Source organism: Eretmochelys imbricata, chromosome 18, assembly GCF_965152235.1.
Source record: "Eretmochelys imbricata isolate rEreImb1 chromosome 18, rEreImb1.hap1, whole genome shotgun sequence".
Lineage (NCBI taxonomy): Eukaryota > Metazoa > Chordata > Testudines > Cheloniidae > Eretmochelys > Eretmochelys imbricata.
The window spans coordinates 6,981,101-7,082,352 of NC_135589.1; the positions used below are offsets into that span (position 1 = coordinate 6,981,101).

At 48.7% G+C, this 101,252-nt stretch overlaps 1 protein-coding gene across 1 annotated transcript; it reads right to left on the reverse strand.

The window, feature by feature from the left end:
- Nucleotides 1-2,535: 2,535 nt before the first annotated feature.
- LOC144276815 (protein-arginine deiminase type-2-like) lies at nucleotides 2,536-74,374 on the reverse strand. The gene is made up of 16 exons (XM_077837171.1): nucleotides 74,273-74,374; nucleotides 53,552-53,735; nucleotides 52,459-52,531; nucleotides 41,629-41,690; nucleotides 38,577-38,694; nucleotides 36,114-36,239; nucleotides 30,758-30,936; nucleotides 27,719-27,822; nucleotides 26,351-26,462; nucleotides 24,475-24,582; nucleotides 12,777-12,928; nucleotides 11,758-11,902; nucleotides 9,262-9,355; nucleotides 6,515-6,600; nucleotides 4,467-4,595; nucleotides 2,536-3,141 (listed from the first exon to the last, which is right to left on the reverse strand). Exons 1-16 carry the CDS (start codon nucleotides 74,362-74,364, stop codon nucleotides 2,908-2,910), a joined length of 1,998 nt encoding a protein of 665 aa, XP_077693297.1. The 5' UTR covers nucleotides 74,365-74,374; the 3' UTR covers nucleotides 2,536-2,907.
- Nucleotides 74,375-101,252: the final 26,878 nt, after the last annotated feature.

The window sequence follows — 101,252 nt, forward strand, 5'->3', positions numbered from 1 at the left end:
GTTACTGAAACATGTTGTGAGATTGAAAACAGGCACAAGCAGCCTTTCAGGTGCAACAGTAAAAAGGCCAAACAATGTGAATGGTTTATTCAGGAAATGCACACAAGCACAGGGATTACCCCAGGAACTGTGTACAATAGAAACTTCTCAGAGATAGCACTGCACAATGGGAACTGTTTGACCCGGGTCATAGCAAAAGAGCTTTCCAGCAAGTGGGTAGAAAATATAAAAGGGGAAAAATGACATCATGGGCGGTCCTCACTCTCCCTACAACACCACATCTGGAAACATCTGAGGAATAAAGACTGAATGGGGGGGAAGTGATGATCCCAGGCTAAGGGATTGCTAACCCATTTATGAAAACCTGGGAAACCCAAGCTGCAAAGCCAAGGCAGCCTGTGCCTTAATAATCTGCCAGTCTGTTTATCACTCCGGGGTGGGAATTTGCTAATTCATATCCTATCTAGTATGTTAAACTCAGTTTGCAGTTTTGTTTATTTACTAGGTAATCTGCTTTGAGCTGTTTGTTATCACTTATAATCACTTAAAATCTATCTTTTTGTAGTTAATAAACTTATTTTATCTTTTAATCCACACCAGTGTGCATTTGACTAACGTGTCTGGGGAAAAACTCAGCTTGGTTACCACAAGTGTGCATGGTCCTCGTCACATTGAGGGAGAGGCGGTCCGGGTATTAAACTCATATACTGGCCAGATTTGACTAGGGCAGGATGGTACTGCTCTGGGGTCCTAGGCTGGTGGTTAGAGAGCCTGCATGTGACTGCAGCTGGGTGTGACCCTACCTGTGTGAATGCTGGTGGAAGTGCAAGCTTGGAGGGCTTTGCAACTTGTCACAGCAGCACAGTGTGAGAGGGAGCCCAGGCTGGTGGGTCAGAGGGCTCAGTGATACCCCAGTTCCAGATGGCACCCTGGGGGGAACCCATCACAGCGAGATCTATGGAATAATCTCCCAAGGAAAATTATGGAAACCACGTCTCATGGGATTTAAAAGTAGACTCGACAAAAATACTACCAAACATAATGCTGAAAACAATACTACAGTAGCAGGGGAATACACTAAATGGATGATCTATTAGGCTTTTCTAACTCTAATTTCTATGAATTCATGGAACAAAAGGTGTGAGACTCAAGAGCTTTTGGGCTGATGTCCAGTCCAAGTCTGGCAGCTTGATAGCCTTATACATGGACAAGACATTCCTCTTAATTGAGGGGTCACTTCACATGGGTTGAACTCTGATTCCAGAGAGTAAACAAAGCTCGTCTTCCATATCTACTTGAAATGCAGGAATGTCCTGTTTGTTTGGATGATGGAAGCAATCCCTAAATTGTCCACTTACACATAAAGCCATAGAATTTAAGTCCAGAAAGGACCATCAGATCATCTACTCATCTCCTGTAGATCACAGGCCACCAACACCCCGCAGCATCCACACACTGAACCCAACAATCAAAATCAGACCAAAGTATCACAGCCCACAGGAGACTAAACTATTATGTGCCACAGACAAGGGGGACCGAGGTGGCCTTGAGGGAGGTGGTTCCATAGAGGAAAGCTTATAAACAAAATTTTGCTTTTGAACAAAACCAGACCATATTCTCCCCTGCTGTGATTCCAATGACTTCCGTGAATAAGTTTGGCCACTGATGCTTAATGTTCAGCAGCAGATTTGAGACTTTCAAACCCAGTAAAACAATGTCTTGGATTACATGGAACAAGAAAGGGAAAAAATTAGACTTTTGAAATAAATGGTGATTGGTTAACTGCTGTGCAGGGACTTCTTATAGCCTAAATTGGAAACAGTTCAGCTCATTTGCCCTACACATCCTTCATAGCATAAGAATACTGCTGAATGCCAGAAGCAACCATGTTTTCAGCGGATTAGTGTGTTCCCTGGCAGTTTAAAGTTTAAAAAAAAAGTTACATTCCATTGCCAGATTATAAAAGAATTTACGTTTCTTTCATCCTTTAATTACTCTTCCCTTTACACCTTGCTTTCCAAATTTCCAGAAGTGATGATTAGTGTGGTGTATTGTGGACTGTGTTGGAATTGCAAGGTATCACTTTAAGAGTGGAGGGAGGGGTTCCTGGTCCTCCTTGCTAGGGCGTTTTGTAGGGAAGTATGTGAGCTGGGTCTAGCAGCAGACATTCTGCAGCTAGCCAGCCTACAGTAAGGTGGGATGAGTTGTGTCTCACTGCCGTAGGCAGCAGCCTGCTTTGTCTTTCTCTGTTTTTTGCATTCTTGTGTGTTATCATGCTGAATTCTCAGAAATAAAGTCGTGTTACATTGCAACCTCGCAGCAAAAGCATTTTATGTTTTTATCTCACTTCTCTGTTTGTGTGCTATGAAATATACCTGGTAGATCAGCACTCACACCTTTTGGTAGCTGAAATCTTGGTTTCTGCCTCTAATGAAGAGACTACACCTTGAACTATGCAGTGCAGAGAACTAGTGCAGCCAGGATGTGCGTATTTAAAGACAAGACCAAGAGATTTCCACACTTTTTCCATTTAATTATCATGATTACAAATTATTGCCATCAGAACTCAGCAGAAGATGGCTTTTGCTACCATAGTTTCTATCAATCTTTTTTTGGTAGAATGCCCCTGATCAGTTCAACCTCCAGCTGCCATAATCTCCAAGGGCTTGAAAAAACCCAGAATGGAATGGGCTGGGACCTGCAGCATGCAAACCAGAATGGCGTGTGGCTGGAGGACCTTCCCATCTAATGGGTGAAACACACAGAGGCGCCAAAGCACAGCACCGAGACTCCATACCAAAGTTCTAGCGATTAATTCGACCAAGCTCAAGCAACCAACCAACCAACCAACAAAAAAAGTAGTGCCCACATGAGCTTCGACTGCAGGAATCTCCACCTGCTCGGCAGCTAGGGAATCACATGCCACCACTTGAAGGAGAAGGGCTTGCGATGGACATTGGTACCGCAGTGGACCTCTCCCAGCATCTTATGGTAGGAGGAAATGTCATCGATGAAGCTGCACATCAGCCCGAGTGGCTCCAGCAGAGAGCGGACATGTGCTTCCAAGCAGCAATCTCCCTCGATGATTGGCCCGAATGGCTTTGGGATTCCCAGGTCTTGAGATAGGACAATCATGTTCACCTGTGTAATAAGGGAGGAGATCAAGGGTTGCATTTCAGGGGAGCCAATGCCAAGGCATGTATGGGGTTTTGAATATGTTTTGATTGAAATGTCACCTTAACATATAGAATAAAAAAGGCTAGTAACCAAGGTAGGAAGCAAAGGTAAAACTGACGTCTTGCTGTCCCTCCATGACTTCCCTGAGGAACTTACAGGTCAAAACAAACATCCATGGAGCACAGTGCTCATGTGCTTTGGAGACTGCATTGCTTTCCATTGGCCTCTGGGTGCAATGCAAGGTGCTGATGATAGATGGGTGGGAAACGGTTTTCCTGTCCTGCGAAAATTTTTATGATTTAATTTTTTTTCCTGTTCAGGGTCAGGATGTAACTGGGACCTTTTGAAGTGGTTTGCAAAAAAACAGAAGAGACCAGAATAGCCTGGTGGCTACAGCACTCACCTGGATGTGGGAAAAGTTCCTGTTCTAACCAGTTGGTAATTCGGCTGTCTCTCTGGTTTTGACCAGAAATTCCATTCTGGACATGAGAAACATTTCCCAATGAAAGTTGAGTAGAAACTGTTACATTCCTACAAACAGTTTCGGTTTCAACAAATTGATGGACCATTTTTTAATTCTGATTTTAAAAAAATTCCATCGGAAAATTCCCAACCAGCCGCAGTATTGATCTAGCACTATAAATCTAGCACTTTATAGTTCAGGTCACAGATATGGTATCTTTTGCTCTGTCCCTTCCTTTGCGCTTTACCCTGACAGTGGATCAGCTGGGCTACTCAAGTTGGGTTTGAACATCTGAGAGTTCAAGGCTAAAGTGTTCTGAACAGGGGGCTCTTAACTATGAGATTTGCTTCCCTTTCCTTGGTCTGCAAGACCCTATGTTTGCTGAGCTTGTGGGCAAGGGGCCAGGTCAGTCTATTTATTTAAGCCTAAATTAAAAAAAAGAAAAATCACTAAATGATGGGTGCCCAACAGGAGACACCTCGGGGCCCCATTTTCAGAACGGCTGAGCACCGGTGACGTCTAATGAAGTCAGTGGGAGCTACAGGTACTTAGCAGCTCTGAAAATCAGACCCACAGAGTCCCAAATTGGCCCCCCAGAAACCAGGGAGTCTCTTAGGAAACATTGGCCCTAGGCTTTGTTCTCAGGAGAAGGGTCATTTGGGCTTGGTAGTTCATTTCAGCGTCGGCTGTGGACACTTGGCACATATCGTGGAATTTATATTGCCTGTGTACCTGCAGCGATCATGACAGGCACCCTATTGAAACACTGAAACAGAATAGGTGGGGCCCTGAGCCAACCGGTCCCAGGGGAGGGGGCCTCTCTCACCATGTTGGGGAAGTATGCCATGGCTTTGCCCATCTTGTCTATCTTGAAGAGCGCCGGGAGGTCTATGATGTCTTTTTCAGTCAGCCCAAGCTCTTTCTTGAGGATGTCTCTGTTCCAATCGATACAGCGCTGGGGGTGGGTGGGGGGTGAAGAGAAGGAGGATAATCAGAGGGTTAATATGGGCAAGCACAAGTTGGTCCAACAAGTGGAACAGCAGTATGGGATAGTCTAGGTGTTCTTGGTCCTGCCTCAGTGCGGAGGGATGGACTAGATGTCCTCTTGAGGTCCCTGCCAGCTCTACAATTTTATGATTATCTGATGACAGGGTAATCTCAGCTCCCATTGAAATTGGCTTGGTTCTCTAGCATGATTAAGGTGCAGTTGCATTAGCAGTGCAAGATCCCCACAGGAAATTCAAGGAATGAGGCTAACGTGAAAACTTCCAGGCAGCTGGCACACAGGATCACCACATTTATTTTCATCCTCGACTCTCGAAGCAGGTCAGGAGACCCCAAAAGAGCCTGGAGATTCATTGCCCAGGTCCCTCTTAGAGACCTGAAGATTTGCTTATTTCACTCCCTTGTCCCAGTGTTGATTCATGGTGTTGAAGGCCAGAAGAAATCAATACATCAGAGAAGACCCATGAGAATGCTTAAAGGATTAGAAAACATGTCTTACAATGATAGACTAAAGGAACTCAATTAATTTAGCTTATCAAAGAGAAGGTTAAGGGGTGACTTGATCTGCCAGGGTACTTAAATGGGGAACAAATATTTAATAACGGGCTCTTCAATCTAGTAGAAAAAGATATAACCTGATCGAATGGCTGGAAGTTGAAGCTAGACAAATTCAGACTGGAAATAAGGTGTACATTTTTAATGGTGTGAGTAATTAATCATTAGAACAAGTTTTCAAGAGTCATGGTGGATCCTCCATCACTTGCAATTATAAAATCAGGATTGAATGTTCTTCTAAAAGATCTGCTCTAGGAATTATGTTGGGGCAGTTCTCTGGCCTGTGTTATACACAGGTCAGACTAGATGATCATAATGGACCCTTCCAGCTTTAGAATCTATGAGTCAACAGTGTGCCCTTGTTGCCAAGAAGGCTAATGGCATATTGGGCTGCATTAGTAGGAGCATTGCCAGCAGATCGAGGGAAGTGATTATTCCCCTCTGTTCGGCACTGGTAAGGCCACATCTGGAGTATTGCATCCAGTTTTGGCCCCCCACTACAGAAAGGATGTGGACAAATTGGAGAGAGTCCAGCGGAGGGCAATGAAAATGATTAGGGGGTTGGGGCACATGACTTATGAGGAGAGGCTGAGTGAACTGGGCTTATTTAGTCTGCAGAAGAGACAAGTGAGGGGGGATTTGATAGCAGTCTTCAACTATCTGAAGGGGGGTTCTAAAGAGGATGGATCTAGGCTGTTCTCAGTGGTGGCAGATGACAGAACAAGGAGCAATGGTCTCAAGCTGCAGTGAGGGAGGTGTAGGTTGAATATTAGGAAAAACTATTTCACTAGGAGGGTGGTGAAGCACGGGAATGGGTTCCCTAGGGAGGTGGTAGAATCTCCATCCTTAAAAACCTCTAACAAAGGTTCGACAAAGCCCTGGCTAGGATGATTTAGTTGGGGTTGGTCCTGCTTTGAGCAGGGGGTTGGACTAGATGACCTCCTGAGGTCTCTTCCAACCCTAATGTATGATTCTATGAATCATCCATTCTGATCTCCTGTCTTTTGCAGGACATTCAGTTTCACCCCATTGCAGTGACTGCCTGCCAGCCATGAGAGTAGGAAGGTTTCCTTTCATCAGGCCTCCCACTAGGGAATGAAAATGCTGCCTTTGCAAACTCTTAGCTCCTGCAATGACCCCCCCGTGCTTCCAGTAGCTTAACCTTGCCAGCTATGTTTCTTGTGCCACATATTTACTCAATGGGACAATACCATCTTCCTTTTTCCCCCTTGCCCTCCCCAGCAGCAGCGAAGCACCTTTTGGGATGTCCTCCGCATGCCACAGCCCCACAGTCAGCCCTCGGTAGCTATTTACCTGTACGTATTGGTTCTCCTGCACCATGACCTCATTGGACAGGACCTTGTTAATGGTGACCCGTTTTGTGTCTGCCCCAGAATAACCTATACAGAGAAAACAAAATCAGCCATCTGATTAATGAAATGACAGTCAAAGCAAGCACCCTATACTAGAACATTCCAGTTCATGCTGGAGTTTCAGGGGCCTTGATCAAGGTACTTAAAATTATGAATAAAGTCGAGTCAAACCAACGCCCTGGATCAGAACACCCTGAACTTTGAATTTACATCAGGTCCATCAATAATTATAAAGGACACAGGGCCTGATCTTGAAGTCAACAGAACAACTCCCCCCTTCCCAACTTCTGTGGGTTTGGAGCAGGTCCATAGTGATGCGTGAGCCAGACCTTCTGTTTTACAATAGTTGATATAAGCAGAGGTTTCTGGAATCCGGATGGAAAGTCCCGTGGTCTAGGCACTGCACAGCAGCTCAGGAGATTGGGAGTCAGTTCTAGCTTTCAGAATAGCAGCCGTGTTAGTCTGTATCCTCAAAAAGAACAGGAGGACTTGTAGCACTTTAAAGACCAACAAATTTATTTGAGCATAAGCTTTCGTGAGCTACAGCTCACTTCATCGGATGCATGCAGTGGAAAATGCAGTGGGGAGATTTATATACACAGAGAACATGAAACAACGGGTGTTACCATACACACTGTAACGAGAGTTCTAGCTTTGTCACTGTCGCACTATGTTACGTTGGGCAAGTCATCAAGGGCTTGTCTACACAGGGAAGTTAGTGTGGAGTCAGATAGGGTGTGACTTTAAAGTGCATTAACTACTCTAAATTAACTCCCTGTGTGGACACTCTTGCTCCGCACTAAGAGTGTCTTTGTGCACTTTAACTTAATATACTTCCAAAGTGTTCACGTGGGAGTTAGCACATGCCGGCGGCTCTGGGCTTTCCCCCGCATGTAGATAACCAACTAGGACAAAGTTCCCAACCACGGCCAGTGATTTTGGGTGCCCGACTGGAGATGCTCATTTGCAGGGGTGCTGAGCACCCAGGGTTCTTGCGGACTTCATCTGGGGCTGTAGGGGTCAACGATTGTGGAAAATCAGGCGAGCAGGGTCTAAAGCTGTGTCCTCAAAACCAGAGGCACCTATAAGCTGTGCTCATCCTGAGAATGTTGCCCTTAATTCCTCTGGGCCTCACATGGCTAATGATACTTCTCTACCTCGTATGGGGGTTGTGAGGACGAAGCTCTCAGTAATTCTGGTGATGGGAGCTGTGTCAGTACATAGGCCTGCACCAGAGATGGGCTGAAGAGTTTAAGTGGTGCACTTGTCCCTGGCACTAGGGGGAATTTCATCCTAAGGGAAGAACTCATAATTAGAAGGTGTCCAAGCCAACTGCTCAGTCCAAAGAATCTGAAATGTCAGTGCTGCTTTGTGTGCTATGAGCCATCTAACGCCTTTACTGCTCATGAACGCTATTCAACGGCTGCACTATCTCGGTAATCTTCCTCTTTCTAAATGAGAGATTAAGTCCCTGGCAGAGCCGGCACAAAATAAATCATGGCATGTCAGGCCCTATATGGGAGAAAAGCTGCTGGAAAAAAAAAATCTCTAGTTTGCAAACTATGGACCAAGTTTCAAGAGCTGTCAGCAGAAGCATTAAAATATCTACAGTTGGTGGGTCCATATATCATTGTCTCACGGCCTCCATGTTACACAGTAATCCAGAGATTTAATGGCATTTCACCCCAGGGAAAATTCACCCCTATGCAGAGGGCCAACTCAAACCATATGCATCGCTGAAATCCCACGCAACTTCTCAAAATAGAGCTTGAGTGGGACATTTATGAATTGCACCCTCAGCAGGTGGTTATCTTGTGGGATCGGCTGCTGCAGGGGTTAGAGACAGTCAAATACCGGGGGCTGGATTACTTATGATAATTAACAACCAGCATGCTTGCTGACAACGAAAATACATCAGCTTCATTCTTCCGAGTGTAAGACAATCACTTCCGGGATTAGGGAAGAATTCCTTTCTTAATCCCCCTTGGAAATCATTGATGAATTGGCCAGGTGCATTGTGGGCTTTTCCCACTGATGCATCTTGAGGCAGGACGTCTGACTTGATGGACCAAATGACCTCATCCAGTTTGGCAAATCTTCTTTTCTCTTTGGGAAAAAACCCCCAGCATTTTAGATGCCCCTTTCGGAGACCAAATCAATTTCTCCCGTCTGATGAAAATGACAGTACTTTGGATACATTTCAAACAAAAACACAAGTACATTCTATGTGCCAGCTCAACATTTTGTAGATCCCCTTCTTTGTAAAGGGGCGCTAATTCCTTTGGCTTGTCCTAAAGCACAAAGAAAATAAAGACATGAAATCAGATGCATCTGTAGGGAAAAAAAATACTTTGGAACACTTCAGATAGAATGTCCAGTTCAAAGTAATTATTCCACAGACAGGACACGATGTTTCAGTTTTGGGTTACAGTCAGAGTTGCCTGAGTCTGGGGGTGTGCAGTAATATATGGCTCTGCACCATTCACTGAGGGTCAATACCTGAAGCCACATTTTATAGCTGGGGAAACTGAGGCAGGGAGCTGCTAAGTGACTTGGGATGAGTCAGTAGCAGGGTGGGGAATGGAACTCAGGTCTTCTATCACCCTTAGTTGCTCTCACCACTAAGCCATACTGTCTCCCCTTACTGACTGCCTCTTTTTGCCGGGAAGCAGGTATGTAGTAACTTACCTTTGAACATGGTGGCTTCTCCATGGCCCTCCTTCTGCTTCTCTCGGAAGAGCTTGTAGCAGGCCGACGTGCTGGCCATGAGCATCCGGAATTGCTGGGAGAAAGAGGGGGAGGAAGGGAGTAAGGGACTCGCGAAGAGGAAAGCACCAAATAACTATAATCAAGAGCAGCCATAATAATTTACAACTCAGTAACAAACGCACAGTTGGTCCATCACACTGAACACAAACTCCTTCTGGTCAGGGACCGCCCCTAAGAGCCAAGGGAGCTAATGGGAAAGAGCCAGGTTACTATAACTCCCTCTTACTCCACTGGGCACGGCCTCCCTATTGTACCTCATCAAGATTTGGAAACCCACAGCTCGCTGGTGCAGTTTCTCGGATCCTCCCAACCTAAGAAGCACCTGGCGCCTTTCACCCTGCGTTGAACCCTATATATTTACTCCCATGTCCTGGAATCACTAACACTGGTTACAAAGCTCTCAAGAGTCATCGGTAAAGACCAGCTGTGCTAGATCTTCTTAAGGCCAACAAGCCGCTTCTGTCAAAACAAGGACTAAGAAGGTGTTTGCTTAGCAGCTGTGGCAAAGGGGACTGAACTGTCCATTATAATGGCTGTGCAATGAGCAAGGGAAATTCAGTGAACCCGCTCCACTAGGGCACACACTTCACAGGCAGAAGAATTTAATACATGTCTAGATGCAAACATTTCTGGCCATTTGTTTTTGGCCGGACTTGTTTTTGTTTCGGTCGGTCAACGATCTAGTTCTTGGGATGGCGCGGCAGTCAAACTATTCTCTTCCGGGGCTGCATCCTGAGGGGTAAGGAGCAGCTGCAGCACCCACTGAACCCGTCTTGCCCGCAGGAAATGCTAAATTAACCCTATGCCACTTTAGTTATTCGCTGCTTTTAGTCACCCACATTTTAGACCTTTCTCGTTCATTCAGAAATGAGCAGGCTGAGTTTTCTTTTGCACCTGTCTCACATCACTGAGGCCTCGAAGCGCCTCACAGGCAGAACAAGGCCTGGGATGATCAAAGGAATCTAGCGGACAAAGACCTGGTCTCTACTACAAAGTTTTGCAAGGATAGCTGTGTCAGCTAGGAATATGGAACGGGTGGGGGGGGGAATCACACCTCCTAGCCGACACAGCTATGCTGGCAAACCCCCCCAGTGTAGATGTGCCGATGATTAGAGAGCAGTGCTTCTGTTGGCAACACTAATGTCATCAGGGGCGGCAGGGTTGTATCATTTTTGGTGGTGCCCAGAACGGGTCCAAGTCCTGGAAACCCCCCCCCGCCTGCCTTGTAAGCCGATATATATTTTTTTAAATAACGTAAAAATGTGAGGGCTCTGGGGTGGGGCTGGTGATGAGGGGTTTGGGGTGTAGGAGGGGGCGTAGGGCTGGGGCAGAGGGTTGGGGTGGGGGGGGTGAGGGCTCTGGCTGCAGGTGCAGGCTCTGGGATGGGGTGGGGCTGGGGATGACGAGTTTGGGGTGCAGACAGGCTGCTCCGGGGCTGGGGCCAGAGAGGACGACTCCCACCAGCCTCTCCCTGCTGGCAGCAGTGAGCTCCAGAGGAGGAGCCCCTCTACCCCCTCGGCAGCACACTCACCCCGCACCACTGTCCCCTCTCAGGTGCAGGAAGCTCCCTCGCCTCCCCTATGGTGGGTGCTGGGTGCGGGAGGGCTGCTATCACATGTGCACCTCCTCCCCTGCTGCTGCCCCTCACTGTAGCCTCACTGGGGGTGGGGGATGGGGCTGCCCCATGCCCAGCATGTGGCAGGAGCGGTGACTGCGGGCAGGGGGGCCCTCTCTGCTGCTGGAGGGTCCTGCCAGAAAAGGGAAGGGTCCGTCTGTCCATCCGAGGCAGAAGGGCAGGGTCAGGGTCAGGTTGCCCTGGCACTTGCAGTTGGGGGGTGCTAGGACCCAACGGTGGCAGTTGATGCCGGGGCACAGAGCAGAGCATGGAGCTGCAGGGGGCAGCCCCCCAGGGCGCAGGGAGGGACGCCCGGGGGCGGCAGGCTGGGCCGGAGCAGAGACCCGGCCCCGAACATTATTGGAGCCAGGCCCCCTGGGCCCTGAATATTGCTGGAGCATGGGCACCACGGGCCCATATAACTCGCCACCCCTGAACGTCATACAGGAGGTGGTGTAGTTACGCGGGCAGAACGCCTACTGGTGGTGTCTGCCAGCCTAGCAGTACCAACGTGGGCCCTGTAGAGTAGGCCTGGCCTTAGACACTCAACTCTGACTGAACTCCCATTGGTGCTTTTGAAAATATCAGCCCATGCCACTAACACCAAATAGATCAACGAACGGCCTCCTTCCCTGCCCTGAGACAACAGGGGCAGGTTTCCATTTCAGTTTCATTTTTTCAAAGATGGGGCAAACATTATGCCCAAAGAGCTTGATAAATTTCCAACAAAAACCTAGCAGGGGCTTGAAGCTTGTTCCTTTCCCTTGTAACCTTTGGAAAATTGCCACCTGGTAGGTCACCTTTTTGTCAGGAAGGGGCACAAAAGTCACAAACTCATCCACATGACCCACGGTCAGCCAATCAGAGTAGAGCTCCACAGGCGACTGGACTTGCTGAGCATAGAGGAACTCTCTCACCACCTTGGTCATCCTCCTCCCAGCAGATCTAGTGGTTGATTGTCCAAAGGGCAAAAAAAAAAAAAAGAAAATAACGTTTTAGAAGGGAGACAAAGTGACAATGACGATGGTTTGAAGAACAAAGCGATGCAACCAAAACCGTGACTGCCCCGTCAATCCCCATCCAGCCCGGCAGAGACAGAGATTGTGGTGATGCTAACAATTCCTTTTCTACTGGCGTTTCCTAAAGATACCAACAAATACGTTCATGAAGGTCACTCCACTCCTGTGCGGACAGACAGCTCAAGTGCATGACCCACTTAACATCCATCCCAAGGTGATGCTGATAAAATTTCATAGCAAATTGTTGGTGACGAACGATTGCCATGGCCAAAACAGCTAAGAAAAGTCAGCCCGTGACCTTGCTAAACCACAGTCACTCACGACTGGAGAGGAGTCCAGACGCTGCTGATCTTTGGAGGGGATTGTGAGGGACGATTGGAACCCAAATTGCAAATTGGATTTTACACACACCCCTCCGTAGATTTATAGATTACAAGGCCAGAATGGACCATTGTAATAATCTACTATGGCCTGTGTAAAACAGGCTGTAGAACTTCCCTGACTTAATTTGTGTTTGAACCTAGAGCAGATTTTTTAGAAAAAACATTCATTCTTGATTTAAAAAATGCCAGTGATGGAAAATTATAACGGGCCAAACAAATCCCCCGAATCTGTTGACGAGGTGTCAACAACCACAGTTCACCCTACAGGAGGGATCAAGAACTGCTCGGGCTAGAAATACACACACACACCCCATATACCCAGCTGTGTGGAGACAGATGGGCAGTTAACAGAGAACAGTGGTATCCTTACGACCCCCGACTGCTGTGAAACACGCCATCTTCCTAACTCTCTCTTACGTGGGGAAGCTGCTTCCAATGAGGATCCTCCCCAGGGGATATGCCTTCCCGTTGACGGTCACCGGAGGGCTGACTTCCAGGTTGCCGAAGGAGTCGAGACTGGTGACAGCCTCGAATAGAGGCTCCCTGGTCACGTAGCCGAAGTCTGGGCCCTGGGAACACAGCAATCAGCACAAGTGTTTATAGTGAATTCTCCTTCCTTGTCCCAACCCCATGTGGTTTTTACCAGACACACCCATTATGCCTAAAGTTCCTGAACTCAGCATAGATTAATAAAATTAGTTTACCAAGATTGCTATGTAACTAGAGCAGTAGGCATAGATTGGGCTAGTGCGGCACTTGGGATTAATGGTGGAGCAGCACCCTTGGACCTGCTCTGTCTTTGGCATTTGACACACACAGTGCTCATAGATACAATGGCTTAACTGCATCCCTTACAGCCTGAAGGTTTGATTGTGTCCGACAGTCCATGGATACATGAAAAGAAAAGGAGTACTTGTGGCACCTAGTCTCTAAGGTGCCACAAGTACGCCTTTTCTTTTTGCGAATACAGACTAACACGGCTGTTACTCTGAAACCTGTCATGGATACATGATGAGGGTTCAGGAGGAGGGGGTTACATGGCAAGGGACCCCCTTCTCTCCATGTGATGCCCTCACTCTTCTCCGCACAATTGAGCAGATCTGTTTAGGCATGGAAGGAAGTGCAAGTGGCCCACCGTCCTAGGGTGATGGAGTTGCCTCTAGAGCATATCTTCCCTGGGAGCTGCGCTGCCAGGTGGAAATCTGGCTGAGTCTTCAGAGACTCACGCTGCAGCATGTCCTCTTAGTGTCCCTTCCAGGGCAGGCCGTGACCCTGAGTTTCTGTAAGTGTTGGTGATACTCTCAGATGAACAAGAAAGCTCAGGAACTCATCTGCATTTATCTCTTTTTTGGTCAAACTTTCATGCGGTGGTGTGCAACCAGACTGGCTCTCCATATTGTACATGTGGCTGTGATTTCCTTTACTGACTACCCAAATCAGCTGTTGCTCACAGAAAAATGAAGGGACCATTTGGGATTCACTACGTCCGATTAGAACCCCTTCCTCCCCATCCCACCCGGTTCCACCCTGGTTGTTTGACAGGTGTTTTGATGTTTGCAGGCTCACATATCCCCACCCACAATGCAATTATCAGAAGATCACTGTCTGACTTACACAAACCCTTTGCTGGCCAAATGAGTAGGTAGGAGGGTAAAGTGGCAGCTGGAATGGTTTACAGTAAACAGTCAGACATGCAGAGGGGAAAATGTCCTCCTCCTCAACTCAACACTGCTCCAACTTCCAGAGGGTCAAAATATCAAGAACATTAGCAGAGGGAAACCTGTGAATGAGCAGTTCTTCATGAAAGCTGGCAAATGTTCATGGTACAATGGGGTTGCGAAGGATGAAATTCACCCCTGTGCAGAGTCATGCCAAGGACTATGCCCCACTTAAGTCTTATTTTCAGGGGCCTAGTGGAAGTGGCACTTACGCGGTCTTGGGGTGATGCTCTGCAGGGGTTGAATTTCACACGATCTGCATTGCCCGCAATAATTTGCTGACATTTTGGGTCAGCTGCACCAGGGAAACATGGCAATATTGAAAAGGGAAATAAATGCTAACAGTGCAGCAAAACCATTCACTGCCGTTCCAGAGGTATGGTAAGACTGTCTGGCAAGTGGTTTACAAAAGACAACACAAGAAGCCATTGATGTGCATACATATTGCTTTCACACTGTGATGTGTGAGTAACAATCTGATTTGCAATGTTATGGTTTAAATTCTAGGGGAAAGGGGAAAGCTGACAATGGAAGAGGCTGCTCGCGCTTGGGTATAAAGAAGTTGCATTAGCAAGGGAAAATGTATTGCAATGTTGCAGAACTGGCAGGCAGAACTGGCAGGCTGCTGTGCAACTTCATTGACATCAGCCTAGTTGTGCCAGGGATAAATTTGGGCCACTTAGTTTAGTGCAGCTAGGGGTGGGGACGGGGCAGGGACTGATTCTCCACTACCTTGCATCTTGTGTTCTCATTTACACCCGTGCAAAATGCTGCCAATCCAGAATTCTACACTCACATTAAACCAGGAGGCGATCCCAAAAGGGATCCCTTCACGCGCACAGTAGGCCCCATTTCTGCGGGGGCCATTAGAATGATTTATACGAGAATGCGGACGTGTCGGTTTAACAGGTTGTTTTCTGCTTACTCCTCCAAATGTTCTGGGCTCATTTAGCTCTAGAGGCACGAGAAGGGAGCCTGCTTTTATTCGACGGGGAAGAAGATCTCACTTTCTCTTTCCATCCTCTCGCCAGCTTCCGGAGATTAGTTGTTTGGACTTTTTTTTCTGAAAGGGCCTGAAATCCTTCCCTTGCCAGGATTTCCCTGGGGGAGCTCAGGCTTTATTTTTGCTTAAGCAGTTCAGGTTCGAAAGCACTGTCTGAACCAGTGATACTCAGATGGCTCGTGAGCCGCAAGTGGCTCTTTAATGCCTCTCCTGTGGCTCTGCAGCATATGGTATTAAAACACGGTGTAATATCACTGTTAACCAATCTAAGTTATGAACCAATCAGGATGCTTTCCCTGTGTTATTAACCAGTGAAGTTACCAACTTGCACTCAGTTATTAACTTATTTGCTGTGAGAATAATATATAAACTAAATATTTCCCAGTCACACTGTTTAAATATGAATGATAAGCGATCACTTGTTACCGAGTATGATTGTCTTCCATGGGAGTTATGGGTCCTCAGGTGGCTAATAAGGCCAATCCTTGAACCACAAGTTCTATTACAATGAGGGCAGATGTTTTCAGGCTCAGCAGGAGGCTGTTCACCATGACTGGAAGCCAGTCTCTCCTTTCTCCTGCACCTCTTGTCCTCTTCAGCTTGTCGGCGAGCAAGTTCAATATGCAAGGGACCATCACGTAGGACTTCACCCCATTTTAAGCAATCCTGGGCAAGTGTCTCCCAAGTGTCAATATTACACTTTTTTAGGTTGTCCTTCAGCAAGTCCTTATAATGCTTGTGTTGTCCACCCACATTATGGTGCCCTTCTTTCAGCTGAGAGAACAGGACCTGTTCTGGGAGGCGATGGTCTGGCATCTGGACAATGTGACCAGTCCAGCGGAATTGCTGACGAACGATCATTGCCTCGATACTGGTGGTCTTTGCCTCTTCCAGAACATTAATACTGGTGCGCCTGTCTTCCCATTTGATCTTCAGAATCTTACAAAGGCAGCGTTGATGGTGCCTCTCAAGGACTTTCAAGTGGTGTCTATAGGTTGTCCAAGTTTCAGACCCATATAACAGTGTTGGGAGAATAACGGCTTGATAAACAAGAAGCTTGGTGTCTGTTCGAATGTCATGATCTTCAAAAACCCTGTGCCGCAAATGAGAAAAAGCTACACTGGCACAGCTCAGGCGGTGTTGGATTCCTGCATCAACATCTGCCTTGGATGAGAGATGACTTCCAAGGCAGAGGAAATGATCGACATTCTCCAGTGCCACTCCATTGATTTTGATAGATGGGGCATGAAATACCGCATTTGGAGAGGGCTGATAGAGCACTTTAGTCTTCTTGATATTAAGAGTGAGACCAAAGACATGCATAAGCGTCGGCAAACACGTTCAAGACAGTTTGAAGATCTTTCTCAGGGTGGGCAAAGATTGCGTTGTCATCAGCATACTGGAGTTCCACAAGAGATGGTGTGGAGATCTTACTCTTGGCTTTCAGCCTGCTAACCCTGAACAGCTTTCCGTCCATTCTGTAAATGATTTCAATGCCAGCTGTAAACTTCCCAGCAATCAGGTAAAGAATGACAGCAATAAAAACTGCAAACATGGTTGGAGTTATGATACAGCCCTGTTTGACTTCTGTTTGTACTTTGAAACGTTCACTCTGGGAGCCAGTGCCGCTCAGAACAGTAGCTTTCATGTTATCATGAAGGAATTTTAGGACATTGATGTATTTATCAGGACATCCAATCTTAGAAAGTACAGTCCAGAGGGCATGGCGATTCACTGAATCAAAGGCTTTAGTTAGATCAATAAAAGCTATGTACAGCGGTCAGTTTTGCTCCTGACACTTTTCTTGCAGCTGCCGTGCTGTGAAGATCCTATCTGCAGTTCTATGACATGGTCGGAAACCACTCTGTGACTCCGGTAAAATTTCTTCTGAGAGGGGCAGAAAGCGGGTTGCAAGGATCCACGCCAGAACTTTGCCTGCAATGGCTAGGAGGGAGATACTACAATAATTTCCACAATCCACTTTATCTCCTTTCTTGAAGAGGGTAACAATCAGGGCATCCCGCATTTCACTGGGTATCTCCTCCTTTATCCAGATTTTAAGGATAAGCAGGTAAAGCTGCCAAATTAGCTCTGGTCCACCATCTTTAAAGATTTCAGTGGGGATCCCATCTAGACCTGCTGCCTTGTTGTTCTTCATCTGCTTGGTGGCATTGTGTACCTCATACAAATCGGGAGGGTCTCCGAGCTCATCCCTAAATTGTTGGTGTGGGTTTTGCTCAAGGACTTCATCTGCAACCATAGAATTACAGTTAAGGAGCTCTTCAAAATGTTCTTTCCAGCAAGAATTGATGGCTTCATTGTCCTTCAAAAGTGTGGTTCCATCCTTAGAGTGAAGAGGATTCGTACCATGGCAAATTGGCCCATAAATAGCCTTGGTGGCACTAAAGAAACCACATGTATTGTGGATATCTGTGAGATGTTGGAGTTATTGCACTTTCTCAGTCCACCATTTGTTCTTGAGTTCTCTGGTTTTAGGTTGGACTTCCGCCCTTGCTTTGGCATGGGCTTCTCTCTTTATATTACAGTTTATGTTGTTCTGCCAAGCAGAAAATGCCATTCTCTTCTCATTGATGAGTTGCTCAATTTCAGCATCGTTCTCGTCAAACCAGTCCTGATGTTTTCTGGTTTGGTAGCCTATGGTTTCCTCACAGACATTGATGATTACTGCTTTCAACTGGCTCCAATGTTCCTCAATTTCTTCCAGAAACTCTGATGGGAGCTTTTCTTCTAAGACTGCTTGGAAGTGGTCATGCTTAATAGGGTCCTTCAAATCTTGAACCTTCAACTTGCGCCTGATCTACTTCTTTTGCAGCCTCCATTTGGGAGCGATCTTAATTTTCACTGTGGATCGAATAAGGTGATGATCAGTCCAACAGTCGTCAGCACTTGTTATTGCTCTTGTGAGAAGTACGTCACTATGAATGCGGGCACGAACTATGACATAGTCGAGGAGATGTCAGTGCTTTGACCGTGGGTGTCTCCAAGGTGTTCTGAACTTTTCCTCTTGTCGGAAGAGAGTATTCGTAATAATAAGTTCATGTTCAGCACAGTTGGTCAGGAGCAGAATTCCATTTGAATTGCTTTTGCCAACTCCTTCTTTCCCAATTGTTCCTTTCCACAGGTCTGGGTCTCGCCCAACATGTGCATTGAAATCCCCCAGAAGGCTGATCTTGTCTTCTGTAAGGGTCTCTGATAAAATGGTTTCCAACTGAGAATAAAAATCTTCCTTTACATTCTCACCAGCATCCAGTGTTGGTGCATAGGTGCTCACAATAGTTGCCTGTTGATTTTTGGTGAGCCTCCATCGGAGTGTTATAAACCGCTCATTGATGCCAACTGGTACCTCAGAGAGGCACCGTACGAGCTTGCTCTTTATAGCAAAGCCCACTCCATGCAATTGGGCTTCATCCATAGATTTTCCCTTCCAGAATTAGGTGTATTCTCTTTTCTCCTCCCCCACCTGCCCTTCATCAGCTCTTCTAGTTTTGGACAAAGCAGCAATATCGATGTTAAATCAACTCTATTCACAAGCAATAATGGCTGTATGTCGCTTTGGTTGGTCGCTGTTTGAGTTGTCATTCAGGGTACGTACATTCCAAGTTCCAAAGTTGAAAAGTTTATTACATTTTCGACTGCTGAGGTGGTGATCTTGCTAGATGAGCCTATCCAGCCAGGAAAAACAGAGGCAAGACTATTTTTAGGGTACCTTTTCTAACCCCCTCCCCATGTGGGGTGAGCAGAGTGGATCCTAAATAGGACTGCTCAGTTGTGGGTGCAGCTGCTGAGATGCTCGACCCACTTCGATCCTCGAGCAAGATGACTGTATCAACACCCACTGCCTGTGTGTCGTTCTGTAACTAGGAACTTCCGGATTTTGCTGTCCTGTTCCTGTTGCCACTCGCCGATTGCCATCAGACTTTTGATTTGTGCAAATGTTATTTTCTCCAAAACTGGAAGACTCCTGTGCGGGACTTCTTTTAAAGTGGGGAGATGGTGCACAATAGTCACTACGCTATCCTTGACAGATAGAGGACTTGAAACCAATGGCCTGGGCACTGTGACGATTGGAGATCCTCTATCTGCTGCAGCCTACGTCCACCTTCACAGCCGTTGTAACAGAACACAACAGTTATCCTCCGTCTGTTCTGCCATTAGGGACTTCTTGGATCACACTTTGTCTGGAACCTTTCTGCCATGGGTAGCCCTAAGGGAGTACATCACTCCAGGCAGCATCGCTCTCAGGGTCATTGAGACAAGCAAGCCTCTCCACCACTACATGGAGAGCAAATATGAACAGTACTATAGTAAATGAAACAATTAATTCACATGACTGGAACTCTTTTGGGTCATGTCGGTTGCTAATTTGGCTCCTGAACCACTGAGATCACTGGTCTGAACCATGGTCTCATAACCTGCTCAGCTACTAGCCTTTCCACTGCTTTGTATAACACTTGGCACCAACCATTCCTTTCATTTGAGAATCTCAAGGATATTTACCAAGGTTGGGAAATAATGTATTTTATGCGTGGGGAAACAGACAGAGAAGTTAAGACCAAAATTTGCCAAAGGGGCTATTGGTTTGGGATGCCACAAGGTTTTGGTTCCACAACCCGAGACGCCTTGAGCCAGATTTCCAAAAGAGCTCAGTTCCCATTAAGGTGCTTTACGTAAGCAGCCCGATTTTCATAAGTGCCTGGCACCTGGTACCCCCTGTTGTTCTCCAATGGAGCTGCAGGGAGCTGAGTGTTTCTGAAAATCTCACCTCTTTATTTAGGCCCCTAAATGGGAGCTAAGTTCTTTGGACTATCTGGTCCCCAGTGCTTGATTTTCAAAGCTTATGAGCGCACCTAGCTCCAAATGGAATCAATGGGAACTGCTGGGGATCAGTGTCTCTGAAAATCAGACCCTGGATGTCTCAAGTTGGGCAGACAAATAACAAGGCAGCCAAAATCAGCAGCCATTTGAATGTTTTATCCCAAATGAGTAAGTGGCAGAACTAGGAACAGAACCTCAAAGTCCCTGCTCCCAGTCCTGTGCTCTAAGCACTGGTCATTGCCAGATCCTTATTTACAACCTCACTTAGATTTGCATTTTTGAGGGGGAGCAGAAGGCCCATTGATGGCTCCAAGTAATGGATATTGCTTGACTGAGGCTAGTGGATCAAGAGAGGATAAATTGGAGAGAGTCCAGCGAAGGGCAACAAAAATGATTAGGGGTCTAGAACACATGACTTATGAGGAGAGGCTGAGGGAGCTGGGATTGTTTAGCCTGCAGAAGAGAAGAATGAGGGGGGATTTGATAGCTGCTTTCAACTACCTGAAAGGGGGTTCCAAAGAGGATGGCTCTAGACTGTTCTCAATGGTAGCAGATGACAGAACGAGGAGTAATGGTCTCAAGTTGCAGTGGGGGAGGTTTAGATTGGATATTAGGAAAAACTTTTTCACTAAGAGGGTGGTGAAACACTGGAATGCGTTACCTAGGGAGGTGGTAGAATCTCCTTCCTTAGAGGTTTTTAAGGTCAGGCTTGACAAAGCCCTGGCTGGGATGATTTAACTGGGAATTGGTCCTGCTTCGAGCAGGGGGTTGGACTAGATGACCTTCAGGGGTCCCTTCCAACCCTGATATTCTATGATTCTATGATAAGAGGTCTCTCATGGTGTCTATAAAAGGGAGCTGAAATGAGGAGAGAAGCTTTGCTGAAATCTCAGCTATGCTATTGAAACTTCCCGAGACTGAACGGTCTTGAAATCCCATCAGTGGTTTATCCCAGCAGCTGGAACACTGCAGAGATGCCACATGGTGTTGCTGTCTCTGGTCAAAGCTGATCCTATGGGCGCAGCTTGCAAAGAGCCCACAGGCATATGGCTCTAGCCTGTTGGCAATGACTGTACATGGCAGGTTATAAGATTGCCGAGTGAAAATCTAATTCTAAAATATAAACAGTGGAGAAAAAAACATGCCCTGGATGAGTCTCCTTGGAAAAAACCCCTTGTGTGGGGCACAGTCACTGTGCTCAATCACCTGCACATCTGTTTTGTTTCACAACGGATCCAATCAAAGGAGTCAGCAGCTGATTTTGGCAGGGGAAGGAAGTGGGTTTTCAGCGAACGAAAGGCAAGACTAATAAGGCCATTTGTTGTTCAGCTGTGCTCTGGGTATTTCCCCCCCACCCAGTGCTGCAAGATCTGCAGCTCCTGACTCTTGTGTGAGTCTCAGCTGTGGGTTAAAATGGCACAAGAGAATCAGGAGCTAATACAGTGGGTTCAGAGGGCCCCACCTGCAGCAGAACCAGCACAGATCTGCTTTGTGGGGGTGGTGGGATGGGACAGGGTTTGCGGCTGCCTGTACACTGTTTGTTTGGAGATGGCCAGTGCAGATGATCCACCACCAGGTAGCTCATTCAGTTCTTCCCTCCCTGCCAAAGGGAGGCACACTAGTGCTGGGGGTGGGGGGATCTTCCCCCAGGTCCTAGATTGGAGTAGTGACCATGGGGTGGCTCAACTCCTGCTCTGTGGCTTTGGGCAGAGGGGAAGGGAACGCCATCCTCTCTCACCCTGATGAAATTGCTCAAGGCCTTGCCTAGTTATTGCGGGAAGGGACTGGGTCTGTAAGACATGCTAACCATCTTTGTTTTAATGCACAATGGGGAGGGAGGCTGCCCGCAAGGCTCCAATCTCCGATACACCCTCGTTCTCCTCCCCACGGCCATTTCATCCCCGCTGCCCTGGGAGCATTCAAGCCCTATCAGCTCCAGCAAAGCTCAGTTTCACTCCAAGAGGCTAATTCCCTCGCATCTCTTTTTCATGCTGCGGGGGGGAAAAAGTGTGTGGGGCTAAATTGTGCCAGCTGGAAAATGAGATTGGTGAGATAGAAGGGGGATTAGGTGAGGCTTCAAAGCACAAGATTGGAATATAATATGTTAGCACTCCCAAGGCTGAAATTGCTTCTCTAAATACTAAGGAAAGAATTTATCAAGGGGGGCAGAGATAAGTAGTTGCCTGGCTTATTTGTAAAGAAGATGGTCAATGTGCTATTCCCATCCTGCATGACGACTCCAGGACTGCTTGTACTCATTTGAGGCATGGTAAATGATATATTTCAACGCATTTGAAAGCGATTAACCTTCTCAGAGTGGACACATAGCAAAGGGAGCCGCTTGTGTTAGTTCTGTGGCACCTTGCTCTCTTCTCCAGTTACCAGCTGCGCCGAGAGATGGGCCTGCCGCCATTGGCTTGGGATCCAAACCGCCCCCCATGAACTCAGATCTGGGCACCTTCTGTAGAACAAATAGGAATCCAACCACCGAGCAAGAAGTAATGGCTGTGGAAAGCTCCCTGCTTGACCCCTCCCTATGCCATAGCATTGCTAGATGCCGACAAGGATTTTGCCTGCCCTCAGCTGGAGCTGTCTGTGGCAATCTCTGGATGGATCTGGCTGTGGAAGGTGGGTCACAGGGGTCAGAGCTCCACAGAAGGACACTGAGAGGCAGGGGGATACCATTTTTATAACAGAACCAGAATACCTATATGAATAATAAAAAAAAAAAGACACCGGCCTCCAGCATGTAAAGCCTGGGGATGGCTCTCAACCAGATGCCTTGCATTCAAGCCCTTCTCTGCACACACAGCTGCCTGTTCTCTACTCTAGCTCCCCAGGTTAGAGTCCCTGCTTTGATGGGAACCTTTCCCAGCCTAACTTCTGGAGAGCTGGCCCTTTACATTCAGCAGCGATAAGCTCTGAAAACAACCTCGTGGCAGCTGGCTGCATCCTCCGTCCTGCTCCAGGTCCAGTGGGTAAGTGACTCCTAGTAGGTTGTCCTTTCCTCTCCTTATGAAGGGGATGCCGCACATTTGCAGGGGCACAAAAAAGCCCTTGGCCTCAAATAAGCAGGATCAAGGAATCCCTGGAATGGTGGCAAGAAAACATGACTGTGGCCTCTCAATTTAAATAGATATTAGGGCTATCCCATGACCCCCTCGATCTGGGATGCCTCGGCAGGAGAGCTGGGGATGTTCCCTCCCCTTCTAGCTTAAAGGTCAGCTGGAGAAATCAGAATGTTTCTGTGAAGCAGAAGAGGAGCTGGTCCCTGGACCAGGAAGGATTTAGCAGAAAGGATGATTCATGGGACATCTCCCTTGATGGCTTGATCCTGCCATAAGTGCAGGAGATTGGATTAGAGGACCTCTCGAGGTCCTTTCCAGTCCTACAATTCTGATTCTTTACTAAACTATGACCTATAACTTAAAAGCCTCAGCAAGCTGGAAGTGGACACAGGGGCATAGTTACCTCTCTCTGCACAGCAAATAAATGGTATTAAAAACTCATCTTGTAGCAATTTGTTCCAGAGTCTCCCTGCCAGCCTCCGCGGTTTCTCTTCTACGCATTTCCTCTACTTCTTTGAAATAGAAAATACTGGGGCCACATTCTCTGTTGTGCTTTTGGGAGTCCAGTGAAATCCATATAGCTTCACGGTCACAGTGCAGAGGAGAATTTGGCTCTTGGTTCTTAGCAAAACTGTTTGAAAAATTTTAGACGGAAACAGTTTTCCATCAGGAAAAGCGGTTTCAGCAAAATCAAAATGTTTCATGGAAACGTGTCGATTTCAATGAATTTTCCAAATTGAAACAATTCAAAATTGAAATCGAGTGTTTCATTCGGCCTTTCTTGTTTCAGTTCACTTTGACTTTTATATTATAAAACATTGATTATGATATGTTATATTTAAAAGATTATATTTAATATCACATATATTTAAGATTGTATACATTTAATATTATAATAGGTTTTGTCATTGTCAAAACAAAATAAATTAAAATCCGAGAATCTAACTACCAATACAGATTTAGCATAAAGAGCTATTTGAGATTGAGGCTTGGAAACAATCAGACAGGTTTTCTGGTCACAGGGAAAGCAGGAAATGTTGACACCATGTGAACTACCCTTACAGAATTATGTTCTTTCACACTGGGAATTTGAGCTGGGAGCAGCCTTTGGAGAAAGGTCTAAACAGATCTTAAACCCAGAATTGGGTTAAGCATCAGATTCCTCTTTGTAGAGATAAAGCACAATACAACACCAGACTATGGGGGAAATAACCAAGTGCTTTCACAGGGCCCAGTCCTGTTTCAGGATCCATGACACAGACCCCTGAAGTCCATGGGACTCTAGGCTAGGCAGATCCCAGCCCTCACTCAAGCAAATTCCTGTAGTCTTCAAAGGGAGTTTGCATGTACAGGGGGCCTCAAGATTTGGCTCCTATTCTTTTGTCACCTGGCCTAGAAGATGCTCATTGATAACCACAAGCCTCTCCCTCTGCCAGGAGACAATACAAGAGAGACCAAACATGTCTGCAAAACAGATAGGCTGCTCTTACCAGAATCTCTTTGATGGGAAAGTCTTTCAGGCCCCCATCTCTGGGAGAGTCCAGAACCACAGGGAAGCATTTGTGAGGAGCATGTACGTAGCCAAACTCAATTTCATCCTGTCCAAGTGAGAAAAGCCATCTATTACATACAGGCAGATGGAGAAGAATTATCCCTCTCTAGTAACACGCTCATACTCAGCTAGGATGGCCACCTTTTCAAAAGGCAAAAGCAGGACGCAAGCAGGAGCCCCGCCCCCATCCATGGCCCCACCCTCACTCCTCCTCTTCCCCTGAGACCCCACCCCCTGGCCAGGCAGGTGGAACTGGGTCGGGAAAGAGTTTCCCAGGGAGCACGGGCTGCTGTGGGGAGCCCTGAAGTCCCAGACTCTCCACCTGTCCTGGGCAGGGGGCCGGGGTGCTTGACAGCAGCCCCCAGCCTGTGTCCCCACCCCGCCTGGGCATGCCACCCAAGGCAGGTGGAGGGTCTGGGACTCCAGGGCCGCCCACAGTGGCCTGGCTTCCGTGGGCAGCTCTTACTACTGCCTGGCACCGGCTTCTGGCCTGGCCAGGGGCAGGGCCTTGGGGGAGGAGCGGGGGGGGCCTCATCGTGAGGGGGGGCTAAGGCCCACCTCAGTTCCCCACCCCACCAGGAAGAGGCTGGCACTACCCCTGAGCCTTGGGCAGGCATGGAGCGGTGCCGCAGGGAATCCGGGACAAATGCCGTCCTGGAGTCATTCAACCCAGGACCTGGACTAGAACTCAGCATTTTGGGACTGTCCCACCCAATTCGGGATGGGTGGGCACCCTATACTCAGCACTGACTGAGGCCCAGATCCTCAGAGGTATTTAGGCACCGAACTTCCACGGATGTCAATAGGAATTAGGCAGCTAGTTACTGTGGAGGATGTGGGCCTGAGGGCCTTTCACCCAAGCTCCTGTTGGCAACTATCGGCCCCATTTTACAGATGGGGAGAGGGGTGCAGAGAAGGGAAGAGTTACGTTTTCACAAGCATCCGCTCATTTGGGGGTCCTCAACGTGTGGAGACAACTAGTGTCTGATTTGTAGAAGCGGCGCACCCCCAGTTCCAGCCAGCTGGTTTGTGCAAGCCTTCCTCCCCACTTGGATAGTGCCCCTCAATCCAGCCCTGCAGCACCCTGAACAGATCTGCCAGTAAGCCTCTGTTAGGATTCAGAGCCCCCTCCCCCATCCCCAGAGTGCCCCACCCAAAGCAGAGATGATCCCAGTAAGCTCCCTGGGGCAGGGACCATCTTTGTGTTCAGTGTTTGTACACCACTAGCATAACGGGGCCCTGTCCACCAGTGGGGCGCCAAGAAGCTACAGTAATGCCAAAAGGAACTGACCATCATCAAGTGAAGCTTTGTACTTTATACGATTCAGTCTCTGGTCAGCTGGCCCTTTAAGGGATTGGGGATCAGCTGCATCCGTGCCAGGCTTTGCCCAGCTTCCCAGGTGATGGGCACGAGTTTAGGGGATCACATGACAAGGATGTCATGTGATTGAACTAGGTCTGCTGGGAGGTATTAGGAAGGGGAGCGAGGCCAAGGAGACGGTGAGGCTGCTGGGAAGAGAGCAGATGAGAACACGCTGGAGCTCCCATGGGAGAGAGAGACCTGCAAGGAGCTGAAGGTGAGAAGCCCCGGCTAGGAGGGCTGCAAAGGAATGAGTCTGGAGGGAGAGCGCTAAGGAAGGGGAAACGGAGGCAGTGTCTGAAGCCAGACTGGGCAAGTCTTGCCATGGAGACTAACACAAACCAACTTCATTTAACAACGGCTTTTGGCTGGCAGGTTCTAACACTGGAATTGTTTAATGTACTAAAGGAAGGAAGAGTCTTTGTATCATCCGCCATCTCCCACGCCACCTCACCTGCATCCAGCGGTCTCCACGATTCACATACCCAAAGCAGACCTTCAGGTCGCAACTGGCTTTGCTCACTAAGCTCTTCACCGCCTTCAGGAAAAGATAATTATCCTTCACACTGTGAAAACAAAGGGAAAGGGGAAGACATTGGAAGAGGAGGCGGGGCGGGGGGGGGGGGAGCTCACAGAAAGGAGAGGGGGCCGAAAATTACATTCCTCGTCCCAGGCCTCAGAAGTGAATTGTCCCTGGCAAATATACCCTTCCAAACTCTTACTGGGATGGGCACGGAAGCTGGGAGTTAAATACTGTCAGTGGTGACATGTATGGATCTGGCCACAGCTATGAGGCTAGGCTGCTGTTGGCAGCATATTGCTGAGCTGGGTTCCAACGGATGGGTTTAGATTTTGGGCTGGGAACTCTGCCATACTGGGACGATCTATGGGATGAGAAAACCTGCCTTGCAGTGATGGATTCAAAGAGCTCTATCTGTTTAGCATAAAAAAGAGAAGATTAAGGGGATGACTTTTTGATCTATGAGTATTACTAGCTGATCACAAGTCAGATTTCAGCCACTGGATCGTGTTATACCTTTTCTTGTCTAGATTTCACTCCTACATAGACCTGTTCTTGAGAGAGGACACATCAAGATTTTCAATATTTCAAGTTGCTTTCAGGTGAAAACTCATTTCCTACTGAAAACATGTGACGTTTGAAATCTCACACATTTTTGAATGGGACTACGGTTATTGTCACCAAAAATGCCACACACAAAGAGTTCTGGGCTGGGAATGGCCCTGGAACATTTCAGAACATTTCTGATATTTGCACAGCTCCAGTCATAACCACACCCAGATTCCTTACCAGGTGGACACGACAGTAGGTTTATGGACCAACCATGCCAGTATTTCTAACCTCCTTTTGACTTTATATAGTCAATTGAGTGGATCATCCCTGGTGTAACTCAACTTCAGTGGAATTGCAGCAGGAAATGTTGGAAAAAGCAGGAAAGCATGAGGTCCAGTAGCTTTGCCTTAGTGGATAGATCCTCAGAATAAGAAATTGCTGTGCAATACTTTGTACTCGAGCTCCCATCATGAGTGTTCCTTAACTGTGGACTGGAGCTCCCATCATCCTTCACTTTTAATCAGCTGGTTGAGCCTGGCCATCCTGACTCTCAATACTTAATCGATTAACAATCAATGGGACTGCTCTCAGCTCAAGTCTTTAGAAGGTTGGGTTTCTAATAGGTATATAGACAGGCACAGGGCAACAAAATCTGTTGGCCTGCACCATGCCCTGCAATCATTCGTGTCCCAAGAGATGCCAGCAACAAGCTGGCACGTGTACAGGGAGGCCTCTTCACTGGCTCTTTACCTGCATACAAAAACGTTCACTGGTGCCAAGGTGTTTGGAGTCATTATCCAGGGAGCAACTCGGAAAACTACCGTGTCTGTGAAAATCGGAGCCCGTGGAATCCCCTGGAGGGGAAGCAGAACATTGCACACAATCAGCACATTCATAGGGCTGCAAAGCTCAATAGTAACAACGCATGGGTGGGTGAACAGAAAGGGTAGACAATGGATGTATAGGCCGGCGTCCCTTCAGCCGCAGGTAAAACCGGCAGCTGAACAGGTCAACCAAGATTTGCTGAGCGCTGAACTCTTACTCCCAGAGTTGAGAGACATCTGCTAGGGATAGGTTCAGAGTAATTCACTCAACCCCACCTCGGCACAGTGAGATGAGACACCCTTCCAACCCTGAGGAGTCAATGGGCCAGATCCGCAGCTGGTGTAAATTGGCACAGCTCTATTGGCTTCCACAGGGCTACACTGATTTACACGAGGTGCAGATCTGGCCTTTGGACTATCTCAGACCGTTCTCCATTGCTCCTTTGGACCCTATCTCCAGGAACCATGGAGTAACTGTGGAAATTGTCCTAACATAACCTGGAAGTTGGAAGGGTCAGTGTAGCCATAAAGCAAAAGCAGTGGAGAGCTGAATGACTGAGATGAGGACACGAGATGTGCTGTGAGGCGAAGAGATGCAGGGATGTCATGGGTACCCTTTTAATTTGGGATCTTATGTTGCATTGTAGGAATTCCTTACTCCATAGGTGGCTGCTTAATTGTGTTATGGAGCTACAGTACGCTCTGCACGGATATTGTCTGGGTACTGAGATTCCAGGGAAGCGCACATTTCTCGGGATATATTTCCCAGGTCCAGCTGGCTTGCAGCACCTCAGATTTGCCCAAATTGGAATGTAGGCAGTGGAATTTAGGATGTAGATATGGTTTAAAACAATGGAATTTAGGGATGTAAATATCGTTTAAAAAGTTAACCGTTTAAATGACTACAAATATTTTGTTTAAATGATTAACCGATTAAAGAGCCGGCTGGCGCAGCTCGGGCCAGGGCCGATCCGGCCGGCTGGTGCTGCTCCAGCTGGTGCAGCTGGGGCTGGCAGCTGGGGCTGCTCCAGCTGACGCAGGGCTGCTGGGGTTGGCGGGCTGGCCAGCCCAGGGGTTAACAGTTAAGGCAGGTTAACCGGTAAAACTAATGCTTACCTGTTAACAGGTTAACCAGTTAACATTTTACATCCCTAGTGGAATTAACCTCACGCTTCTCTACTAACTTCCTGACAGAAAGACACCCATGATTGCTGTGTTCTGTAAACCCAATTCTGTGAGCAGTGAGGTCATAGAATCGTAGAAGATTAGGGTTGGAAGGGACCTCAGGAGACCATCTAGTCCACTCCCCTGCTCAAAGCACAACCAACCCCAACTAAATCATCCCAGACAGGTCCTAGCAGGGAGATCACAGAGCCAACCCCCTATGCATGTCATATTACATGCATCGGCACACTCTGGTCTCAGAGAAAGGCTGAGCCTCTCAGCGGTAGGTCGGTGGTCTGTGTCTCCATAATATTCAGCTCACTCTAAACCACCAGAAACCAGGTGCAGCATGCTCCAAAAAGACACTGACAACTTAAAACACGAAAAGGACTTTGAAATAAATATCTCAGGCCCGGGCCAATTTAACGCTGGCACATTAGATGTGCTAAGTGACGTGTTGAGCTTTAACATCACCAGCTCCTTCTTCTGTTACATAACAGCTCTAATGGGGAAGACGATGGCTCGCACCAGCTTCTAGCTGGACCCCGTTGGGGAAGACCCCAGATTAACCTGAATGCCTGTAATTCTCAAAGGGAGAGGTGGGAGGAGTTTACTACTGGGGTGCAGCCCCAGGAGAGAGAGGTTATATATCTCCCTCCACGCCTGTCGCAACCCCACTGAGACATGGAACATTAAATCCCTTGTGGGCTTGGCATGGATCATCATTCCCTCTAAAACAGAAACACTCACACAGCAGAGCATTAAGAACCGGTGCAGGCTCCACTTCCCACCACAGATTTCGTTATGTTACATTTACACATTTAGCCCTTTGCTTTGCGGAGACATTATTTGCTTTGCCCAGGTGAGAATTTAGTGCTGAAGGACACAGCAGCCATGGAGACTGAAAACCTGATTCGTGCCCACCTTGTGTCGTCACTTACCCTCGTGCAAAGTGTCTGCAGAACTCTGCCACTGGTGTGAGGATGCAGAGAATTCTTGGGGGCTGATTCTGAACTCACTCACGCCAGTTTTGCACTGGCAAGACTCCAGTGGAAGTGCTCCTGATTTACCCGGGGGGGCAGTGGTCAGAATCAAACCCTGATTTGGTAGCATTTTGCATCTGCTTTATCTGGGGGATAAATGATGATACATGGTGCAAGGCCGTGGTCTAAAGTGATAAACACAAGCTGTCCACCCCATGTGCTTTAACGCTCAGTTGGAATGATCACTTCAAGGCTGGGATACCAGCGACTTCATGTCTATGGCTCATTCGCGCCTTGGCCTCTCTGGTGAGTCTGCCAGTGAGGGAGCCAACCGGTGCCAACTATGGTGACATATGTGATATGGAGTCTATTCATGAAAAACTGAACTGAGACCCACCAAACTCACTTCATATGAGACTGAAAAGTCTGCGTAACACCTTTCAGGCCTTACCGACCTGGACTAGATTTGAAGGAGCAACCTACATGCTAAAGACTCCATATCGCCTTACTGATTCCTTGAGACATCCAGTCCCCATGCAATGATTATTGTAAGACAAGAGTGGCACAAAAGCACATCTGGAAGGAAATGTAATTCACAAACATCCCTGGGTTTAGCACATTTGACCTATTCTTGGGCTTCCAATAGTTACTGAAATAAATTAATCTCCCAGATGTCAGCTGAGTTACCTAAGGATGCATCATGCCAGTCGACTGATATTTCACAGCTTGCTATGTCCGTAGTGTTGCTAAACCCATGCAATTAAACATCCTGTTCCCAGGTGACATCATGCCCTCCCCTCCCTACCATGCCCAACAACCTCAGTTAATGACTCTAGAAGGCTGATGTTGATGGAGACCAGCCCAGAGAAGGTGTCATCTGGGAAGTGGAGACCCTCCACGAAGAACTCCAGCTCTGCAGATCCACCTGTGTATTTCACCATATGATACAGCTTTCTCCTACCCAAAACATGGATGTAACGCTGACCAAAGAAGGGATCTAGAAGAAAAAAGGGTGTTGGGGAGAAGGAATGTTTAGAAAAATGGGACTTTCCTGTAGCACATTCTCTCTAGCTATGTAATTTTGTGGGGCTCCCTTCCCCTCTCACCCTTAAGGGGTCCATGCTTGCATCTTTAGTTCTATGGCCCACATGACAAAACTCTGGGGATCACTGGTGGCTCCAGGCCATAATTTGAGACCAGTTGTTACTCCTGAAGGAATTCTGCACCACTGCAGACACAAAGAATTCATGTCCCCACAGATTTTTTTTTCTCTGCAGAATATAGATTCTACTGGAGAGATGCTGCAGTTACACTTTTCGTCCAGCAGAGGCCGCTGTGGTGCCAGAGGCGAGGGCAGCCAGCCAGCAGAGAGGCTGCAGTCCTCACAGTGGGGCCAGGTGAGGAGGCACGGGACAGATAGAGTGGGGCACACAGGGCTGCTGGGGGATCATGCAATGGGGTTCAGAAGGGCTAGTGGGGAGACACACTGGGGCGTGGGGTCGAGCTATTGAGGTGACAGCATTGAGCCAGGGACTGAATGGAAGGGGGGCTGCAGAGCCACATGGGGACAGGGAGGTGGGGATGCAGGACCACGTGAGGACAGGGGTAGATGTGCCATACTGAATGGGAAAGGCTAGGGGTCTGCCAGGGTCTGCATGGGGGAGGCTCCTCACCTCCCTAACAATTCCCCCCCCCGCCAAAAAAAAACACCCTGTTCCATACTTCTCCCACCCACACCCAACAACCCTCCAGGTTCACTCTCAGGCTTCTTTCCAGCAATTACTTCCTTCTCCCTCAGCTCCTCCATTACCCCGACTCCCCCAAGCCTTTGCACTGCTTCTGAGGGGTGCAGGAAATACGTTTCTGTATTGTAGTTTAAATGAATTCAAAGTTCTGTATTAATATGCCTAGTAAGAAATCTATTTGTCAAAAAAACATTTCCTGAATCTTTCTTTTTGTCTGTATTGTTACAGACATACTGGCTGACAGGTATTTTGAAATAATTGAAACTGGCGTGATTATACTGTGTTATTTTGACAAATAAAATATGCAGAATTTTAAAATACTGTGCGCAGAATTTTTAATTTTATGGAGCAGAATTCCCGCAGGAGTAAATCACTGTGCTCCACAGATACAAGCGGAGACTGTCGCTAGTCTTTTAAATAGCCAGTTAATAAGTCAATTAAGTGGAGGGGTTATGAGCCCAAGTATCCAGCACTCCAGACCAGTGCACTGTCATTTGAGCTAAGGGAATGGCTCCACTCAATCTTGCCAAGCCAGGTTCTTAGATTTCAGTCCCAGAAAGGCAGGACTCTCCGCACACTGGAGAGCTGTGGCGTGATCATGTGCTGACAAGCTGCAGCCCATACAGAGGTTTTCCTATAAGCTTCAGAGAACGATTTTTGTTTAAACCCGTGTCTCTGTTTTAGCTGTTCTTTCAGCATTGCGGCTGCCAGGTTTTTAGAGGCACTTTGTGTTCTAGGGTTTTGATTGTGCTCTGTGGCCTCTTGAAGGCAGGATCAAAGCCGCATCCCAGCGAGGTTTCAGGCTTGGTCCCAGATGACACCACAAAATTCAGCTTTAGAGCCTCCTCTTGCCCAAGAGAAGCCGCTGTGGCTACTCCTTAATTCACTGCCACCAGGGCGTGCATTTTGTCCTTTCAGGTATTTAGGATAATACTCTTATAGCATCACTGAGTTTGAGGCCAGAAGGGACTGCCAGATCAGCTGGTCTGTTCTGTCTATCACAGGCCATCAGCCCCACCCAGCATCCGGACACTGAACCAAACCATGGTGAGCCAGTTAAGGAATCTTGGACTGAGCTCTAGAGAGTGGAAAAATGGCCCTGTGGTTAAGGCACTGCCCCTAGAGTTGGGTGAATTTTTTTCGGGGAATACATTATTCACCAAAAAATGCACCTTCAGGCCACCTTGAAACATTTTGTTTTCAAAACGATACATTTCAACACAACATTGCATTTAGAAATGCAGCTAGATTTAATGAACAAACACAGAAAAGGAGTACAAACGCCCTCGGCTGAAACAAAATGTTTCGTTCAACCCAAAACAATTTTGGGGGAGAGGGGTTGGGTTCGGCCACCAAATCAGAAAAAAATCAGTGATTTGCCCAGCTCCACTCAGGTGCTCTGGGATCAAATCCCAGTTCTGCCACAGCTTCACTGTGTGTCCTGGGAAGAATCACTTCACCTCTCGGTTTGCCATCATTAAAACAGGAATAATAATCCTCTCTTTTGGGCCAGCGGCTAACTCATTACATGTGTACCCCAGCACAGTGGCCTTACCTTAAAGCAAATAAAAATGATAATAAAGATTGGGTAAATCCCATGTCCCAGAAAGGGTGCTTAAAAAACGCGAGTTTAAGAGCAACGAGCCAGCCTTGAAAACACTGTAGCTTTCCTTTCATGTATTATATTATTACATTGTTTTGAAAGGATTCCAATGCACATGGAAGAAACTCAACACCCTGCGAAACACCTGTACCAGCTTCACTCCCTGTCTGAATGACTCAGAAGCATCAGAGAATTTGAGGTCAGGCAGGATGAGCATTTCAAACACAATGCATGTGTCCTGGCTTAACGGACGGGCACTGGCTTCCTAGCAAGGTCCCAATGAACGAAAGCTGTGAGAAGGAAGCAGCCTGGCCTTGTGGCTAGAGCCCTAGCCTAGCACTCGGGAGACCTGAGCTCTCATCCTGGCTTTTTCACAGACTTGTATGTTGTGTCCCCTCTCTGTGCCTCAGTTTTTCCATCTGTAAAAGAGCGATATTCATCCTGACCTTCTTTGTAAAGCACTTTAAAATCTGCGCATGAAAACGTGCTACCTAAAAGCTAGGGATTATCCTGGCAAGACTTTTTCCCGGCAATGATTTTCTAAAAGCCTCTTTGCTTTGATTATTTCTCCCAATCTAATAAAATTTCATCTGGGTGATACAGCTTGTGGCAGGTAAAGATCTGGTAGCTAAGTCTCTCTTTGGCTGTTAACTGGAACCCAACCATAGGCAGGCACTGATTTTTTTTTTTTTTAAATCAGCCCAAAGCCCAAGTCAAATATGCTCTGGCATCTGCAACTGACTGCACTGCCCTGGTATGAACGGCCAGCTCTGGGAGAAACATTAGGCCAAAGGCACTTGCCAGAGATGCTAACGGCCCTGCTCTCTGTAACATGAGGTATTTAATTAATGTCCAGAGAGAGAACACAGTGCTCACATCAATGGGAGCTCGCAGGGGAATCAGAGTGGAATTTTGGCAAGGGAGTGGGATCAACTCATCACTCATTCATTCGTTCCCTGGCAGCTCTCAATGGGGGGCAGGTAGTTGGCCTGGTGGATGCTGGCTTTGCATTGCACTGAGCTAAGGCAGAACACATCCCTGGGGGGAAAGGCCTCACCATTTCACAGCTCCAATAGGAAGTGAAGGTCGTTGGCAGCTTTAAGCATAGCACGCCCGGTGGGCATTGCCCCGTCTGTGTGACTATGGGAGATACATTCATGTCGCCACAGGATTGCTCATCGAATGATAAGGTACTAGCACAGGTAAAGCTGTGTGGGTGGTGCCTTATGCTAAGATCCACTCAATTCTCCTAAGCTAAGCGGCACAGGGCCTGGTTGTTCAAGTAGGTGGGAGACTGCCCAGCAACACCCAAAGGCTATAGCAGGGGTGGCCAAACTTTCTGAGCTGCATATGATAATCTTCAGAAGTTCAAGTGCTGGGAGTGCCTACTGGGGCTTCAGACCTGTGGGGTGTGCCTGCCTGGGTTCTCACCCTGCAGCAGGATGGTGGGGCAAGGGATTCTGCCCCGAGCCCCAGCAGGTAGCTCCCGTGGGGCAGAAGTGCCAAGACCGCTCTCTCCATTGGGCAGAAGATCCTAGCCCCACCACCGTACGGCAGAAGCCCCGAGCTCCCCACCGACACTGGTAGTTGGAGGAGTGGGGGGCTCCGCGAGCTGCACTTTACCTGTAAAAGAGCCGCATGTGGCTTGTGAGCTGCAGTTTGGCCACCCTGGGCTATAGCAAAGCATGCTGGGTATTCAGCGGGAATCAACAGCGCACACACGCTTCCCTTAGAAGACAAACAAAACCATCCAAGAATAAACCTAATACAAACCTGGTCACCTCAAGGACCCCATAACCTGATTCTGAGTCCATTCCTCCGTCCGTCTATCCCCATTGCCTGTTACTACCCCTAATGGTTTGTCTTGTGATCACCTTAGGCTGGGACACGGTCAGTGCGTCTCCTTGCTGTGTAAAGCACCATGCAGACGTGTAAAGCACCATTCACAAGTGTGAAATAACAAGATCAACTTGGCGTGGTGAGGATTCCGGCACAGCCGTGCTATGGCTTGAGATTACAGGGTACGAGCAGTGGGGTGGGGGGGAATCCTACACAGACCTTCACCATGTCTGTTCTCAGCAGTGTTATCCCTAGGCCCTCACTTTCATTGAGGGTGAACTCCACCCTCAGGGAAAGCAGACATGAGATCCCAGGAAACAAAACATCTTGTGCTAGTTTTGCTCCCAATATGTCAGATGGAGACCGAGAGAGGAAGGGTCTGTTCCCAAACTCCACCCACAAACGGAGAGAAGTCAGATAGCTTTGCTACATTAACGAGCGGGGAAACTCGTAAACGTCAGCACTGCTTGGCTCATCATAACGCTTCAGAGTCAACACCCCATTGGGAGGGAGGAGGCAGTTCGCACTTCCCAGAACGGTTGTTTCTGTCACATCTCTTTGAGACAGGCACATCTCTAGTATCGGACAGACAGCATCGCTTCAGGGTCCATATTGGGAAAGCTATCTTTGCAACTATAAAGCTAGAAGCCTAGGGCCGCAGCCTAGTCTGTCCAAGGACTCCAAGGACTCCTAATTGATACCAGCCCGAGCAAGATCAGGTATTCTTTTACATGACAGTAAACTTTAAATTCTGGGGGAAATGCTGGAGCCAACAGAGAAGTGCTGGAACAGTGAACTACTGCCCGCTGGGTGAGTGATTCCCAAAGGGTCAATTGTTTTAGTGGGAGGGATGTGCATGGAAACCTTCAACAAAGCACATACAAGAAACAAGAGAAAAGGAAAAGAAGAGTTTGCAGCACCAGAGAGGGATAAAAAGCATCATGAAACAGGGGGGAGGGGAAGAGAAAGAAAAGAGGAACCACTTACTCTCCACATAAAAGACTCCTACTTTGTCAGAGTCAGACATAGGAATGTAGAGAACCATTTCATACCCAGCAGGCAGCCTTTGGGGGCCTTCGGTTCTCAAGATCATCCGAGACATGTCCCGCAAATCTAAAAAACAACAACAAAGGCAAATGAAGGCAGGACATCGGATACAGCATTCTCACCGCTTCCGTGGTTATTAAAGTTATCAGCTAACAACTGTGTGTGGCAAATTAATGAACAAGAAACATATGGAGGTGGGTGCCTGGGTCAGACTGGGAAAACCAGAGCACCTTCCCTAGGTGATCCATGAAAAGACCAATGGCAAAGGGCAGTTGCAGACACCCAAAGTTTCAGAGAATTCACAAACCGATTGCTTCTGCGCAGAGGACTCTGGAGAGAAAGGCGGTGATCACGCTGCTGTGTGCATCCCATCCCTGGTTTAGAGACGCATGGTCACACAGGCGACCATCCTGCTGCCAAGCCCCAGAATGAAGGATGAGAACCACACGGGGCAGACCAATCTCTTTAGCCTGGGCAACAGCTCCATTGCCTTAGTGTCATAATTCAGCATTTCTGATGCAAACAGCTGCCAGTAATAAGAGAGAGATTGCCAGTAGCTCGCTCACAGAGAAGCCTGCTGTACAGTTAAATAAAAACAGTAACATCTGTCCAGTGTAACGAGGCACAAGTGAGTGGTAGGTCAACGTGTGCGCTACAGCGGCCGATAGGCAACCTGGGGACTTCCCCTTGATTACACCATCCAGTTATTACTGGAGGAAGTGGAACCAGCATGTTGCATCTGCTCTTCACAAGTTCTCTGGTTGCTGTGCAGGGAGATGCTGCCCCTCCCCGTTGTTACTGGCCTGTGAATCTTCACATATGTTGGAGAAACAATTTCCACTCCGGCAGAGGTTTAGAACTGGGGAGCGAGCACTTTGTACCCAGACTCCCCCTGGGCTCTGAAAGTCTGGCCAGGTTCTTCCCTTTTCTCACATTGGCACCTGTCATAAAGACTCTGCAGGCCAAATTCTGCCCACAGTGGTATCAGCGTAACTTCCACTGTCTTCAGGATCTGTCCTTTTACCCCTATGTAACCTCACCGAGGCAACTGGCTCACACGGATGTAACAAACCGAGAAGGCAATTTGGTCCCGCCATTGGAACTTAGTTAAGGGTTCTGTTTGTGATGCAGGAGCCAGAAGAGAAGCCAGCTCACTCACGGATGGGTTGCTAAGTGTAGCACGGCAGGCACTCACCACCACGGCGCCTCCTGCTGGTCATCTGGGAATTAGCTCAGTTCCAGCCTCGGAGCGCCTCCTGCTAGCCGGTGTCTTCCTACCGGTGGTGCCTGCTTCCTCCTGATCTCCACCACTTCAGGCCCTGCATCCCTCCCACACCCCAGTGCCTCCTACCTTGGGGTGCTGCCCCACAGCAGTGCTCCCACAGTCCGGATCTCCCCTCCCCGGGGAACCCCAATCCCCTAAGCCCACCTCGCCTCAATGACCCCCTGCCAGTCCTCATCTAGCCCCTTCCCTCAGGGGCAAACTGTAGTCTGAAGTGGCCACTCATCATTGGCACGGAGGTTTGGACCTGCTGCCTTTCCAGCCCCAGCTGCCTCCCTGCAGCCCTACTACTTCCCCTGGCCTTTAGCAAGGCCTCAGCCTGGGGACGCACCAGGCCAGAGCTCCCCAGCTCAGCCTGCCTTTCCCCAGCCCTGTTCTGCCTCAGGTACCCTGCTTGCTCTTCCAAGCAGCCTGGTCCCCTCTGCTCCTCAGCTGGAGCAAGTCTTCTCTCACTCCCTCCGCCTGCCCTTTCATCAGGGTCAGCTGGACCCTAATTGGGTGTGGCCACATCGGTGGCTGTTTACCCAGCCAGCCTCCCCTGGCTGCTTTTAACCCCTTCCGAATCGGAGCGTGGTGACCAACCCGCTACACTAAGCAAAGTAAAACTTAACTCATCCCTAAACTGATCTGCCTCTGACCTGCCTCAAACACATGGGATGCAGATCTGCTGAGTCCAGAGTCAATGCTTATGTAGTTGCTTTCCAGGAGAGAACCTCACTTTAAAAGGACACTGAAGGGTCAAATGTGGCCCCAAATGCAAGTTTAGTGGAAAGAAACTTTTTAAAAAAGATAAATTATTCCATATCAGAAACAGTGGGGGGCTTAATGAGTAACCCATTCCTTTGCAGGTTTTGCAGCTTAAACACCGAAGCGCGGTGGTAGCACATGAGAACCTTAACAGTGAAAGCGACGAGAATGTGAAATGGACTTTTTTCATCATCTGTGCAAATGCGACAGCAAACCGGAAAAGTGAAAGGTAAATTCACTTTTAAAAATTCTCCCTGCTTTGATAACCTGTGTTGTTATTAGCAACATAGAAAAGGAAATTTAAAAACAAACCAACACTCCCCAAAGAGTTTTAACCCAACTGTGAGTTATAAAGGACAGGGGTCTGCTTATACCTTCTTTGCTGAATACTTTTTCATCGTCGCAATCCAGTCCAGAAATAAAAGGGTTGTCCTTGTCGCAGTTCACCAGCAGGATGGCTCCTTGCCCGTCTGGGCCCCACGTCCATGTTCCCTGAAAATATAACACTCTGGCTTAGTGTGTGGGCTCTCACGTCTCCCGCTAGTGGCCAACCCCAGTGACTATAGGCCTGTTACTCAAAGAAAAGAATAATTCTTTTAGATCCCAGGGTTGGAAGCCTGTGGTTTCAGTGCATTCACTCCTCACTGATAAGAATGGTGTCTGCACACATGCGACCCCAGTTTGTGCCAAACAAATTGAAGGCCACTTTTAGGAAGAGCATCTCCAAAAACCCATAGCAGCCTAGGTGAGCAGAGAAACTCTCTCCTCCACCCCTTCCCAGCACTTGCTACAATCGTCAGACACCACACTAATCTATCTTTACCATCCCTTCCGGTCCTAAACTGCTCTGCAGTGTTGGGAAATGGCATGTGCGGGGGAAAGGGAATCTCTAGCTAATGAAAGGATGCGCCCTCTGAACAAGTTGGAGAACTACACATGCGTTGCGTGGAGACCGCAAGGAGGAAGTTGCCTCGGAAGGATAGGATGCTTTTTAAATCCAAGAACGAGTGGCTTGATAGCGCCATGTGGAGGCCTTCTCGCAATGGAGAGAAGGCAGCTCTGATGAGGGCGATAAGGAAATGCATTTGCCTTGCTGACTTGGTTGCATTCTACTTGTTCTGTCGTGACATGTACATTGTGATGGTGACTTGTGTGTGAGCAAAGCTTCATGTGAGATGGAGGGGGGCACAAGGACAGAGACACCCCCCTACCTGTTTGCATTATTCCTCTGCTCTAGCATTTGTTTTAATAGATAGCTCTAGAAACATTTCCAGGGGGACTGTGACATCTACTCAAGTGTCTGTCACTCACGATACAATGACTTCGAGACAAGGGCTGGAAACAACCTGCCGTGAAGGGATCTGTGCTTACATAATATGGTGATGGATCCTCCCCCCTGGTCCCCTATTGCTTCATTCTTGGGACCACCGCCTCGTCTTCTGCAGGCCACAGATTTTTTTTTTTAAAAGCAAGCACCCATCAGTGCCAGGAGAAGTTGGCACCTGTGACTCAGATACCTAAGCCAGGGATTTAGGTGCTGAGCTCCTTTCAGGCATTCAGGACCTCAGCCAGATCCTCAATGTATGCAAATCAGCATACCTCTATGGAAATCAGTGGCACTGTGCTGATTTATGTGGGTGAGGATCCAGGCCTCGGACTGCACCTCTCTCCGCTCAGGCTATGCCATTGACATGTATCTCGCGCAGCATCAACTGGTCATAGATGAAAAATTGTAATGAGCAAGCAGGCTTCCGAGTGAAAAGATTGTGTGCAGATCACATCTTTACCTTGAGATAACTGATTGAGAAAGGGCCAGCCTGCCAGAGAACCTCTTGAACATCATAGATTTCACCAGAGCTTTCGACTGCATTCATAGAAAGTTGCTATGGAAGATCTTATGACAATATGGGCTTCCAAGAAAGATACTGTCACTGGGTCAAGATGAGTACGAAGGTTCAAAATGGAGAGAAAGTGGCGAGACCAATCATTTTGATATCATTACTGGAGTATGGCAGGGCTGAATCCTATCATCCTTTCTTTTCTGCATTATGATCGATTACCTGATGTGAAGAGCAACATCAAAGGAAGATACAGGAGTTATATGGAATAGAGGAACACTTCAAGTTCTTGACTTTGCAGGTGACATTGCTCTGTTGGACACAGATGATGATGCCATGAAAAAGACTCCTGTCAATTGCAAGTGTGAGACTGCCAAAGTAGGATTAACCATCAGCCCAAAGAAAATTAAAATCAGGACTGTTGAAAGAGGAATTAGCAGTGATGGTATATATGTGATTGACAGTGTAGAATACGGCATGGTTAATGAGATTGTATACCTTGGGATCACAATCTGCGCTGATGGCCAACTCCATAAAGAGATGGGAGCAAGAATTGCAAAGACAAATGGAGCTTTTTTTGAGACAGGCTAATATTTGAAAAAATGAGGAGATTCACACAAGAAGCAAGATAAAGTTATACAACGTCATGGTGATACCTACACTGTGATATGTGACTGAAACTTGGCAAATACTAGAAGCCCACAACAGGAAACTCAATGCATTCCATCAGAGATACTTGCAGAGAATACATGGTGTCCACTGGTGGCATAAAAGTAACTAACGCTGATGTGCTTCGAAGGACTGGCCACCAGCCTGTAGAGACAATGATTCGAGAAAGAAGGCGGAAGTGGTTTGGGCATAGTGCAGATTCCTAGACAAGTCCCTGACTGGATACCACCTGGTGGAAGATGGAAAAGCGGAGCACAACAGATGACATATAAAAAAAACCATTGAGAAAGATATCACTGTCATGGAAACAGAGTATAATGGAGCAAGAAATGTGCCACCAGACAGATGGAGGTGGAAACTCGGGATTGCCTCATGTGTCACAATGCGTGAGAGCATCTAATCTACCCTGATCTATCCCTCGCGGAGGCATCCAAGTGTATTACCACACAGGATGGATCTCCCCCTCAGCCACATGATTTGCAGCTCCTGGAAGCAAGACCTGTGTAGGGGTGCAGCCACCAGTGGCTATGTCAGATGCGTTGTGTTCTATGTCAGATGTTGTTACTCTGTGGGAAACAACATAGCTTCTCTCTAACTCTGCCGCCCCCAGCTTCCTGTGGGGAAGAACAATCAGCCTAAAGTGCAATTTAAACCCTGCATCGGATGACTGTGATTGACTAAGGCTGTACGTAGGCACCAGGGGTCAAACACATATCCTAAGGGAAGGAAAGTCACAAGTTTATTGAACAGCGATTTCATTCCAGGCTCCACACCCGGGCCAAGGAGTCACATTTCACAAAGTGTCCTAAGAGGCCAGGAACAAGTGGATCCTATAAAAAACACAATGTGGAAAGGCCTGTCGGAGTCTGCAGTGCCCTGTAGGCACATGCTAGCATGGTGGAATCAAAGGCAAAGTTACCTTCCTTGGGTTGTTCTTTTCGACCACTCCATCGCGATCTGCGTCAACGTCCAGAGAGATCCCTAGGAATACAACACTGCTATTACAGATCACTGCTAACCTTAGGGCAAGTGGTGGAGGGTCATCTCAGTGGTTTGAGCATTGGCCCCCTAAACCCAGGGTTGTGAGTTCAATCCTTGAGGGGGCCATTTAGGGATCTGGGGCAAAAATTGGGGATTGGTCCTGCTTTGAACAGGGGATTGGACTAGATGACTTCCAACCCTGAGATTTTATGAAGCCCTGAGCCATGCAGTGCAAACAAGAATTGAGGCAGAAGAGGCAATTAAAAAAATCTGCATGGAACATAATATTCAGTGAATGTAACAAATCCATTTTATAGATTCACAGATGGTAAGGCCAGAAGGGACCACGGTGATCATCTAGTCTGATCTCCTGTATGGCACAGGCCAGAGAACGTCCCTAAAATAATTCCCAGCACAGATCTTTTCAAAACCTATCCAATCTCCACCTACAAATCGTGAGGGATGGCGAATCCACCATGACCCTTGGCAAATTGTTCAGCTGAGCTCCTTGGGCTCAGCCTATGGTGTGCTTTCCAATCCTTCCGTTGTTCTCGTGACTCTCCTCTGATCCCTCCCCAAAGTATCAACAGCCTTCATGAACTGTGGGCGTCCCTTCTGAATCACCTGGGAAGCAAGTGAGTTAACCCCTGCGAATTGGATGGGTGCAAACATCTGCAGGGAGACCAAGTCTGCATCGGCAGCAGGCAGGGGGGAGACCCCCCTGTGCATTCGTTCAGGTGAACAATCTCACCCGGGTTTCGGAGCACTCCAGGGATGGGCGCTAGGGCCTGTTCATTAAGAGCAGCCACGCTAGGCGCAGCTGGGCCCAGTATTGGCATCACATCATCAGGCAAGAGACACTGATGAGTTCCCTGGCCGCTCCTTGTCTCAGTAGCACAGAGGGGAGAGGGAGAAATTGTGGAGGTGGATGCCCAGTGCTGATGTATCAGCATTCCCTCTTGACAGGACAGTTTGCAGAGCCCTATGCAAAGTGATGCAGACAGGGCCCCATCCAGCCCCCTCCCAGAGTCCCGCTGCTTCCTCATGCACGCAGCCCCCTCTGTCCTCTCCCGTTGAAGACGTCCCAGTGACCGCGGCATTCGGTGAGCTGGGAAGCCAGAGGGGGAGCTGCAGTGCACCTGCCTGAGTAGGGAGAGGGCAGGATGGGCATTCAGGGGCCGATGTGTCACTGATGTTGCTCCTCACGGAAGCATTTACGCCCGTGCCCATGGAGTGCACTTTGCACGGGTCAAGTGCCACCCTGACATGCAAGGGCAACGGAGACTCAGGACGTCAGAGCCAGTAGTGGCCCAGTAGCACCAGAGCTGCGGACAGAGATGGAGACAGTGATTTGCTGGCACTGGGCGGGGTGAAGGGCGGGTGGGTGTGTATGGTGTAGGGGTCCTAGAATCACACAGACATTAATGATGCTTTATACTTCTCCAATTTATCCATTCAGGGGGCTCAAAGTGCTTCATAACGAAATTAGCCTCACAGACCCCTTGTGAGATGGGTATCACTATACCAGGGGTTCTCAAACTGGGGGTCGAGACCCCTCAGGGGGTCACGAGGTTATTACATGGTGGGAGGAGGGGTCGTGAGCTGTTAACCTCCACCCCAACCTCACTTTGCCTCTGGCATTTATAATGGTGTTACAGAAGTTTGAGAACCACTGCATTATACTAATTGGCCAAATGGAGAAACTGAGGCATAGGAAGATTAAAGTGACATGTGTAAGGTCATGCTGGAATACTATGCAGGGCTTCTGACTCCCATGTCTGTGCCTTAACAACAAACCTAGCTGTCTGCCACTTATCTTAGCAGCTAGCTCTTACCTAGCACTAGATCTCAAAGCACTTGAGAAAGTAGGTCAGTCTCATTATCCCCATTTTACAGATGGGGAAACTGAGGCACAGAGAGGGGACGTGACTTGCCAAGGTCACCCAGCAGGCTAAGAGCAGAGCTGGAACTAGAACCCAGATGTCCTGAGTCCCAGTCCAGTGCTCTATCTTTTAGGCTACCCTGCTCCCTGCAAACTGCCCCTTGGAACCATCGCTCACTGGAGCCTAGTGTAGGCATCTTCCTTTGTGGCTGCCCTGCTGAACAGCACATTTGCAAAAGGAACTTGCTTACAGCTCAGCGCACAAGCATAAAACCAGCGCTGTCATGTGCTCTGCCAGGGTGCTAGGCAGATTAAGGGGAAATATCACAAGGATTGTGTTCACCGGGCATAGGGAACTTCCGAGAAGCAGAAGGGAAAGAAACTAAGGAGCAGCTGGCTCTTCTCTTCCCCTTGTCTCTTTTCAGTACCGGCTCTCCCGGAGCTCTCCCTCTGGTGCTGTCTGGTGGCCAGATTCCATCTAGGCTGTCATGGTTTCTGGTAGGGCATGGCCCAAAGGCTAGAGCACAGGACAAGGAGCCAGTATAACCCACACACCTCCTGGGTGTGGTGGTCTGGCCCAGCTAGTGGCCCGGAGACCAGTTAGAGATTAATGAGTCTGCTACAGCCTTAGCTAGTAGCCATGTGCCTTTTAGCTCATGCAGTAGTGGTTCATGCACTAAGCTTCAGAGGTCCAGGTTCAATCCGAACGACTGGAGTCTGTCGGTGTTACACCAGAACTCGTGGGTTCCACTCTGAGATCAAGGAGTATGGGTGGTTCAGTGGCTACAGCAAGTGAGTGGGTGTCAGGATGTCTGAGTTCTGCTGTGTGACATGGGGTAAGCTCCGCCCTGCTGTGCCTCAGTTTCCCCATCTGTAAAAATGAAAATAATACTCACCTTTGTAAAGAGCCCTGCCCTGGCACAAGGTCTGTAAGTGCAGCTAGTAAGCGTGAGAGCTCGCTGAGGTAGGAAGGACTTCAGCCGTCATATTAGAAAGGCCTAATCTCCTCCTTTTGTGCCCCCTCCCCCCCAGATATTATTTCACTCCTCCAGACTGCATGCGTGCCTTGGTTTACTACAACGGACCCCTGGAAAGCGGCTGCCTCTAGTCAGCCTGCAGGTCCGAGTGAATAATTGATTTCTCAGTTTGGTGGCTGAACCGAAAAAAAAAAGTTAAGCTTGTTTCAAACCCAAAATGATTTTCTCCCTGTTCTTTCTCACGAAAGGGGGAAATTGAACCCCTGAATGAAATGTTTCAAATGTCATTTTGAATGGCTATTTTCTAAACAAAATAGCCAAACGGTTCATTTTGAAAATGTCAAAATGAAACATTGCTTGCAGTGTCGGTCCCAGGGTATTAGAGAGACAAGGTGGGGGAGTAGGGTTGCCAGGCATCCAGTTTTTGACCGGAACACCCGCTCGAAAAGGGACCCTGGCGGCTCCGGTCAGTCCAGTCGGTGACACAGCAGGGGTTTGGGGCTAAAGCAGGCTCCCTACTTGCTCTAGCGCCGTGTGGCTCCCAGAAGCGGCCTCCAGGTCCTTGCAGCCCCATGGCGCATGGGCAGCCAGGGAGGCTCTGTGCGCCGCCCTCCTGCCAGAGTGTCGGCTCCGCAGCTCCCATTGGCTGGAACCGTGACCAATGGGAGCTGCAGGGACGACACCTGCAGGCATGAGGGTGGCGTGTGGAGCCTCTCTGGCCAAACATGTGTCTAGCGGCTGCACGGACCTGGTGGCCACTTCCTGGGAGCCGCGGTAAGTGCTGCCAGGACCCGGCCCACCCCAACCCCCTGTCCCGATCCTGGGTCCCCCCCCAACACCCCAACACTCTGCCCCAGCCCGGAGCCCCCTCCTGCACCCCAAACCCCTCATCCCCAGCCCCACACCAGCCGGAGCCCTCACCCCAACCCCCTGCCTGGAGTTTCCTCATTCACCCCAAACCCCTCATCCCTGGCCCCACCCCAGAGCCCGCACCCCCAGCCAGAGCCCTCAGCCCCCCGCCCCCCCCCACATTCCAACCCCCTGCCCCAGCCCAGTGAAAGTGAGTGAGGGGCAGAGCAAACAACGGAGAGAGGGGGGATGGAGCATGCGGGGGCGGGGCCTTGAAGAAGAAGCGTGGCAGGGGTGGGGCCTTCGGATGGGGCGGGGCAGGGGTGTTCGATTTTGTGCAATTAGAAAGTTGGCAACACTATAGGGGAGGTCATATCTTTTATGGACCAACTTCTGTTGGTGAGAGAGACAAGCTCCTGCTTACAAAGAGCTCTCTTCTTCAGCTCTGGAAAACGCTGACCTGTCTGACAAGAAAATTGAGGGTTTTGTTTGGCCAAAACTATTTGCCAAATTCGACCTAACTTCATGAACAGTTTTGGTGCCCCGAAAGATGCATTTTTCGGACCAATTTCCTACTTGCCAAAAAGATTTCGCTCAGCTCTAGGCCCAGCTCAAGCTCTCAGCTACAAGGCAAGTGATACAGACCCCAGACAGATAGAACGACGAGAGGTGAAATTCTGGCCCAGGAGTGCGGCTTCCCCTTTCCATAGTGCCGTCTTCTGTGCCAGCTTGTGCTGGAGAACCCAGATCTCTGGCTTTGTACTGTGCAGTGCTGGCCCTAAACCAAACCAGCTGGGGCGAGAGGGTGGCTTTGCTCTTCCAACGTGCCACAAGAAACCGAAGCCGGGAGAAAATATTGAAAGGCATGTACTGTTGACCCCAACAGAGGCGTGAAACTTCTCCAAGCTGCATGCCGGGTGTTTAGCATTCTAACAGACACATCGTCAGTTAAAGCCAGAGCCTAATCTCATGTCCAGTTATCTCCCATGAGGACATGCTTGTTTTCAGATATGGGCAGGTGGGTACATAGTGGTGTGCATGTTTAAAAATGAACATCCGATCCTCAATAAAGAAATGTCTGAGGCAGCATTTCGGCTCACGCTCAAAGGCTTTAGCAAGCTGTCAGGGTTTGAAATCACCGCTCCCAACGTGATTATTAGTTTTCACTCATATAGCACTATAGGATTGCTAGGCGTCTGGTGGAGCGCCGGAGCAGGGCCGAGGCGCATAGTGAGGCCCCCCGACCCGGCGCTCTTGCCCGGGCACCGGATCGGGGCTCATACCATGCGGCTCGGCACTGTTCTGGGGCACAGGGTCGGGGGTCCTCCACACTGGTATAAAGCAGGAGTAACTCCATAGAAATCAGGGGAGTTCCTCTGGATTTCTACTGGTATAAACGAGAGCAGAATCTGGTTCTTATGGCATGATCCAAAATGTATTGAAATGGGCAGAAAGACTCTCACTGACTTCAATGGGCTTTGGATCAGGTCCCAAGTCCCCGATTCAAGCCACTTGCTCCCAGAACCTGCAGCTATCCATTATTATTACTGTAACACCTAGGAGCTCTAGCTGTGGACTGGGACCCCCGTGTGCTAGGCGCTGTACAGACACCAAACAGAACGACAGTCTTTGCTCCTCCGGTGACAGCAAAACAGTGTCTTTTACAGAGGTGTGGGTCCGAATGGCACCCACTGAGTCCGGTGGTGCTTCCCAAGCAGTTTCACGGTAGCAAGCCAAGTGGTTTGTTGGTGCGCAGTGTTGGATTTCAGCACCTAGTTTTGCCACTAGCTATCTATTTCAACACTTGGTGTGTCATCAGTATTTGCACCGAGGGCGTTTCTTTTTAAAGGCGGCTTGTGGTGTTATAAACAGCACCTTTTGAGTCAGGGCAAAACCAACCCCCACATTAGGAGAGGAATTTTCGAGTGTGAGTCACTCAACCTTTAAGTCATCTCCCTGCTTGGGAAGATAAAAATCTCACCCTCACACTCCTCTCTGGTGCTTCCTTACTATTGGCATCACCTGCAAGACTCCCATTACTCAGGGCTGATTCTGCAAACTTTACGTGTAGGCCTTGCACTAACAGTCCCACTGAGACCCCTCGCCCCACTAAGGGTTAGAGAATGGGGCGGTGGAAGCTTCCTGGGGGTGGGGGGAAACCTGAACCATCCCCACACCCCCCCTTCCCCGAGCCTCCACCCTCATGCTGCCCCTTCCCTCGAGACCCCACCACGCACCACCCCTTCCTCTACAGCCCCTCCCCCTGCTGCTCATCCTTACTGCCAGTAAAAAGTGGGAGGGCTCTTTTAAAAGTGAGGGGCCAAAGGCCCCTTTGCCCCCCCCCCCCACCATTGGAGAATCAGGCCCTTAGGTGCCACTCCTGCAATTGGGTGTGTGTGGGTGGACGCTTGCAGCTGTGCGGAGCCCTGCTGAAGTCAAGAAAGACCCTTCTATGGGATCAGGGCCCTATGCGGTCGCTACGGGCCTGGCACAAAATCTCAGCTCTAAACGTGCCATCATTTTGCAGTGTCCTTTGGGGAAGAGACTGCCGTTCATCATGTGTTTTTGGACAACACAGACAGCAATAGGGCCTCAATCCTGACGGCATTACATTACAAATAAGAGAGCCCATGTCTATTAGTCGATCAAACTGCAGATCATGAGTGTAGATCATGCTCACTGTACATGGCATTAGTTGATTTAGTCACATTGATCACACTCTAGATTTTATTCAGTATTAGCAGCAGTATTCAATACGTTTTTTCTTTATTCAGGCAAATGGATTTGGGCCGATTACCATATTCTTCTCCTAAGAAGTCACAGCTCCAAAGCGTTTAATGAAGGCCCCAGTGCCTCCCACAACCTTTCCGTTTGCTCTCCGCCTTGCCGTTCAAACTCACAGCTTCTTCGCCACCAGTCCCCTTTTGCATGCATGCTTCGATGGAGTCATTTTTCCACGGCTGCATAGTACCAGGGAGAAGGCTCCAGTATATCGGGTTTCCAGACACACTTCGAGACATGTGAAACAATTCTGTCCCTGCTGGTTTGCTGCTAAGCTGGTTTGCTGCTAAGGCGACAACAGAAACAGCTCGGGCAACTCCGGTTACTTTCGAGTGAATTTTACAAGAGAAAAAGAGATTCAAGGCCCAGCGCCAAAAGCAGCAGAAGCTCAGCGAAAGACGGTGAAGACAAACTACCAACATGTCCTCTGCACAAGCCCTGCGCAAACCAGATGCTACGGGCTAGGTTCTAATTTCCATTTTACAGATGTGACTCGGAAGAAAATCAATCGACAATGCTGCTAAATGGATGTATTGGTGTAACAACGCAGAATTCGCCTCGCTCTTGTGTGTCTGCGGGGACAGCATCCAGGACACACAGAAAAAGTCAGGCATTTGTATTTCAGACGTGTCTAAAAGTTTCAGCTGAGATCAGCGCCCCATCGTGGTAGGTGTTGTATAGACACATCTCAGAGATGCTCTCTGCCCGGAGGAGCTTGGACCCAGATCCTTGATTTCAATGGAAGTTAGACATCCCAATACCTTTGGGGATCTGGGCCCTGCAGTATAAAGAGCCAAAACAGACAAAGGACCAGTAGAGAAAAGGATCCCTATTTTACAGGGGGGGAACTGAGGCACAGAAAGTTTTATGCCTGTATTTTTGGAAGTTTTTGGCACACACAGGCAGGGCCAGATTTTGAAGCATTCAACTTCCATTTAGACACCAAAGTGAGAGGCTGGATCTTCCAAAGAGCACCATGCATTAGGCGCATGCGGTTTATGGAGCCCTTTTTAAAAACCTCCATCCAATTGCATCCCCAAGGAAGCTGCTGGCTCCTTTGAAACGACGATGCCTGTAGTGGGTGCTGAGCCCTGGAAATTCTCAGCGTGGGCTCTTCTGAAAACCTGGCTGGAAGCAACTTGCTCAGGCCACCCAGAGCGTCTATGGCCAAGCCAGGAATTGAACCTAGCTCTCTTGAGTCGCAGACAAGCGGCTCATTCACAGATGTATCCGTGTTTGCCAAACTGGACAGGCTCGCTCAGAATACTTGCTCTTAAAAAAAGAAAGAGCCCCAGCCCTGTTTATTTTTTCCATCATCTCGGGAAATCCGAGGGAGTAGATCGTGCATCTGGGCTTGCGTGTTTTCATAACAATGTTGCAGCATTGGACTCTGACCCCCCAATTCTGTTAGGATTACAGATGAGTCCAGAGAGTAACCCCAGATCAGAACACAGAATCAGGGAAATGTAGGACTGGAAAGTAAATCAATAGATCGTCTAGTCCACTCCCCTGCACCGAAGCAGGATGAAGTATTATCTGTAGACCATCCCGAACAGGTGTTTGTCTAACCTGTTCTTACAAACCTCCAGGGACAGAGATTCCATAGCCTTCTTAGGTAATTTGTTCTGGTAATTTGTGCTTAACTACCCAAACATCCTTCAGCTGTGTGTGCATGAGAGTGAGAGGAAGAGGGAGAGAAAATGACACAAATACATAATGGGGAATAACTGGCTTGGCAGCAGCACTGCTGAGAAAGAGCTGGGCATTGTGGTGGATCACAACCTCAACGATGCGATTCTGTTGCAAAGGAAGTAAATTAAATTTAGGTTGCACTGGCAGAGGCAGAGCATGCAAGTCACGGGAGGTGACAGTACCACTCTGCTCGGTGCTGGTTAGGCCTCAGCTGGAGTATTGTGTCCAATTTTGGTCACTGCTGTATAGAACGGCTGTAGAGAAACTGGAAAGGATCCAGAAGTGAGCAACAAAGATGATAAAAGGGCTGGAATTCAGGCCGTACAAGGAAAGGCTGAAGGAACTGGGTATGGTTAGTTTGGAAAAGAGGTGATTAAGGGGGGCATGACAGTGGTTTTCAAATACGTGAAAGGCTGCCATAAAAAGGATGGAGAAAAATTGTTCTCTCTTGCCACAGAGGGCAGGACAAGCGGCCATGGGTTCAAACTACAGCCCAGCAGATTTAAATTAAATCTCGGGAAACACTTCCTAACTGTAAGAGCAGGAGACCAATGGCACAGACGGCCTAGGGAAGTCATGGAAGCTCCTTCACTGGAGGTTTTCAAAAAGAGGCTGGAGAGCCACCTGCCTTGGATGGTTTAGACACAACAAATCCTGCCTCTTGGCAGGGGGTTAGACTCGATGACCCTTGAAGTCCCTTCTAATCCTGTGGTTCCATGATTCTATGATCCAATCCTGGACCCATATCCATATCTCTTACCTATGTAACCCACACAGCTCCTGGGTGCGGTGCTCTGTCCCCTCTAGTGGCACTGAGACCACTTGGAGATGAATGAGTCTGCTACAGCCTTAGCTAAGGGCCCTGTGGCTTTTAGCTCATGCAACAGAGGCTCATGCATTTCGCTCCAGAAGTCCCAGGTTCGATTCCGCCCACTGATGACTGGGGTCTGTCGGCATTACACCTATATACCAAGGTGAGCAAAGTCCCCAGCAATCCCACTGCACTTCGGGATTTTGGAACTGTGACTGAAATTCGGCAGGTTTAACCTGTCTCCAGTTAGTATCAGGCAGGTAGCAAAGCATTAGCTCAGTACTTCAGGGCTTCCCAATGTCCAGACCGCTCCTAGCATGGAGAATGACTATGTATCAATGTAGAGACAAACCCTGATGTAAGATCCAGCTTCTGACAAAGATAAAAATGGGTTTAAATGGGCTAGCGTTTGAAATCTCTTCCTGCCCTTGCTAAGCCCAACACCAGCGGTAATGGTCTCCACAGCTGTTTCCGTGGGTTGAGTGAGCCTTGGTGTATTTCTCAGACACAATAGAGGGGTGGGGGACAATTGCACCCACATAAGTGCCTCTGTTGCTAAGAATTCTCCATCTCAGATGCTTCTTTGACTGGGAAGGCAGGTACCAAGCAAAGACACAGCAGTGGGTCAGAACAAAATTCCCAGTGGGCCCTGGCCACATTACTGCATGCAGCCAACTAGCAAGACAGCTGACTTCCCAATTTCATCTCAAAGACGCATCAAAACCGCCGACTAAAATCAAGAGGCCCAATTTCTGAAAGAGTTGTGCCTTTCAGACAGTACCTCAGCCACAAACTTTCTAAGGCTTTGTGTACCCTGGCAATTGAAGGACAAAACTTATGTCTTTCAGAGGTGTTCCCCTCCCCCAATGAAAGACAAACGTTTTGCCACGACAAGTGCCTGTGTGAACAGCGCACTGTCGGCAGGAGCACCCACCAGAAACCAGCATCCCCTCCTCCCCCCACAACACCTCCCGCCCACTGGTGGCCCTGATGATCACCTCTTCCCACGCCCTCCACGATCAGCTGGTCCGTGGCATGCAGAAGGTGCTGGGAGGAGGGGGCGGAGTGGGGCTAGGGCGCACTTGGGGGTGGAGTGGAGGCAGGAAGAGGTGGGGCGGGTTGGGGCGGAGTTGGGGCAGGGCCTGGGGCTGAGCAGAGCTTGAGCACTTGTGGGGAAAGGAGAAAGCTTGTGGGGCTCAAGAACAAACCGCGGGCCCTCTGGTTACGGATTGCGCTCGTAATCTACACGGCGGCTGGATGGGCTTGACGTCTCCGGATGCTGCTGCTGCGGGAGGGTGGCTACATCACTTCCCCAGCCGCTAATTCGGTGCTTGTGCTGTCACAAGCCACGTGCCGGAAGACGACCCAACGGCAGAGGTGGGAATAGAACTACGGTCTCCTGGCTCCCAGGCCACCCTCTTTCTCCGCAGCACAGCCACTGGACCCAAAGGGAAACTGGAACTGTTTCTGCTAAGCCCAGCAGCCTAAAGAGGCCAGAACCCCCGTCACTCTTACATGGGTCCAGAGCAGCATGGTAACTCCTTGCAGGCGAAGCATGGGCCATCGCTTTGACTACAAGCTCAGCATTGCTGGATTTGCTTGGTCTTTGGAATGAAATGAACTGCTGGTCCTGCTTCTGGCAAGCACGGGGGCAGAGTTCCCAGGTCTAAGCTGATTTCTTTAAGTAGCTCACAAAAGCTCTATTCATTTGCAACATAAAACCCAAGTGACACGAGATCATAGGCTTTGGTCTGCCCCGAAAGCACTTGCACTTACCAATGCCCGTCAGGAAGACGCCAGCTTGGTCTATGGGAGGCCCTCCATTCTCGCCGTAATAGTTCACCGTTACCTGGAAACACACAACGCAGGCTAGTGAGTGAGAGGGGTGGGCAGGACAGGGCCTGGCAATTTACACCCGGTAGCCGGAGAGCGACACAGTGCCAGATCCTTTGTGCCACTCTCCCAGTGCCGCTTTCTGCCCCAGCTCTAGCGCTCCAACCCCTGCCTGGGGCTTGGTTCTGTCCCTGCCGTGACTCCTGCCCCTGCTCCTCTCTGGCCAACTTTGCTCCCTTCTCATCCATCCAAATTGCTGCTGTGACAATTAGCTGCCACCAGGTCGCTGCCTTCCCGGAAGCTCTCCCCTCAGATAGGGAGCCATGAGAACAGCAGGTGTTTAAGCACAAGGATTTTACAGTTAAAAACCTTTTAGTTTCATGATCCCAACAGCCAGATTGTGCATCTATTTCACAGCCCAGCCCAAACTCTCCAAGTTTGCTAGCTAGCTTGCAGAGTTGGACGGAGGATCCCATGCAATGAATTGATCTGATCGACTGGGCCCGTTCACTCCCTCATTTGCAAGTTGTTCATGAACAGACCAACAAAACAAATTTCAGCCGAGGAGTTGTCAGCAAACAACCGGTCCTGGTGTGCAACCATCTCCGTAGGTCACAAGATATTTTAACTGCTTCCTCATTGGGTGAGTGAAACACTTAAAACATGAGAACAGCACCAACTCCTAACAAGATTGTGGCCATCCAATGCTTGCCAGCTCTCTTGGATGCCAACGAACGTGGCAGTGTCTCGGGAATGCTCAGCTCTGGTAGTTTTTCATGCTGGTCTCTGCCCCTGGCCATGGAGTGACCTGAGTGAAAAGTACAGAGAGTGGAGCATTACGGTCGGATGTCCTCAGACTGACCCTTCATCAAGGGACAGAGTGGTATTACCCTGTTGGCTTTGGGCCCATCCTAGTACAGCAAGATCCTGTGTCAGGTGCCCCTCACGTGGTTACCTACTGTTACCTCATCCCTGCTCCTGTCTCAACCCAAGTGAGTGCCCAGGATACAAGAACTCTCACTGGGCTTTCCTTTACCTTGTTGTCATTGGCTTCGGTGCTGGCTTTGTTCATGCTGAGTTTCAGGATTGTCCCGTGGTCGAGAGGCCACTGCTTCCCTCCATTTGCGGGGGCCACCTGCGATTGGTCATCGGTAACTATTTCAACTTGAACCCCGGCTGTGTGCTTCACGCTGAATGACACAGCACCTGCGGGAGCCGCTCTGCAACAGAGAAAGGGAAGGGGATCAGTCAGAGGGCTGTGGAGAGAAGAATCGGAGATGCCTCACTGTCCCCTACCCGACAGCCCTGACCCCCGACCTTAGGCAAGAGGAAAAAGTGGCTCAGTGATCACTGCAGACGTGCATCCCGGCAGCATTTTCATACCTAGTGACCTGATTTTCAGAGAGGCAGAGCGCCCGCAGGTGCTACAGCTAAGCACTTAAATCCCTATGAAGGCACCTACAGAAGTGGCACCGGAAGAGATGCTGGGCACTCCTGAGTTTACATTGAAGTCAATAGAGAAGCACCTGCTCAGCACCACCAAAGATCAGACCACTCAAGCGCCAAAACATGGATTTAGCTGCCCAGTTTCAGGCACCCGAGTTTGAAAATACTGACCAGCCCACGTAACACAATTGACGCCAGCATGGTGCAGCCCTTCACTTCCCTGGCTGCCCACAGATCTGGCTAAGCAGGGTGCCTTCTCTGCAGTTAAAATGAACTCTCGACTCTTGCTGCCCCCGATAAGAAAAGATCAGACCTTCCATTGTGTGCATGATGGGAGCAGCCTACCCCAACGGTTGGAGCAAGGGACTAGGAGCCAGGAGCCCTGGGTCCTATTCCCCCACTCTGCCACTGGCTAGGTTAGTTTGAAGAAGTCACTTAACCTCTTGGGGCCAGATTTGTAAAGGTACCTGTGTACCAAAATCCCACTGATTTCAAAGAGTACTAAGCAACTAAATTCCTTTACAATCTGGTCCTCTGTGCCTCAGTTTCCCCATCTGCACAATGAAGAGAGTCATATTTTCCCACCTTTGCAAGAGCTCTCAGATCCCTGGCTAAAACTAGGGATTTCCTAGATGGGAACTAGCTGTGAGAGCTCTTCGAAAACATTAACCAACCTGATCCTTAATATCCAGGCCTTTTAATGCTATGCACGTGAACTGGATCATGACCTCTCTTCCAGCCAGCCCCAGTTATAACAAGCCATGCGGCTCAAATGCTGAAATCTTAGACAAATGCCAGGCGTCTTTTTGGAATGACTCGTGGACATTTTGTACATACTACAGATGGCAAAGATTGCATGAATAGCTGGAGACCCCCAAAGACCCTTAGGATGCGGGAAATCTAAAGAGACATTGAGCCAGTTTCTCACAATTAAAGACTTCTGTCTAGAAAAGGATTAACACTGGAATGTCAGCTAGTTGTAACTGATGGCTAGTTTTAATATTATAGGACAGCTTACAGACCCCAGTCTTTGTGCCAGGCGCTGTACAAACACTTATGAGACAGTCCCTGTCCTCAAGGACGTACAATCTAAACAGACAAAAGAGGGGGTGGGGAAAAGGCAGACAACATTCTAGTAGAGTGATCAGAGTGATGGTTGACAAAAACATGTTTATTTCATATTTTTTCACCCCTTCAAGCAATTGACAAAAATCAACCAATCAACACCGCCCCCCCCCCCAAAAAAAAAACCCCACCCCTCCCAAACCACAACAAAACTGAGCGCTGGAGAACATTCCCTCCAGTTTTAGGACCCAGTCAATCCCTTTTTAACTTCTCTGATCACAATGAATGGATCACAGATCTATTCCATAACCCGACATGGGCATGTCAAGTGCCAGTTAAAATTGCTACGTGACAGTAATGTCCTGGCCTACCCACCACTTATAAACGCAAGCGGTTTAAACCCAGTGGAATGAATCCCTGAGGAAACACACAGCTTTCCCACTGCACCCAAAGAAACACACACATTGGGTGAGATTTTCAACTCAGAGGATTTAGCCATATGACTCCCACTCACTTCAATGATCTTGCAAGGGGCTGAAAGCCCTCAACTTCCACTGGAGTCCGAGTCTCTTCTAAAAAAAGTTTAGATATGTTTAAGAACATAACGGCCAGACTGGGTCAGACCAAAGGTCCATCTAGCCCAGTGTCCTGTCTTCCGACAGTGGCCAGTGCCAGGATCCCCTGAGGGAATGAACAGAACAGGTCATCATCAAGGGATCCATCCCTTGTCGCCCACTCCCAGCTTCTGGCAAACAGAGCCTAGGGACCCCATCCCTGCCCATCCTGGCTAATAACTTCATGGAGGATAGGTCCATCAGTGGCTGTCTAGTTCTTTTTGAACCCTGTTTCTGTTCTGATTGGCTGAACACGGTAGATCTCCACTGCAGAAAAAGGGGTGGTCTTAACTCGGGTGAAAATAGCAGCCAAGACTCAGCCGTGTACTCCAGTGAGCAGTTCGAGTTCGAGCCACCAGGGCAGCCTGGGATTGAACTTGACTTGCCAGTCCACGTTAAAACCCAGGTTGCCATGTCTTCACTGCTATTTTAACCTGGCTTAGGAACATACCTTCATTTCCTTTATATTTTTTTTTTTGCAGTGTAGACTCACCTTTAGGATCAGCGTGAATACTCATGATTATACCTCGGAAATGGCCTCTCTGCAAACACTCCTCACCGTCTGTCTAACGATGTGCTGCTCCTGCGCTCGCTAGGATAGGAGTGGCAAGGGAATGCTAACAGGATGCGGCTGAAACTGGAGCGAGTTCACTGAAAAACCTCCCAGAGGAGGTTCAGTGCATTCACCCATTTCTATGTACAAGGCATTCTCTGGCTCCCCCATGCCCAGCCTCGCAGCCCCATGCTAATGTGAATACAACAATACAGCTGGCACAAGCCCCAGGCCTGTGAAAGTCACATTTTTTAAAATGGGGATGGGGGGAGGAGATCAGAGCAGGAAATCTTTCCAGGAACCCATTTGCCGTAGTGTGGCCAGAGCCTGCTGGCACCTGTCTGCTGTGTGAGCAAACAGGATCCAGGCTGTCCTCACTCCTTTTCCTTCCTCCCCCTGGGATCTTTGGCTTTGCAGCTACCTGTGGAGGAAATTAAAGGGAAAACATATATACCAAGGAGGGAACCAGCTGCAGGAAGAGCCGAGGTTGCAGCCCGGGAGCTGGTCTGACTCTGGAGCGAAGTGAAGTTCTCTTTACAGTAGTTACCTGGGCCCAATCGTGTTATCCTTGAAGTCAAAGGCAATACGCCACTTACATGGGAGTTGGCCCCACTGACCCACACAGGCTTCACTGTGTGTTTTCAGGGCCCATCCTGCGCCCTTTGATAGCAATGAGACCGGGGCCGTTCATTGTGGTGGAAGTCGTTTTGGGCTCTGAGCAAGTCTGGGGTGGTCCGGGGGGACAGGCGTCCCGTAAGCATGCTGACAAATCTGGGGAGGCCACCTCTCAATGCTAAGACGACGAGACCTCTCGGCTGTTTTCAACACAGCGTGCGGCTGGCCTGCCTCTGTGACGTAGCAGGAGTAGAAGGCGCTCTGCCTGGCGCCAGCCATCCCTCCCCACAGGACTCTGGAAGTAGTGACGGGCCAGCTGACTTAGCGATTGGCCACATTCTGTTGATGTCCCCCTGCTGTATCGCTCGTTCTCCACCAATGCAATCCCTGCCTCTTCTAAGATGACTCTGTCCTTACAGAAGATCAGCTCCTGGATGTAGAGCAGCTGGCGCGAACTCAGCTTTGGCAAGGCTGAAGTGATGCGGATCAGGAAATGCTTGGAGAACTAGCCAGGTGGTTGTCCTGCCCTTCCATCGAGGGCATCTGCTCCCTGTTTAAGAGGCAATGTGGCCTAATGGCAAGAGGAACAGATTGGGACTCAGGCAACCTGGATTCCATTTCCAGCTCTGCTACTGACCTGCTGAGTGACCTTGGGCAAGTCCCTTCTCACCCTGTGCCTCAGTCTCCCCACCTGTAAAATGGGGATAATGAGACTGACCTCCTTTGTAAAGCGCTTTGAGATCAGCTGATGGAAAGCACAAGATAAGGACGTGTGCATTATTTTAAGCCTTGGGAACCTACTCAATTCCGCATTTAGTCTGGATAGCAACGTAATGCCCCCTTCCACCTCTGCCTTTGCTAGGAAACTTCAACTCTTCCTGCCTGACAAGGATCAGCCCAGCACGACCCATATGTTCCTTGCTTCTAGTGTGGTTAACTGCAACTCGCTGCATCTGGGTGTGAAGGGGCCAGCAACGTGGCGGCCCCAGCACATGCAGAAAGCAGCAGCCTGCTCGTCAGTGAGATGCAAGCTCATCGCCCCTCTATCCCTCCACTGGCTGCCTGGCTGCTTCCATTGCCAGGTCAGGGCCCACGTTCTGATCTTGGAGACCATCAGAGGGTCAGCGCTTAGCTCCCAGCAGCGGTCGCGTCTCAGTCTGCGTTCCACCAAGACCTCTGCAGTCCTCTGGACAAAGCAGGCTCACAAAGCCCAGGACAAAACGAAAGCCCCAGATGCGAACTGTTCTCTGTTGCGGGGCACAGCTGGCTGCGGAACGAGCTCCAGAAGACGTCGGACCATCCCAAGCTGAGCCCCCTCCGCTGGGGAACAGAGAAAACTCGTGATGGCCACCAGGGTCCTCACCAAGCAGATCTAGTTTACTGGGATGCCACGCTGACAGACACTATAGCAAACCCTGGAGAAACTTTGCGTGCCAGGGGCCTGATCCTGCAGGAGGTCCTGGGGTGGAGGACTTGCACTATCAGATCCAGGACACCAACATTGGGTCTGACCTTATCACTTGGAAGCAGGAACCCCCAGAACCTGTTGAGCTGTCTGTTATTTCAGATAGGGCCCGATCTTGTCACTGACTCCCGTGGGAGTGCAGATCTCAGCCCCCTGCACCTTCAGGCATGTAATGAGTGGGCTCGTGTGCCAAGCAGCTGGCTCATAACTGCACAGAGCCTCCCTGCTCCCCAACACCTCACGCAACCAGTCCTGAGTAGGCGGCGGTGAACCTGTGAGACACCCAGCTTGAGCCGCAAAACGCTCTGTGTGTCAATATCGTGGGCGGGTTTATCGCAGCAGACACATGTCAACCCAGCTTATGCCGGTGAATCCTGACACGTAGGAACTCTTCACATGCCCAGCATAGCTGCCTCATTCTCGCTATTGCTAAAATAACCCAAGGGCAACAATCTAAGAGCTGAGCGATACCAGTGGAGACAGATTCAATTTCCTTTCAGTCTAATAAATACAGGATCAAACGTAGCATGTTTGCATTGGGCTATTTGCTAAGGGGAGTCATCTTCTCTTGGCAGGAGACGTTTCCGAACAGCAGAGGGTTTGCTGGACGGGGTGCCACAATAAATGGAAAAATAGCTTACCCTTCTTTGCAAATAGCTTCATGGTTATTTTTCCTGCGAGTTTGACTTAAGACCCGGTGGCTAGCTAGCCTGAGAACTTGCGGGTACGTGAGAATGACAGTGTAAACCTGGGTCTTTGGGACCTGGGCTTGCGGACTCACTTCCAAGCCTGCACTTGCGCATCGGCACTACATTGTAGACTTGGGCTAACAAGTGCTGGACCTGGGTCTCCCAGCTGTGCTAAGCGTCCACACTGCACTACGCAGCTCTTCTGACTCCACACGGCGAAATGACAGGGCTTGCACCCGAGTCACAGTGGGACTTTGGCTCTGACCCTCTCTCCTTGCTGGGTCTGCACACCCGGGTCCTCAACCTTTTACAGCAAAACCCCTTCCTTTGTCTCTCAGTCACTGGAAAACCCAGTTTTAACCAGTCTACGCAAAGCATGGCCTGGGGTGGAATTTCTCTGGAGCTGTTTACAGTCCCAGGGCAATCCTCCCTCTCCCCCCATTTTAGCTCCTGGAGGAGCTGCAGGACCCCTCCCCCCCCAGAGTAGAACATGGTCACACATAAACCGTTCATTAAATTCACACGATGGTCCCCAAAGATGGGGTCGCAGCACCTGTCACACCAGCTTCCAGGTGGAAACTCTGGCAGGTTTTAAAGTATTTCACATCCTCTCCCGGGGCCCGTCTCTGGTCACAGAGTCATGTCAGTTCTCGGAGTGAGCGTGTGAAGGTTCGTCTACACCACAAAGAAATACCCGGAGCACCGAGTCTCAGGGCCCAGGTCAACTGACTCGGGCTTGTGGGGCTTGGACTGTGGAGCTGAAAATAGCAGTGTAGACATTCCCACTCAGGCTGAAGCCCGGGCTCTGAAACCCGGCAACGGGGGAAGAGTCATTTCGGGTGTGTCTAGACTACACTGCAGTTAAAAACCAGCGGCTGGCCAGTGCCAGCTTCCTCAGGCTAACAGGGCTGTTCAGTTGCAGTGTAGACGTCTGGGCTCTGGTTGCAGCTGAGCTCTGTGACCCTCCCACATTGCAGGGTCCTGAGCCCCGCGAGCCTGAGTCAGCAGGCATGGGCCAGCCGCGGGTTTTTAACTGCAGTGTAGACATACCCTGGAGACCGGCCCTAGGTCAGGGCTGTTGCTTTAGACAGTTTTAGTTCCTTTGTCTGTTGGCCATCTTGAACCAGCTTAAACCAGTCTACACTATTTCCCCAGGGGCCAACACTTCAAAAATACCGTTCCCTGCATTAGAAAGACAAGGCGGGTGAGGTAATATCTGTTATTGGCCCAAAAGAAATAAGCTTTGAGTTTACACAGGGCTCTTCTTCAGGTCTGGGAAACTGAGGCCATGTCTACACTACCAGTTATAAGAAAAGGAGGACTTGTGGCATCTTAGAGACTAACAAATTTATTTGAGCATAAGCTTTCGTGAGCTACAGCTCACTTCACGAAAGCTAATGTTCAAATAAATTGGTTAGTCTCTAAGGTGCCACAAGTCCTCCTTTTCTTTTTGCGGATACAGACTAACACGGCTGCTACTCTGAAAACTACCAGTTATGTCAGCAAAACTTATGTTGGTCGGGGTCAGAATATTCCACCCGCCTCAGCGACATCAATTACGCCATCATAAGTGGTAGTCAATATACACAGGTGTGGCTGAGGTGTTTCTGCAAGATGCTACCTGCCGCCCTGCTCAGTGGGACCTGGAATCTGTTATAACGAGATGTGTCAGGGCTACAAAATTCACAAAAGAACATGTAAACTCTGAACACCTGTTCCTAAATGCATGGGGGTTGGGGGAGGTGTAGGTCAGCCTCTTGGAGAAATAAGGGCCAGCTGCAAAATTTGGATCAGACTTGGGTCAGACTATAAACCCCTCCCAGGTGTTAGGTGTGCAGGTGCTTGGTTTTGGTCAAGCCCATTACAAAGACACAGGGCAGCTAGGATACCTGGATATGGGTTATGAATTCCTATGTCTGGGGGGGTGCATGTTTGAATCAGGGCTTTTGGTTTCACCTCTACTAGAATAAGTCTTGTTTGCTGACCGCACTGTGGCTTGCCATCCCCTTAGCAAGTGAATGGGCCAGATTTCATAATACCAAAGAGCTGATTGCTTTGGCAACATAAGCTTCCAGGTGCAGTTATTATGGGCCCTGTCCAAAAACTAGCTCCGAACATTAATACAGAGACCGTTATGTTCAGAAAGCCAACCTGGGGGGACATCCTGATTAGATTTTGCACCACGCATCCTGTTGCTGCAGGAGAGCATGAAGCTTGACCACAGCTGTACCGGGTCTTGTTGTAATCCCTCGCCTGCTGCGGGTCACTGCGAAATAATCCTATGATCAGCCCACGGTGGTACAACAAGTAACCAGAAACTCACAGTTACCAAAGCAACTAATCCTGTGGCTCATGTCTAGTAACTGGAGCCTCTCTGCTTTCAGATACATTCAGCCCTGTGCATTGCAAGCGGCAATGGTAGCTTGTCTCCCCAATGACACGGACCCTCCCTTCCTCCACCCCCTTGTGAGGCCTTACAACAGAGCAGACATTGCCAAGAAAGAGGCAGCACCATAAAACCCAAGCAGATGCCCTGCACATCTCTAGGAGGCCTGGGTGATCGACAAGAACTGGGGCTAAGCATCTTGACACCATTTCTTTTGAGTCACGATACCCTATAAGGAACATTTTCTGGTTCGTCCAGGAGAGGAGCAGGGGATTGGTTCATGAAGTTGTCCGTCAATCCTCAGCACGTCCTTCTGACCTTCTCAGCAAGCTCTGCTGTTGGAAAGGTCTCAGCTTGGGACCATCCCTTTGAGGACATCTCTTTTCCATTTACAATTTACTGGGGAAATTCAGTCAGTCTCGGTAAGAGAGACCAACCAGGTCAGGTGCAGATTTCTAGAACCTTGGGCAGAGTCGGAGGCCAGCTGAGTTCAGCACAACAGGAAGGGCAGGTGCTCACAAAGGTGGAACTGCAGAGGGAAGGGGTCTTTAGCAGCTTAGGCCTCGTTAACCATGGGATTTTGCCCCAGTTCCAGCCATCAGTATAGGAACACGAGTGCTAACTCTTGTGCAGCGCAGGCCAAGTTAACAGTAACCCCAGTTTCTAGCAGAGTTTGGTGCCACCAGTGCAAAGGGAAGCTTTCCATTTCTGCGCTCAGAGTTGATCCGAGTGTCCCGTCACCAAAGACTAGAATCAAGGCAAGCGAGGACATGAAAATTCCTGGAAAACACTCCAAGGAAAAATAGCATTTTAAGGGTTCCTCCCAACGTCAGTACCGTCTTCCCAACCCCCCCCCCGTATTACTTCCAGCATCTGAATCTTCACTCCTGAGAACCTGGTCCTTGTAGCAAGGACCTGGAGTCGCCATAAAAATCAATGTCATTTGCCCAAACTCCTATACACTGAAAAGCCCCCTTCCCCCCCCCCCCCCCCCCGCACTAACTCTTCACCTACCCTCACTCTTCTTCCCCACCCCGTCTTCCCTCTGCAATGGCCTTCTTGCTATTTTGCTTGATTTTTTAAAAAAATATTAAAAAAACCAAACAACCCATCAAACAACCTAATATTATAACTACAGGGCTGTGACAATTGACAAAACATCACCTGGTGCCCGAGCTGTATCATAAACAGGTAGCATAGGTGAGTGATCCTTTATGCCCTTGAAAGTCACATGCAAATGCAGGCCCGCGCACTGAAAGCTGGCTCACTGTGATTTGGCAATTACAGAAGCCCTGGGGCGATGCTTTCTTGAGCAGCGTGAGAGTTTGGAGAGGAAGCTCCAGCTGCTAGCTACTGGCGGTGCCAACTCCTCAACAAATGAGTTTTCATTATCTTGAGAGTCGCCGGAGGCCAGAATCCCTCTGTAATGCTCACCAAGAAAGCCCTCTCGCTGGCTCGCCAAGGGACAGGCAGAGACTCGGGACACCCAGGTTGTGGCCTCCAGGAAGGCTGTGTATGGAAATTCCAAGTAAATAGGCTACAGGGCCTTCAGCAAGCTTAGAAGTGCATGATGCCTTTCAGAAACATTCAGAGCAGAGACTGTTCTGCCCATACACTGGCCCCTCTACAGGTTTTAAGAACCTGCCAGATCCTTAACCTCCATCCTGGGCCAAATCCAGCTCACTGGACTAGTCCCCTCGAACTCTGTGGAGAAACCCTGTCTGCCTAGCCTCCTATCCACCTGTTGTCTCCTGTTTGACACAGAGATTGTCCGTTTTTCAGGCAAAGACCATCTTTCTGTTCTGTGTGTGCTAGGTGCTGGGCAAAATGGGGTCCTGGTCTGTGGTGATGTAAATATTTACATTCAGGGATTTTAGGGGAAAATCCCCACCCCAGGCTCTCACTAGAGGGAGCAGTATTGTCAACAAAGCTTTTGTTTTTTCTCTTTTTAAACCACAACGTCAGTTATGTGTCTGGGTTGTGAAATAGACACATACTACACAACCCACGGCAGTTTCACCTGACGGCCGATACCATGTGGAGGGGCAGACAGAGATGCAAAAGAGAAGCGAGAAAAGGCAAGGAGAAGCGTATCCTTTTTAGAGAGGTGCTTGCATTGATTGTTTCTTTGGGCTGCCAACCCCAGTCAAATCCTAAAATTCACCATGCGCATTTGACCATGGGTTTGTAAAAATCCCAATAGACAAAAGTGCTATAGAAACTCCCTCCTCTGACAAACAGATTATTTTCTCCCCACTGACTCAGGATGTCCAATGGAGCAGAAATAGAGCGGCAGCGAGTCCATTGTGCCCCGTGGTGCAAAAAAAAAAAAAAAATCTCTTTGCAGCATTGCCAAGAGAAGTGGTGCAAGTGAGCCCTGCGAGCGGCTGGGAGCCTGCTGCACAGACTGCAGGGGGAGTGAAAACCATCAGCCTGGATTCTGCTACACGCTGGGGTGACGTCCTCGATTTCCAAGGTGTGGACATGGCCTAGGAGCGGGCTAGGGCGGTTGTAAATGAGAGCAAAGTTCCGCTCATCAGCTTTCATAGGAGCTACTGTGTGAAAAGCCTTTAGAAACCAAAGGGCCCAGCCTTCTGGAGCGGATGAGAAGATGTCTGCTGACTTCATTCAGACCAGAATCTGGACCATATGTGCCAACATTCTACTTTCCCTATGGGTGCTCGACCCCCCGCTCCGCCCCAGGCCCCATCCCTGCCCCACCTCTTCCCATCCCCGTTCTGCCCCGTCCCCTGAGCATGCCCCACCCTCACTCCTCCCCCCCCAGCACCTCCTGCATGCCGCTAAACAAACACTTGATCTGAGGCAGGCAGGAGGTGCTGGGAGGAAGGGGGAAGTGGTGATCTGGGGGGAGGCGCCAGCGGGTGGGAGGGCTGGGGGGGAGCTGATCAGCAGGGCTGGTGGTAGGTGCTGAGCACCCACTATTTTTTCCCCCGTGGGTGCTGCAGCCCCGGAGCACCCACAGAGTCAGCGCCTGTGATCTGGACAGTAAAGTGCTGGTATTTCTTTTTTTAATTCTCAACAGCGTAGTGATGGACTGAATTCAAACCAACCCCTTAGTATCCTCTCAGTATCTAGGATCCCAAGCCCATTCTTTAGCATCTTTTAAAGAGCCTCAGACCCCAGTGAACACACACACACACAGCTCCTGCCGACTTCACTCGATGGGGTAGTGTGGTCTAGCAGACAGGGATGTAGGAGACTTGGGCTCATATCCCAGCTCAGCCTTAGATTTCCTGTGTGATGCTGGGCAAGTCACTCAGTCTCACCTGATAGTTTTCCCCTACCTCATGGAGTGTTGCAAAGGGGAAAACAAATCCATTAATCGTTAGGATGCACTCGTATACCTAGACCAGCCCTGGCAGGGCCGGATTATGACATTCTGAAGCCCTAAACTATGTCAAGTGTAAAAATAATGTATTATTTTCACAGAAAGGACATTGAATATATAAACACGAAAGCTTTATATTTGCATATATACAAAGGCGAACTTGTAAAAATAGAATAATCATCTAACTAAAACACATCTTGCAAGATGCCTGTTTGCATTATAAAATAGTTTCAAAGTAACATATTTTCATCTATGATTTTTTAGTTAGTAGATATGAAAACTTTATATCTACAAAAAGAAAAGGAGTTCTTGTGGCACCTTAGAGACTAACCAATTTATTTGAGCATGAGCTTTCGTGAGCTACAGCTCACTTCATCAGATACATACCGTGGAAACTGCAGCAGACTTTATATATACACAGAGAATATGAAACAATACCTCCTCCCACCCCACTGTCCTGCTGGTAATAGCTTATCTAAAGTAATCGTCAGGTTAGGCCATTTCCAGCACAAATCCAGGTTTTCTCACCCTCCACCCCCCCACACAGATTCACTCTCCTGCTGGTGATAGCCCATCCAAGGTGACAACTCTTTACACAATGTGCATGATAATGAAGTTAGGCCATTTCCTGCACAAATCCAGGTTCTCTCACTCCCTCACCCCCCTCCAGAAACCCACCCCCATACACACACAGACTCACTCTCCTGCTGGTAATAGCTCGTCCAAACTGACCACTCTCCAAGTTTAAATCCAAGTTAAACCAGAACATCTGGGGGGGGGGGGGGGGAGGAAAAAACAAGAGGAAATAGGCTACCTTGCATAATGACTTAGCCACTCCCAGTCTCTATTTAAGCCTAAATTAATAGTATCCAATTTGCAAATGAATTCCAATTCAGCAGTTTCTCGCTGGAGTCTGGATTTGAAGTTTTTTTGTTTTAAGATAGCGACCTTCATGTCTGTGATTGCGTGACCAGAGAGATTGAAGTGTTCTCCGACTGGTTTATGAATGTTATAATTCTTGACATCTGATTTGTGTCCATTTATTCTTTTACGTAGAGACTGTCCAGTTTGACCAATGTACATGGCAGAGGGGCATTGCTGGCACATGATGGCATAAATCACATTGGTGGATGTGCAGGTGAACGAGCCTCTGATAGTGTGGCTGATGTTATTAGGCCCTGTGATGGTGTCCCCTGAATAGATATGTGGGCACAATTGGCAACGGGCTTTGTTGCAAGGATAAGTTCCTGGGTTAGTGGTTCTGTTGTGTGGTATGTGGTTGTTGGTGAGTATTTGCTTCAGGTTGCGGGGCTGTCTGTAGGCAAGGACTGGCCTGTCTCCCAAGATTTGTGAGAGTGTTGGGTCATCCTTTAGGATAGGTTGTAGATCCTTAATAATGCGTTGGAGGGGTTTTAGTTGGGGGCTGAAGGTGACGGCTAGTGGCGTTCTGTTATTTTCTTTGTTAGGCCTGTCCTGTAGTAGGTAACTTCTGGGAACTCTTCTGGCTCTATCAATCTGTTTCTTTACTTCCGCAGGTGGGTATTGTAGTTGTAAGAAAGCTTGACAGAGATCTTGTAGGTGTTTGTCTCTGTCTGAGGGGTTGGAGCAAATGCGGTTGTATCGCAGAGCTTGGCTGTAGACGATGGATCGTGTGGTGTGGTCAGGGTGAAAGCTGGAGGCATGCAGGTAGGAATAGCGGTCAGTAGGTTTCCGGTATAGGGTGGTGTTTATGTGACCATTGTTTATTAGCACTGTAGTGTCCAGGAAGTGGATCTCTTGTGTGGACTGGACCAGGCTGAGGTTGATGGTGGGATGGAAATTGTTGAAATCATGGTGGAATTCCTCAAGGGCTTCTTTTCCATGGGTCCAGATGATGAAGATGTCATCAATATAGCGCAAGTAGAGTAGGGGCTTTAGGGGACGAGAGCTGAGGAAGCGTTGTTCTAAATCAGCCATAAAAATGTTGGCATACTGTGGGGCCATGCGGGTACCCATAGCAGTGCCGCTGATCTGAAGGTATACATTGTCCCCAAATGTGAAATAGTTATGGGTAAGGACAAAGTCACAAAGTTCAGCCACCAGGTTAGCCGTGACATTATCGGGGATAGTGTTCCTGACGGCTTGTAGTCCATCTTTGTGTGGAATGTTGGTGTAGAGGGCTTCTACATCCATAGTGGCCAGGATGGTGTTATCAGGAAGATCACCGATGGATTGAAGTTTCCTCAGGAAGTCAGTGGTGTCTCGAAGGTAGCTGGGAGTGCTGGTAGCGTAGGGCCTGAGGAGGGAGTCTACATAGCCAGACAATCCTGCTGTCAGGGTGCCAATGCCTGAGATGATGGGGCGCCCAGGATTTCCAGGTTTATGGATCTTGGGTAGTAGATAGAATATCCCAGGTCGGGGTTCCAGGGGTGTGTCTGTGCGGATTTGATCTTGTGCTTTTTCAGGAAGTTTCTTGAGCATATGCTGTAGTTGCTTTTGGTAACTCTCAGTGGGATCATAGGGTAATGGCTTGTAGAAACTCGTGTTGGAGAGCTGCCGAGCAGCCTCTTGTTCATATTCCGACCTATTCATGATGACAACAGCACCTCCTTTGTCAGCCTTTTTGATTATGATGTCAGAGTTGTTTCTGAGGCTGTGGATGGCATTGCGTTCCGCATGGCTGAGGTTATGGGGCAAGTGATGCTGCTTTTCCACAATTTCAGCCCGTGCACGTCGGCGGAAGCACTCTATGTAGAAGTCCAGTCTGCTGTTTCGACCTTCAGGAGGGGTCCACCTAGAATCCTTCTTTCTGTAGTGTTGGTAGGGAGACCTCTGTGGATTAGTATGTTGTTCAGAGGTATTTTGGAAATATTCCTTGAGTCGGAGACGTCGAAAATAGGATTCTAGGTCACCACAGAACTGTATCATGTTCATGGGGGTGGAGGGGCAGAAGGAGAGGATATTCTCTGTGTATATATAAAGTCTGCTGCAGTTTCCACGGTATGTATCTGATGAAGTGAGCTGTAGCTCACGAAAGCTCATGCTCAAATAAATTGGTTAGTCTCTAAGGTGCCACAAGAACTCCTTTTCTTTTTGCGAGTACAGACTAACACGGCTGTTACTCTGAAACCTGTCTTTATATCTACAGGAACACAAAAGCAATTACAGTTACACAGATCAGCTTACTCAATGGAAGCAACCTGCAGTATGTCTGTTTGCACATCACATTAATATTAACACTGAAATTGAAAACATTTTCTGTCAGGATTTTTGGAGAGCAAAATACTGATGATGTCCTCGAATGATAAGCTACGGAGTTTGTCACTTTTGATGCACAGAATGCTTAGGGCAGGTAGCTTTTCTCACAGCACTTTCTAGGCAGAGATCTCTCTTCGCATTCACTTCTCTATCCTCTGTCTCCCCCAGGACCACTAATTAATCTCGAGTAAACACCTCAGGCACACAGAGTGACAACAAGCTATATGTGCGAAAGAAAAAGAATTTACCAGAAAAGAAACTGGTAATCTCTAGACAGGCACTGAAAAAGTGAGAAAAACTAGCCTATATTCAAGCAAATATAATGAATATTATAGACTTTAACAGCCTATAAATCATAGATGCACATAGTTTGAAATAACTTGCTCACCAAGTACTCAGAATATATATCTTCCTTCACTTCTCTCAAACCTTTTATTTATTCTTTCGTCAGCACTCTGATATTTACTGTGAGGGTTCCTGAAACTGACGGAGGGAAACCAACACAAATTTATCCTCCTCAAAATCCACTCGACCCACGTCCATAAGACGATCACCTGCGAACTCAATCCTGTGAAGCACAGACAGCGCATGGAGCAGAAAGCGGCGTACGCACTAAGACACACAATTGTCCGTAGGAACAGATCAGAAGAGGAAAGATCACACGGACCCTTAAAAAACGAAGAAAAACAGGAGGGAAGGCACTATACGACTGAGTGTGCTGGACCGTAAACAAAAGATGGCGCCCCTCTGGCTATTACCCGCCACGAGGGATGCGATATGTGACGTCACTCCTCGGACGAGTCCCGTACGAGCACGAGCTTGGCAGGATTGTTTCACGACACTGCCGTTGCCAAGTCCTGGGTTTATCAGCAGTGAGATTATTTATTTGTTGAAATAAGATCTGAAGGCACAGTCCGAACTTTACCAGCAGCAGCTGGCCAACAAAACACTGCCTTAGGAGACCGATAGCAGACTTATTCATAGAAATACTGATTTTACAAGAGCAATTATCATTTTTTCTCAGCCCTGACCTCCCGCCTGTCAATAATGAACAATTAGTGACAGGTAAGGGTATTGGTGTAGCCAGATGTGTATATTTTTGTCATATTTGAATGAAAATGTCTATATTTAGAGAGAATCTTCCCCCCCCACCCATATCTCCTTTATTTATCAACTGATTTTGATAACATTTGAAATAGAGTCAGTTTTTCTTTTTTAGAGGCCCCGCATATTGTGAGGCCCTAAACTGTAGCTTAGTTAGTTTATGCCTTAATTCGGCCCTGCCTGACAGGGGTTTGTCCAACCTGTTTTTGAAAACCTCCAATGATGGCTATTCCACAACCTCTCTAGGTAACCTGTTCCAGGGCTTAAGTATCCTTAAAGTTCTAATGCTTTTCCCAATATCTAACCTAAATCTCTTTATGTAGATTAAGCCCATTAACTTCTTGGCCTACCTTCAGTGGCCACGGGGAACAACTGATCACCATCCTCTTTGGAACAGCCATACCTGAAGGCTTATCAGTCTTCTTTTCTTAAGACTACATGTGCCCAGGGTTTTCACCTTTCCTCATAGATCTAAACCTGTTATCATTCTTGTCGCTCTCCTCTCGACTCTCTCCAATTTGCCCACAGCTTTCCTAAAGGGCAGTGCCCAGAATCGGACACAGTTCTCCAGCTGAGGCCTCACCAGTGCTGAACAGAGTGGAACAGTTACCTCCTGTGCCTTACATACAACACTCCTGTTAATACATCCCCCTTATTAGCCTTTTTGCAACGGCATCGCCTTGCTGGCTCATATTCCCGTTATGATCTACTAGAACCCCCAGGTCCTTTGCAGTAGTGTTACTGCCTCGGCAGTTATTCCCCATTTTGTAGCTGTGCGTTTGATTTTTTCCTTTCCAGTACAGTACTTTGCACTGGTCTTCATTGAATTTCACCTTGTTGATTTCTGACCAATTCTACTATTTATCAAGGTTTTTTTGATTTTGGATCCTGTCCTCCAAAGTGCGAGTAGCCCCTCCGAGTTCAGGGTCATCCATACATTTCAGAAGCATACTCTCCCCTCTTTTATCCAAGTCGTTAGGAAAAATATTGACCAGTACTAGATCCAGGACAGACCTCTGGGCGGGAGGGAGAGCTCAGTGGTTTGAGCATTAGCCTGCTAAACCCAGGGTTGTGAGATCAATCCTTGAGGGGGCCATTTAGGGATCTGGGGCAAAAAGTAGGGACTGGTTCTGCTTTGAGCAGAGGGTTGCATTAGATGACCTCCTGAGGTTCCTTCCAATGCTGATATTCTATGACCCCATTAGATATGTTCTCCCCGTTTGGCAGCAAACCATTGACAACTCCTCTTTGAGTAGAGTTTTTCAACCAGCTGTCCACGCACTTTATAGTAGTTTCATCTAGACTGCATTTCCCTAGTGTGCTTATGAGAACATCACACGGGACTGTGAGAGACAAGGTGGGGGAGGTAACATCTTTATTGGACCAACCCCTGTTGGAGAGAGCTATCCCGGAACCAACATGGCTACAACAACACTGCACACGGGACTGAGCCAAAAGCCTTATTAAAGTGGAGATAAATCATGTTTACTGCTTCCTCCCATTCCTCTAGGCCAGTATCCCTACCAGAAAAGGAAAGTCTGGCATAATTTATTCTTGGCAAATCCGTGCTGGCTATTATTTATCACCCTATTATCCTCTAGCTGCTTACAATGTGATGTAGAGCGTTACTGTAGGACCACATTTTCCCCTGATCATTTCAGGACACAATGGGTCCATTTCTGACAGAGAATATCGCATTTCCACTGTCCACACAAAGGGTCTGTAAATCTAACCCATTCACAGATGGTGCCCAGCACAGATGCTTTGCTTCATGCAAAAAGGTCTCAAGTCTTTAAAGCTCTGCTTTCCTTGGGTTCACACGGGCCCAGTTTTTAAAGCCTAAGGGACTATTTGCCAGCACCAAGGCAGAGGGCCAGGAAAAGTGCTGTGTTTGAAAGAGCAACGGAGCACCATCAGCTGTAAATAAGAGTTTACAATGACAACAGTGGTTTATATTGGATTAAGAGAGCTCATAGCTGATGGCTGGCTGTTTAAAATATAGACAATATATCTCACGGACTAGAAAGTGACAGCTAAATGTTTATTCCCTTCCCAGATTACCACCTGCTGACCAGGAGTTTTGCAGAGCAGCTCTACCAGCTGCATGACATCTTCCTAGAAATAATATGTAACTCATAAATAAAGTCATCAGAATTCCAGAGGGTGAGAAAACCTGGATTTGTGCTGGAAATGGCCCAACTTGATGATCACTTTAGATAAGCTATTACCAGCAGGACAGTGGGGTGGGAGGAGGTATTGTTTCATATTCTCTGTGTGTATATAAAGTCTGCTGCAGTTTCCACGGTATGCATCCGATGAAGTGAGCTGTAGCTCACGAAAGCTCATGCTCAAATAAATTGGTTAGTCTCTAAGGTGCCATAAGTACTCCTTTTCTTTTTGCGAATACAGACTAACATGGCTGTTACTCTGAAAGAAGGATCACAGACGTTATGGATGGAGGACCATTCAGATCACTGAGTCTATCCACCTGTAAAGGCAGGGCACAATCCTCAGACAGGGGATGCATCAGATAGGACACACGAGAATGGCCACACCGGGTCTGACCAATGGTCCAGCTAGCCCAGTGTCGTGTCTTCCAACAGTGGCCAGTACCAGAAGCTTCAGAGGCAATGAACAGAACCTGGACCCCCCAGATCTGAATTTTGTGGCGTTGCCTATACGCTGAAGAGCTGAACCCAAAATCCCGTATTGAACTACCCCCAATCACTGGGGTGTCAGCGATTGCTGGATCTGAATTTTGTTGCCATAATTACAAATTTGAGGCTGGCTGAGTGCACACCTTTAAAGCATCTACAAGTCTTTTTAGCCTGCTCCTGCACAGTGTGGTGTATTGCCCGCACCCAGGTAAATGAAAGCACTGGACAGCCTGAGAGGTCTCCCCTCAGCGTAACCATTGGCAAATGAGGATTAACGCTGGCCTCAGGGAGGCAGTGTGACCTAGCGGACAGAACACTGGACTGGGAATCAGGAGACCTGGGTTCTATTCTCAGGTCTGCGGTTAGCTTTCTGTGTGACCTTGGACAAGTCACTTCCCCTCCCTGTACCTCAATTTCCTCATCTGTGAAATGGGGATAATGATACCGAACTCCTTTATAAAGTGTGTTGAGATCCACTGATGAAGAGCATTAGATTAGAGCTAAAAGAAAAGGAGGACTTGGGGCACCTTAGAGACTAACAAATTTAATTAATTCATTCATTAATACCCTAGGAGCTGCTGTGAGGGGGGGTATTAATGAATACTTGAAGGGCTTTGAGATTGCCCCGACAGGACAATACGGCTGTCCCTAGGTTAAGGCAATGCCCATCAGTGCAAGTCACTGCTGTGATGCAACCCTCTCGTAGAGACGTCCTGCACTGGCACAAAGAGGGCGTTTATGCCAGCGCTGTTTGCTTTGGTGACTGCAGCGTGTTTGTGTTAAAGACTTTGCCTTGGGGTAACTGCATCAATCTGTTTGCATAGGTGCAAATTTCCTTAATGTTGCCAAGGTCAAAGTCTTGTGTTTCCTTAAGCCACATTCAACCTAAGGAGTGGCTGGCGTCAGTGTCCTGGAAAGGGAAGCAGAGATTGCGTTCCCTGCACACAGCTCCGTTTAACAATGGGGAACAAGCACAACCAGCCAGTGACACCCGTGGGAACAGAGCGCTCCATGGAGAGGTGTGTGTGTGTGCGATCTTTGGATGCCTTGCTACTTACATTCTACCAGAAAGAACCCCATACTGCACCCTGCCCCTTTTGACATAGATCTCACCCCCCAAGGCATCTCCGATGGCCATTAAGATACAAGTGAAGAGACTTGTACAACACCGAAAGTCCCAGGGACCTGGCAAGGTTGGGTTGGGCCTGCTCCGGAGCCGGCAAACCACTCCACCACCTCCTGCCCCAGCACAAGCAGCCATAAAATCAGAAGTGCAGGAATCCAGGGCTCAGGACTGAATCTGACTCCTGCACCCACTGCTCCTGGGGCTGTGACTGACACCCACATGCCCCTCTCCCGGGGAGTCGAATGCTGGATTTTGATCCCCCAGGCACTGTTTAAGTGAGCACACTCATTAAATAAGAGTTTCCTAGGGGAGGGGAGATGGGTGCAAAGGGGCAGGGTGGGGAAACCCGTAAGAGGGCAGGTGAGCTGCAGAAGGGGGGGCTGCATTACAGACCAGGCACCTACAAAGGAAACATAATGCCTGGCTGCAGAGGAGCAGGAAGTGCTGGCTGAGTTCAGGAGGGAAGGAGGTGAAAGGTGCCAGGGTGCAGACGGAGCAATGAGAGGGTGCCAAGTGAAGGCTGCAGGGGCAGTGTGTGGGTGGGTGCTTCAGTGTCGGGGTGCAGTATGGGGGGGGGGATAGGTGCAGCAGGGGCAGGGTGCCCGGGTGCCGGGGGCACAGTGGGGGGGGGGGTGCGGCAGGGGCAGGGTGCCCGGGTGCCGGGGGCACAGTGGGGGGGGGGGTGCGGCAGGGGCAGGGTGCCCGGGTGCCGGGGGCACAGTGGGGGGGGGGGGGTGCGGCAGGGGCAGGGTGCCCGGGTGCCGGGGGCACAGTGGGGGGGGGGGGGTGCGGCAGGGGCAGGGTGCCCGGGTGCCGGGGGCACAGTGGGGGGGGGTGCGGCAGGGGCAGGGTGCCCGGGTGCCGGGGGCACAGTGGGGGGGGGGTGCGGCAGGGGCAGGGTGCCCGGGTGCCGGGGGCACAGTGGGGGGGGGTGCGGCAGGGGCAGGGTGCCGGGGGCACAGTGGGCGGGGGTGCGGCAGGGGCAGGGTGCCCGGGTGCCGGGGGCACAGTGGGCGGGGGTGCGGCAGGGGCAGGGTGCCCGGGGGCACAGTGGGCGGGGGTGCGGCAGGGGCAGGGTGCCCGGGTGCCGGGGGCACAGTGGGGGGGGGGTGCGGCAGGGGCAGGGTGCCGGGGGCACAGTGGGCGGGGGTGCGGCAGGGGCAGGGTGCCCGGGTGCCGGGGGCACAGTGGGCGGGGGTGCGGCAGGGGCAGGGTGCCCGGGGGCACAGTGGGCGGGGGGTGCGGCAGGGGCAGGGTGCCCGGGTGCCGGGGGCACAGTGGGCGGGGGCACAGTGGGCGGGGGGTGCGGCAGGGGCAGGGTGCCCGGGTGCCGGGGGCACAGTGGGGGGGGGGTACGGCAGGGGCAGGGTGCCCGGGTGCCGGGGGCACAGTGGGGGGGGGGGTGCGGCAGGGGCAGGGTGCCGGGGGCTGCCCAGGGGGCCGACACTCACCCGTACACGTCGGCGGAGATCCGGGTGCCCAGCACACACACCGCCTCCATGCGGCTCCCATACTGCAGCCGGAGAGTCCGATCCCGCAGCATCTCCCCGGTGAGCGGCGCCCGGCGCTGTCCAGCCCTCGCCGCCCGCCCGCCCGCCCGCTCGCTCCCCCCTCCTGCCCCACCTGCCGCCAGGTGAGTCCGAGCGAGCAGCGGCTCCAGCGACAGCGAGTCCCGGCTTATCCCCCTGGCCCCAGACACGCCCCTCCGCCCCAGCGGGCCCACAGGGAGCCAATCAGCGGCAGCCAACTGCCCAGGGTGGGGCCTCGCCTTTGTGTTTAGAAAGGGGGAAGTTTTGGACAATTTCCCCCTAGTGCAACCCCCCCTAGTCCCCTCCCCCATAGCCCGGAGGCTGCATCCGCAGTACAGCGGACATGAACATGAGCTGGGGGGCAGACCCCAGACAGCTCCAAGCCCCCAGACAAGGGGCTCCCCCCGCTGTCCCAAACTCAGACCCGACCGAGCTGTAAACCGATCCCAATGCAATCAGCCCCCCTCCCGGCCCCACACTCTGCCCCAGGCCGCCCAGGGAGACATCCGGGGCCACTAGAGCCCTTTAATCCTGCCCAAGATCTTCCTCAGTGGTGACATTGCGGCACAAGTATCACCGAGGAAACCTGAACCTGGCACAGTCCCTGGCGGCAGGGCAAGCCCCACTGCACGAGGGTGCAAGTGTTAGGGGGTATGGCCTGGTGAGCCACTGAGAGTCCTTAGCGGGGGGCAGGTTATGGGGCTTTCAAATCAGCTGCCATCTCTTTCCTTCCTCCTCCAGTGTGCTGCTGGTCTTACGAAGCAGAGACAGTTGTCTGATGATTTGAAGAAGTCTCTCTCTCACAACTGTCACCTTTTTTAACACTAAAGTTAAACGGACAGTGCCATAGCTAAAAGTTGTGTGTAGGGGGAAAAAGCAGCAAGATGAATCTCTCTGCTGTGTGGGGCAGTCGTAATTCATCCACCACTGAATCCTTTAACATGCACTCTGTTTATAGATGTATATAGATTTTTCTTTTGTTATAGTGTCTCATTTGATGAGTTTATTAATGCTCAAGTTAAATATGTCTTTTTGAAACATGCTTTAAAAAGAAGATGTCTTCCCTGGGTTACAAGACAACCAGCGTTAAATGATTAAACCTGAAAGAATTTTAGAAACATCCAAAGATCCCAGTCAGAACGGAGACCCCTTTTGGTCCTAGATGCTGTGTAAACATATAGCAAAGCACAGTCCCTGTCCTGAAGAGCTTACAGTTTGGGTCCCTGGGTGACATTTTAGTCAATTTAATTTCTGGATACCCATGCCCTGGCCCCAATGATCTAATGCAGTGGCTCTCAATCTTTCCAGATTACTGTATCCCTTTCAGGAGTCTGATTTGTCTTGCATGCCACCCAGTTTCACCTCACTTAAAAACTGCTTGCTTACAAAATCAGTCATAAAAATACAAAAACGTGTCACGGCTACACTATTACTGACAAATTGCCATAATAGAGGCTCTACTTAAATGTACACCCCAAATTAAAAAAAACATAGTAAAAGAACCAAAAAAGTGCCACCATGGCTAAACAACAAAGTAGAAGAAGCAGTGAGAGACAAAGAGGCATCCTTTAAAACGTGGAAGTTAAATTCTAGTGAGGAAACTAGAAAGGAGCATAAACTCTGGCAAATGAAGTGTAAAAATATAATTAGGAAGGCCAAAAAAAGAATATGAAGAACAGCTAGCCAAAGACTCAAAAAGTAATGGCAAATTTTTTTTAAGTGCATCAGAAGCAGGACGCCTACTAAACAACCAGTGGGGCCATTGGACAATCGAGATGCTAAAGGAGCACACAAGAACGATAAGGCCATTGCAGAGAAATGAAATGAATTCTTTGCATCAGTCTTCACAGCTAAGGATGTGAGGGAGATTCCCAAATCTGAGCCTTCTTTTTAGATGACAAATCTGAGGAACTGCCCCAGGTTGAGGTGTCATTAGAGGAGGTTTGGGAACAAATTGATAAACTAAACAGTAATAAATCACCAGGCCCAGATGGTATCACCCAAAAGTTCTGAAGGAACTCAAATGTGAAATTGCAGAACTAACAACTGTAGTCTGTAACCCATCATTTAAATCAGCTTCTGTACCAAATGATTGACTCCAATTTTTAAAAAGGGCTCCAGAGATGATCCTGGCAATATCAGGCCAGTATGCCTGACTTCAGTACCGGGCAAACTGGTTGAAACTATAAGAAAGAAATTCTCAGAAACATGGATTAACATAATTTGTTGGGGAAAAGTCAACCTGTTTTTTGTAAAGGGAAATCATGCCTCACCAATCTACTAGAGGGGGTCAACAAGCATGTAGACAAGGGGGATCCAGTGGATATAGTGTACTTATCACTATCGTGATTTTCAGAAAACCTTTGACAAGGTTCCTCATCAAAGGCCCTTAAGCAAAGTAAACAGTCATGGAATAGGAGGGAAGGTCCTCTCATGAATTGGTAGCTGGTTAAAAGATAGGAAACAAAGGGTAGGAATAAATGGTCAGTTTTCAGACTGCAGAGAAGTAAATAGTGGTGTCCTCCAGGGGTCTGTACTGGGACCAGTCCTATTCAACATATTTATAAATGATCTGGAAAAAGGTGTAATCAGTGAGGTGGCAAAATTTGAAGATGATACAAAACTACTCAAGATAGTTAAGACCCAGGCAGACTGCGAAGACCTACAAAAGGATCTCTCAAAATTGGGTGACTGGGCAACAAAGTGGCAGATGAAATTCAATGTTGATAAATGCAAAGCAATGCACATCCCTGCGACAGGGACGGTTCTTGGTTGATAGCAATGAAATGCAGAGCCAGAGCCAGAGCATTTATGGAAAAGGAATGCCCAAGCATAGCTGGATCATTGCTCTTTTGACAACATTCTGTTACAATGAGGCCAACAATGGAGGGAGATGTCATTGTTCATTGTGCTTGGCGGATGTCGCTTCTGGGGAGTGACATGCACAGTGCACTGTTTAGGAATAACTACATTCTGATTGGCTTCGGGCACAAGATTAGTGCGATTCAGCCAATCAGGGAGCAGCTTAGCCATAAAAGTATGGAATACACCGATGGCCAGCCGACATTTACTTTTTTTGTTTTCCATTTAACCCTTCTCAGCCAAGAGGTGATGCCAGCAGAGACTTGCTGACCAGCCCCTGCTTCATCAGCTGTAACAAGGACATTTGTCTCTTCCGAGGAGATTAAATACTCAGCACTGCTAAAGAGAGGCTATTCATATTGGGAATATCCTCCTCGGTGCTGTAGCTATGGGTTCCAATTCCACTGGTGGTTTTCATGGAAACCAAAAAGACTTCAAGTGACCCTGAAAGGTCCTGGAGCTTTTGGGAGGCCCTGGAGCTTTTGGGGTTTGGGGAGGCCCTAGAGCTTTGGGATTTTGGGGGATTTCAGAGGCCCTGGAGTTTTGGGAATTTTGATGGGATTTTCATTAGAAATTGGATCATCTGCTCTTGTTAACTAATACAGAGGTCCCCAGGAAGAGGACCTGGCGGGTGTGGGGAGGAAAGATGGTCTTGCAATTAAGGTACTGGACTGGGACTTGGGAGGGATGGGTGTGGGCAAGTCACAAAGCCAGTTTTCAAAAGAACTCAGCAGCCTTGATTTCATCACTTCATTAAGAACGGTTGGGTGCTGAGCACGTCTACAGATGCAGTCACTTCCCTTTGGCTCTCTGGGAGATAGCACTAGGGTCAATATCCCTGTAAATAGTCCGAGACCGTCTCGTGGTGCTCACTCTGTGCTGTGTCTTAGAACCCACCCGAAGGCAGCCTGAGCAGCCGTGTATATCGAGCTGCTATGCGCAGTTAGCAAACACAGTTGTTTGGGACCCCACGGTGCCTCTGTGATTTCCTGACGTGATTTTTGTTGTGTCAGAAGCGCAAGACACAATAGGTGCCTGAATGCTAGGAGTTCATTCAGAGATCTAGCCTGACACTGCTTTGGCGAAGTCTACATTAAAAACTAGGGGTGTGAGTCCATTTGCACATACCAGCGCTAGCTCTTATTGGGCGAACAGGAGGATAAATAGCTGCATAGCCTCGGTAGCATGTGGAGTGGCAGCTGAGGCGTGGCTTAGCCATGCCAAGCACCAATCTGCCCGAAACCGGTGGGTCCATGCTCAGCATGGCTAAGCTGAGCCTCCGTGGCTACACTGCTATTTATAGTCAAGCTAGTCCGATGAGAGCTAGCCTGAGTATGTGTCTGCGAGCAGGGGAGCCATGCCCCTAGCTTGCAATGTAAACGCAGCCTTTGTGTCTCCGTTCCCCTTTTGGAAAATGGAGGTGCTAATGATATTTCCCCACCTCACAGAGCTGTTGCGAGGATAAATTCAGGAATGAATGTGATAAGTACTGCCATGAGGAGGCCCAGATAAACACCTAAACAGAACGGCTAAAGCTATTTTTATGTGTGATCACCATAATTTTGCAAGAACAATTTTTTAAGCAAACCTAACAGTTATAAAAGGGATTCATTTTAGTGGGGCTCGCTCACTGCCCACTTTTAGCTCTTTGATTATAAGCAGGCAGGTGTAAAGGGAAATCATGCCTCACTAATCTATTAGAATTCTTGGAGGGTGTCAACAAGCATGTGGCTAAGGGTGATCCAGTGGATATAGTGTACTTGGACTTTTAGAAAGCCTTTGACAAAGGTCCCTCACCAAAGGCACTTTAGCAAAGTAAGCTATCATGGGATAAGAGGGGAGGTCCTCTCATGGATCAGTAACTGGTTAAAAGACAGGAAACAAAGGGGAGGAATAAATGGTCAGTTTTCACAATGGATAGGGGTAACTAGCGGTGTCCCCCAAGGATCTGTACTGGGACCAGTGCTGTTCAACGTATTAATAAATGATCTGGAAAAGGGGGTGAACAGTCAGGTGGCAACATTTGCAGATGGTGCAAAGTTACTCACCATAGTTAAGTCCAAAGTTGACTGCAAAGAGTTACAAAGGGATCTCCTAAAACTGAATGACTGGCAACATTGATAAATGCAAAAAAATGCACATTGGAAAACATAATCCCAACTATACATACAAAGTGATGGGATCTAAATTAGTTGTTATCACTCAAAAAAGAAATCTTGGAGTCATCATGGGTAGTTCTCTGAAAACATCTGCTCAATCTTCAGTGGCAGTCAAAAAAGCCAACAGAATGTTAGAAACCAATAGGAAAGGGTGAGATAGGATGAAAAATATCATAATGCCACTGTATAAATCTATGTTCATCCATGTACAGTTCTGGTCTCCCTATCTCAAAAAATATATATATTGGAATTGGAAAAGGCACAGAGAAGGGCAATAAAATGATTACAGGTATGGAACAACTTCTGTATGAGGAGATATTAAAAAGATTGGGACCTGAGAGGTTTTTAAGGCCCGGCTTGACAAAGCCCTGTCTGGGATGATTTAGTTGGAGTTGGTCCTGCTTTGAGCAGGGGGTGGGACTAGGTGACCTCCTGAGGTCTCTTCCAACCCTGAGATTCTATGATTCTATGTTCAGCTTAGAAAAGAAATGATTAAAGGGGAATATGATATAAGTCTATAAAATCATGAACAGCGTGGAGAAAATGAATACAGGAAGTGTTATTTACTTCTTCACATAACACAAGAACCGGGCACACCCAATGAAATGAATAGGCAGCAGGTTCAAAACAAACATAAGGAAGTACTTCTTCACACAATTGCCAACCTGTGGACCTAGGGTGACCAGATGTCCCGATAAAATTGGGACTGTCCTGATATTTAACCCTTTGTCCCGCATCCCAATTGATGTACGATCGGGATCCCGTTTGTCCTGATATTCAGGTAAGGAGGCAAAAGGGAGGGAGGTGCCGACTCTGTGGGTGCTCTGGGGCTGGAGCACCCACGGGAAAAAATTAGCGGGTGCTCTGCACCCACCGGCAGCCAAGCTCCCCGCTCCTCACCTCCTTTTCCCACCCCGAGCGCGCTGCGTCCCCACTCCTCCCCCTCCCTCCCAGTGCTTCCGCCACCTAACAGGTGTTTGGCAGCACTTAGGACTTTCTGGGAGGGAACGGGAGGAGTGGGGACATGGCATGCTAAGGGGAGGAGGCGGAGAAGAGGCAGGGCAGGGGCGGGGACTTGGGGGACAGGGGTGGAATGGGGGAGGGATAAGGGCAGTGCAGGGGCGGGAAGAGGCGGGGGGTGGGCGAGCACCCACCGGGCAGAGGAGAAGTTGGCGCCTTAGGGCAAGTGGCGGGCAGGGGGGTGAAGAGGCGAGTGGTGGGGGTGAAGAGGCGAGCGGCGGGCCAGCAACGGGCGGGGGGGTGTGAGGAGGCGAGCAGTGGGTGGGGGAATGAGGAGGGACTCAGCAAGCCGGGGCGGGCAGGGGGATAAGGAAGGGTGCGGTGGGGGGAAGGGTGCAGGACCTGGGGCAGAGTGGGGGCGGAGCCTGGGAGGATCAGGGGTGGACTGTAGGCGGGGCTGACGGCACCCCAATATATGTCCCGATATTTTGTTGTGATCTGGTCACCCTATGTGGAACTCATTGCCAGGAGATGTTGTGAAGGCCAAAAGTATAATTGGGTTTTTAAAAAAAATTAGATAAGTTCATGGAGGACAGGTCCATCAATGGCTTTTAGCCAACCCCACATTCTGAGTGACTCTAAACCTCTGACTGCCGAAAGCTGGGACTGGAGGACAGGGAATGGACCACTTGATAATTGCCCTGTTCTGTTCATTCCCTCTGGGGCATCTGGAACTGGCCATTGTCAGAAGACTGGATACTGGGCTAGACACACCATTGGTCTGACCCAGTGTGGCCATTCTTATGTTCCGTAGGTGGATTTCAGTTCTAGGGAGGAAGTGAGGTGGTATTCTTTTATATTCTAAAATGGCTGTAAAATCCATTGACACGAGCCTGTGGAGGAGGAAACCCCACAGCTTCTCACACTAAATCCTCCCACTGTTAGGTATTCAGGAACTGTTGTCAGGTGTGGTGCTCTGCTCTATTCAATGTTGATAACAGTCGGCTGCATGCATGTGTTCCCTCTGTGTGCTGTCCCGGCTCTACAGATTGCTGACACATCAGACCCCGAGAGAACCCCCAATGACCACAGACTCTGATAAGGTACGAAGGCACTCTGCCAGGTTTATTGCCAAACAAAACACAGTCTCTAGCTCCCCGGATCAGATGTCTGCAGTTCTGCTAATACATATGTGCTCCCTGACAATGGACCAGCTCAGTCAGTGGTGGGCGCCTTAGGCCAGACAAAGACAACTCTTTTATACACAGGTACAACCAAGTTACACATCACTCGCAACGTATAGAGGTGCATCCCCTCTACGTATTAAGGTGCCGCCTCTCACCTTGTACACGTTGGTTTGAACAAAACAACTCTATCCTATTACTCTCCTGCCCCTGTCTTTAGGATGGGTCAGCCTGTTCCTTGTTATCTATGTGAAATGTGCTTGTAATGGAATGTTCTGGTACCATCCTGGCACATGTTTATATTACTTGTGCTTAGTACCTTTTAGCTATGTGTATATTTGCAATATCAGCCTTCTTCTTGCCAGCTTCTGTGGGGAGGGCCTGCCTCTGGCTAACAGCTTAACTTTGCTTTATGTTAGCAAAGTCTTGACCATTACTTTAGTTCAGGCTTTAGGCTTCATACCAGGCCTCTGATACAAGGACTTATGTTTCAGGACCTCATCTTACTACAGGAACATTATGAAATATGAAATTAGTGAGTCTTAAACAAGAGGCATTTGGTAAATAAAAGTACAAACTCTAGACACAGACAAATAGGTTTCCATACAGCTTGCGTCCCAGCTTTGTCTCCCTTGTGTACCAGGGATGCCACCCTGCTGGAAATTCTATAAAGCTCACAGAGACATAGAATGGTTGAACAGCATAGTCAAAGTATACATATATTTATAGGGGAGACACATGTCTTACAAATTCAACCGGGAGACATTTGTTCTCTACCAAGAGGCAGAATTCAAGATTTCACAGTGAAAGACTGATAGCCCTGGCTAGAAACAGGCATGACATACTGGATCCACTTTACAATCCATGGCTGCATATGTGTGCAGGGAACTCTGGCCAATTAATAGCCTAGAGGTCAACAGAGCAGGAGCTGAATGTGATCTTCCACTCTGAAAACACAGTTCCACTTGAGCGCTAGAGGAGATTCTTCTAGATTGCAGCCATAGCTTGACATGCTCTACTCAGGCCAGTCTCTCCAGGGCTAACAGTATTCCCACAGTATTCTTGCCAGCAAGTTAAAGAAGTATGGGCTGGATGAATGGACTATAAGGTGGACAGAAAGCTGGCTAGATTGTCGGGCTCAACGGGTAGTGATCAATGGCTCCATGTCTAGTTGGCAGCCGGTGTCAAGTGGAGTGCCCCAAGGGTCGGTCCTGGGGCCGGTTTTGTTCAATATCTTCATAAATGATCTGGACGATGGTGTGGATTGCACCCTCAGCAAGTTTGCAGATGACACTAAACTGGGAGGAGTGGTAGATATGCTGGAGGGTAGGGATAGGATATAGAGGGACCTAGACAAATTGGAGGATTGGGCCAAAAGAAATCTGATGAGGTTCAACAAGGACAAGTGCAGAGTCCTGCACTTAGGACGGAAGAATCCAATGCACCGCTACAGACTAGGGACCAAGTGGCTAGGCAGCAGTTCTACAGAAAAGGACCTAGGGGTTACAGTGGACGAGAAGCTGGATATGAGCCAACAGTGTGCCCTTGTTGCCAAGAAGGCCAACGGCATTTTGGGATGTATAAGTAGGGGCATTGCCAGCAGATTGAGGGACGTGATCGTTCCCCTCTATTCGACACTGGTGAGGCCTCATCTGGAGTACTGTGTCCAGTTTTGGGCCCCACACTACAAGAAGGATGTGGAAACATTGGAAAGATCCAGCGGAGGGCAACAAAAATGATTAGGGGACTGGAACACATGACTTATGAGGAGAGGCTGAGGGAACTGGGGATGTTTAGTCTACGGAAGAGAAGAATGAGGAGGGATTTGATAGGTGCTTTCAACTACCTGAAAGGGGGTTCCAAAGAGGATGGCTCTAGACTGTTCTCAGTGGTAGCAGATGACAGGACAAGGAGTAATGGTCTCAAGTTGCAGTGTGGGAGATTTAGGTTGGATATTAGGAAAAACCTTTTCACTAGAAGGGTGGTGAAACACTGGAATGCTTTACCTAGGGAGGTGGTGGAATCTCCTTCCTTAGAAGTTTTTAAGGTCAGGCTTGACAAAGCCCTGGCTGGGATGATTTAATTGGGGATCAGTCCTGCTTTGAACAGGGGGTTGGACTAGATGACCTCCTGAGGTCCATTCCAACCCTGATATTCTATGATTCTATGATTCTAACAGCCCCACCCTTCTGAAGAGGGCCATAGGATCTTTCATCACCCCATTTCGAAAGCTCAGACTTGCGGTGCATAGCGCATGCGCATAACTCTCAGTGGAATACAAGAGGGACCATCGCTTGAAGGAGAAGAAGAAGAAGAGCGCCATCTACTGAATCATGACCCTCTGCCCTTGTAGCAGCTGGGTTTTTCTGGGCCGTGTCCCAACTAACTACTGGTAGACTCTTCCCTTCTTAACTTTCAAGCTGTGGTCTTTGTAAGTGTCTGGGGAGCAGCCTCAGGAACCCCTAATCCAGGGGATGACTCTAACAGAATGCCCCTGCAGCAGGGTAAGTTTTTCTAGCTGCGTAGCTGACAGGTGCCCATCTGTGGGAATGAGGCCTGATGAGTTATTTCCTCTTCAGATGCAGCAAAAGCAGAAGTGGCTAAAGAAGCCTCCCGGTTGAACAGCTGGTGATTCATGTGACCAGCGCTGAGCTGTGGAGCCTTTCAGTTTGAAGGGGCTGGTTTACATCCAGCCTAGTTCGGGAAGGACCAAACGTTAATTACCAGCAGAGGGGAAAGTAAGCCGCTACGCCTCGGTACGGCACACCAGTAAGAGCTGCTGCGCCGTACCGGAACCGGCTTTCCCAGAAGGCAATTTACAACCTTGGGGTAGCAGTGGCAGGGCTGCCGCAGGGATTTAAAGGGCCCCGGAGCTCCAGGCACTGCTACCGCCCCGGCCCTTTAAATCTCCATCTGAGTCCTGCTGCCGAAGCCCTGGGGTAGCGGCGGCTGGGCTCTGGCGGGGATTTAAAGGGCCCCAGAGCTCCAGCCCCCACTACCGCCCCGGCCCTTTAAATCCCCGCCGCTGCTACCCCAGGGCTCGGACAGCAGGGCTAAAGCGGGGATTTAAAGGGCCCCAGGGCTCCAGCCCCTGCTATCGCCCCGGAGCCCTTTAAATCCCCGCCTGAGCCCTGCTGCCTGAGCCCTGGGGTAGCAACGGCAGCGGGGCTCCAGCGGGGATTTAAAGGGCCGGGGCTGTAGCGGCGGCTGGAGCCCCGGGGCCCTTTAAATTCCCGATGGAGCCCGGCTGCCGCTACCCCAGGGCTTCAGCAGCAGGGCTCAGGCAGGGATTTAAAGGGCTCGGGGCTCTGGCAGCCGCTACCACAGCGGAGCCCCAGACCCTTAGCTGGAGCCCTGGCCCTTTAAAACAAGATTTAAAGGGCCCGGGGATTTAAGGCCCCGCCTCTTCCGGTTAAGGCCACGCCTCTTCTGGTTGAGGCCATGCCCCCTGCTCAGGACTCCGGCGTACCGGTAAGTCCTCTAACTTATTTTCATCCCTGATTACCAGGCTGAATGGCTGGAGAGTGGCCAGTGGGTCCTGTTGCTAGTTGAACAGGTATCAGGTCAGCACCCCATTCAGTGGCAGTCCCAGCAGCCAGGTTAAGAACTGAAGGGCTGTACAGACCAAGCCGTCCCCTCTTGCACTGGTGGACACGGCTGAGGTTCATTGGTGGGGAGATGTGACTGCTACTGTCCAGCCTGTACCTGTTTTATGGCTACAAGGAGGCTGCCGTTCCCCAGGGCTCTCAAGCCAGCCCCCCGAATGGAGCCATGAGCATGCGCATGATTATGGAGCACAGGCTCCAGGCACCTGGCCCTCCTGCAGCAAGGAGATCCTAGTGCCCTACCCTCAGTGCACCAGGTCACAGCCCCTCTTCCAGGTCCTCCAGAACCTGATGCTGAGGTTCTCGCTCTGCTTTTCCTGAACACGCCCCACATCTGGAACTCCACAGAGCCCACAGGCCTCTTCGCCATCCTCTTCCCGGTACCAGCCAGGATGCCATCTACCAATCCGGGAAGCAGAAGTTCTCCAGAGACGTTCCGTGCTACGGTCAGGTCTACTTCTGTTCCCTCACTGGCTCTGGGCAGCATCCATTGACTCCTTGGACACTTTCATGGAGCAGCAGGTGCTGTCTGGGGTTCTCCGCTTGGTGTCCCCATCCAGTTCCCTTGTGTTTGCCTGCCCTCTTCTCACAGGGTGGGCCTGGTGCTTGGTGGGCCAACCTCTTCACCACCACATTCAGTTCCAGTACAATGACCCGAGAGATTGTGTCCCTCTAATGAACTTTTACAGCCAGGAACGATTCTCTGACTGAGGGGAGGAATTTCACTGCTGGAAAATCCAGGGAGGCCTGAATTGTGGGGCCAAGGTGTTTTAATTGGCTGTGTTACCCAAGGGATAAATCTGGCCCAACATAGTTCCTATTGTCCCCTCTTCTGGGCTTGAAGGACCGCCGTGGGGCTCTCTCATTGGTAGTATTGGATCTAGTAATGCTGAAACAGTCTGAATGGGTTTAAACATCCTCTCAACAATCTTAAAATCGAACGGGCGGCTCAGAGTCTTCACAGCTGTCAACACTGTGACTCCTTTGTCTGGAAAGAGGTTATTTGTCTGTCTTAATTCCATCCGACCCCCTGCGCCTCGGACCACGTCTGAGGACAGCCCTGCGAGGGGGTGTACGGACCCCAGACTGGGCTAGAGCTGCTCCGTGTGTGTGTGTGTGCACCAGGAAGAAACTGGGATTATAAAAGAGAAAATGGTAACCCAGAATATGGGGGAGGATAAAACGGTCTCCTAGCTGCTCAACACACAGAGTTCCTGCATCCGGAGCGAAGAGCCCCCCATAGCGTGTGCTCCTGGCTGAGATGGAGCACATATTTCTGGGGTCAGCAGATTGGGGGGAGGGGGGCACCTGACAATAGCCTTTCCCAGGTTGGGAAATACCCTGACCTGTGCATGCTGGGAAACATGCTGCAAGCAATGCCACCAGCCCCCCAGTGGCCACTAGGTGTCGCCTAGGCACCACATCACAGCTCTCAGCACCGGCTGGGATGTGACACAATTCAGATGGGAGAACTGAATTCTCTATTTGCTGCCCAGCCCGTCAGGAAGGTGTCCCCAGGCCCTTTGCTGTAGGGTGAAGGAGGGGAGCGGGGAGAGCTTTAGGGTCTGAGCGCTGCTGCGGATCAGGAGGACATGGCTAGGGGGTCCTTGGAGGAGGGGGTTACCAGGCCTGGTGGGGAAGGAAGAGGATTATTTATAGTTCAGTTGTGGGATTCCTATTGTTTGTCCACTGTCCAGACCCCATCCTCCGCCGAGAGTGCATCACCATATATTATATGATAAAATGAACCATAACCCCCCGCCCCCAAACCAGCTATCTTAGACCCCCCCAGTTCAGCTGCCAATAGGATGCTGACACCACACAGCTGTACATTTTATTCCCAGCTGATACAGCCATGGTCACTGCTAGAATGTCCACAGGAAGTCAGTTCTTGGGTGAAGAGCCCCTGGCTGCGGCTGAGCCCTGGCAAGACCAAAGTGATGCTGGGCACAAAGGGGAGACCCTTCAAAGAGGTGGCCAAGACATTGTCTCCACCTGCCGTCGAAGGCTTCAGCCTCAGGGTCCCGTCTGTGTCCTTGCTAAGCTAGCTCCAGGCATCGAGGGCTCTCAGCACCCATATGACTGGGTGCTGTACTCACATTGGCTCAGGCGTGCATTTCATCCTGGGAGATGCACGGTTTGAGAAGCTAGCCTGTCATAAATATAAAGGGAGGGTAACCACCCCTCTGTATACAGTGCTATAAAATCCCTCCTGGCCAGAGGCAACATCCTATTACCTGTAAAGGGTTAAGAAGCTCAACTAACCTGGCTGGCACATGATCCAAAGGACCAATAAGGGAACAAGATACTTTCAAATATTGGGGCGGGAGGGGGGAAAGGCTTTTGTTTGTGCTCTTTGTTTACGTGTTTGTTCTCTCTTGGGACTGAGAGAGGCCAGAAAGAAATCCATCTTCTCCAACCCATCCTAATCCAAGTCCCCAATATTGCAACCCGTATAGGTAAACCAGGCAGGGCGGATTAGTTTATCTTTTGTTTTATGTGAATTTTCCCTGTGTTAAGAGGGAGGTTTATTCCTGTTTTCTGTAACTTTAAGGTTTTGCCCAAAGGGGGATCCTCAGAGTTTTGAATCTGAATACCCTGTAAAGTATTTTCCATCCTGATTTACAGAGATGATTTTTACCTTTCTTTTCTTTTTAATAAAATCCTTCTTTTAAGAACCTGACTGGTTTTTCCATTGTTCCAAGATCCAGGGGTTTGGATCTTTGATGCTTTTGTAACAGATTGGTCAGGATATTATTCTCAAGCCTCCCCAGGAAAGGGGGTGTAGGGCTTGGGGGGATATTTTGGGGGAAGACGTCTCCAAGTGGGCTCTTTTCCTGTTCAAGGGTTCAAGGACAAGGCGAAGTTTGTACCTTGGGGAAGTTTTGAACCTAAGCTGGTAAGAATAAGCTTAGGGGGTCTTTCATGCAGGTCCCCACATCTGTACCCTAGAGTTCAGAGTGGGGAAGGAACCCTGACATCACCAAAACTTCACTCAGCTCTGGCATTGTTCAATCCACTGTTCCCAGCCTCTGGTGCTGGTTGAAAGCTCCCACAGCACAGCTCCTGCAGTGGACTAATCCGGGGAGAACTCCTAGTGTTCAAACCGGTTTCATCGCTGATCTTGTGAGTGACGCCGAACCTGCCACTATGTGTCCCAGACGGCACCTCTCGGGCATCCCTTTTGTTCAAGTTGGTGCCATCTTTAGGAGGGGCTGATTCCTGGGGCTGGAGCTGGGCACAGGTTTTGAACTTTCAAAACTAAACTGGGAGGAAGGGGGAAGGAATTTGGAAAAAAAATGTGAAATTTCCCCACAAACCAGCTCTGCTTGGGCTCTGGCTGCCTTGAGGCTTCTCCTGAAATCCCCCCACCACCGAGAAGATGGTTGATCTTGTCATTAGGCACAGGTTGGAATAAAGACCTGTAGAACTGATAAATGAAATTATTTTTAATTGTTCACTTTATTAATATAACTTCATAAGTAAAGTGTGATGAATGAAACTACATTCATTCATAAAACCAGGTACCCCAATAACTGGCTAATTGAGTTTCACTTTCAATCTAATTGCTGCTGAAATTGCTGAAATTTGCACTGTTTCAACGTTGTAACTTCTGCTCACTGTTTGTTGTTCCTTACCCTTGTCCATCTTGTAACTCAGACTCCATTTTAACTTGTCCCAAACTCCATTTTAAAATGCTCACTTCATTTTTAAAACCCTGCTGTAATCTGATTAGTGTAGCTTAGATGTGGGAATGAGGTATGTATGGATGATGGAATCAACCTCCAGCCCCAGGCTGTCCTGATGAAATAAAGTGTAAACACCAACCACTGAAGATGCAGACAGCAGCCCTGACAAAGCAAGAAGAGTCCACCCTCAAAAGAAAAGAGCAAAAGTACAATTGAAGAAACATCAAAGCCAGGTCCCAGGCTGAAAGTCATTATCTGCAATTGACGGGTGATCAATCACACCGAGCCCAGAGGCCGCGTGACACAGCAAGACCTGTAGTCTCTGGATTCAAACTAGAGCCTACAAAAAGAATGAGTGAGATGGAAGACTTTGGAGGGTAACATTCTGCTGCCAACATGGAAGGGCATCGGTGCATGCCCAACAGAGACCCAGTTCTTCCTTGTGCCTGGCTTTCCTGGCCAGTTAGCAGCCACAAGCTACGAACCCAAGCCACGAACTCAAGCTGCATTCAGGACTGGTAACTATCTAGCAGCTGCAGAACATTTGGGGTGTGTGTGGGTGTGTGTTTGTGTATAGATATTAGATATTGGTCTTAAATCAAATTGTGTTGCTATTATAATAAACGTGACATCTTGTCTTGTCCCCTGGAACGATCCTGTGCAGTTTTGTCCGTATAACAGACCCGCTGCACGACTTTGGGCAAATTACTCTCTCAGTGCCACTGTGGTCCCCATGAGTCACACAGATAAACCCTCCTGTATAGAGAGATGGGCCCTACACGTGATTTGTCTGTCATCTCCATTCAGACTGCAAGCTCTTTGAGGCAGGGACTTCTCCGTCTCCATTTGCAGCGCCTAACGAAATATGGCTCTGATCTCAGAGCCTCTAGGCACTACCGTAACACACCCAAAATGGCAGGAGCTCTGGTGTAGACTGGCCAGCAGGGTTTTATCACCATGGTTTATCATGGTTTTATCACCATGCCATCTAGAGCTGTTCTAAGCAGGGTTAGACAACCCGGGAGTTGGAAACACCAGCAGTTACTATACATGGGCATCCCTGCTGTTGCCACCATCTGGGAATTTGGACTTCTGCTAGACCGACGGTGGGAGAATATTCAGAAATGTCTCCGTGTAGATGCAACCAGGGAGGATTAATTTTCCTCCCCACCTTGCACCTTGTGAAGATGTTATCCAGGTCAGGTCTGAGCCAGGATTCTTTCCGAATGTTTAGTACCAGTCACACATGGTAGCAAGGATTTTGCTGCTTGCCAGACCAAGCCATTCCACTGCCATGCCCTGATTCTCCATCACGCTGCACCAGCTTTGTGTTAATAGAACTCCATCAACTCCAATGGGGGCTACGCTGCAGTAAGTCTGGAGTCATTCATCGCAGGGTCCGGTGCCCGGCCTCCACTGAGGTTATATTCTCCACCAAGGTCTCCTTGCTTCCTCCATCCCTAACGGAGTCTCTCGGAACACATCCTTTGGCTACATTTTTCAAAGGCAAAATGATGACAAGTTCTAAGCAGTCTCTGATGTGCAGTGCCTGCATTTTGGGACAGGTGGGGCCTGGCTTTCCGAGGAGCCGAGCACTGGAGATAGTTGAAAGAAAATTCAGTGAAAAATAGCTTTTTGACCAAATGGATGTTTTCCTCAAAAAATCCCATTCCCCTCAAAAATTTTCAGGTTATTGTTGAAAAAAACAGAAACCTCAAAACAGAAAGGGGTGGGGGGAGGGGAAGGGGGTGTTGTTTTGGTTTTGGTTTTGGTTTCCTGCAGCTGGAAAACAAATATTTTTCTGTTTTTGGATGAAAACCTAAGGGTTTTGTTGGTTTTCAGTCACGTATTTCATGGGGAGTTAAAAAGACTGGCCAGTTCAAACCACAGTGGACGTCAGTGTGAGCTGTGGGTGCTCAGCACCTCTGAAAAACTAAGGTCCAAAGAGTCTCAGGATAGACCACCAGGAACGAGACGCAGCTTTTCAAAACGTCGGCTTCGGCTGGTGGGCAAAGCACAAATGCACAACAATTCTCATCGTGGCCTTGGTCTGGGCGCCAGCCCATTCCAGTTTGGTCTGTTATGGGAGTAGCCCTTTACTATGGAAGAGGAATAATCGTAATGACTTTGTTTCTGCAAAACCGTCTGAGTCACGTTTGGTGGGTGCAAGACTCCACGCCAGTGCAGAGACGGTCTGAAGCAGGGACACATTTTTACTAAGGGGGGACTTGCAAAATTTTGAGGTGTAAAGTGATTCATAGATTTCAGAGCCCCAAAGGACCATCCTGATAGTCTCACCTGAGCTCCTGCATAACCCGGGCCAACTAATTTCAGCCATTAGCAAATGGTTCTGGTGTAGGGCCCATCTCTTGATACAGGAGAGCTATTTAGGATGTTCCCAGGCATTCTGGAAGCCAGGTCCAGACAGAAAAGCAGCTCACATTTGCACTAGTGCTGGATAACAATCAATCAACTGTGCAGATGGGAAAACGACTTGATCAAAGTCAGCCAGTGTAGCGGGGCAGGAAACAATGTTATGTCCCACAACAATGCGTAAGAATTGTTTTCCCATCCAAATTGGGATGAAAAGTGGAAATCTCAAAAAAATTTTGCAAACTGAAAATTGAAACTTTTTTGGATCGGTGCGATCAAAAAGTTTTGTTTCAAGTTTGACTTTTTATTTTTTTCAAACACTATAAATTTACTTAATCCCAAAAGAAAAAGTTGTTTTTAACCAAAAAAAGAAAACTTTTGTTTTGAAAATATGTCAAAATGGGACGTTTCAACAATTTCAAAACTTTTTTCCAAAATTTTTTGCGAAACAGGAAATTCATTGAAACTGGTCCTTTCCCCTGTAAAGCTTCCGGTTTAACAAATTTGCATTTACCAATGAAAAAAAATTGAGTAGAAAAATTCCCAGCCAGCTCTAGTCAGTAAGCAAGAGCTGGGAAGAGAACCCAGGAGTTCCTCACACCCACCCCTGGGCTCAGTCACTTACATCGCACCATGTCAGAACACGCCTCTGTTGTCAGCATCCCCGTTTTACACAGAGGCCACAAAGGCTTGGTGAAGTTAAATGACCTGCCCATGGTCGGACCATGGAGAAGTGGCAGAGACGGGAAGGAAAGTCCAGGCTAAAAGGACCCACCAGGCTTTGCTTTAGGGCCACCAACTCCCCCATTTGGGTCATTTACGTAAAGTGCTTTAATTAATGATTATGTAATTCTGGGAAATACTCTTCTTACTGATCATTAGCACTTAACTGCACACTTAATGGCTTTATCTTAGGTAAGGCATCGCTCTTCAAAGCCATCTTCAGTCACGCTCTGCCGCTCCTTGCTGACCTCAGCAGGAATGCTGCCACTTACACGCAGTAATGGGTCCTCCCTTGATATTTTTGGAATCATCCCTGTATTTCTGGTGAAGGTGAAGAGGCCTGGCCTGATTTTTCCCAGAGATGCTGAGTCCCCGCAGCTGCTAGTGACTTCAGCAGCAGTTGGGGGTGTCAGCAGCTTGGACCCCAACCCACTGTGCCCAACCATGTAGGAGCGAACCCGGACAACACAAGGGTCTTTACTTCTCTCTTATAACTGGGTTATTACGGTGGGTCACAGAGTAAGGCTCCTTCAGCCAGGAGTCAGAGAGTATTTAAACCCCTCTGAAAGCCAAGGTGTCCATACGGACACCAAGTTCCAAGAAGACCTGGTCAGCTGACACCTAGTAACCTGGAGACCCCACACCACCAATGGCACTTAAAGAGTACCGGATCTCTGGTTCACCCATCTGAGTACAACATTTACAGTTTTGCCCAAGGACCCTCAGACACCTTCGTGCCCACGGGCCCCGTTCTCCTGTAGGCAGCAACAGCCCACAGAAGAGCTGAGAAACACGTCTCATTTTGCCGCGAGGTGTTGCCACTGAAGCAATCTCATTGGCTGTGGGGAGGTGAGACACAACTCCCCCTCCCCACCACACACCTTCCTTCATGGAATAGGGGATGGGACGGGGGTCACGCTGCTTCGTCTGTTGCTCTTGGGACACGCTGGGAAAGGGAGGCCATCAGCACACAGGCCCTGTGTCTCCCCCCAGCCCTAACTAGGGTTGTCAACCCTCCAGGATTGTCCTGGAGGCTTTAATTAAAGATCATGTCATGTGATGAAACCTCCAGGAATACGTCCAACCAAAATCGACAACCCTAGGCATAAAATAGCCGTGTGGCTCACCAGGAAGTGAGCTCCTGGGCAGTCATGGGTAGCTCGTAAAGCGGTGGCTTCTCTCAGAGAAAGGAGCGCCTATACAAAAACCCCAAAGAATCATCAAGATCTTTGATCCTTGCCCAGACAAGCCCTGGCAGGGCCAGTGAGGAGCAGCTGTCCTCCCAGACCTACCCCTTTCCCAGCTCAGAGCCCAGTCCCCACAGGGCACCAGGGGAGGGACTGGGGGGAGAGAGGGGGAATCAGAAGGAAAGGGGGAGCACATCACAGAGCCAGCTGTCGTGCTTTTCTGTGCCCCTCCTTGCCCCGATCTGCCCAACTTGGGGATCGCCAGGAAACCAGGGGGACAATCAACCCCCTAAATCAAGAAGTTCGGCCCCGCCCCCCGCAGAACCTCCGAGCAGGTGCCATGTAAAACCAAACCAACCAGTTGCTAAACAAACCAGCTCTGCACCCTGAGCTCAACCCCTCCTTTAAATGAGAAAATCCGAGAAGTTACCAAGCGGGATTGTTATTCCTGGCATTGAACGTACAAGCGCTTATTTCGTTGGCTGCTGCCAGACCTGCCAAGCATGTACAGACAGGACGCGGCCAGCATGGTCTTGCGGCTGGTCTCCATGGCACCTCAACGGCCTTTCTCAGCAGCGCAAGGGGTCGAGCCACGGTGCCGCTGAGTTTCACGGGTGCGACCCTGGGGCCAGACTCACCCCAGGCAGGGGGTCAACACAAGCTCAAAACGGGGTTTAGTTGTTGACTTCAATGAAGCAAAGGCCCCTGTGCTGGCCCATTTGTACTGGGACGGGTCCACCCTGAATGATCAGTCGAAAAATCGGGACACACAATGCCATCAAAGGAATCAGAGGGAGAGGAGAGGAATGACAAAACTTCCCTCTATGCAGATGTCTGGATTTACCGATGTTGGTCCCTCTACCATGGTTCCTCTCACAAGCATGGAAACACGGGGGAGGGAGGGATTTTTCACAATTTAAAATAACTTCGCCAAGTCTGAACCTTTCTCCTGCTGACCCCTCTCATGGAGATCTCTCTCAAATGGCCCCGTAGCAGGTGGACGGGACTGGGGACTCAGAAAGCCTTGCAAAGTCATCACATGCGTATATGGGAACAAAACTTACTCTCCCACCAGAGACGCCACTTCAGATTTTGGAGGGGGCTACTTAGGCACCTGAAAACTCTCTTTATTTTATTTTATTTTATTTTATTTTATTTTATTTTATTTTTACTTTTTTTGGCAGATAACTTAGCAATTAGCTGCCAGGAGAACTGTATCTAATTCCTATATAAAAGAAAGAAAATTAAATAAATATTAGACCCACTCAACTCTAATACTAACATGTTCTGACATCTTATGGCAAGTCACTTAAGGGACCCTGGTTACGTTTAAAATTGTAATGTATATTCTTACTTTGTTACTAACTCTGCAGAGAGAGAGACCCTGTCAAGACTACTGGGTTCTAGCTCGGCTCTGGTAGGGGAGTGGGGTAGGGGGCAGATAAAACTGGGTTATATATAAGAACATAAGAATGGCCATACTGGGTCAGACCAATGGTCCATCTAGCCCAGTATCCTGTCTACCGACAGTGGCCAATGCCAGGTGCCCCAGAGGGAATGAACAGAACAGGCAATCATGAAGTGATCCATCCCCTGTTGCCCACTCCCAGCTTCTGGCAAACAGAGGCTAGGAACATGCAGAATATGGCATTGCATCCCTGCCCATCCTGGCTACTAGCCATTGTTGGAACTATCCTCTATTAATTTATCTAGTTCTTTTTTGAACCCAGTTATAGTTTTGGCCTTCTCAACATCCCCTGGCAAAAAGTTCCACAGGTTGACTGTGAAGAAGTAATTTCTTCTGTTTGTTTTAAATCTGCTCCTTATTAATTTCATTGGGTGACCCCTAATTCTTGTGTTATGTGAAGGGGTAAATAACACTTCCTTGTTTACTGCCTCCGCACCAGTCATGATTTCATAGACCTCCGTCACATCCTCTCTTAGTCGCCTCTTTTCCAAGATGAAAAGTCCCAGTCTTTTTAATCTCTCTTCACACAGAAGCTGTTCCACACCCCTAATAATTTCTGTTGCCCTTCTCTGTACCTTTTCCAATTCTAATATCTCTGTTTTGAGATGGGGTGACCAGAACTGCACGCAGTATTCAAGACGTGGGCGTACTATGGATTCATACAGGGGCAACATGATATTTTCTGTCCTATTATTGATCCCTTTCCTAATGATCCCCAATATTCTGTTGGCTTTTTTGGCTGCCGCTGCCCATTGAGCGGATGTTTTCAGAGAACTCTCCACAATCTCTTCAAGATCTCTTTCTTGAGTGCTAACAGCTAATTTAGACCCCATCATTTTGTATGTATAGTTGGCATTATATTTTGCCATCTGCATTATTTTGCATTTATCAACACTGAATTTCATCTGCCATTTTAAAAACAACAGGAGGACTTGTGGCACCTTAGAGACTAACAAATTCATTAGAGCATAAGCTTTCGTGGGCTACAGCCCACTTCATCGGATGCATACAATGGAACATACAGTAAGATATATATATATATACATACAGATAAGTTGGAAGTTACCATACAAACTGTGAGAGGCTAATTAGTTAAGATGAGCTATAATCAGCAGGAGAAAAACACTTTTGTAGTGATAATCAGGATGGCCCATTTAGACAGTTGACAAGAAGGTGTGAGGATACTTAACATGAGGACATAGATTCAATATGTGTAATGACCCAGCCACTCCCAGTCTCTATTCAAACCCAAGTTAATGGTATCTAGTTTGCATATTAATTCAAGCTCAGCAGCGTCTCCTTGGAGTCTGTTTTTGAAGCTACGCTACCAGCACTCCCAGCTATCTTCAAGACACCACTGACTTCCTGAGGAAACTACAATCCATCGGTGATCTTCCAGAAAACACCCTCCTGGCCACTATGGATGTAGAAGCCCTCTACACCAACATTCCACACAAAGATGGACCACAGGCCGTCAGGACTGCTATCCCCGATAATGTCACAGCAAACCTGGTGGCTGACCTTTGTGACTTTGTCCTCACCCACAATTATTTCACATTTGGGGACAATATATACCTTCAAGTCAGCGGCACTGCTATGGGTACTGCAGGGCCCCACAGTATGCAAACATTTTTATGGCTGACTTAGAACAACGCTTCCTTAGCTCTTGTCCCCTAACACCTCTACTCTACTTGTGCTACATTGATGACATCTTCATCATCTGGACCCAGGGAAAAGAAGCCCTTGAGGAATTCCACCATGATTTCAACAATTTCCATCCCACCGTCAACCTCAGCCTGGACCAGTCCACACAAGAGATCCGTTTCCTGGACACTACTCTGCTAATAAGCGATGGTGACATAAACACCACCCTATACCTGAAACCTACTGACCGCTATACTTACCTACACGCCTCCAGCTTCCATCCAGGACACACCACAGGATCCATCGTCTACAGCCAAGCTCTAAGATACAACCTCATTTGCGCCAATCCCTCAGACAGAGACAAACACCTATAAGATCTCTATCAAGCATTCTTAAAACTACAATACCCACCTGCTGAAGTGAAAAAAACAGATTGACAGAGCCAGAAGAGTACCCAGAAGTCACCTACTACAGGACAGGCCCAACAAAGAAAATAACAGAACGCCACTAGCTGTCACCTTCAGCCCCCAACTAAAACCTCTCCAGCGCATCATCAAAGATTTACAACTTACCCTGAAAAGTGATCCCTCACTCTCACAGATCTTGGGAGACAGACCAGTCCTCACTTACAGACAGCCCCGCAACCTGAAGCAAATCCTCACCAGCAACCACACACCACACAACAAAAACACTAACCCAGGAACCTATCCTTGCAACAAAGCCCGATACCAACTCTGTCCACATATTTATTCAAGTGACAGCATCATAGGACCTAATCACATCAGCCACACTATCAGAGGCTCATTCACCTGCACATCTACCAATGTGATAAATGCCATCATGTGCCAGCAATGCCCCTCTGCCATGTACATTGGCCAAACTGGACAGTCTCTACGTAAAAGAATAAATGGACACAAATCTGACATCGGGAATCATAACAATCAAAAACCGGTAGGAGAACACTTCAATCTCTCTGGCCACTAAGTAAAAGATTTAAGGGTGGCAATTTTGTAACAGAAAAGCTTCAAAAACAGACTCCAACGAGAAACTGCTGAGCTTGAATTAATATGCAAACTAGATACCATTAACTTGGGTTTGAATAGAGACTGGGAGTGGCTGGGACATTATCCCTATTGAATCTATTTCCTTAAGTTAAGTATCCTCACACCTTCTTGTCAACTGTCTAAATGGGCCATCTTGATTATCACTACAAAAGTTTTTTTCTCCTGCTGATTATAGCTCATCTTAACTAATTAGCCTCTCACAGTTTGTATGGTAACTTCCAACTTATCTGTATATATATATATATTTTACTATATGTTCCATTCTATGCATCTGGTGAAGTGAGCTGGAGCCCATGAAAGCTTATGCTCTAATGAATTTGTTAGTCTCTAAGGTGCCACAAGTCCTCCTGTTCTTTTTGTGGATACAGACTAACACGGCTGCTACTCTGAAATCTGTCATTTTGTTGCCCAGTCACCCAGTTTGGGGAGATCCCTTTGTAACTCTTTGCAGTCAGCTTTGGAATAATTTTCTATCATCTGCAAATTTTGCCACCTCACTGTTTACCCCTTTTTGCAGATCATTTATGAATATGTTGAATAGGACTGGTCCCATTAAGACCACTGGAGGACACCACTACTTACCTCTCTCCATTGTGAAAACTGACCATTTATTCCTATCCTTTGTTTCCTATATTTTAACTGGAGTGCCTAGCAATGCTTTCAGGATCATCTAAAGATCCTTAATTTAATTTAATTTAATTTAATTTAATTTATTTAATTTAATTTAATGACAAGCCTTTTGTTATCTTAATCACTGTGCCTCTGTTTATAAACAAACTCCCTGCCCTAAGGACGGAAGCTGGGAGCAGCATAGAACTCATCACATTCCATCTGGGACTAGGGCGTGCGCTATGAGAAGACCTCTGGTAGGAAACTTGGGGGTGCGGGGGGAGGGCAGGAGCCCCCTCCGCCCCTCCAAATGGCACCCCATCTCCCACTCAGATGGCAATGAAAAGAACCAATGATGTTATACTGAACCATCAAAGGTTTCAGAGTAACAGCCGTGTTAGTCTGTATTCGCAAAAAGAAAAGGAGTACTTGTGGCACCTTAGAGACTAACCAATTTATTTGAGCATAAGCTTTCGTGAGCTACAGCTCACTTCATCGGATGCATACTGTGGAAAGTACACAAGATCTTTTTATACACACAAAGCATGAAAAAATGGGTGTTTACCACTACAAAAGGTTTTCTCTCCCCCCACCCCACTCTCCTGCTGGTAATAGCTTATCTAAAGTGATCACTCTCCTTACAATGTGTATGATAATCAAGTTGGGCCATTTCCAGCACAAATCCAATGCCCCTCTGCCATGTACATTGGTCAAACTGGACAGTCTCTACGTAAAAGAATAAATGGACACAAATCAGATGTCAAGAATTATAACATTCATAAACCCGTCGGAGAACACTTCAATCTCTCTGGTCACGCGATTACAGACATGAAAGTTGCGATATTACAACAAAAAAACTTCAAAACCAGACTCCAGTGAGAGACTGTTGAATTGGAATTCATTTGCAAATTGGATACAATTAACTTAGGCTTGAATAGAGACTGGGAGTGGCTAAGTCATTATGCAAGGTAACCTATTTCCCCTTGTTTTTTCCTACACCCCCCCAGACATTCTTGTTAAACCCTGGATTTGTGTTGGAAATGGCCCACCTTGATTATCATACACATCGTAAGGAGAATGATCACTTTAGATAAGCTATTACCAGCAGGAGAGTGGGGTGGGGGGAGAGAAAACCTTTTGTAGTGGTAAACACCCATTTTTTCATGCTTTGTGTGTATAAAAAGATCTTGTGTTCTTTCCACAGTACGCATCCGATGAAGTGAGCTGTAGCTCACGAAAGCTTATGCTCAAATAAATTGGTTAGTCTCTAAGGTGCCACAAGTGAACCATCAAAGTTAGTCCAGTGGGCTCATGGAGTTTTATAAGGCCAGTGATAAACGGGCTAGTAAATCCCCAAACTCGCGCATCCTTTACTCCTTCGTAAGCATGAGAAATGTCCAGTTGCTGTTTGAAGTTTGCTAAGCTTCCCTGCCTCCCCCTTCCCATCCTCTCTCATTGTTGAAATCTCCCTTTTTCAAGTTTAGCGTCCCGGTGTCCCTCGTTGGTACGCTACTTCCCCCGAGGAGGTTGACCCTAGTTCTATCGTGGTCAGTATGAAAAAATGGCTCAGCAGCAGTTGCCTGCTGAATTAGCTCCCGTGTGCTACTTGTGAGACCCAAGCGTTGCTTGGTGAACTGATCCTGTGCTTCTAAGGCGGCCACTCACACATCCCCCAAGTATTGTACATTCCAGCACTGCTGGGAATGGTTCGGGGCTGCCCCTGCTAGCACGACTGCACCTCCATCGGCATGATCGGTGCTGGACCCAGGACAAACCATTTAAAGCCAGGACCGTCTGGCTTAAAACTGGCCTGCCTTCATGTGTCTGTGCTCTTACGTCACTGAATGACACACAGGATATCTAGGCCCACAACGAACTCCTGTCACGAGGGAGCGCAAGAGAAAGCTTTCCTACCTATATGCCTCCAGCTTTCATCCAGACCATACCACACGATCCATGTCTACAGCCAAGCTCTACGATACAACCGCATTTGCTCCAACCCCTCAGACAGAGACAAACGCTTACACGATCTCTATCAAGCATTCTTACAACTACAATATCCACCTTCACTTCACCTGAAGTTAAGAAACAGATTGAAAGAGCCAGAAGAGTACCCAGAAGTCACCGACTGCAGGACAGGCCCAACAAAGAAAATAACAGAACGCCACTAGCCATCACCTTCAGCCCCCAGCTAAAACCTCTCCAGCGCATCATCAAAGATTTACAACCTATCCTGAAAAGTGATCCCTCACTCTCACAGATCTTGGGAGACAGACCAGTCCTCACTTACAGACAGCCCCTCAACCTGAAGCAAATCCTCACCAGCAACCACTCACCACACAACAGAACCACTAACCCAGGAACCTATCCTTGCAACAAAGCCCGTTGCCAACTGTGTCCACATATCTATTCAGGGGACACCATCATAGGGCCTAATCACATCAGCCACACTATCAGAGCCTCGTTCACCTGCACATCCACCAATGTGATATATGCCATCATGTGCCAGCAATGCCCCTCTGCCATGTACATTGGTCAAACTGGACAGTCTCTACGTAAAAGAATAAATGGACACAAATCAGACGTCAAGAATTATAATATTCAAAAACCAGTTGGAGAACACTTCAATCTCTTTGGTCACTTGATTACAGACTTAAAAATTGCAATTCTTCAACAAAAAAACTTGAAAAACAGACTCCAACGAGAGATTGCTGAACTGGATTTAATTTGCAAACTGGATACAATTAACTTAGGCTTGAATAGAGACTGGGAGTGGATGGGTCATTACACAAAGTAAAACTATTTCCCCATGTTTATTCCCCACCTCCACACCCCACTGTTCCTCAGACATTCTTGTCAACTGCTGGAAATGGCCCACCTTGATTATCACTACAAAAGGTTCCCCCCACTCCTGGCTCTCCTGCTGGTAGTAGCTCATCTGAAGTGATCACACTCCTTACAGTGTGTATGGTAACACCCATTGTTTCATGTTCTCTGTGTATATACATCTCCCCACTGTATTTTCCACTGAATGCATCCGATGAAGTGAGCTGTAGCTCACGAAAGCTTATGCTCAAATAAATTGGTTAGTCTCTAAAGTGCCACAAGTCCTCCTGTTCTTTTTGCGAATACAGACTAACACGGCTGCTACTCTGAAACCTGTTAGCTGTACAGATCGGGAAGTGAAACAGACACATACCGCGTTTCCATTAGCTGACCTTGGTACTCAGAATGGGAAAATGGGCGTACGTGCACAGCCAACCAAGGTGTAGCCATTGGTATAAGGTGCCAGGAAAGTGACACCCACAGGATGAGAAAAGCAACTGGATTTACCTGAATTTCAAATGGCAATAGGTTTTTGTCCAAATTTTAGCT

What these genes read in the sequence shown, in the direction of transcription:
- LOC144276815 (XM_077837171.1), bottom strand. Translation starts at nt 74,364, where the DNA reads ATGCTGCGGGATCGGACTCTCCGGCTGCAGTATGGGAGCCGCATGGAG. An exon ending in AGAAGCCACCATGTTCAAAG is followed by an intron (nt 6,601 to 9,261) that starts GTAAGTTACTAC and finishes TTCTCTGTATAG; the next exon opens with GTTATTCTGGGGCAGACACA. An exon ending in AGGAGAACCAATACGTACAG is followed by an intron (nt 4,596 to 6,514) that starts GTAAATAGCTAC and finishes ACCCACCCCCAG; the next exon opens with CGCTGTATCGATTGGAACAG.